The sequence below is a fragment of the Rattus norvegicus genome, chromosome 14 (assembly GCF_036323735.1).
Source record: "Rattus norvegicus strain BN/NHsdMcwi chromosome 14, GRCr8, whole genome shotgun sequence".
NCBI classification, from domain to species: Eukaryota; Metazoa; Chordata; class Mammalia; order Rodentia; family Muridae; genus Rattus; species Rattus norvegicus.
In genome coordinates, this window is record NC_086032.1 from 83,435,916 (window position 1) to 83,560,876 (window position 124,961).

The following is a 124,961-nucleotide window of genomic DNA, read 5'->3' on the forward strand; positions in this document are numbered from 1 at the left end:
ATCAGATACCATTGTATGAGCACATTTATTCTTTAGCTCCGCCCCAAGTCTCATGACTTCTGGATAGGAATTACACTTAACCATTGCATAGCCAAATCAACAACCAAATAACCAAATAAACAACCAAATAACCAAATAACCAAATAGATAGATAGATAGATAGATAGATAGATAGATAGATAGATAGACAGACAGACAGACAGACAGACAAATGTTTTAGACAAACAAAACACTGTCCCAGTGCTGCCCTTGTTTTCTATGGATATTGAAAATGGCATATTATGTTTCAGCAAGGACCTCAATACAGAAATCACAGTTAAAACATTCCCGCAGAAACAGACGAATACTTTCCAGAGTACAACTCAGGCATTCTCTCACATATGTAGAGGCTAGACTATTCTTGGGGCTTCCTTTAAAAAATATTCATTATATCTGAACATTGTTTTTGTTCTAAGAATCTGTGGAAGTCAATGACGTGGCAGTGGTGGTGATGGTGGCAGTAGTGGTGATGGTGATGGTGTTGGTAGTGGTGGTGGTGGTGGCAAACACCCTTTATCCCAGCACTTGGGAGGCAGAGGCAGATGGATCTCTCTGAGTTTGAGGCCAGCCTGGTCCACAGAGTGACTTCCATGGCACAGAGGGGGAAGAAGAAACCAGGAAAGGAATCTGTGGAAGTCACTGAAGATCTCAGACTGCTGGTTTGGAAACCATAAATCAATAACTTGTTGCGCTCAAAATGAGCTTCAATTTTACTAGAATTTTAAAAACCACAGCAGTTTAAACTTATCTCAAGGCAGCTTTGACAATGAGACCATTTCCAGCCTGTTTCTGGCAGACATGAGCTGGAGAGTGAAAGAACCTAGACACAGGAGGGACCTGCAGGAGGGGAAACGGAGGTGTGGTTTCCGGTGCCTGGCTTCAAAGGCTGGGGGCAACCCTGAGCCCAACCTATTTCTTTGTAGCTAGACTAATTTCTGTAAAGAGAGAGAAACCACTGAGCCAAAGTCAAACTTCCCCATACTTTAACAGTGCCCCAGTTTCCAGACCATCACCCTCTAATCTCTGTAATTGTGCTGGGGAGCAGGTGCATCCGGCGAGTGAAAGGCCGGCCCAGCACACTGCAGGGATCCAGCCTGGGCTAAGTTTCTTTGGATCTCCTCTCCCTTCGCCATCTCTCTCTTCCCCTCGTTTCTTCTCCTCCTTTCTCTCCCTTTCTCTGAGTTTTTTCATGCATTTGTTTTTATCCATTTTTTGACAGCTGGGGCAGAAATGAAAAACTAAAGGATTTATTTCCTTAGACAAATCTTCCACTGAATGAAAAGGAATGCCTCTTCCTAACCAGTTATGCAAATGAGCTAGCAATGCTGTGAAAACCAGCTCTATCATATGCTCACGTTTCTCAGCGCTTGATAACAGATGGAGAGCTCCCCCTGAACTCACATCAGAAACGCGAGGTACCCATTGGCGGTGAGACCGATGTTTAGATGAAAGGGGTGTGGGGGTGTTAGAAGACAGAGCCAGATCGCTGCAGACAGTGTCTAGATAGAATTAGGTTCCACACTTTAAAGAAGACTGTCAATATTAGGGTGCGTCTCTGATGACTGTAAATACAGACTGAGTGCTGAGTCCCCCTGCAAACCAAATGGTTTCCTTCTGAAACCCAGGCTACTCACTCTGTAAGTCACAGACCCTTAGAGATGTGGTGACATTCTCTGTGTCCTCACCACCTTATAAGACAGACAGCCCATCACAAAATCCTGACAGCCTGTGGAGCTCAGAGCTCTTCTGTCCTCTGTGCCAAACCGACCTCTTGCTGCTTCCACCAATTTGGTCTCAGATCTGCCCTCTGGAGAGACACAAAATAAACCTAATCCCTCTACTAGACACCAAATCCCTTTATGTGACTCCCTTAACAAAATATGGTGACTCAGGCTGCACATCAAGCATCTAATGAGACCAATTACCTTTCCCCTCCTGCTCCTTTTAGTGGCAGAGCAGGCTTACATGAATCCACTTTAATACGCAGGCGGGGAGAATCCAACCCCCTCTTCCCCCACAGTCCTGCCTTAGAGCTTCAGCTGATACTCAGCATTAGGTCCTCGGAAACAGGAGAATCCAGCAAAGGGCAGCGCTAGGCAGGCAGGCTACCCTGACTTTCCTCTGTTGTGTAGCACACTCTCCTCCTGCAGGCTAAGGGACACCTGGCCCAGAGACTCTTGTCAACTTCTGCGGCAGAATCCTGAGACTGTCCCCCAGATCTTGCCCCTGACAGTTTGATTAGTTCCAGTTAAGACATAATGTGTGATGGACACTCCAGGTACTAAGGGCCTCATTGACCTTACATTGGAGAAACACTAATTTAAGTGAAAAACAAAAAACTACAAAGTGCCTTGCAGGCCCAGTGAATGGATAAGGGGGCTTGCCGCCAAGCCTGAGGACCTAAGTTCACTCCTCAGAACCCACATGATGGGAGGGAAGAACCGACGTTAACAAGTTGTCCTTTGATTATCACACACGCATGTGAGACACACACACACACACACACACACAACACACACACACACACACACACACATTTAATATCTAACTTATCGATCTCATCCATTTAACTTCAGTTATTAAATCCCATGGTACATAAATCATAAACCAATTCTTTAAGTCATTTATTATTCATTTTACATTAATCATTAAGCCTATCAAAATTCTTCCAGAATATGGAGAGGACAAATAGCATCACCTGCAAGTTACAGACTGATAAAGGCAGGTATTTTGGGGAAAACACTCAACATAGGTCTTACAAGGGAACCAGGCCCCTGAACTGCATGTCAGCTTTTGGGATTGGCCAACAAAAGGGCCTGAGGCAGAGCTGAGGAGGTTTACAGGGAGGGCATCAGGACCTGCACGCTCCTCATCAACCTTGAGACTGAAGTCAACATATAACTCACACTGGGCTAAGCACCTTCAGACGTCCTATGCGGCTCTGTGTGTGTGAGCTTTACTAAAGCTACAGAAGGATTCCCACACACAGGTTATAACAAGTCAGAGTAGTTCACAGCAGTCGAGATACCTGGAGAACTGAATTATGTAAAGAAAAGCCTTTTCTTTAAGAACAGCAGCTATTTCTTCCCAAAATAACTGCTGGGTTTTCGTGCAAGCACAAAGCATGTCTCATCTCTAACTCGGCCGTGAGATAATGCCAGGCCAAGGCAGCTCTGGTGATCTTGTTTCCTTCTGGAGAAGCGAACCCAGGACCTGCTCAATAGCTTAGCCCCTTCACAAACTGAGTCAAAAATTGAGCAAAAGCTTTAGGAAAAAGTTTTGGTGACTCCTGTTACGACATTTCATGTTTTTGCAAACAGGCGTAGCAAAGGCACCTGTTTCATTTTCTGTTTGGAATGAAGATTGTCACTGGTTCGCTGACCTTCCTCTTCTTCCTGGTGCTTTCAAAACTTGGCTCAATGTGCACAAAATTCATTCTTTGAACCTGTGAGAATCACACAGAGAGGCACAATTCAGCAGAGATGTGGCACCTCACATGACATCTATAAAACAGGAAGACCAAGCATGCAAAACAGATCCAAACCTGTGGGCTTGTCTGGCCCAGATCAGAACCCTGTTGCCAGCATCAGAAGCTGGTATTCCAAGTTTCAGGAGCTGAAGTCCCCTGGAGGCAGCCAGTTTCTGGGACAGTTTCTTGGCTCTCTCTAGTGACTTCAGCACATCCAACTCTTGAGGGAAGAGTTGTTGATCAAGGTGTGGGGCCAACAAGGAGCAAGTAGGGGTCAGGAGAGATCTAGGGCACTGATTATTTTAGAGGCAGACAGAATGTAAGTCCCGATTTCAGCCAGCAGAGACACAGCCTTGTCTTTTCTGCAACTGCTTAGACAATGACTTGAAAGGACAATGTCCTTTGCTGAGGAAAAGTATCTATTATTGATTACTGGGAAGTTGATCGGTGAATTATCGCTAATTATCATCCCCAATAGTTAAAGATCTTGGAACTTATTTCTGTTCAACCGAAAGAATAACTGGAAGCGCACGCATCTGTCAGACAAGCTCTGTTGCCTGGAGTTCCAAGAACAGCATAAAGGGCATTTGTATGTTACTCAGCCGCTAGAAAGGAGTAGTGCTTTTCCCACGTCTGCTGGCCCTTTGGAAGGAAAGTGGAATGCAGTGTATTTTAAAGCCAGACTTGTCAGAATATCTAGCAGAGACTCCGACATTATCCCTCTTCTTCTGTAGTAGACATGTGTTACTGTTGATACGGAGTAACTACAAAATAGTGAGAATGTCAGGAAAGCCTTTAAGTACCACTTAGAGCCAGAGACTGAGTCTGAAAATGGGCAATTTAAGCATTCATTTCATTTACTTATCCTTTAGTTTTACAAGAGGGCTGAATTTCTCATCTCAAAAACCACAAACTCCCGTTAACCTTAACTAAAACACTGACTAATAAACCAGTGAAAGTTTGAAGAAATTAGGGCTGCTTATCAAATAACTCATTTGTTTATATGTGCAGACGTTTGAAACTGCTTGCTCTAAAGGAAAATACATAGCAACATCAAAACACAAAACATGGGCTGGAGAGATGGCTCAGTGGTTAAGAGCACTGGCTGCTCTTCCAGAGGTCCTGAGTTCAAATCCCAGCAACCACATGGTGGCTCACAGCCATCTGTAATGGGATCTGATGCCCTCTTCTGGTGTGTCTGAAGAGAGCAACAGTGTACTCATATAAATAATAAAAACAAAACAAACCCCACAAAACACAAGATAGCTCTTTAGTCTATGAGATGAATTTGTTATAGTTTGGTTGTAAGAAAAAGCATTTGATAAAGTTCATCTTGTCTAGAAGTGTTGCTGAACTACGACTTTTCTGTCAATCCTGGGAACACATGAAAAAAGAGAGACAATGGCTGAAGGGCTTTAAACAACATCTTCGCCTGATGCTTTGACTAAGTTTTAGTCCCATTTTCTTCTTCTCCCAAAAAATCAAGTTTTATTTTAAACTGCGGGACTACAATTTTAGTTCACTGAGCTAATCAAATTCCTTCAATAATGTATAGCTTTACGGCAACCAGTGAAGCCTGAGGATCTCATTGGTTTACAGAAAACCAGCAAGCATGTTATCAGTCAGGGACCACGTCCACACAGATCTGTATGAACTGTGTAAGCTAACACATCCACACAATATCCACCAAAGTATATTCCAACTGGTTCCATTTGTACCATTGATGCCAAAGGTCAACTGGCCAAGCAATTAGGCAGGCTAGCCTTATTGCCTGTAAACACATCAGATATGAATCAGATGATTTGAAATGCATATATATGTAGGGGGCTGGAGAGATGGCTCAGTGGTTAAGAGCACTCACTGCTCTTCCAGAGGTCCTGAGTTCAAATCCCAGCAACCACATGATGGCTCACAACCAACTGTAATGGGATCTAATGCCCTCTTCTGGTGTGTCTGAAGACAGCTACAGTGTACTTATATATAATAAATTTTTAAAAAAAGCTAAAACTCCTTTGAAATACATATATATATACATATATACATACATATATATACATATATATATATAATGAAATGTTTGTTTTTACTTGTGTTTTCCTGAATGTATGTGTGTACACCACATATGTACCTGGTATCTGAGGAGACTGAGGGGTTCCAATACCCTGGAACTGGAGTAAGAGATAGTTGTGAGTGACAATGTGGGTGCTGGGAACCAAACCCTATTCTCTGCAAGAGCAGCCAGTGCTTTTGTCCACACAGACGTCTCTCTGGGGGGTCTTACATGTGATTTTCTGATGCAGTGTCTCATGTATATCAAATGCTAGGCCTGAGGTTGAGGATGGTCTTGTAAGTTTTCATCCTCCTGCCTCCACCTCCCAAGTTTTGGGACCGCAGGTATCCATCACTACAGCAGTTGATGCAGTGCATCTGCAGTGGGTCCCTAGTCCCATCATACCTCAAACACACAGTTCTTAGGGTGTTCCTTAGCTAAGCATGGTGGCTCATATCTGTAAGCACAGTACTTGGAAGACTGGCGCAGGATTGTTGTAAGTTCAGGGGAAGCTTGGGCTTCAGTGTCTCAAAGAGACCAAAATTTAAAAATCACAAAATGTTTCTTGTATTCAGACTAAGAGGCTACCATGGTTAATTATCAATAGAACCCAAGTAATACAGAATTCACATGGGACTGAAAAACCTTAGAAAAGATACACTTTCCACTGCTGACTTAGTAACATTCTAGTTAAGAAGCCCAAGAATAGGATTTGCCTCACGCACGCACGATGGATAGCCACCCCATCTGACAGCATTTGGATGGTATTATGAAAGGTCTTTTCTTTGTAAATGACTGTCACTATTTCCTCTATAGTCATCATCTACAAAAGCTTATTATTTGAATATTGTTCCAGAATTTTCTCTTTGGCTGTCTCTTCTGCTTCTTATTCTCTCGTTCTTTCTCTCCCTCTCCCGTCTGTGAGGGATTTGATCCTCTCCTGAGAATCAGTTACGTTTCATAGCTAAGAGCCCCAGGGTTATGCGTCCACTTTAGATCTCTTCTGAACCGCACACATGCACGAGTGTCTGCAGCCCACTGGAGTCTCTACACGGTCACTCCAAAGACACCTCGGCCTCACTGCGTCTGACCCTGTAAGCCTGGCGCCAGTCACTGTTCTCACCCAAGGTGTTCGAGTAAAAGTCTGAGACTGGCGGAAAGCTTGTGAGGCCTCAACCTTTAGGCAAAGAAGCACAGTCAACTATGAAAGTGCGGGTGGGAGAGATAGTCTTGCTAGGGAAGAGCACACAAATTGGCTATCCAATCCCAAATGATCAGCTCTGAAAACGCACATACAACATGTGGACTGAGCAGGCTGTACTCATATATTTGGGAGATATATAATATATACAATATAATATATATAATATATATAGTATATACATATATAATACATATTATATATTAATAAAAAGTAATCAATGTGAGCCTTTCAGGATTGAGCCTTGTGAAGAGACACTAAGCACGTGTTACAATAAAATGCAATGCTGTATTGTCCAAACAGACATTCATTCTTTCAGCAAATGCTGTGCATGAGACAAATCTAAGTGAACAAAACAGATAAAAATCCCTGTGCCAAGGACTGTACAACCTGGTTACATTACTTTTTGTCTTGGAATCTTCCAGTGGCATCGCGTCAGTCTTGGCTGCCTGCTTGGCAGTGGTGCGACTCACATGCTCACCCACTGTGGCACACTGGGTGGGAGCTTACTTGACCCCTTGAGTAAGGTCACATCTGGATACAACCGTGTGCTTTGATCTCATACCCTGGCCCTTTCTGATTCTAGTCCTTTGCATGCAATCCTCTAAAACACTCTATGTCTTCACTTGTAGATTCTGACTCTGGTGAAAAATTATTTCCCCAAAGAAATTTTGCCAATCCTTGTGATATTATTATAGACATATTTAGTTTCTAGGTTTCTAGCTCCTAATTCCCACCTCAGGGCATGTCACAGAAATTCAAATGTTCTGTCTTTTCTGACCTACTTTCTCTGATAGTAGATGATAGATAAAATACAGCAGATATTACCCTCATGTCAGAAAGTGACCTGTCTCAGAACCGAGAGATCAAGAAGACTGAACAGAGACAGGCTGTAATAGCCTCTGTCATCCAGTCTGTTAGCATTACAATCCCAAAAGGACAAGTGCCAGAGCACGGAAGCTCCATGCCCCTTCTCCTACACACCATGTATGTGTGTTTCCTCTATGTTCCTTCCTACATCCATTATAAACACAGTGTGCGGGGTTGGGGATTTGGCTCAGTGGTAGAGCGCTTGCCTAGGAGGCGCAAGGCCCTGGGTTCGGTCCCCAGCCCCGGAAAAGAAAAAAAAAGAAAAAGAATAAACACAGTGTGCACCCCCAGATTCTAAGAGCCATTTCAACAGATTAGTTGAACTTGAGGCGGTTGTGGGAATCCTAGATTGTGCCAATAGGTCAGAGGCACAGGAGAAAGAAACAATCTGTAGCTAGCAACTGGCATCTAAACTGTGTGTGCCTGAGGGGCACAGATGGTGCCCTGGGGACAACTCTAAGTAGATAGCGTCGATCGAGTTGGAGGACATGGAACTGTTATAGAAATGACTGCTTGCTTTTGGTCATGTGTTTCAACATCACCAAAGTCTTCTTTGTTGGAGCTAAAATGGCTCTAGTGGATGATGCCTGCCACTCAAGCATGAGGCCTCCAGGCCGCCCACACTCGTGCTAAAGCTGGGTACAGTGGGAACAGCTACAATCCCAGTGCTGGGTGAGGGTACAAGATCGGTGGATCCCTGGAGTTCACTGGTCTGCTAGTCTGACTGAATTAGCGAGTTCCACGTTCTAGAGATCCTGCCTCAAAAAAACAAGTAAGAGGGTAACTGAGGAAGATAGCAGAGATACATACATACATACATACATACATACATTCATACATACATTCATACATTCATACATACAATGTACACATACACAGAAGGAGGAAAAAGTCTCTTACATTGATTGAGTTGTGAGAAAAAAAGAAAAAAGTCTGCTTGATTTATACAAATACAATCTCAATTACGTTAAGTTCCCCAATCATATAATCTATAGAATTCTAGAAGATTAGAAACAGGCAATTTTGGTCACATTTGTATCAGCAACATCTAGGAAGTGCCTTGCATGTAGAAAAGGGTTAAGAATGAATGAATGAATGAATGAATGAATGAATCTTCAAATTATGCTTGCGATGTAGAAATGCAATAGAGGCATGGAATGGGTGCAAGATGGCGGTTTTACACATAGTTGTACTAAAGTGAAAACTAGAGAGTCAGTGGAGATGTACAGAAGTCAAACACGAGAGAAATCTTTAGAAGTTAGAGTCAGAAGACTGACCAACTGGATATGACAGTCAAATAAATTAGGTATGTCAGTAGAACTCCTGGTTTTCAGTTTGGCTAATGTGTAGATGAAGGCGCTAGTTTCTAGCTAAAAAACAATGTGGACTCTGAACTTGGTGAGTGCAGACTGGTGTGCCTGCAAAGCTTCCACAGGGACAAGGGTAAACAGCAGCGGTCTGAGTATCTGGGAGAACTCAGGGCTGGAGATGTAATCTGAGAGTCAGCTGCCTGAATAATTAGGGCCCTGGGTGTGGAAGTGTTTGCTTATTGGGAGAGCAGAGCGTGAGAAGGGAAAGGGGCCAGGACACAGCCTTAAGGAATTCCAACACTGAGAGATTAGCTGGAAGAGGAGCCAACAAACAGGGCTGAGGATGAAAACAATGACAGATAAAATACTAGCAGACTGTTATGTCAAGAAACACGGGAGAAGCACAGGGAATGCGGAAATCAAAAGGCGGCGGTCAGCAACATCACGGATCGCTGACCGGTAAAGGCAGTGGTGTGTGGAGACTATGGGGTACACTGAATTGTGGGGGTAGAAGTCAACTGAAAAGTGAAGAACCATAGGGGAAAACTGAAAAAAGTACACAAAACTGTACAAAAGTCAAAGGCCTGGGGAATGCAGAGAACACAGATGAGAGATATTGATTTCTTTCTTGAAGAGTGAGTAGCTGTTTTCCAGACAGAAGGTGGTGACAGATACAGAGGGGAGGAGGTCACTTGAGGCAGAGTTCAGCAGATGTAAAGTTGCTGAGCTGTGAAAAGACAGAGAGAGAGAGAGAGAGAGAGAGAGAGAGAGAGAGAGAGAGAGAGAGAGAGAACTGACAAGGAAAGAATGTAGGACAATGGGAAATGTCCCTCCATTAGAGCAGCTCACAGGGCTAAGTTTTATATATCCTCCAATTATTACTCAATATGTTAGTATAAATTAACTTATCAAATGATCTCCAGGTGTCAGCCAGCTGGAAGCCAGGTCTCTCAGGCTTTGGAAAGAAAACAGACATATTTCCATATAGCAAGAGTGAGCAGTTCAGGCCACAGTAATTATCTTGCATCAGGAGGTTGGCCTGTGTGGGGAACCACGGGATGGGCTGCCCTAGCGTCCGGGAAACACACTGAGTGCTTTACATGCCTTGGGTGAGAGTGCAAGGATTTGAATTTTGTTTACTTCAAACTTATGTTTCAGGTCATAGTTGGCCTTATGCCTCCTTCCATAAAGTGTGATTTCTCTGGTGTCAATTCATAATGAAGCCTTAACTCTAGATTCTCTGCACCTGTCATGTCCCAGGTCACAGAATCCTATGGTCCAGAGAGCCTGTGTCCTGTAGAGAAGTAAGTGTAGCCTTGGCATTGAGTTTGATTCTTCTCCCATTTATCTTTTCTGTCACAAAAGGATTAGCAGCTATTTAAAATAGGCGATATTAACATACACGTAGGCTGTGTTAACACTGCAATGAATGAACAGTACAAGGCAAATGCTTACAGAGGATGCTTATCTCCAACTTCAGGGGAGCTACGGAAATTGCCTTTGTCTTACTGGGCTTTATAAAAGGTCCAGTGATTCCTTTATTTTCTATTGTAAACAGGGTTCTGAGCATGACTATTTTTATTTAGGAGATGAATGTGTATCCTTTATAGAGTTATAACTAGATTAATCCCTTTTAACCTAAGAAGCTAGTATATCAACTATCTTTCCATGTCTCCTAAGATAAAAGTCTCACAGTGAAGTCAGGTGTGGTGGAGGATGCCTTTAATTCTGGCACTCCTGAGGCTGGGGGAGGCAGATACCTGTGAGTTCAAAGCCAGGGCCTACATAACTTCTTCCAGGTCAGCCAGGGTTTCAGAGTGAGACTCTGTCTAAATAAGTAAAGTTTTACAAAGACGGAAGTTGATAAATGCTTTTGACCACTCTTTGTGTTGAAGACATTGATGTAAGCACTGTAGAGGATGCTTATCTCCAACTTCAAATTTTTGATCAAAAGTGATCATGGTGAAGACTCGGTAAGAATTCCAATAAGATTTGAACTAGTTTTCTTCGGGAGACATGGCAAGGCTTCAAAGGCATGGAGCTTGAAGTAGGAATTACAGGCAGACGACATCAGCAGGCAAATGGCGTAAGAAAAGGGTTGCAAAGAAGACACTGCAGACGGCAGGGGCACAAGTGCAGGGTAGAAGACAGCACACCCTGGGGATTCTGGGAATGTGTGTGAGCAATGCGCTGAGAACACCATCCCTTCCCCCTAAAATGGTGTGCAGCCAAAGGGGTGTTGAAGACACTTCTGGGGCAGCAGTGTGAAGGGTGACAGGACAGGCTGAGCTGAGACGCAATGATACAGGAGCAAGAGGGGCAGCAAGGAATGGGGAGAGGAAGGGGCTAGAAGGCTGAGAGAATGGCAGCCTCGACTCAAGCCCTCCCTGTTCCCTGGGAGCAGCACAAGGATGGGAAGCAAAGAACACAAGGACAAGTGACCCATGCGGGTAACGCTGCAGACCAAGGCGAGAGCCAAAGGAGACTAAGGGCGTGGGGCCGGACATAGACACTCAAAGCAGTCTTGATTAAAATCAGCAACAGGATAAGGGTGTTCACTCTTTCTATGACTACTCAATACAGGACTTGAAGTCTTAGCTAGAGCAGTAAGACAACTAACTAACGACAGGGGATGCCAACAGGTCCTCAAAGATTCCACCAGCAAACTTCTACCACTGATAAACATCTTCAGCAAAAGCAGCAGGATATAGAATTAATAGGGAATAATCAGTAGCCCTCAGATACACAATGACTAATAGACTGAGAAAGAAATCATGGAAACAGTATCTTCCACAACAGCCTCAAAACCATCTTGGGTTAACCCTCACAAAGCATATGGAAGACTTGTGTAATAAACGTTAACATTGAAGAAGGAAACTGAAGAAGACGTCAGACCAGACCTCCCCTTGTTCATGGAGCATCGTAACTAACATCGTGGAAATGGCCATCAGTCAACAGATTCAACACAATCCCCATAAAATCTCAACATGAGTCTTCACAGAAATTGAAAAACACTCATCAGCTTCACAGGGAAGCACAAAAGTCCCAGGACAGACGAAACAGTCCTACATAGCAAAAGGCTGCTGGGGCATCACCACCCCAGACTTCAAATGGCACTACTGAGCTATGGTAATAAAAACGTCACGGCACTGGTGTAAGAGCAGTCACAGTGATCACTGGAATAGAACGTAAGGCCCAAACATATTCTACAAACTATGGACACATGATTTATGAAAAAAAAAGCCTAAAATACACAATAAAGAAAAGCACCTTTAACAAGTGGTGCTGGTCAAACGGGAGCTGCACCTAGAGGAATGGAAACAGACCTAATATCCAACATCTCCAACAAAACTCCCGATGAACTGGACTTGATCAGATGTCCTGAGTCTGACGGAAGAGAAAGTGGGGAACAGGCTTGAACTCACTGGCATAGGAAGGACTTTCTGCCCAGAACACAAATAGCACATGAAACAAAAATGCTCTGGCAGCAAAGGACATCACCATTCAAAGCGTCAGCCTACAGAGTGGGGAAACTTCACCAATTACACTTCTGACAGAGGGTTAGATCTCTAGAATGTACAAAGATCAAACAAAACAAAAAGCCCAAACCAAACAAACCAAAAACCAACAACACGAACAAAAAACGACTAGCCCAACTGAAAATGGGGCATAGATCACAGAGAGTCTTCAGCAGACAAAACACAGATGGCTGAAGAAGACATTTTTGAAAAGGTTCAACATCATTAGATATCAGGGAAATGACAATTAAAACTAATCATCGTTCCCCAGTCAGTATGACCAAGATTAATGAAACAAATGACAGCATGTGCTGGTGAGGGTAGGGAGGGGGACACTTACTGATTGCTGGTGGGAGTGCAAACTGACACATTCACTGTGGAAATCGGTGTGGAGGCTTACCACGGGGCTGAAATTAGCTGGGGGGTGGTGGTGAGTGCCTTTAATCCCAGCACTTAGGAGACAGACGCAGATGCATCTTGGAGTTCGAGGCTAGCCTGGTCTATGGAATGAGTTCTAGGACAGCCAGGGCTATACAGAGAAACCCTGTTTTGAAATCAACAACAACAAAACTGAAATTAACCCACAACATAAAGCTATAACAGTTCTGAGCATATTTCCAAAGGACTTCTCCTCTTACTACAGTGATACCTGTGCATTCACGTTTACTGCTACTCCATTCATAATAGCTAGAAATTGGAAACAGCCTACTGTGTTTCCATCTACTGATGAGTGGGCAATAAAAATATGGCCCATCAACACAATGGGTATTATTCAGCTGATAAGAAAAATGAAATTTGCAGGTAAGTGAATGGGGTTTGAATCAATCATCCTGATTAAAGTAATCCAGATTCCCCACACAACTTATTTCATATTTTCTCTTTTTGTGTGTGTTAGCTTTTAAGCTTTAGATATATGTGCTTTCAATTAGAATAGTCATGGAGATTAGGCAGCTAGTAAGGGACTTGGGGAGAGGAGGGAATCTTTCAAGTGAGAGAAAACAAAATATCGTGTTATAAAGAAATAAAGGGGGAAACTAGGATTAAATGGGGAAGGAACGGAAGGTGGAGTAACGAAGGGAATATGAGGAGAGACAAATGGACTCACCAGACAAATGGGGGAGACAATGCCCAACTAGACACCTTACATCACATGGTTATTAGCATTTGCATATCATCTTTTGTAAACTGTTCTTGATGCAATTTATTGACTGAATTCTTGATTAGGTTTTTTAAAAATTGTTAAATCATTGGGAATTTGATACAGTGTGTTGATAATTTTTACACCCCTTTCATTTCTCTCAGACCAATTCCCCTGCCTATACAAATCTGTGTCTTCTTTGAAAAAACAAAACAAAACAAAACATTAAGTCCAGTGTGTGCTTCCCACATATATCTTGGGTGTGTGGCCATCCACCGGAGTGTGGTCAATCTACCAGGAGTCACACCTTAAAGAAACCTGACTCTTCCTCTCCTAGAAGATATCTATTGTCAGTAGCTTGGGGTATGACTTCAAGGTTCACACTCCTGTAAATGTTGCGATTTTGTCTGGTTTGAGCTTGTTCAGAACTTGTGCATGCTGTCACAATGGATTGGGGTTCACATGTGCAAATGTTTTGTCATATCCAGGAAACATTCTTTTTTTTGGGGGGGTTCTTTTTTTCGGAGCTGGGGACCGAACCCAGGGCCTTGCGCTTCCTAGGTAAGCGCTCTACCACTGAGCTAAATCCCCAGCCCCTCCAGGAAACATTCTTATAGTCACCCACAGCCTCTAACTCTTACAACTGTCTTAGTCACTGTTCTGTCCCTGTGAAGAGACACCATGCATGACAAAGGCAACTCTTATAAAAGAAAGCATTTAATTGGGAGCCAGCTTACAGTCCCAGAGGCTTAGCCCCTTATAATCATAGAGGAGAACATGGCGGCACACAGGTGGACATGTTAGCTGAGAGTTCTATATTCTGATCTGAAGGCAGGGGAGAGAGGGGGCGGGGGGGGGGGGGGAGAGACTGAGCCTGACACCAGCTTTTGAAACCTCAAAGCCCACCTCTACTGACACACTTCACACTTCCTCCTCCAAGGCCACATTTCCTAATCCTAATTCTACCAAAGTTCCCACTCCCTGGTGACGAAGTACTCAAATATGTGAGCCTATGGGGGCCATTCTTTAGTTAAATCACCACACAATCTGTACACTCTTTTTCTGCAATGACCCCTGAGCCCTGGGAGGAGGGGATGTGATAAAATGTCTTATTCAGGGCTGAACATTCTGTCTCTTGACTAGTCAGTGGGTTTCTTTCGTCATCTTTGTCATCTATTGAAAGAGAAGTTTCTCTGATGAGGGTTGAGATATGAACAAATCTATGGAAATGAGGCTAAGTCATTCGCAGCCGGTTTAATGCTGTATCTGTTTAGCAGAATAATAGTGGTAGGTTTTCCTTTAGGGCCTGTGACCTGTCTAGCCTCAAGATGTTGGTTTCCATAATGGTGCCAGGCATGGATTTTATCTTATGGAATCAGCTTTAAATCCAAGAAGAAAGTGATTACTTCCAGACATTCATGCCGTTAACCGTACCAGTGGGCGTGTCTTGCCGTAACAGCTGAGTAAGCTCACGGTCACGTCTCCCCTCCAGTAGCGTGCAGGGAGCGTCCCAGCACTATGAAAGTTAGCCAGTACAGATGAAGATCTCAGGTCAGTACCAGCTTCTCTCCGTGATCTATGAGTCAAGTACATGGTGTCCTCAGCAAGAGGGCCTCACCATCGAGTCCTGGAAGGTAACCAAGAGCACTGGCACTAATCTGTAACGCACAGGCCAACGACTCCAAAAGACGAGTACTGTCAACAACTCTGCAGGAGGAGACTCACCTACCTCCGGGCTGGGCTTTTTGTTCATCTGAGGTATCTAGTAGAGGCACCATTGTCCTGTTACGGAGTAACACTATTGTAACTCTTTCTACTGTATATGTATATATTATAGGAAGCATCTATAATAGGAGGCTTTATTACCCATATTCCTTCCTCTACCCTGCCCTCCCATTCCCCAGAATCCTTAGCCTTCAATGGTCCATCGATCCCTTTAGACCACTGCAGTCTATCTCCCCTCCCCTAGAAGCTATCTCCTTCCCTCAGAAACCTCTCATGTGTCTTATTGGTTTCCTGGCCTCAGTGAGTATTCCAAACAAAACATACATACTTAAGGATTCAAAGCTAACATCCACAAATGAGAGATGTCATGTGACATTTGTCTTCTGGGTTACCTTAATCAGAATGGTGGTTTTTTTTTTTTTTTTACTTCTATTACTTGAGTTTTGTAATTTCATTTTTAACAGTCAAAAATATAATATCGCATTGTATGAAATCCCAGCACGGAGAGGAAGAGTGCCCAAAAGTCCTACCCCTAATCAAGAAGCTACTTGCACCTGATACCTGCTGGGAAAGGGGAAATTAGTTCTCTCCAGTGGCACCACCACACCCTACCAGATTTCATTGTGTGTGTGTGTGTGTGTGTGTGTGTGTGTGTGTGTGCTTTTTTGTTTTGTTTTTTTTGTCTTATTGTTTTTTGTTTGTATTTTTTGAGAAAATAAAGATAAAAGAATGAGAACATGAAGTTGGGTGGAGGATCTTAGAGGATACAATTCCCTTGTGTGGATGTAGCCCATTTTATCCATTCATGGGCTTTAAGTCTTTTACCTGACTATGGATATATATATCTTAGGAAGCATCTACAGTAGTGGGCTTCCTTATGATTTGTTTCAAAAATCTTTAGTGTTAGCTGTCTGTCCCCAGTTCCCTCCTGTTTCGATTTCTTGGCTATTACAAACTCAGCAGCAATCACCATGGATAAGCTAGTGTCTCCAGAGCAGAGAGAGGCCCAGGAGTAGTACAGCTGAACACGGAGTACATACACTTCGAACTTTTCGAGGAACTCCCACAGTGATTTCCAGAGTGGCTGTCAGTCTGCACTCCTCACAGTGCTCTCCTTCCCTCAGACCCTTACTCTTTGTGCTGCGTAGTTTTGTTTTGTTTTCTCCTACTTGTGAAAAGGGGACCTCAACTGCAAGACTACCTCCTTCAGACTGGCCTGTGCGCATGTCTGTGAGGGCAGCTTAACTGCTCATTCAAGCAGGAGTGCCAACCTCCTGGGATCACTACCATTCCTAGGAAGGCAAGTGTTGGCTGTGTAAGAAAATTAGCTGTGGGCTCAGAAGCTAAGAGCATTGGCTGCTCTTCCAGAGGACCTGGGCTTGATATCCAGCACCCACATGACCAGAACTATCTGTAATTCCAGTTTCAGGGGGAATCTGATGCCGTCTTTTGAACCCCCCTGGTACTGCACACAAATATGCACAAACATAATGCAGGCAAAACATCCATACATATTTAACACACATATACAAAGGAAGCAGTAACTGTGTAAGTCAGAAGAAGCAAGCTGTAAGCAGCATTCCTCCGTGGTCTCTGATTTGGTTCCCACCTTCAGCTCTGGCTACGGCTCCATGCAATAATGGATTGTACCTGTAAGATCTATCAACCCTTTCCTCCCTACGCTGGTTTTGGTTAGGGTTTGCCTAAGCGTCATAAAGGAAACAAGAACATTCATCATCACGGATGTGGGGACTGAAGCTCGGTCTATTCAGTAAATAGAATCCAGGTGTCCTGCCATCAAATCCATTGTTCATTATAATTTGCTTCTTCAACCCAAAAGAGAGAAACAAAGGTAGGACATTTTAGGAGAGGTCATCAGAACTCTCAGTAGGTCCTGGGCTTCTACTTGGGATTGGCCTGTTCTTGAGTGGTCTACTGTGACCTAAACACAGCTAAAATGGAATTATTGCTCTTCTTATGAACCAATTTTTTTCCTCATGACTCTTAAATTTCTACTCATCATTTCCCTGCCATCAGAAGTGGCTTACACAGCGTTCTGGTAATGAGTAAACGGAATGGCACAGACAGAGCACCTAAAAAACGGTATCTCACACATCAAGTCATTCAGTGACTGACAGCTGCAATCACTCTCACTGCCTCAAGACGCTCCAGCCACACTGCATCCCCATAGCAGGCCAAAGTTGGGTCCCAAGAGCTGTCCTAACCCCCTGAAATATGTGATGTTTCTTTACATGAGAAAGCAGAGGGAGGAGATACTTGCTGACGTGGTTAACAATCTTGAGACAGAAAGATTAGTCTTAATTACCCAGGTGGGCTTAAATGATCCTGTGTACTTAAAAGGAAAAGACACAGAGGGATATGAACACAGGAGACAGCAGTGAGCACACAGGCAGACTGGACTCTCCTATGAAGCTATGGTTCTTTTGGGAAGCACTCTCTGTAGATGCCATCCAAGTACAACATACACGTAGCGCTTTCTAGGGACGTGGTGACAGCAGGGACATAGACACTGTTAAATCCTGCTTCCTTAAGACACCAAAATTATTACAAAAACAATTGTTCCCAAAATTAACTATCATATCAACATAATCCTGGCCAAAATTCCAATGATATGTGTGTTGGAACTCATTACATGGGTTCTAGTAGTCATACAGAAGAGAAAATTACTACAAGGACATTTAAAGAGGAGGATTATGAAGGGGAAAGAGTTAAACTTCCAGATACCAAAACATACCATAAAGTTAGAATAATCAGAGCATGACAACAATATTTCAAGAGTAGATTTATGAGTGACATAGAATACCAACTATAAATTATCTATTCATATCGAAGATCATGACCTTTCAGTTTTAGCAGAGCAGAGCAGACTGTTCAAATGTTATCAAGTGGGAAAAGTCTCCAAACTACAAAAAACTTCAGCTTGCTTAAGGAGTCAAAAATTTGAAAAAGAAAATCTTAAAAAACGTATGAGAAATAAATATAGAACATTTTAATTATAAGAATTGAGGGGAGATGAGTATTTTACTTTCTTTTGTTTTCTTGTAAAACTGGGTCTTTCTGTTTCCTGATTAGCCTGGAAGTCACTCTGTAGACCAGGCTGGCCTCAAGCTCACAGAGATCCCATTGCCCCCATAGCTGGGATTAAAGACCTGCACCAGCACACCTGGGAGAAGGAGTCTCTCTTTTTTTTTCTTTTCTTTTCTTTTTTTTCAGAGCTGGGGACCGAACCCAGGGCCTTGCGCTCGCTAGGCAAGCACTCTACCGCCGGGCTAAATGCCCAGCCCCCGAGAAGGAGTCTTTTAAGCGATGCATGAAACAGTGAAGCAATGGGAAGACGTCCGCACGCACGAGCCGTGGACTTACTACGATCGGCCGTGACTGCAGAGTCCAAGCCACGCCTTTCACAATCCTAGTAACAGCCCACGAGGTGGTTCAGCTACAAGGGTGGCTGTGGCAAAGCCTGAGGAGTCTGGTCTAATCCCCGGAAGCAAGCAGGCAGAAGGAGAGAACAGACATGGCCTCTACCTTCTACATGTATGTCATGACACACACGTACTGCCTCCCTACTAGTGGATGAAAGAACCCCAACAACATTTCTTACAGAAATAAGGACAAAGGCTATTATATAATTTGTACGGAAGTATAGTGGGATAGCTTGGTAGTGGAGCATCTGCCTACCATAGAATACGTCCACGCCAACGCTTATATTTCAAAACAGCCAAAGTGCAAGCCACCTCCACGTCTGTCCTGGCCAGAGTTGCTATTTGCTGGGATGAAACAGCACACCTGAGAGGAACATGGGAGGACATGTGGCTTACACGTCCAAACGAGATCACCGTTAATCCTAGAAGGAGGTCAGGGCAGGAACTTAAAACAGTAGAAACCCGAAGGCAGTAGGGAATAGCAGAGACCATGAAGACCAGCCCTTATGACTTGTTCAGCCTGCTTATTTATTTTTTTTTTGCTTTTTTCCTTACATTTATTTATTTTTATTTCATGTGCACTGGTGCTTTGCCTGCATGTCTGTATGGTTGTGAGCCACCATGTGGTTGCTGGGAATTGAACCCAGGTCCTGCTGAAGAGCAGCCAGTGCTCTTAACCACTGAGCCATCTCTGCATCCACTCAGCCTGCTTTTTTCTTATAGGACCTAAGGACCACCAGGCCCAGGGATGGCACCACCCACAATGGGTTGGGCTTTCACCCATCAATCACTAATGAAGAAAATGACTTAGAGCTAAATCTTATGGGTGCATTTTTCTCAATTAAGAGTTTCTCCTTTCGGGGCTGGGGATTTAGCTCAGTGGTAGAGCGCTTACCTAGGAAGTGCAAGGCCCTGGGTTCGGTCCCCAGCTCCGAAAAAAAGAACCAAAAAAAAAAAAAAAAAAAGAGTTTCTCCTTTCAGTTGACCAGCTTGTGTCAAGTTGACATAAAACTAGCCAGGACAATGTCCACAGATGGAAAGATGTTATATACACAAATACAGTCTCATCGAGTCTTAAAAGGAAAGCATTTGTGATATGCATATGAACTTTAAGAGTATTGTGTTACATAAGTCAGTCACAAAGGGCAGATATTGCTTGTTTCCACTTAGAGGAGGCCACTGGGAACGTATAATCAATAGAGACTGCAGCAAAAGGGTGGTTTTCAGGGGCTGAGGTATGATGGTGAGGACAGGGAATGACTGTTTGACAGAAAATAGTTTTGGTAACAACGACATCAAAGATGGGTGGTGGTTATGGTTATGGGACAATGTGAATATATTTTATGCTACTAAACTATACACATATAATGCTTAAAACAACATTTCAGTCTGACAGCATGGGCCTGCAATCTCAGCTACTATGAAGACTGAGGCCTATGGGGCACAAGTTCAAAGCCTGCCTGGGCACCAGTGGGAGTCTGGGGCTCGCCTGGGGTAAGGCCAAGGGCGATAGCCTAGTGGCACAGCAACTTCCCAGCATACATGAACCCCTCAGCTCAACATGTAATCGGGGTTAAGTTTTCAGTTTAACAGACTGGCTACGTGACTATCCTCAACTCAAAACGAACACCCAGGACGTGTTTTCAAAGACAGTGCCATAAGGGAAAACACTTCTCTGGCAGTAGCACACTTTGGACACCACAGCCTGTATCAGCGACAGAAACTTCACGAGCGGTCAGTTCTAGAGAAATGATTCCATGTGTGCACAGCCACGGTCAAAGACATAGCTAAAGCACTGTTTTTATGAAAAAACAGAATTTTAAATAAAAACATTTCATTTACTGCATTTTTAATTAACTGTGAGTGTGATACACACACACGCACGCACACGCACATGCACGCATGGTGTGTATATGGAGGCTGAAGAACACCTCTGCCCGGTCATTTCTCTACCTTCGCATGTGTTCCGGAGGTCACACTAGGCTGTCAGGCTTCTGTGAAGGTCTTCACCCTCTAAGCAATGCCGCCGACCCAGGAAAGTCAGCGTGCGCTCAACAGCAGATGTAAGGAACGCCATCTTACGGCTAAAGGGATGGACTTCATCTAAACATGCCATGAGGGAGATTTCTAAGATACATAGTAAGTAAAAAAGCTTCAAAAACGACATTACTGTCTGATTTTATGATGTCCAGATGCTAAATATATTACCTTGGTGTGTGTTATGTATGCATGTGTATATATCCATCCAATAGAACTAGAATATAAGGGGCTGGGGATTTAGCTCAGTGGTAGAGCGCTTACCTAGGAAGCGCAAGGCCCTGGGTTCGGTCCCCAGCTCCGAAAAAAAGAACAAAAAAAAAAAAAAAAAAAGAAATAGAATATAAGATGCAATTATAAACCACGTGTGTAATTTCAGATGTCAGCCATATTAAAAACTAAAACACACACACACACACACACACACACACACACACACACGCACACTCAGTTTCTGGGGCTAGCGTTCAGTGCCTCACACAGGGTAAATACGCACTCTATCACTGAGCTACAGTCCTAGCCCAATAGTATTGTATTTAATTCAACTTATCAAGACATTATCATTCTAATGTGATAAAAATTACTGAGATGTCTTACATTCCTTCTTTATAGTACACTTTCACAATCTAGTGAATATTTTATGCATAAAATACATCTCAATTCAAAATGAGACACATTTGTATATGTGTGTGGTATATGCACGTGTGCGTGTGTGTAGAGGGTTGAAGCTGAATTTGGGTGTCTCTCTCTAAGATCCCCACACCTTTTGAGACCGCATCTCTCACTGAACTTGGAGCTCACTAACGCAGCAAGAATAGCTGGGAATTTTCACTGGGTGCGGGGGACCTGGGCTCAAGCCCTAATGTGTGCACAGCAAGTATTTTCCTGAGTAGTTAGCTCTCCTGTACCCAATCCAGTCATACTATTGCTCACTAGAGGTAGTGGTGTGTGTGTGTGTGTGTGTGTGTGTGTGTGTGTGTGTGTGTGTGTAATAACTGGAAGGGTAATGAACACCCGTGGCAGTTGTGGGGTAGTCTGTAAGAATCTATAAGAATATACTCAAGCCTAGGGCTAGAGCAATAGCTCAGTGGTTAAGAACACTGGCTGGGATCTTCTTCCAGTGTTCTCAGGTTCGATTCCAAGCGTCTACTTGCTGTCTCACAACCACCTGTACCTGCAGTCCTGGAGGATCTGGTCCTGTCTCCTGGCCTTCATGGGCACTGCCTCCTAAGAGTTGGGATGCCTTGCCATTTGGCCTATTTTCTTTAAACATTTATTTATTTTATTTCTGTGAGGACACTGTTGCTGTCCTCAAACACACCAGAAGAGAGCATCAGATCCCATCACAGATGGTTGTGAGCCACCGTGTGGTTGCTGGGAAGTGAACTCAGGACCTCTGGAAGAGCAGTCGGTGCTCTTAACCGCTGAGCCATCTCTCCAGCCTGGCTAATTTTTAAAGACCATATGCCATTCCAAAATATTTTACTAGATGTTCTCAGGGAAAGCCAGTTATTTCCCCACTTTCCAGTGCCTAAGTAATTGATTGTGAACTCTGGTGCTGAAGAGGGACACAAAAAGCATGTGGGCTGCTTGCACACATACTTACCTGTATAAAAAAGAAAAGCTGGTGTTTGGTTTGCGGGACGAATAAAAGAAACCTGCAGGTGAGGAATGACAGGATGACACCTGCATTACATCTGGCACACCTGTTGGTTCTTCTAACGAGAGAGGAAGGTTGGGCGTGATACTACATTCCCTTGACCCCAGCACGCAGGAGGCAAAGGCACCCAGATCACTGTGAGTTTGAGCCCAACCTGGTCTACATAAGTGAGTTCCAGGATATCCAGCGCTACGAAGCAGCTAGACCCCACTTCAGAGAGAGAGAGAGAGAGAGAGAGAGAGAGACAGACAGACAGACAGACAGACAGACAGACAGACACTGAAGACAGTGCTGAAAGAGGAGCAGGTACCCATACAATATTCTTTTTAGAAATATTAAATCACGTGTATTGACTGGGGAGGCATGCCAAAGTGATCCCGGAGGCACCGAGGAGGTCAGAGGACACGCAGGAGTAGATTCTCTTCTACTGTGTGGGTCTCAGGCTTGGTGGCAAACACCTTTACCTGCTGCTGAGCCATCTCACTAGCCCTAAACTGAATTTAAAAAAAGATTTATTCATTGATTTTTACTTTGTGTGAGTGTTCTGCCTGCCTGTATGTGCACCAGCACCCATGGAAGCCAGAAGAGGGCGCTGGGTGTCCTGGAACTAAAGCCACAGTTGGAAGCCACCCTGTTGGTGCTGGAAACGGAACCCGGGTCTTCTGCACCAGCTTAACTACTGAGCCACCTCTCCAGAGCCCACAATCGCATCAAAATTTCTGACACAAAATGAGAGCTGGGCATGGGGGCTCACCCCGGGACTGCAGTTCTCAGAAAGCAGACACAGGAGGATCCTGAGTTCCAGGCCAGACTAAGATACACAGTGAGATCCTGTCTTTCTTTTTTTTTTTTTAAATTAGCTGATGGTGTACTTCTTTTTTAATCCCAGCACTCAGGAGGCAGAGACCAGTGAATCTCTAAGTTTCTTGCCAGTCAGTTCCAGGCTAACTGGGGCTACGCAGTGAGATCTGGTCTCAAAATCAAAATAAACCAAAGTTGCATACTACCCCAAACTGAAAAAAATACACTGGAAATAAAATTTTAAAAGAATAAAGTTTCTGGGCTGGAGAGATAGCTCAGTGGTTAAGAGCACTGACTGCTCTTCCAGAGGTCCCGAGTTCAAATCCCACAACCACATGGTGACTCACAACCATCTGTAATGGGATCTGATGCTCTCTTTTGGTGTGTCTGAAGACAGCTACAGTGTACTTATATATAATAAATAAATAAATCTTTTTAAAAAAGAAAAAAGTTTCTAAGCAAAAAATTAAAACAATTATACATTTTTCTTGATCAAGTTAATACATTTGAATCGCTTCATATAATCAATGGATTTTGTGCCATTAATATAGTTGGAGTCTACTTAATTTTCCTGTTTAAATTTTTATATTACTTATCTATCCCAATAGTACATTCACGCAGTGCGCCCCACAAAGGTAGCGGAAAAATGTACAGTAAGACTGGATCCTGAAGTCACTCAATTCCCTCGCTAAGAGACAATTGTGTCTTGACATTTTCGTTTCTTGAATTTTTGCAGAAAGTACCTGTTCTCACTTTGAAGTCATAGGTACAGCTAAAAACTGAAATTGCTATAAAAAATCATTTCATTCTCTCCAAATTGTTGACGTAAATCTGTAGGAGATGTGGAAAGTGAGACCGGTCGAGCTGAGGGTGGGGCCGGCAGAGGCACTCTTGGTCTGGAGCGGCAGCTTCCTCTCCTGCCAGCCTCCAGTTACTCCCTTCTAGCAACCACGCGGTTTCCTCCTAACTAAAGGAGAGGAAGGAGAGCCGGAGTGGAGGGAGGGAGGGAGGGAGGTCAGAAAGGCAGAAGGCTTGGTGGTAAAGGGGTAGGGCTCGAGAGCATTTCAAGGCACAGAAGCCACAAACCCTAACAAATAAAGTGAAGAAATAAAAAACAGTCCAAGCAGTGCGCTTTAGGAATGTAGAAGGGCGAGGAATGGAGGGAAGGACTTTATAAATTAGCCTGGAGCTGGCTGAACATGTCTAACAAGCTTCTCCTCCTCAGAGTGCACGGGTTTTCCCTGACTCATGAACACTGAGCTGACACTATGCCAGAGCAGTGCACAGAGCCTGGGAAGGAAGCCTTTTGGAACCAACATGGACGGGGGAGCAGTCCAAGAAAACTGCACAAGCACAGAATGCAGAAATAATGAGGAGAGAGCCACTCTCACAACTAGTTCTGCTGCATGCTGAAGGACAATTACGAGCATGTCCAGAACCGCTACTGTCAGGTTAGAACTAGGCCTGCTAGATCCGGTTCGACTCAGGGACCCCCAGGTATACTTCCGTGTTTTGGGCATTCCTGCAAGTGTACAGGCCACTCAGCACGCGTGCATGGAGCCCTGCTGCATTCTCCAAAGGCAAACACTGAAAAGCTATTCTGCTGCTGCTGCTGTTCGCACTTCTAGACTCCAGCCCAGGGCCAATCGCTGAGCCACACTTCTGGCCTTGAGCACCAGCTTTTAACACACACTTTCCAATCCCAACACTGAGTTTTTACTTGGTATACAAAGACCACCCCTTTGGCTAGTATTTCCAGTATAAGAAACACTGTTTGCAATGTTTTGAAAGCGAATTTAAAACCCAAGGCTGTTGGGTACGCGCAGCAGTGCAGCAGTGGCCTCGGAACACAGCTACATTGTACACTTAGCATGACATGCGTTTTCCAGCCTATAAAGATTTTCCATGATGTGGCGGGCTGCTCAGTTTCCAGTTAAACACAGTTTAGATGCAGGGCCCTTTCCCATCGAGCAGAGCTGGGGCACTGAGCGCAACGGCACCGTTGCAGGGCATGTGACACGCTTTGGCTCTGAGGCTTTTGGGATTTTCTGATCCAGACTGAAAGCTTCTACCTTGTTTTAAAAGAGCTTCTCTGATCCCTACTTCGTATCCCTCAATCCATGGCCATGACCAGATTCAGCCCAGTACCAACATCCACCAAACTGGGAAGGAGCACGACATGGGCTGTGCCGTGGGCGTTTGTGCCACTGAGCTCACAGTTCCGAGTTCCAGTACTGGTCCTGCTCACAAGTCACCCATCCCAGTGAGCTGAGGAGACGCTGGCCGAGAGATGCATGGCTCTTCCTCTTCCACACGTCCCGAGAGCTGCGCTGCAACTGACCTTTGGAGTTTGGACTCTGTGGGTACAGAGCTGACTCCTGGAAAGTTTTATAATTTACTCAAATTTTTTGGTGAAAATTAGTTACCTTTAGAATTTCCACTATGGATAAGCTAAAAAAAAAAAAAGAAAGAAAGAAAGAAAAAAAAAGAATTTCCACTATGGTGATGAAAGTTAACTGGGGAGTTCTTTACAGGGAGAGAGCTCAGGCGATGTTAGTATCAGCGTCTCTTTTCAAAGTGTGTGTGTGTGTGTGTGTGTGTGTGTGTGTGTGTGTGTGTGTGTGACAATTTACAGTCCTATTCTCCCACTATTGGGTTCAGGGATTGGACTAACTTGGTAACAAGGACTTTTGCTTGCCCAGCCACCTTCACCCTCAGTTTTGATTGCCTTACTGTCGGTCTTTTCACACATGGAAGACGTAAGACTTAAAAGGTTCTCATGCACTATTACGTATGTCAAATAGATCCTATGTTTGCGAGTCTTTGACATGACGGTTAGTGTATGTTGACCATTCACTACAGATCAGTTAGTTGCATTATCTGACTTCACTGAACACGAGATGACTATAAAATGGAATCATGTTCTGAGTAGGTATGGTGACTTAAAATCAACTTTATTTTGATATGGGTATGGGATGTCTGGGTATGAGAGTGTAAGGGATCTCTGAGTAGCGAGGGGAAGTCCATACCCTACAACAAAGTCTCTCACTTCCAAGTCCAGCTGTGAATGTCTTCTCTCCCATAAATGCAGCAGTGGAGGTGAACTACGCATGCCTGAACAGGCTGAGGCCACAATGAAGAAAACCCCAGAGGAGAACTGAAACTGGAGACACTGAGTACCACACTGCATACAAACTGACATCCTTCCCAATCCCACCAAGATGCAGGGACAATGGTAATCGAGTCCCGGCCCTTTCCTGGTACAGTATATAGAGTAAGAAGGGGGAGCTGGGTTCCAGAACTGACTTGCAAGTTTCCACACAGAAGGAAAAAAAAAAGAAGGAAGGAGACTCATATTTGCCACGCAGCAAACAGGGATGCTTTGAGGATCAATGACATAATGTCTGAAAAGAGGCTGGAGTTCCTTGGAAAACAGACTCTACATAAATATAAAGTTATAATATTTAGGCTTAGTCCACAATGTGAGACCTGGTCTTTGGTTTATGAGGTCATCAGCAGTCTTGTAGAATGTGCTCAAATGCCCACCAAGCCACCTTCTAGGGTCCTCCTAAGTGGACTGCCTGGCTAATATGAGCCACCTGGTTGGAGAAAAATCAGAGCCAGTTTTCCTTTTTTGTGGCTCACGGAGGATACGTATGTGGAATGCTGATCCCATAAAGAGACAGGTATAGCCAAGACAGCACTTCCACGGCCTTTAGACCAGTGGTTGTCAATCTCCCTAATGCTGCGACCCTTTAATACGGTTCCTCATGTTGCAGTGACCCAGAGCATAAAATTATTTTTTTTCTTTTTCTTTTTTTCGGAGCTGGGGACCGAACCCAGGGCCTTGCGCTTGCTAGGCAAGCGCTCTACCACTGAGCTAAATCCCCAACCCTCATAAAATTATTTTTGTTGCTACTTCATAACCGTAATTTTGCTACTGCTATGAATCATAAATGTAAATATCTGATATGCAGGATATTTGACGTGTGATCCCTGTAAAAGGGCTGTTTGATCCCCAAAGGGGGTGTGACCCACAGGTTGAGAATCACTGATTTAGGGTTTCCAAGGAAGGCAGTAGGAATCTGGGTATGTTGTAGCTCGGAGGTAAACAACTCAGTATCATATGCTGATTTAGAAGAAAGACTAATTGTGCTTCACACAAGGAAAGCGAGACAGGTACAGGAATGGAAAAGTTTCCTGGACCAGTGTTCAGGGCATCAGCTTTTTCCCGGGCTAGTTTAATGTCGCTGACTAGAGTACACCGCACCTCCTCATCTCTCTCTATAGAAAGCCTATCAGGTCTATCCTGCAGACACTTTCATTTTAATATTCCAAGGAAAAAATCAGTTCAACAGAGACACTGATTTGCAAAATCTTGTGGCATAACTTAATGACAGTTATATTATTATGTAAAATAGTTACATTTCTCAGTCTTAAAAGAGAAGGTAATTGTAGTCCAAAGCTCCTGGCATCAGAAAATACCCTTTTCAAGGTGTAAGGTTCATAAATATAACTGATCATTAACTGCTCAACGGTAGTCCTGAGACTGCTGCCATACCACGATGTTCGCTTGTTCTGTTTCTGCATTTACTACAGCTGCTGTTCTTTCAGAGGCTGAACTTTTCTGACTGGCAAGGTACTGCAGACAGATTAAAGTTGGTGAACACACAAAGAAAATTAAGGTAAAGGGAACAGAGGTGGTATAGCCTTCCCTATGCATTAAAGATGCAACTGCTGAGTAAGATATTGGCCTCAGTTCTTCCTCTTCTTCCAGGCCTTATCAGTCCTAGGGTGGTGTGAGATGTGTCTAAGCAAGCTAGGCAAACTGCACGGACGAGAACGGAGCCTGAGCAAGCAAGAGAAGGACGCACATGGAAGACAGGATGGGTGCGAGGAATAGCGGATTAAACAGGGTAAGGAGAGAGTGTCACAGTAAGGGTGACCAACAGTTGGCTGTCATGGTGTTAGGAGTCAGACATTAGGGTAAGGAGAGAGTGTCACAGTAAGGGTGACCAACAGTTGGCTGTCATGGTGTTAGGAGTCAGACATTAGGGTAAGGAGAGAGTGTCACAGTAAGGGTGACCAACAGTTGGCTGTCATGGTGTTAGGAGTCAGACATTAGGGTAAGGAGAGAGTGTCACAGTAAGGGTGACCAACAGTTGGCTGTCAGAGCATAAGCAGGATTAGGAAGCCATCTACTGAAAAGAGGCCTAGTGTGGTATACCAGACCCAGCAGGATGGAAGGCAGTCTGGGTGGAGTCAGCAGCCCCGGGTGGGAGGGGGTGACACAGGTATCACCTGTATGGTGAAATGTATGGGAAATGAGGGTAGGAATTTGGTTACATTCCAGGGAAGCGACTAAATCCGTTGTGGCTGATAGGAGCCCGTTCTCACAGATGGAAAAGTTATAAATATGGAAAGTGAGGACACTAGAATGATCTTCACAGCATTGGACTGGCAGCGTGAGATCATGGGTGTCCACACAGATACACACATATAGGTGTAAGTGTGTGTGCTCAAGCACTTGTACACTCACATATATTCTCTGTCTCTGTCCACTGAGAGGACCCACAGCTCGGTTTCTAAAAGAAACCATTACATACAGGGGCTTCAGAAAAGCAAGTTGACTCTGGGACTGGAACAGGGAAACTATAAATCTGGGACGGCTTGTCAGGGCAGGATGGGAGTAGGTACTAAACAATTACGGGACACTAAAGCCTCCCTGACGGATAATTACTAGTAAAATCTCAGGGTCTATGAGCATCAAAGTAGACAGTGACGGATAAAGTACTCATGGATTCACACTGGATTCCTAAGTGAATGAGAAGCCTGATGAAGATAACGTAGAGTTCCAGAGACTTCTCTACACTCATTAGTCCCAAAAGATTTTTTAAAAAAAAACTGACTTTATTATAGAGAAGCCTAGCAAATAGCACCTTAACCAAATTACCTAGTAGAAAATTAACAATGAGACAAATCAAAATCATTGCTACTTAAAGGAAGTATGACTATTCATCACCACTTCTGGAGTTCTGAACACACACAGACCCTGAATGTAATCCTGAGGAAACACCAGTCACATGCATACGGAGTGGTCAGTGAGTCTGTTCTACGCCACATTCAGTACAGTCAAGGAAAGACTGAGGACCTGTTCCAAACTGAAGGAGGCTTACAAAGGGTAACGATGAAACAAACCACAGGAGCCTGACCTATCCTTACAAAAGGATAGCTGGGAAAGCGGGTAGAGTCTGGGGGCCACATGACAGTTATTATAGAAGTTTATCCTAGCTTGGATGGTTGTCCTGTGACTATGGAGGTGAATGGTTCTATTTCTAGGAATTGCTTAAGTTTTCTGGGGTAATGAAGCAAATTGTTCAGGGGGAAAAAACCCTGATTTGTGCTGAACTTGCAGCTTTTCCTGCAAAACTGGCATTATTTCAAAAATAAAAGTAAACATATGAACATGTTGATTTTTAGGAAAATATTTTTAGGAAAAGGACTAGCCTTTTCCTGCTACATACCTATCTTTTTCTTTTTTTTTTGGTTTTTTTTTTTTTTTCCGGAGCTGGGGACCGAACCTAGGGCCTTGCGCTTCCTAGGCAAGCGCTCTACCACTGAGCTAAATCCCCAACCCCCATACCTATTTTTAATAAAGGTTTCTGAAGGCACCTGCTCTTCTCTAACTTACCTAGGACTGCTCTGTGATGAGCACGTATTAGGTGAGGCATCAAAGCACAATGCCAGACAGACAGGCGATGAGAGAATGAGAAACTGGAAGAATGTCAAGTCACAGTCTGGACTGGAGCCCATCAGGGATGCTTCTGAGACCATACAGACATCTTTAAGAATGTCTTAGGTCAACTAAACCATGCAAGGACAAAACTAAGAGCGGAGAGGGTCACTGAGGGGCTGTGTGCTCTCTGAGAGGCAGCAGTCAGTGAGCTGTGAGTGAGAAGAACCAAGGACGGCTCCCAGGGTTTTCTGATTTGTTTTTTGAGGAAGGGTTTCTCTGTAGACACGGCTGTCCTGGAATCCCTTCTATAGACTAGGCTGGCCTCTAACTCATAGAGATCCACCTGGTTCCCAGGGTTTTGACAGATGCGACCAGATAAAAGAATATTACTTACCAAAATGGAAAAGGTGAAGAGGTGTGAGGTTAGCTTTAATTGTCAACCCGATACAACCAGAATCACTTGGGAAGACAGTCTCAGGGACTGTCAACACTGAGCTGGGCAGCGTGCTTGTCTGTTAATTACATAAGTGATTCGATCCAACCCACTGTGGGAAGCATTATTTCCTAAACAGTGGTCCTTAAATCCTATCAAGAGTAGAGAAACCGAGTTGAGCACCAAGCAAATGAACGTGTCTGCATTCATTTTCTCTTTGCTTGAGACTGGGTGTGATGTGATCAGCTGTTCCAAACTGCTCCCGAGTCTCCCACAGTGCTGCACTGTAACCTGTCACTGCTTTCTCCCCTCAGCTGTTTTCTGTCGAGGTGTTTCATCACAGCAACAGAAATGAAAAGACGACGACGAGAGGTGACTAATGTTAGGAAAATGAACAGAACTGTGGACTTGACAACGGAGCTGTCAAGATGAAAGTCTGAGTAAATTGGGCTAAAAACAATAGAGAGCAGAGAAGTAGACACAAGAAGAACTAAGGGAATTGCCATGCACGATGGACAGAGTTCAGATATGAGGTGGAAAAGCCTTTTGGACAAGAGAAAATGCATTTGCTAACATGGGGAAGCATAAACGGACTTGACTCTTTTCTCATGCCAGCGAGAAGCCAACCTATGTCCAGGAAGGAGAACATGTTGGGCGACGGTAAGAAGGAACACAGGTCGGGTGGAGCCGGATTAGGAGCAGCCTGAAGCTGGGCAGAGGCATTCAGACTTGATGTCGTAGGAAATGGGAGTCACGAGATCTTGTTGGTTAGGAAAGTGACCCCATGAAAGCTATAGTTAGGTTGAGCGGATGAGGTGGTGGTGTTATAGGGTGGAGGAGGCTGCAGATGTTGGTCTGGACTCAGGTTTTCTCAGTGACATCGCAGTGGAAAGCAAAGGTTTGGGGGCACATCTGGGACACTGAGATAAAGACGACAGATGCTGGCAGGCAGGGGCACTGGGTAGGGAAATGTGCTGAGGGTGTGGAAGAGGAAGGGCAGACGTGGATAAAGCGACTGCATACTGAACCGGACAGGATGGGGGACAGAAACGGGGAGAACTGTTGAAAGATGGAGAAATGGTAGTCTGGGACAAGGTCAGGGCTCAGAATAAGACGTGTAAAAGTCATTGGTACACATAACAGTCTGAAGAAGCTCTGAGAGTGAATGTGCCCACCAAAGAAAACACGTGGAGCTGGGAGAGTGCAAATCAGATCTCTGGAGATGTTGGGAGCTGCCTGCAATTAGAGACGGGAAAAGGAACAGAAGCAAAAGAGAAATGGATAGCAGGGTAGACAGAAGAGAAGGAAATCAGAGGACACTAATCCCAGAAACAAGAGGGGTGTTTCAGAAAGGATACAATGCCATCACCATAGCACACAGAAGAATGGAATAGAGCAAAGATTGTGGGCGGCTGGTAAGGAGGGCGTCTCAGGAGGAAAGAATCAGGCCAGCAAGTAAAACACAGCTCATCAGGGTCACGTGACAGTTACACTTCTTGTTCCCCTACTGAATGTTAGACCAACTTCTTTAAATTTCCCTTACTTTCCTCTTCTCTGAGAATTTCCAAGTCTAATTTCTGAAAAATTTCAGATTTATGTCATAAAAAGCAAGTGAAGGAATTTGACTTCTCTGTCCTCATAAATCAACAAGAAATTTTTACTAATTTTCAAAATTGAGTTTAGAGTTGTTCTGAAAAGCTCTGAAAAAAATCTGTAGGAGGGAGAAATTTTTTTTAGGTCAAAGTTTTTTCAGATAATGTAGTTTATGGTGTCCAGCGGCCCTCTACCTGGCTGAGATACTTATTTCCAAATAGATGTCAATTTATTAATATTGTCTGCTCTGGGCCATTCAGACTTATTATCTAAATACATTTGTATTATTTTTACAGTATTTTAGAGTATTTGAATGATAAATTTTATGTGAACTTTGGCAATTCAACTTATTTGAAACTTTTTATATATTTATTTATTCATTCTTCAGATCAAAATGCATAAAAATATTTCATTTCTAGGTCCTCTATTTCTTGAAGTATTTTTTAGAAATGTATTTATTGTCTTCTGGACAGAAATGGTAAAGTGACATTTCCTTTACAACCCTCGCTAGAATGAGAGTGATAAATCCAGTAAGCAGAAACGTAAAACATAAGAAGACACTAGCTGGGCAGGAGAGATGGTGCAGCAGCTAAGTGCACTGAGTTCTGTCCTCAGAGCCTACTTCAAGTGGCTCACGCTCCTATAACTCCAGCTCCCAGGGATCCTTACTAGCCTCCACAGCAGCGACATATAAGTGTGACATGTGCAAGCAAACACACACACACACACACACACACACACACACACACACACACACACACGTAGGGAGGGGCCTTTACCTCTTGGGTCTATTAAGCTTAATGCCTTACTTTTGTGGACACTGATGTAGAAAAACAAAGACTTTAAAACACAGATGTTGGGAATTTTCCCAAAGACTTGGACAAGTCATTCTATAATGAAGGCTGCACCAAGTTTCAGGTCTTTTTAAGTCCCTGAACTCTTAAATGTGAGCATACGGGGTAGGCAGGTGGGATGGAGAGCAGAAGGAAAGCAAACACCACCATGTGGACGGGAGGGAGGAAGACAGACTCTTAAGCTGGACATAGAGGTATATGGCTGTAATCCCTGGACTTGGGGGTCAAATTCAAGGTTAGCTTGGACTATACATCTAGACCCTATTTAAATAAAAACAAAAATACAAGAGCCTGAAGACAGACAGACAGATACATACACACACCAAAAAAAAAAAAAACCCTCCAAAACTACATTAATATTTTCAAGGAGAGGAGAAACATCTATAACCACAAACAAAAACAAGATGCCATCAGAAAGCTATATTCAGAGAACAACGAAGGTCTCAGAAATGAAAATATAGTCACACTGATTACAAATCTTTTCACAGACAAAATGCCTATACAAAAAGTCCGACATTTATATGGGGTTCTACAAAGAAGAAACATGAAATGAATTTGATGAGGCATTGTTTTCCTTAAGGAAATAATTCACCAAAGTTTCCCAGAACTGAGGTAGTGCTAGATTTACCAGACTGAAATGGGTCACTATGTAACCAGAACAAATAATGTATAAAAATAGACTTACATCAAGGGAAGTTGCTATAAAAATGTAAAAGCTTGAGGAACAAAGCTTCCAGACAGGAATAATTAGATAATGAACAAAGACTTCGAATCAGAAAGGCCTGAAACTTCTCAAAAAGCAGCAACATTGAAAGCTAGAAGAAAGAAGAACAATGTCCCCAAAATTTACCAAGACAAATAATTATCATGCTAGACTTTTATTTTCAACAAAACCCTCAATCATACATAGGGGTAAAATGGTGTTTGTAAGACAGGTAAGATCTCGAAAATGTACTTGCGATACCCAATACTGGCAAAGAGTGCCCAGGAAGCTGGAAAAGGATGGCTGTGGTGTGAGAGCACCTCCAGGCAGAACCCTACAGGCTGATCAAAGACGAAACTGATGGTTCTGATTAGCCAAGGGGTAATTTGAGCAGCACTGTGCACCAGAACCTCCTATGATTAGTTCCCAGCATCCATATCAGTTGGCCTACAACTGCCTGTTACTCTGGTTTCTGAGGGTCAGATAGCCTTTTTCTTGCCTCTGAAGGTACCACACACATATATGTGCCCATATACTCAACACACACACATACACATAACAATAAATCAGTATTTTAAAATAAAAATAAAATGCATCACCACTTTTACACTCAACTGTAGACAGATGGATCTCTGTAAGTTCAAGGCCAACTTAGTGTACACAGAGACTTCCAGACCAGTCAGAGCTACACAGGGAGACTCTGTCTGAAATTCAATGCCCATGAGGAAAAACACAATGAAATGAAACTATTTGAAGTATATATCTTTCTGTTTCGATAACTGATAATTACTGCTACAATGAAGATACAGCTCATTCATTATGCTAAAAAGAGTTCCCATGTCTCACTATGTAGCTAGCCCTGGCTATCCTAGAACTTATGTAGACCAGGCTGTTCTTGAACTCACAGAGAACTGCCTGCTTCTGCCTTCCAAGGGCTGGGATTAAACGGTATACAACTGGACCAGCCATAGTTTACTTCTTTTAAATTTTACAGATATGTTTTTTTTGTTTGACTTTATCCTGACTTATAAAATTCATACCTCTATTTGCCTGTATCAGTTGTTTCTTTTTATGCAAATTGTAAATAATTTTCCAAAGACATCACAAATTTGCTTTTTCCTTGATGCAGTCATGACAACGGTGTTGTTTCTGTTTCCAGTTTGGAGTTCTTATGAGTGAGGCTGGAATGAATGCACACACACAAGCCTGTGTGTGGCTGTATGTCCTTGTTTCTCTTGCTTAAACGCCAGGAGTAAGATGGCTGCGTCGTATCCTCAGCCCGTGTTTGAGAAGCTGCTGTCCCACACACCTGAGACTGTTATTTTGGCCTTTGGTTTGGTTTTCCTCAGTGTGCCTCAACGATGTTACTCTCGCTGTACAATACAAAGTCACTGAGCCGCTAACGGCCTCTGATCTGTTGAACCTAGCCAGTAAAATGTTAAAGTCATATATATGGTGTGTTTCAGATCTGTAGTTCATTTTGTGATTCTCGCCTTAAGAAAACAAGACAAACAGCCAGGCAGTTTAACCCCAGAAGTCGGAAGGCAGAGACAGGTAAATCTTTGAGTTCTAGGCCAGCCTGATCTACAGAGCAAGCTCCAGGGCAGCCAGGCCTACACAGAGAAACCTTATCTTGAAAAACCAACCAAACAAATAAACAAACACTTTCTATATTTCCCTTCCTCATTATACTTATGGTTTTCTTTAAATCTGTGACTATACTTATAATAGCTTTCTTTTCACTTGTCTTATTGAGGCCTAATCTACATAAAATAAAAATCATTTGTGAATTCTGATAAACGTATACACATTAACAACCCAAATTAGCCTCTTTGTACTTGAGCCTCAGACAAAGCTTTCTAATCAGTTTCTGTCTTTACAGATCTTTCTGCAAAACATTGTGTCAGAGATCAACTTCTCATGTCTCCATGGAAGGAGCACTGTGGAACGGCTCTCCAGCAGAACTGTGAAAACTGTAAGAAATTAAAGTCTCGGAAGAAGCAGCAAGGATGATCCCCAGATGGACCGGTGTATACCGGTGTTCAGTGCTGACCTCCCCTGATGCCACTACGCCCAAAAGAAAGGCTGGAGGGGACACTAAAGGAGACAAAGCCAGGGTGAAGGACGAGCCTCAGAGAAGATCTGCAAGGTTTGTCTGTTAAACCTGCTTCTCCAAAGCTAGAGCCCAGGTCTAAAACGGCCCCTGCAGAGAAGGGAGAGAAGGTTCCCAAGGGGAGGAAGGGGAAAGCAGACGCAGGTAAGCTGCGAATAATCCTGCAGAAAATGGAGACTCCAAAACAGAGCAGGCACAGAGAGCAGAAGGCACTGGAGATGCCAAGTGATGTGTGTGCATTTTTGATGGCCGTGTACTTCTGGTGACTGTACAGTTTGAAATACTATCTTTATCAAGTTTTATAAAAACGCAGAATTTCATTTTACTTTTTTCTAAAACTATATTAACTATATTGTTAATAACTATATTGTTAGCACACAGAACACTTCACTGATGTGTCACTAACAAAAATATCACTCAAGCTGTATTGAGGACAGAAAACTGCTTTCCTTGATAATTTTGAAAGGCTCCTGTTGGCTTCCAGGAGAGACATCACAAAAGGCCTTGTGGTCTGGGAAAACTCTCAATTCATTTTTATATCCTCTTCCCATGTAGCAGCACCTCTCTCCTTTCACCCATCTGGCCCGGATGAGCTCTGTGCATAGCATCACTGTAATCCTGCAGCCCCTCTTTGGCTCGCACTTGGGAGGCAGCAACAGTCTCCAGGATATGAGAGGCAAGTCAGGAAGATCTGAGTCTACTGTGCCCCCTACCTAGCACTGCTCCCTAGCACTGAGGGTGAAATGCCCTCACAGGATCCTGTGTTTGAACAGCTGGTGGTCTTGTTTTGGGAGGTTTTGGGGTCTGGCTGGCAGAGTAAGAGTTATAGCCTGGCCCTCCTCTTAGTCTTTCTTCCTTTCTTTTCTTCCTTTCTTCCTTTCTTCCTTTCTTCCTTCCTTCCTTCCTTCCTTCCTTCCTTCCTTCCTTCCTTCCTTCCTTCCTTTCTTTCTTTCTTTCTTTCTTTCTTTCTTTCTTTCTTTCTTTCTTTCTTTCTTTCTGCTTCTTGGTCCATCAAATGTGAGGAACTGCAGAATATCCCACACCACCACAGACGACATCCTTGGACACTTCAAGCCAAATAAACCTCAGCTCCCTTAAGTCGTCTTCCTTAGCAACTGGGCCACAGTTATGGGAAACACTAACTGATCTAGCCGAGGAAGCATCACTGCTATTCAGGGAAGCTGGTACTGTCCTCACCTCTAGCCCCAGGACTGTGAAGCAGAGACCATTTCAAGGAAATTAGGTAACAGCTAAAAAGAGACTGGTCGGCTTACTGGAGACTCAGGTAGAAGACACTGTAAAATGATTCTTTTATGGGGAAACAAATCAGGAAACAGGTCACGTTTCTGGGGTCAGAGCAATTTTGAAACATAAAACCCAGAAGCATCCCTTCCAATGAGTCCAACCATGACTGAACTAGACTACTAACTTGTGATTGTGGGGCAGGGGCACTGTTAAACAGTAATTCAACCACTAGCAGTTAGCTGAGTAAATGTAAATTCTGAGTGTGGTCTCTTGCAACGAGACAGAGGAAAGCCTGGCTAAACTACTTTCATTCCAGTACACCTTTAATCCTAGAGTTTAGGGGAGAGAGAGACAGGTGGCTTTCATAGAAAGCTCCAGGCCAACCAATGGAACATAGTGAGTCTATGTCTGAACACAAGACCAATACCACCGCTGACAATAACAGAACAACCCAGTATTCCCCCAGAGAAAGTGCTGCAGATGAACAGTCCATTTGACTACAATGATCTAGCCAGTCGGTAAACAAATAAACAGTAATAATCAGCACTAATGAGTAGGGAAGAGACTAAAACTAGAGTTATTACTTTATGTAAAGGTCAAATTTCTAACAGAAAGCTGTGAGGCATGCAAAGAAACCATGGCCTGACTTGGAAACTGTGCCAAAGTGAGCAGATGTCAAATAAAACACAGGACTTCAAGACCCATTGTAGATGTTCTCAAAGAACTAAAGGAAAGGGGTTATATAAGTAAGTAAAATACAATGACCTTCCATTAAATAGATGACATCAGTAAAAAGATAAACACCCCTAGCCAAATGCTAGTTCTGGAGATGACGGACGTGAGAAATTCCCTGGAAAGTCCAGCGATGAGCTGAGCTGACAAAGAAAGGGAAGAGCAAGCCTGTAGTAGACCAACACGAAGTAGGATATTAAAAAAGAAAGCAGATTGGAAGACGAGTGGCAAATATTTGGGAGATCCACCAGATTACAGAAGTGCTATAGCATACCCGGTAGAGGCAGGGATTAGGAGAAATATGCAGATGCAAAAGAAGCACCAGACAATGAACGACAAACAGTTAGCAGATGTTTTTGCAGGCATAAAAAGTTCCTTAAAAGGTTTAGGAGCAAAATGAAACAAAACAGAACAAGAACTTAAAAGCCTAGAGGACAAATCGAAAGGTTTTCATCAGTAATGAGGAAGATCTGTGGAAATATCTACAGGAAAATAAAGAAAGACAAGAAGCAACAGGCTGAAAAATGACTTATGGACGCGGTCCTTTAGGAAGGAAGGATCCAAAAGGACAGGGCTGTCACAGGAGTTGACACTCCAAGAGAACTGCTGACCCTGCAGCCCCAGGGAAGAAAGTGCAGGGCGACGTGGATAATGGGCAGATGTGGGCCGAGGAAACAGTGACACTAACTACCCTGATTTTGTGCAGTCCCTAGGCTCGTGTATAAGTTTGTGGGTTTGCTGCATTTTGTTTTGATGGTTTTTTGAGACTGGGTTTCTCTGTGTGGACCTGGCAATCCTAGAGCTCACTTTGTAGACCAGACTGGCCTTGAACTCACAGAGATATGCCTGCCTCTCCCAGACGTGAGCCATCCAGTGAGTTTTTGTTTTTTATAAACAAGTTTTAAAAATAAAATAATAATAAATTTTAATAGAAATTTCAAGAGTATATAGGAAAAACACTATGTACACTACATGAATGCATATAAGCTGAATGTTGTTATAAATAAGTTAAAAGGTTTTTAAAGTTTATAAAACTAAAATGTTAAAGTAAACTAATTGATCATCCAAAGAGGAAAAAATCTTTTTACTAAATCTAGAGTAGTCTGAGTGTAGCATGTCAGTCAGCAGTCTGCAGAAGGGTGACGGTGGTCACTCACAGCTCAGGCACTGACACATGAAGGGCAGCCTGCAGCCTGGCACGCTCCTTTGTGGAATGGAAACCCACCATTCTAAAATGCACCACACCATTTCTCACTGCACCTCATGTTCAGATACAGAGACAGCCAGCACCATGCCGTAACTGCTTCGGCTTCAGTGCGGTCATCTCCGGGTGTAGCTGGTTATAATAAGTCATTCCATGCTGTCAGGTCTGTTGTCGCTACCTCACCTGGGTTTGAAGTACATTCTGTAATAGTCATACAACAGTGAGACCACCTAACAAGAGTTTCATCAGAGTGGATGCCCATCTTCAGCAATACTGAAACAAGCAAGCAAACAAACAAAAACCTTAAGCTAAAAGCAGGAGCCCCAGTTATTTTAACAATCCAAAGAAAACAAAGAATATTGCTAAATCTGTTCTTGAATTCAAATTTCAAAAGCAGTATAAATGCATATTTTTCTTTCTTCTATTAAATGAATTAAAATAAATTATATAAAATATGCAGTAATATATAGTTTTATTTAAAATACAAATAAATGTGTTTATACTGCACAGGAGAGCTGTGCCGGTTAGAGAAGACAGTCCTCATGTAAGATAAGCTGAGCTCAGAAAGGCTAATGTCACTGCTGTCTCCCACATGACAGGAAAGCAGAAGAGGGCTTTGGAGGGAGGGGTGGGAAGGGGGAGGCCAAGAGTGAAGATGAGCAGCACACAGTGAAACGCACTCACAAACGTCACCGTGAAGCCAATACCTTGCATGCTCATTAAAGTTAATTAATGGAGAAGAGAGGCACTGGCAGTTGGGAAGATGGTTCAGCAGGCAAAATGCTTGTCCTCCCTAACAAAACTATATGGGAGCCCATACATGTGAGCCCAGAGCTCCTGCAGTGTTAGGGAGGAGAATTCCCAGAAATTCGTGAACCACTGGCCGGGGGTACATAGCATCAATGACAAGAGACCTCACCCCAAACAAAGCAGAAGGGGGACTGACATCCAATATTAATATTGTCCTTAACCTCCACAAAAGTGCCATGGCACACACACGTCACTCACACACACACACACACACACACACACACACACACACACACACTCAGTACCTGTATACACACACAGAGAGAAAGAGACATTAAAGAAAAAAGGCACTAGGAAAAAAGTTGCACTTAGCTAGGGAACAGGCATGGCTACAGAGTAAAGCAGGGACAATGGTTTACTTTTACCATTAACCAGAATATATATAAAGCAGTAATATGAAAAGAGGAAGAATCTGGATCTGTATAAGGGCAACACAGAAATATCACACTGGAATTAAACTACTTTGTGGTTGAAACGGACACCGATTGATTCACACACACACACACACACACACACACACACACACACACACACAGTGTTTGTGTGTGTGTGTGTGTGTGTGTGTGTGCAGAAGTCTCTGGGTTAAATTCCCGGTACTGCAAACAAACAAACAAACAAACAGACAAAATCAACATACTCCTTTTTTAAAAACTCAGTTCTTTGAGGGTTGCATACAGTAAGTGTGATTCACCTTCCTCAGACTCCTCATATCTGCCTAACCCTGCTTCCCTTTCCACCCAACTGTGCTTTTTTCCTCCCCATCAAAGACCGTTTGTGTTGCCCAAATCTGCAATCAACATACTCTTAAATATTTAAATATATCAGAGAGAAAGCAGAAAATACTGGGAGGCAAATTAAAATGAAAACTGCAAAGCTCACACAACTAACACATGGCTCATGGGAAAAGTCAGGGCTGCGCGTGCAACAGAAATCTCACGCCTTTAATGTATAAATGTGTGGCCTGCCGAAATGTGCCTGTCGTTTTATCTTTTACCTAAGAGAGACAACAAACTAAAAGGCAAACAGAACCAGGTGCAGGGTAAGGGTATCTTCTGTGACACACTGTCCCTGAGCTGTCTCCTACACATGAAAATGTCCGGAAAGCACAAAGATGAGATTCTTTAACGCCACCTTCATGACGACCCAAAATGACCACACCTGAGACAACCCCACAAAGTACTTTTTTCCTTTGGCAGCAGACAACCTAAATCTCATACAATCAATGCTGTCGCCTAGTCCCTCGCCCCCTTCTTTTTTTAAAGACCTTTTCCTGGTAGTTTATCCTCTGTATCTCAGTCATTTCTGTAGTTGCTGGATCAAAGTTCCCTTGTGTCCAGTATGATCCTAGTAACTCAAGGGGAAGTACAAAAAATGCAAGAGATGCTCAACTTGGAACCCGAAACGTGATCTCCAGCTGAGGAGCTGCCTGGGTTTTCACTTCCCCAGTACCACAACCAGGAACCCGTCTCTGGATGCCAGTTCTCCCACCCTGCAGGCAGAAGTCCCCTCTTCTTTACCCTTTCCTGCACTTGGATGTGAGAACTGGGCAGTCTCTAGACTCTAACTATGTCAGAACTCCAGGGTTTAAGTTTCTCTCATCTTTTTCTCATTTAAGACATTGGTCCCATTAAACCATCTGAGGTTGAAAATCAACAGCTAAAAATAGTTACTATGTCATCTGACAGGTTCAAGTCTTCTGTCACGGGTTGTTGTTTATTTAGTGTGGTTTCTTTTCCCTTTTCTCCTCCTCTCCGTGCCTTCTTTCTGCACTGCTCCCACATGTTTTGGAACCCATCTGACAAATGTGTCTGCATTCCTACCCGCTGTACTTTCTTTTGGGGAAGAGAATCCTTTGATCCCCTCTGATGGTCCGAATGAGACCACCTGAGAGGTCAGAACTAGATCACCCTTTCCAACTCAGCTACACTTGCATGACTTGCATGCTCTCTCCAGGAAGCCACCGACTACCTCAAACACTGTCTGCTATTCTAATCTTGTATGTAAATTAGATTGTGGTATGGGATTTGATTAGAACTAGAATGAAAATTAGTATCTGTGGAGCTGGAGAGAGGGCTCAGGAGAGGTGCTAAAGGCTAGGCTCAGAACCAAAATTATCTGTGGACTGGGGAGATGGCTCAGTAAGTAAACTGCTTTCTGCACAAACATGAGGACTGAAGTTCAGATCCCTTAAACCCATGTAAAAGTTAGGCAGGCATGGTGGCCCATCTGAAATCCCAGTCCTGGGAGGCAGACAGGGAATCCCCGAGCCAGCTAGCTAGCTGACTAGCTGATTGGCAATCTTTGAGTGCAACTGAAAAATCCTGCCTCAGTCAATAAAACTGATTACAACTGTGGAGACACACATCAACTCTGGACACACACACCAACATACACAAGTATTCATTCTGCTGGCTAGATTTTAAGACAGCTCAATACACACTTGAGCCATCCAAGAGGAGAGAACTCCAATGTCTTCCTAAGACCAGGCTGCAGTCAAGCTTGTAGGACATTTTCTTAATTAGTGATTGATGTGGGAGGGCCCAGCCCACCGTGGGTGGTGTCATGAGTGAGTTGGTGGTCCTGAGTTCTATAAGAAAGCAGGCTGAACAAGCCATGAGGAGCAAGCCCGTAAGAAGTACTCCTCCATGGCCTCCTGTCTCCATGTTCCTGCCCTATTTGAGTTCTTTCCCAACTGCCTTTGATGATGAACCATGATATAAAGTGAAATAAACCCTTTCCACCAAGGTTGCTTTTAGTCATGGTGTTTCATAATATCTAAGATACCCATGCATATGTGAACACACACACACACACACACACACACACACACACACACACACACACGAACTACATGGTCTCAGTATGGATGTTTTGCTTTGCTTTTGAGATAGGGTCTCACTATGTAGCCCTGGCTGACCTGAAATTCAATATACAAAGCAGGCTGGCCCCAGACTCACAGAGCTCCTCTGTCCCTGTCTCCCAAATGTTGAGATGAAGTGTGATTGCATGTGATGCCATCACGCTTGGCTCAATATGCTTCGTCAGAAAAGGTGGCTCTCAATAACCTTCTCGATTCTAACGCCACGTTATATCTAAGCTGTAGCTGCGAGAGCAAGAAAATGGGAAGTCTATACATCCAGATCTATATTTGGTTATCCAAGATCCAAAAGTAAAAAAATACTATAGCATCTACATAGTTTTACAACTATCACTTAAAAACAATCCTTGTTCAGAAGAATAGATATTATATTCTATATGCCCCCCTCTATGCCCTGCCTCCATGGGTTGGATTCAGGGTCTCCTGACATCCTGTCCCCTTAGTGCTTTTCTTCTGCTGCTACACCACTTCCAGTGGCCCCACTCCTTTCTGCCTTGCTATACTCAAGTCCTTACTTCTGTGGGGCTCTTGCACAAAACTGGGATCAACTATTGAAATTTAATCATTTAGAGCCACATCCAAATAGAGAGGTGAGGTGGCTTTCATTAGAGTATGTCTTCTTCCTCATTTCAGAGTTAGGACATGAAAAGAACAAATTGTCAAGTTTTTAGAGGATTCCAATAAATTTCAGGATGAACTCATAAAAGTCAAAGTTTCTCCTATCCCTCACCTACCAAGTGTATGATAGTTTTGGTTTGTTGCTCTATAATATCTATAAAGACTAGAACTGAGGCTGAAGATAAATTTGTTTTTACTCATTTAGGTCACAGAGTATATACTGTAGGATCCACCTTCCAGACTGTTGTGGTTTGAATGAGAATGGCCTCCATAGGCTCATACATTTGAATGCTAGGTCTCCAGTTAGTGGAACTGTTTGGGAAGGATCAGGAAGGTCTTTTATAGGTGTGGTCTTGTTGAGAGAGAAGTATCACTGGAGGTGGGCTTTGAGGTTTCAAAAACTCAGGCCAGAGCCTGAGTTAGGACATGAAAAGAACATGAAAGTTTCTTTCTCCTATGTGCTTGCAGATAATATGTAAGCTCTTAGCTACTGCTCCAGCACCATGTTTTGGACATAATGGAAATAGGATAACCCTCTGAAACTGTAAGCTGGACAGTTAATGTTTTCTTTTATAAACCACCTTGGCCATGGTGTTTCTTCACTGCAATAGAATAGTAACTTCAACAACATCCCACCCTAAACAGGACTACACTTGTGATGCCCACAGGTACAAATGGAATTTCCTTACCTGTCTTGCCAACGGTATAAAGAAGTATACGATGAAACCGACCTATTACAGGCTCTAGGAGATTATACAGCAAAGGGATGAAAACCCAGCTCTATTATTTTTTTCTGATTTGCAGACAGGGTTTCTGTGCAGCCCTAGCTATGTTGGACCCACTCTGCAGACCAGGCTGACCTGGAACTCAGAGATCCACTGGCCTCTGACCTCCAAGGGCTGGAATTAAAAGCCCTGCATTACTATACTCTGCTATTTTTCTTTTTAAAAAATTATTTATTGTGTCATTCTCCATGTGGTAGGCTGAATCACTTGACTCTTTTCTGATTAATGGATCTGTTGATTCTGTTCTGACTTGACCCACTGGGCTGTTTATCAAACCAAAGTGTTCTGTAACACTAGATTATAAGCCTAAGTGAGTTACTTTTTGTCTTGCTTGTGAAATTGGTATCCAGATAACAACCGACCACCACAACCACATTATATAACTAAGACGGGCCTTGAACTCTCGATCCTCTTGATTAAACTTCACAACTGGGATGCCAGTGTGCGCCATCCTGCCTAGATTCTAAGCCAATTTTTTATGTACTTTATGTCTTGAACACCCCCTCCCCATTAGTAAGGGATCTATTGACTAAAGAAGGAAGAGGCAGTTCATTAACTGGAAGCCAAACTTGGAGGTTCCTCCAGAACAGGGAATTCATTTACTACTCCTTCGTAAACTGTAAATTGTAAACAGGAAAAGATTCTCCTGTTAAAAACTTTTTTTTTTTTGGTTCTTTTTTTCGGAGCTGGGGACCGAACCCAGGGTCTTGCGCTTCCTAGGTAAGCGCTCTACCACTGAGCTAAATCCCCAGCCCCCTGTTAAAAACTTTTAAGGAGGACTTGATTTAGTAAAACTCATGCTCTGGGATAGCACAACCCAGGGCACACTATTAACTGTCCCACAGGTCAGATCAAATTAAATCTTTGGGTCCGATACTCTTAGAAATCCGGGGCTGGGGATTTAGCTCAGTGGTAGAGCGCTTACCTAGGAAGCGCAAGGCCCTGGGTTCGGTCCCCAGCTCCGAAAAAAAGAACCAAAAAAAAAAAAAAAGAAAGAAAAGAAAAGAAAAGATAATTCCATTTAAATCCAAATACAGACCCTACTGAGAAAATTCTTGGGCAGTAGCTTATTCAAGCACACCATTCTCCAACGTAACACTCAGTGGTCCCACAGAAAAGCCTCTGGAAAATAGCCCCATCACAGGATCTCAATACAAGTGAAGTTGTTGTCTCCATCTGTTTCTTTCTTTCTTTTTTTTTTTAGCTCTTGTCTTTATAAGCCTATTATTTAACAAACATTGCTCCCCAGAAGGGGTGCACCGTTCCTGGAGATACTGCAATACCAGGTCGATGCGTGGAGTGGATGGAGCAAGCTCCTATTCCAACTCCTAGTACCAAAAATCCATTTAATATATTGTCCTCAGATATTAAACTGATAAGAACAGAGACTACACTTGATCTTAGCCAAAAGGCCGAGAAGCGATCCATCTGTTTTTATAGTCCAGAAATTCTACACTTTATTCAAAACCAGCTAAATATTTTACTGTTTTAATTTTAAAGACATCTTACTTTACATACCATTTTACCCATACAGATGACTTATCTTTAAATGGAAGAACTCCAAAACTCAAGAAGCTATCCAGTATGCCTGGATAGTATTGCCTTTGGGATTTAGGGACAGTGTACTTATGTGGTAATGCTTTAGCTCACAATTTTAAAATGGAATCCTGTTTAAATACAGTGATAATGAGTTACTAATATTGATATTACCACTACGATAGATCAGTCTACTATATCATAGCTACTTTTTCCTTCTCTGTTCTTCTTCTCCTTCCTCATATATGTGTGGCTGTGTGTAAGGAGATTGTGTGGGGGGCGGGTGGGGGGGGCGGGTAAACAGAGACAGAGTCACTCTGTAGTGTGACTGGCTGGCCTGGAACTTGCTCCACAGATGAGCCTGGTCTCAAATCTGTTTCTTCCTCTGCCTCCCAAGTGCTGATGTTATAGGTATAAGACACTATACCTTTAATTTCCTTACTGATCCCTTTCAAAAAGGCCAACATGTAGGATTCTTACCCTAGAAGCCTGCACACTGGCCCCCAGTAGAAAGCAGGCTATCATTTTGTTGTCTAACCCCAAGTCCATGAGACATCTTTGAGGGTTTCTAGGCATGAAAGTTTTTTGCTGAATATGGTCCTAAATGATATCAAACCAGTGAGAAGCATTAAAGGGGATAGACACAGCCTCTCTGCTGGACTAAGAGCATCAAATGGCATTCGACCAACTGAAGACCACACTAAGTTACACACCTCCATTTTTAGGTCTTCCAGTTCCTAGAGACTTTCATGCTTTTTCTATATGGAATGGCAGGTTTGACTTTAGGAATTTTAGCTTATAAACTGACACATCCCAAGACCGATGATCTCTATAGACAGTTAGACTTAGTGGACCAGTGATCGCCAAGCTATTTAAAAGCAGGAGCTATTTACACTAATTTAAAGTGTTAAACTCCGCTAGTTTAAAAGGCTTACAGATTAACTTTGGGATAACATATGAAGCTAGAAACTTAACCAAGTTCAGAGAGTTTCAGACATCAAGGGGCATCACCAGCTTACCAGAAAACTGAGAACATATCAAGCCCTGTATGTGAGCTAAGGCTTGAAATTCAACTCCCCTGCTCCCAACTTTGTCTCCTCTAGATTGTCAATATATAGAGATCACTAAACCTTTTCCAGTCAATCATACTTAAAAATATGCTTCTGGATAGTTCCAAGGCTGGCCGTTTACAGATGAGAGTAGTTTTACAAAAGCCATTAAAGGGGTGGGCTGATGCTATAACTGCCGACCATGATACCATAGAAGCAAATGTCCTTCCTCCTATCCCCTGGTCCCCAAAGCAGGATTCCATTGCCCTTACTCAGGCCCTACAGTCAGGCCAAGGAAAGATCTTTTTTTTTAAATTTATTTTATTTATATGAGTAGACTGTGGTTGTCAGACACACCAGAAGAGGGCATCAGATCCCATTACAGATGGTTGTGAACCACCATGTGATTGCTGGGAATTGAACTCAGGTCCTCTGGAAGGGCAGTCAGTGCTCTTAACCGCTGAGCCATCTCTCCAGCCCCAGGAAAGATCTTAAGCAGCCACATAGACTTGATGTAAGGATTCTGACTACTGTATGTTCATAGTGTCTGGAAGAGAATGCTACTGGTTGGAAGTTATCCATCAGTACAGTCCTCTACACAAGTCAAATAACTTACTACGGGGTTGGGGATTTAGCTCAGTGGTAGAGCGCTTGCCTAGGAAGCGCAAGGCCCTGGGTTCGATCCCCAGCTCCGAAAAAAAGAACCAAAAAAAAAAAAAAAAAAAAAAAACTTACTACAAGGAGGCTGGATTCTTAGCAAGCCAAAGTAATAATACGTCAGATAAGACTGCAAAGCATGCAGCCAAAACCCAAGTTCTCACAGAGGATCCCACACAACCGCATAAACTAATAATCTTAGTCCCAGATTTTCTTCACCTAATCAGAACGCCAAGAGACCTTGATCAGGTGTACAAAAATGGAGTAAGTGGGGATTCTGTATCAATCAGACAAGCTATTTCACAGATAGACCAAAGACTGACTGCAGAGGCTGGTCAACAGAAGATTATTAAACACCTGAATAAAGCCACTCACCAGAGAAGGCATGTCCCTAAGGACCTAAGAAAAAGCTACTTTCTTATAAAAAGCCCTTATAAAACTGTTTAAGAGGTGTTTACAGCTATCAGATTTGCATACAAAATAAGCGTTGTGCCTCCACAATTTGTAAAGCCTCTCTCATACCTGGGTACCTTGTAAGGGGAAGTTGGCTATTAGACTTTACTCAAACGCCTCCTAAAGCTGGATAGAAACATGAATCAGTGTTCACGGGTATTTTTATTATTATTAATTTTGATTACAAGTGTTTTTATAGGATGGATATGTCTTCCCTACTAGAATAAAAAGGCTGTAGAGGTATCCAATGCCTCTTCTAAATGCATCTTTTTTTTTTTTTTTTACCTTTTTTTTTTTTCGGAGCTGGGGACCAAACCCAGGGCCTTATGCTTGCTAGGTAAGCGCTCTACCACTGAGCTAAATCCCCAACCCCTAAATGCATCTTACTTAGGATGTCCTTGCTAGGTGATAAGGGGCCTTCTTTTGTTGAAAATGTAACCTTCCTACAACCCTTGGGATAAACTATAAACTACATTCTGCCTGGTGTTCCCAGTCCTTAGGAAGAGTGAAAAATGTCAACCACTACTTAAACAGGCTTTAGACACACTAGTCCAGGAAACTCAGGACCCTGAGTTAAGCTATCACCTATTGCCTTCTTGAGACTATGAGCCATCACAAACATTTGCCGAAAATTAAACCCTTTCCAGATGCTGTACAGAGGTTAAGATGCTTCTTAACCATTTTTTCTTTTGCTTGAAAACAAACCACACTTGTCATACTCTATAATATACTGTTAATCTAGAAAAAACCCTACATGTTCTTTTAGAGTATAGAAACAAACTCTTGGGGGTGGGAATTTAGCTCAGTGGTAGAGCACTTGCCTAGGAAGTGCAAGGCCCTGGGTTCCGTCCTCAGCCTGGGGGTGTGGTGGGGGACAAAATAAAAACAAAGTCTTGCGGTATCCTATATGGGCTGCACAAAGAGAACCAGAAGATCTATGAAAGGATTATACCAATGCTGGCTTCTACCATGTTGGGAGCTATTAGTCACTATTGGTCCATGTATTTGATAAACTGTTGTCTACATTTTCTAGACTCTGTCAATTCCAAGTCAAGCTGATATGTTGCCTGCAGTTTTGAATCTATATTAGATGCCTGATGGAAATACTACGTCACGCTGGAAAAAGGCATTCCATTCCTCTAATAGATAAGGCAAACAGCCCCAAATCAGTCCTGAAGCGATTCTGGAGGACAAGCCTCTTCTCTTCCCGACTCCCTTAGGATTACAGAGAGAGAAAATCTCAAGGAGGAAACGAAGTAGAAATAGGGTGTCCTCTTAGGGACAAGAGACACAGGTTCTCACAGCCCTAATCCACAATTTCACAGACCTGTAACCGACCGAGAGTCTCTTTCCTCTCTTGCTAATATGTGCCGGTCCCTTGTCTCCTTATCACAGAAGGAAAAACAGCAGCAAACCACTGGATCCAGGGTACGTCCAGAGAGCTGCAGCAGCAAAACGGTCACTTATCTGTTTACACCAAAGAAACAGACCATACAGAGACTGTGTGTGTGTGTGTGTGTGTGTGTGTGTGTGTGTGTACACGCGTGTGCGCTCAGAGATCAAACTCAGGATTTTGCGCATCTAGGCAAGTGTTCTACCATAACTAAAGTCCTAGAAGAGATTTCCTCAAACATCCATCCTCCTATCTACTGAAAACGACCAGAGTCCAGATCATTCCAACAACTCACATACAATGCCTGCTCTTCTCTGCTGTTGGCGGCTGAATACCCTAGAATCAGCATCGCTCCTTGTTTCGTAGCCCCTTTTCTCTATCTAGCCAAAAAGACTGCCTGAAAATTAGATCTCTACATCTCAATTTTATTTCTAATCACTGATATTACAAACACACACATGGGCGCGGGGGACTGGAAGGAGACAGCTTTGTGGTAAAAGCTGCTCTTTCAGTGGACCTGGATTTGGTTCCTAACACTTGTAGCTCACAACTGTCTGTAAACCCAGTACCAGGAGGTCTGATGCACATGGTCTCTGCATGCATTACATGTATGTGCTGCACAAATGTTCACGCAGACAAAACAGCTACATATACAAAGTAAAAATAGATAACTCTTTCTTAAAAAAACTGGGTTGGGACATTAGTGATAAGGTGTATGTTTCGCATACATAAGATTCTGAGTTCAATCAATCCCCAGAAGCAAACGGAAAAAAATAAGGCATGGCTGAAAACTCAGGTAGAAGGATCTCCAGTCCAGCCTAGGCTACATAGTGAGTTAGTTTCAGGCAAGCCTGGGCTACACAGTAAGACCTTGTCGCAAAATACCAAAAATCTCAGCTTAACCTTCTACCTTAATATACTGAGGAAAAGGCTGAGCATGCTGGGCATCTTTTAGTTCAGCACTGGGAGGCAGAGGCAGACAGATCCTGTAATTTGAGACCAGTCTGATCTACACAGTGAGTTCCAGGGCGGACAGAGCTACACAGTGAGACCCTAGAAATAGTAAGATGTTTCAGTTTCTGTCATTCACATAGCCTCCAATATTCTCAGAACATAGACATGCTGGCTCTTCAGTTCCTTCTCAGAGCAGAAACTACATCGTATGCATCTTTGTTTTCCTCACAGCAAGGCATCTTTTTTGTTTTTGTTTTGTGTTTTGTGACAAGATCTTTCTACATGAATCTGGCTGTCCTGGAACTCACTATGTAGACCAGGCTAGTTTCGAACTCACAGACAGATCCACCTACCTATGGCTGCCATGTTCTGGGATTAAAGGCATGAGCCACCATTGCCTGGCCAAGACACCATTATTTTTTGGTTTTTGTTTGTTTTCAAGGTACCAATCTTAATACATTCCAGTAAAACGTAGCATGAGAAAGATCTCAGAGATCAATTTAGCTCAAACATCCTCCTGAATCATTAATTTTTGGTAACATTCTAAAGACAATCATCTATACTATTACCTTGAACAAAGGTATATGAATACACACACACACACACACACACACACACACACGTCTGTGTATGCATGTGAGAGACGTCAGCAGAGCTGGCGATGGGGAGCTAATCCCTTCACAAGGCAGCCAGATTTATCAAGTAGTTGTCATTATCAAAAAAGTCATCCTCCCTTGCTGGGCATCAATGGGAGGAGAGGCCCTTGGTTCTGTCAGGGTTCCATGCCCCAGTGTAGGGGAATGTCAGGGTGGGAGGTGGGAGGGAGTGGGTGGGTAGGTGAGGGAACACCCTCATAGAAGCAGGGGGAGGAGGAGGGGATAGCAGGTTTCTGGAGGGGAAACCAGGAAAGGGGATAACATTTAAAATGTAAATAAAAAAATCCAGTAAGAGAAAAAAACCCATCCTCAGGAGGTGGAAAATTGGAAGTCTCTGAAAAATGACTTGAAATAATATTCATGCAAGTGCTATACAAATTTGAAAACTATGCATATTCCACTCCTGCTACCATGAACCCAATATAAAGTAATGGAAAGCGCTGTCACACCTGCGAGGTATTTATTGTAATGCTATTTATAATAGGATTATCAGAAATTAACCTACACATTAGTCAACTCCCTGTCACTAAGAAATAGTTGGTTCTGATTTATAGCTTTGGAGGCCCCAGTTCCTGACTGATTGGCCCCACTGCGTTAGGCCTGTGACAAGACAGTACACCACAGTGGGAGTATGTGTCAGGACAAACTGCTCACGTTATCACCAGGAAGCAAAACAGAGAATGAAGAAGCTAATTTTCACAGACATGCTTCCATGGCCCCCAGACCTCTTACTAGGTTCCACTTCTTAAAAGGCTTCATCAGTTCTCAAGAGTGCAAGCCTGGGAGCCAAGCCTTTAAATATAAGTACTGGGGACATACTGTCATACACTCATGTTTGACTACCTAAATATTTAAAATTAGAGAAACGGCATGAACCTAAATGAACCAGTCATTAAACTTCACATATAAAGGCAAGGTAGAACGTATTTACAAAATCAGTGCTAAATAAAAATGAAATTATATATACCGTTATTGAAATAATATACAAATAAATGTATCAGTTGGAAAAGACTGAAAAGGATGGGGCATACAAAGTTAAAATTTGTACTGATGACATGAGGACAGTTGAATGATTTGAATTTTTAATTATTTTTTTTCTTGGTTCTTTTTTTCGGAGCTGGGGACCGAACCCAGGGCCTTAGCGCTTCCTAGGCAAGCGCTCTACCACTGAGCTAAATCCCCAGCCCCGAATTTTTAATTATTTTAATGTTGCTAATTGTACTGTTTTAAAAAGTTCTTTCAGGCTGTAGATATAGTTCAGTGGTGGACCATAAGCCTAGCATGAACGAGGCCTGGATTCAATTCTTACCACCGAAAGCAAGCAAAGAAATTAACCTCTTCCCTGCCTCTGCTCTGCTCACAACTGCGCCTTTCATACACTGTATCTTTATGCCTCTTGAAACCTCATAGACAAGACTAACTGAAGTATCTGAAAAAGATAAATGCCTTCATCCTCTGGCACTCTGAAAGACACACTGGATGTTCGGGAGACCCAGTCAGGAACTGTGGGTGTCACTCAGCAAGAAAGCCTCACACAGCCTGAGTCAGCACAGCCGGACAGGGCCAGGCTGGAGAAGTTTTTCAAAGCAGAGGAGACTGAAACACTATCCAAAAGGATGTGGGGAGTAAGGAGGCTACGGAAGCTGAACATCTGGGTTGTTCGGAAGAGGGACAGTGCCCAGTGCCACAGACAGTGAGCATGAGAGGAAAATGATGTTTGGCTAGAAGCTGAAATCCCATGTGAAGAGTAAAGTGGGGGACCTATGGGGGTGCAGGTCTTACATCGACAGGGACCTGTGGGTACTGTGGTGCTGTGGACGAGAATGCCCCCACAGGTTCATAGACTTGAATGCCTTGTCAGCACGGACAGCACTATTCGAGAAGAAATAGGCCAATTAGGAGGTGTGGCCTTGTTGGAGGAGTGTGCCACTGGGGTGGGCTTTGAGGTTCCAAAAGCCCACAGGTCTAGAGTCCTCTCTGCCTGTGGATCAGGGTGTAGCCAGCTCTCGGCTACTGCTCCAGTGCCTGCCTGCTGCCGCCATACTCCCCTGCCAAGATGGACGAAACCTCTGAAACTCTAAGCCGGCCCCAATTAAATGCGTTCTTTTAATGAGAGTTGCCTTGTCATGGTGTTTCTTCACAGGGACCAAGACAGTGTGCAGATCTGTACACCAGGGGTACTGTGAGGAACCTGCGTGTGCACATGGATGGGAAGCTCAATGTGAAGTCAGGAAGAAGACAAAGAGAAAAGAAACCGTGAGCTAAACAGAAAAGAGAAGCAAGTGGTGTGAGCAGCACAGTCAAAACATGACTTTTTCAAAGATACTGATTTGGGGAGAAAAAAAATAATAACAACAATAACAACAACAGGACTCACAGAGACAAACAACTACAGAAACATAACAGCGTTTGTCTATTGTGAAAACTTCATAAGTAACTCCAAGTATAGCTGAAAGCGGCTGAGAAAAAGGCCAGGTACAAATATACACATGTCTCATATATATATGTTTACTTATATATATATGTTTACTTATAAATATTTATGGTGGTCTTTATTTCTGTTCCCCATACCCCTATCCCAGTACTGAGGCAAACTGAAGCCGGTGCCTCCTATGTGCTTAGCACACTCCCCCATAGTTACCAAAACTTCTTCCCTGCACCTACTGTCCCCTTCCCTAGAGAAGGCCATAGAGTGTGCCTCTGTAAGCTCTGGAGTGAACTAGGATTTCTTTTCTTTAAGTATTTAAAAATCCTTTTCCTGTGTATATGTGTGTAGTACCCTCAGAGCCCAAAAGAGGGAGCTGAGCCCCCGTCTAAGGAAGGGTCCTAAACAAACATTTCTTAGGCAGTTTTCTAAACTGCGAAATGACTAAAAAATTGGATTCTTCTAAAATTAGCAACTTCTGTTCAATCTTTTGGCAATATAAATTGTTGACCTGTACATTTTTCTTTACCCTGACTCACTCCTTTCCAGTACTTGATTACTGATTCATAGAAGCCAAGAAAATTACTTCATATTACCAAATGCCATTCAATTGAATATGGTACACTTTATTGTGAATATGGTGAACAGCAATCAAGAAACAGTTATATGTCCCTCTAAAAAGAACTGTCCATAAAGCATCTCCATAAAATAATGAGAAGGAAATTTATGAAGTTAAGATATTTACTATACATTTGTTTTGGCAAATTACTTCTATGCAGATTGTATCTGTAGAATTCCTGCACATGGGTAAGGCAGGCGACTGTGCTGATTTCCACTACTCAGCAGGGAGATGAAAATTAAAACCACAGCAACTGCCACTGCGCACGCTCCCCGGAATGTTTATCCCAGCACGATGACATACGCTCAGCATACAAAATCTGTCTGATAAAATGACAGAGCTAACTGCACTCACACCCTCGGCCCAGCAGTTCCACTGCTACCGACCCGACTCCCTGCATCAGTGTGGATCTGACTGAGCACCACGTTCCCGAAGTCTCAGAAGAACTAGTCCTAGTGACTCCAAGTGGGAGCAGACCCAAACCTACACCAGCGACGGCATGAACAAACCCGTGCTAACAGGAGGCAGGATGCCGATGGTCTTGCTAACCAAGTCAAATGTGTGAGGCTCAAACTGCTTCCAAGCGGGTGGTATCCCACTTCTGACCTGACTGGTGGTTTGTTTGGTAAGACTGGGCCCAGGTGTGTTGAGACCCAGGGAGAACAACTTAAGGAGGCTCTCGCTCTTGCACTCCAGGGCGTCCATGTTGCTTACATTGGCAGTGCAGTGCTGAGCACAGCTGCCTTCCTAGGCATCTTGCTTACCTCACCCATGTCCCAGCCCTACTGCTCAGTTTGTGGTATTTACTGAGCTGTATCACTAAGCCATATATTCTTCTGCATGCATATAATAATTAGACATAAAGTGTTAAGGGATCTGATCTACCTCGACCATAAGGAATATATATCTCTATCTCTATCTCTATCTCTATCTCTCTCTCTCTATCTATCTATATATATATATCTTAAGTAGATAATTTCTTAAGAATATCAGAATAAAACATTAGACTACATTAAATGAACAGCTTTTCTTTACCAAAAGATCACTTAAAGAAGATAAGACAAGCCACAAAATAATCAAATTATTGCAACATAAATAAGTAAAAAACAATGATTATCAGAATATTTTCTTTTAATTATGTGCACTGTGCATGTCTGTCTGTCTGTCTGCTGTGCACACGGTACAGGTGCCCTCAGAGCCTAGACAATGGATCCCTCTGAAGTTACAGGCAGCAGTGAGCCCCTGACGTGGGTGTTGGGGACTGAATTTGGGTACCCTGGAAGAGCAACAGACACTGTTAGCTACTGAGCTATTTCTCTGGCCCCCAGGATATTTTTGCATGGATGAAGAGAGATAACTCTGTGCACCAGAAGACCAGAATGACTAACGAAAATATGCTCAAGCATCAATTATAAGAAAATATGCTAAAATTATGAGGTGTTAGCATATCAAGCAGACTACTGAAAAGGTAAATTCTGGTAATAATAAGTTTACAAGAATACAGTATCTCTCTTCCACTGCTGGTATAATAAATATGGGTATAGCACTTTGGAAAACTATTTTGTGCTTTCTAACAAAGTTGAAAATGTGTAAACCTGTGGTGGCTTGAGTAAGAGCCCCACAGGCTCGTATATTTGAATGTTTAGTTATCAGGGACTAGCACTGTTTGAGAAGAATTAGCTCAATTAGGAGGTGTGGCCTTGCTGGAGTAGGTGTAGCCTTATTGGAGAAAGCTGGGGTGGCCTTTGAGCTAAAAGGCCATGCTAAGTCCAGACTCCTTTCTGCTTAGGGATCAGGATACAGCTCTCGGAGACTGTTCCAGTGCCTACCTGAACGCAACCATGTCCCCTGTCATGATGACAATGGACTAACCTAGAACTGTAACCAAGCTTTTATAAGCTGTCGCTTCAGCATGGTGTCTCTTAACAGCAACAGAGCTGTGATTTAGACAAAGCCTGAAACTGGTGTATTCCCGGCAGACACTCGTTTGCATGTGCACCAGTAAGTGTGCATATACGTGTGGCGCACACCCAGCGCTCAGCATGTGGAAGCAGAGCTCAGTGGATCTCCATGAGTTCCAGGCCAGCCAGACTACGCTATCCAGACAGGAGAGACCTTGCAGTGACGCGGGAGGCTGAAGCATGTCCCTCCCCATAGACCCAGGGATCACCTGAGCTTAGTGTGGGCAACACAGATTCTGTCTCAAACAACAAAAGCCAAGGTCAATCTAATTCCAGTACATGAGAGATGCGAAGCAGGCAGATTTCCATGAGTTCTAGGCCAGCCTTGTCTATAGAGCAAGTTTCAGGTCAAGCAGGGCTCCATAGTGAAACTGTCTCAATAACAACAAAAATAAAACAAAACAAAAACCCAAACAAACAAAAACAGTAGAATACAGCAGTGGAAAGGAAAAGAACCACATGCAATAATGAGATCACATTCTTGAGAGTCAAGCAAAAGACAGTAATGACAGAGTTCGCAAGCATAACTACGTCTATATGTTTACTCAAACTAATACTCTGAGGTGGGAAGATTACAGGGAAGGACTGTCAGAGCGATAAGGAGAACTTTTCTCATTTTTTATTTTAAGTAATAAAGGTAAAGGTTCCGTGTATCTGTACGTGTCAGAATGTGCATGCAAATACTTTCTAGGAAGAAAACACTTGGATAATTTGGTGGAGAATGTCACAGTCCTCAAGTCACTGAATACTCTCAACAACTAACTGGCTCACTAAGAGAAGAACTGCTCATGTTTCCACAAAGTCCAGACCCCTGTCACTGCCAGGCTGGTCTGCTCACATGTATTTGGCAAAAGAGAAAGACAATCTGCCTTTTATTTTCCTTTTTGGTTATTCTGGTCTCAGATAGCCCAGGTTGACCTCACACCTATTATGTAATGGAGGCTGCTCACGAGCTTCTGTTATCCCCACATTGCTCCTAGGGTTGGCGACCTGGACAACCACGCCTGCCTTCTTAATTACGTTTAGTCTTTATACGTAGGCATGCACATAGGAGAGTGGGTGCCCAGGGCGGCTGGAGGTGACAGCTCTCCCTAGAAGCTGAAGTTGTGGGTGGTTGTGAAGCATCAGGCATAGGTGCTGGAAATGAAACTGGGGCCTCTACAAGAGCAGGATGAGCTCTTAACCACGGGGCCATTTTGCCAGTCCCTTTAACATTTTTCTTCTTTCTTTCATTCTTTTTTTTTTTAAAGACAGGGTTTCTCTGGAGCCTTGGCTTTCGTGGATCTCCCTGTGTAGGGCAGGCTGACTGTGAACTCACAGAGGTCCCCCTGCCTCTGCCTTCCATGGACTGGAACTAGTGGCATGCTCTCTCATATTCAGCTGTTAAGTTTTTTTCTTCAAAATAAAAAATAGTCTCGTCATTTTCTTAACCACTGTTGTTATTATGATGATTAGCTTTTCCATGTTAGCTGTATCTGCTCTGACATGGAACCAAAAGAAAAATGATGTACCAGAACCTTGTTATTTTCATGCCTGACACTGTGAAAAAGCTTTAAAACAAAAGACAAAAAAACCCCATGTTTGGTTACTTTTGCTATATTAACCCAACTGAGACTAGGCTCTCCCCTGGGATACACTAAGCACATAGCACCGAGGTAAGGATTTAGAAGGTGCTTTTAGAAGCACCTAGCATAGTTAGCCAACACATTTTTGTTGTTGCTGTTGTTATTGTTGTGTGTATGGATGTTTTGCCTGTACGTGTGTCTGTTCAGCATGTGTGTACCTGGTACTCATGGAGTCCAGAAGAGGGTGTCAGATCCCCTGGAACTAAAGTTACAGATGGTTGAGAGCTGCCATGTAGGTGCTTGGAGTAGAACCTGGGTCCATTGGGAAGGCGGCCAGTGCTCTTAACTGCAAAGCCAACACTACAGCCTCTATAGTCATCTTTTAAAAGTAGAATTCTAAAACAAAAACATTATTTTTATAGTATCCCTCTCCACGAAACAGCCTGAAGATGTTTTTGTTTCCCTACAATGTTAGCACACAGCAAACTTTATTATCCAGATAACTGCCAAGTCATGGTATGGGCCTTCCGACTACAAAACAGAGCCTTAGCAAGTACACAGCTTTAAGTCCTCGCAGACACAAGCAGAGTCAAGGGCTCTGGGCTCTACTGAGCACTGGTACTGGCTGCAAGCTCCCAAGCCCTCAGCCCTCTCCACCGATCGAACCTCCATGCTTGTCATGGATGTCGATATCGTTCCTCCCTCCCCCACTTCCCTTCTCTGACTCAGGTTAATCCGTAAAATTTTTCCTCCCTAACCCTCATGACAGTTACTACAGTGACCAAGAGCTAATGTATACTTCTATTGACTATGAACATGTCAGATACTTATTTTTAAGTACTATAAAACACACTGGATTTTGTTCCTATTGCTAGACATTCTCATACAACAGCATATATTCCCCTCTAGAGGACCTTTTGACTAAAACATCCTTGACGTCACAGGCTAGTTTGTTTCAGTTTTCATAGCTGGCATGCTCCAGTGGACTCTGTTACTGTGACATGACCTAAATACAAACTGGAAATGTCACTATGTTTAAGTGAAGCAATGAAGGATCACTAAAAGTTGGCCTTACTTGGCTGCTGGAGGCCTCCTCTTCCTCATCCCAGTCTAGACCCTGATGGGCTATCTCAGTAGTGCCGTTGTCCTGACTGACACAGTCTATACCCTGAGGGGCTATCCCAGTAGTGCTGTCGTCCTGACCGACACTGTTCTCCCCATCCAGCATTCTGGTGGCCTCAGTTGTGACTTTTAATTTCATGCTGTGAAAGTCAGAGGAGACTGAACCCATTTGAAGGCTCACGGGCTCACCCTCAAACAATAGGAAGTGTGAATTCACCCCTTCTTTAAAACCAGGGGGTTGGTAATCATGTGGGGTCACTGCAGAAAAGACAAAAATATTGCAAATTAAGTTTCAATAGAGCAAGTGACATTAATACTTAACATACAGTAAAACGTTCTCTCAGATGTCTCTGAATCCTTCTGCCTATACACGACATCACCTGAGCACAGAACAAGGAATTTGACCAAAGGTCTCTCTACCTACCTGAGTTATAATAGTGGAGTTTCATAGTGAGTATGACATCATTAGGAAGGGGTCCAAGGTTCTGCATCAGGACATACAACTGGCGGATGAGTAGGGAGCAGGCTTTCTTAACATCTTTACTGTGTGCCCCACTTTCAAAGCTCGTGCTGCTGCTGTAGTCACAGAAAAACGGCACCTTTCAATCATAAAACATTCACAATATACTCCAAAACAATGTTCTGGCTCTGTCATATAATAAATGAAACATTAGGACATTTTGCAGACAGTTTTTAAGAGGTAACCTAAGAAAATGATGGTATTTTCTGCAATGTATACTCACAGAATCTCTGACTAACAGACACACCTAAAGCATTTTAGATATCACTTTAAAATTTTGGCTTTCAAATAATCACATGTCATAATAATGCGAACAATGGACTGTAATTAGGTGACCTGGCATCTAATATCAGCTGTACTCTGAGCAGCTGAATGACCTCGGTCAAGTCATGCACACACATCTAGGTCAGTCGGCCCATTTGCGAGATAAGCTTATGGGCACTTCTGCAGCTCTGTGAGCGTGAAACCAGTCACTAGCTCATGCTTATCTGCCATCTGATTGTCTCTCAGAGAAATCCCCTCCTCACGCTGACATAGATTACTAAAGCTCTATTCTTCTGGCTTCTTTTTTGTCTACACTTCGACACTCCAGGCTGCTGCCAAATTACTTCTCCCAATAAGAAGGTCTGCCTATGTCACCTTCTTGCTTAAGTTTTCTATTGCACCTGTCACCTCTGAACCAAACGTGAGAACGGCTTATGTACAACCATTTTTCGCCACCACCCACCCCTGCAGCTGTCACCCAGTGTGTGTCACCACATGCATCTGCAGCCATACTGTGCTTCGCTTCTCCTCCCGATGCTCCCATAGCACGTACCTAGCTCATGTGCATTTCTTCACGAAGTCTCCCTCTACTCTGCACCTCCCCTAGGAGAACTATCTGTTCCACATACACTATGAATGGCTAAATCTTTCATCTCCATTGGGTTTGGTATTCACGTACCCAATATTTGCTGAATTAATAAATGAATGAAAGAGTTGGGCTAATTATCTTCTAATTCAAATTTTTTTATTTCTCTACTAAGTTTTCTTCCCAATTAGTCTCACTTTTGAGTGTCTTCAAGGACACACTACAATGGCAATATATTTGCAGTACCCTGAATACACTGGCACTTAGCACGGCAACGTAATCTCAAGTACTTAAACTGTTAGGTCTCTCCCTGATTTCTGGAGGCAGTGAGAGATCACAAAGTAAACAAACATATATTAACTGGATATTTTAGCTTCTCTATCAATTTCCAACAACTTCAAAGTTCTGTCTACCAGGATCTTTAATCAGCCAGAATGAATGGGTATAGATATGTGGCTCGGGAAACATCAGAAGATATTAAGGGCCCTCATTTAAGCAGTATTTCTAGAAATTTCTATTATACATCACCTTCTCACCTCCTGAGTATCTGAAAAGCTCACCCACTTGCTTTACTGTCTACCTCTCAGCATATGTGTCTCTAAAACAAACAAAGACTAACCTGGTTGTCCAGAATATGTATGCTGCAGGTTTGGAGAATAAGGACAACTGTTTAAGGGGGTAGGGGGAGCATGAAATATGCCATATACATATACTGGGCTTGGGAGAGCACAGCCTTGCCTATACGTTAAGTTCAAAGTCAGCCTGAGTCACATAAGATGCTGTCTCAAAGACAAAGTGCTGTACAACCTGTAAAATCGTCTATAAGTACGAATTAATGGTGGCTAATGTTTGAACTACCCATTCTGGAACTGACTTTTATATCTGAGTACTTTCTGCAAGTCTCACAACTGAGGGGATAATTCAGGAGGTGTGCATTGGAAAGAAAGCATAAAGACAAATTTCCCCCAGAACTGTTCCTCTCAGGATATCTATCTCCTCATTTACAGACTTTCATTAACAGTCTTTTATAGAATCTGTCCTTCTCTCCCATCTCATCAGCAGTCCTCAGCTCGCTATACCTGTTGGCTGATCTGAAACCAAAAGCTTCTGAGAGAAGAATGATGCACCTTAACAAACTTCTCCATACACTCTAGGGCCTTCCCTGGTTTTGCTCTGTGACCCATTACTGTATCTAAAAACATGGATTTAAGACTAGATCGGGCTGTGTGGTGGTGGCACACACACCTTTAGGGCCAACACTTGAAGACAGAGAAAGGCATTTGAGGCCAGCCTGGTCTACATAGTGAGTTCCACGACAGCCAGGGCTACACAGAGAAACCCTGTCTCAAAAACAACAACAATGACAACAACAAAAGACTTGATAGGAAAATATGGTGTACATGGGTTTTCCCATATAACGACACACATATGAAATGGTGTGTGCATGTGTATAGATAAGCAACTGACAGCATTTGCACATACAGGCAAATAATCCAGGAGTTTCATTTCCCTCAGGCTCAGTATTTCCTCTATCCAAAATGGAAAGAATTAACATCTTCGCCTGCCAACAGAGCTACTGGACTAATAGCCAGAGACAATTGTATGGGTCCTTTCTCTAACATCACGTTGACAGCCTTAATATATTTTAAAATTAAATCTTCTGCTCCTTCAAGGTGTATTAGTATTTGTCGTTATTTGCAGGTGTGTGCGTACTGTCGGTATGTGCAATGAGTGCAGGTATCCTCAGAGGCGTGACTCGCCGGGACGGAGCTGGAGTAAGTAAGCCACCTGATGCAGGCCTTTGGACTGATTAGGCACCAAGCCCTCTGGAACAGTTGCTTTCCTAACCACAGAGCCATGTCCCAGCCCCTTTCCACCACTGCCTCAAACTTCATCAGCCAAATTTATTGACTTCAGACCTTAAAACAATATTATAATTTCTATTTGTGATAGTGAGGTTTTATAGGGCTACGAGAAAATTACACAAAGATGTAAGATTTCCACCAGCCATATAAAAGCTTATATTTACTGCACTCCCATACATTTCTCATGTTCATTAAACAATTAGAATCTACCTGTCAAAGTCCATACTGGTTCCCTTTTTTGTGTATTTGAATTTGAATTGGTATATCTCAGTCACTTTCTAGAAAAACCAAAGAGAGCAGAGAAAGAAGTTAATTTTGAAACAAAACCAGATTTTTACCTCATAAAAGGAATATTTCACTGAATATCTCCTATGTTTCTGTATGTTTGTCTCACAGCATTACTTTATCAAGGAGTAGTTGTTCCAGATATATAATAACTTAATCTCTCTCCTCTCAGCTAAAAATAAAGTTAGGTAGCAAATATTTCCATTAGGTATTACCAGTTGAAGAACCAGTCACTCATGTAGTGAATATTTTATCAAATTATCTACTTTGAGGTAGAAACTGGAGTCATTGTGGTGAACGAGATAGAAAAGTTTTTCCATAGAATCCACAGAGCTAGCTAGTAAACAAAGAAAATAAGGTAATTTCAGATAGAAATGGTGCTGTGGACAATGTGAAGCAGATGCTGTGGTAGAAAGTACATACTGAGGAGAAAGAAGGGCTAATTAGATTTAGAAGGGTCAAGAAAGATTTGCCCAAAGATGTGGTATTTTGTGATGAGCTTCAAGAAGGCTCAGTCATATACAGACCTGTGGGACGAAGCCTCACAGACAGAACAGTAATGCAAAAGCTCTGACCTGGGCGGGAATGCATTTCTCAGAATCCACGAAGAAGCCAGAAGAAGCCAGCTCGCTGACAGCGAGAGATGCGGCTGTGAGACTGTGTTGACAGTAACATCTTGGACATTGTTCTAAGTTCATCAAAGTCTACTGAAAGTTTAAACAGGTTCCTAAAGCTCTCTATGGACCTGAAGGTGTGCTGGTTTGAATAAGAATGGCCCTGATAGGCTCATCTATTTGAATGCTTAGTCACCAAGAATAGAGTGGATCTATTTGAAAGGATTAGAAGGATCAGGAGCATAGCCTTGTTGGAGGAAGTGTTTCACTGGTAACACCAGGCCCAGTGTCTGTCGGTCTTGTCTGTCCATCTCCTCCCATCCAATCTTGGCTACAGATCGGGCTCTAGCTATTAATACTGCTCCAGTGTCTGCTGTGTGCTGATGTTCCTCACCACAATGATCACGGACTCAACCCCGACACTGTGAGTGAGCCCCGGTTTAACGCTTGTTCTTCTAAGAACTAAGCAGACAGGGAATGAGCGAGCAGGAATGATGGTGCACGCCTTTAATCCCAGCACTTGGAGGCAAAGGCAGGCAGATCTCTGTGTGCTTGAGGTCAGTCTGCTCCCCACAGTGTGTGTTCTAGGACAGCCGGGGATAAACAGAAAAATCCTCTCTCAAGGGAAAAAGAGGAAGGGAAGGGAAGGGAGGGGAAGGGAGGGGAGGGGAAGGGAAGGGAGGGGAGGGGAGGGGAGGGAAAGGGAAGGGAAGGGAAGGGAGGGGAGGGGAGGGGAAGGGAAGGGAAGGTACAAAGGAAAGGGAGGGGAAGGGAAGGGAAGGGAAGGGAGGAAGAATACAGGCAGGGAAGCCACAAGGACATCTAGAAAGTCACTGTGGTGATTAGGGAAGACATAAGTGAATGACTATAGGAATTTTAAAAATTGGAAAAGGAACTGAAGAACTAGGGCATTAAGTTTTGTTTCCTTCACAAGAAGCTGTTACTGCTATCTGCTCTCATCACTGTGATGAAATATAGAAAACAAATTTCATCATTAAAACATATTCAAATAGTTCTTTCAGGCCAGTGACATGGTTCGGAGGGTAAAAGTGCTTACACTGCAAGCCTGACAACACAAGTTTTATCCCAGGAACCCAGAGTAGAAGCTCAAATTGTTCTCTAATCTCCGTACATTTGCCACTCACACCTGCGCATGCACACACAGGCACACACACAACTTAAAATGCTTTAGCTTAAAAATAATTGTTTTTCCCAGATAAATTATACAGTTTGCAGACAGAGCTAAGGATGCTAAAGACAGATAAAGTGTGAATTGAAATCAGAACGCCGAATATGAACCCTCGTTCACCTGACAACGTGGAGAAGAGGATGCTAGACTGATCAAAAGCAGTTTTCATGTTCCTGCTACTTATCTCTAAGATTTGAGCTCAAAGCTCTGCTGATCTTTAGTTGACAACTTAACCTCAGGTGATCAAGTCCTGGAAATTAGCTCACACTGCCTGAACCTAAGGAGATGACTGTAGTGAGCTAATGTTAAAAGAGAACGCTTGTGTAACTGCTCGGCCTGTTTGCGGGAGGCTGCTCTGTGCACACAATAGCAGAGACAGGTCAGCTCAGAGGTGGCTGCAGGAGCCTAAGGCAGCAGCAAGTTCACTTCAGGCTGGCTAGACGCAGCGGCCTCGCTTAGCCGGGTGCCAAGGATGATCTCCTGTAACACAAACAGCGCCTATTCTTCTTGCCTGCCCTTGCTTCTAGTCCACTCTAGCCTCTTAGTACTATGAGAATGCATTTTGTAAATAAAAGAGACCTTTAAGTAGTTGGTCATTTTTTATTATTTGATTCCTAAATCAGTTGTTTCACCGTTGAGATATATAACTGTTTTTAAAAGATGTTAATCCCAGTGCTGGAGAGATGGCTTAGGTTAAGAGCACTTTTTACTCCTACAGAGGAGTTGGGAGGCTTAAAATTGCCTGGAACTAGTTCTAGGGGATCTGACCCACTTCCGGATTCTAAGGGCACTGCACATACATGATGCACACACAGACAAGTAGATACAAATGCACATAAATATGAAGAGCAATTATTTTAAGGTGTTCATTCTTGGTAATTTCACCATGTTCAAACTGTTTCTCGCTCCCTATTCCAAGCTACTGGAAAGACACCTCAGGTCTATCTCCAAAGTGAATCACACATTCATGTGATCTTTACTCTCTGTTCTCTAGCTAAGAGTTTTTGAAAATATAAACCAGGCCAGGTACAGATTCCATAAGCTTGCACTCCCAACTCCCAACTACTCAGGAAGCTGAGGCAGGGAAATCACAATTGAAGGCCAGCCTTCAATTGAGGTATCCATCTCAATGTTAGAAAGAAAAAGAGAGAGAGAGAGAGAGAGAGAGAGAGAGAGAGAGAGAGAGAGAGAGAGAGAGAGCGCAAGCGTCAGGGATCTAGGCAAGGCCTGAGTCCAAGTCCTCAAACTACAACAAAAATAAGCATTTCAGGTACGGATCAAACCATGTCTGTCTGATCCGTGTCTGTCTGTCCTCCTCCCAGCCCCTCTGCTGGCCCCACTGTCCTTGTAATGACACCTATGGTGCCGCCCCCTTCTCTGTCATCCACTTAGCTCTTCTGCCATCCCCCTTTTTCATTCATGAGACAGACACAGGGCATCTTCCCATCCTAGGGTCCCAGTGTGTCTATATTCTGGATTGCACCACCAGCAGTCTGAGGTAGGTGTCATTGTCAGAACTGATGAAGCTAGTACGTGTGGAGCAGTCTGACTCCAGAACCTGGCATGCTACCCTCAGTACTGTCCTGCTGTCAAATACAGGGCTCTGCACAGGTCTGGAAGAGCTGAGTCCTGATTATCCCATCTCAGTTCCAGTAGTAGTCCAGCCCCCAGGGATGTTCGCTATGGCTTTGCCAATCTAAAACAGTCATCCAAGCCCTCCCTCTGTGATCTTTACCTCATCACTGACGAGTACAACACCTTTTCAAACTTTCTTCATGGCATTATGACCTTAAACGCCTTACTAAAGTCTATTTACTTACTGTTTATCCTTCTTCATACAAAAATAAGTTTCTAGAGGTCAGAAATTAGGTCTGTCCCATCGACAGCTGTAAATAGACAGAGTTCATCTTCAAGTAGAATTTCATCTTATAAGGATTCATTCTTGACCAAGTTTTTCTATGTTGTGCAACTAACCTAGAACTAATGATCCTCCTGCCTCAGCCTCCTGAGTGCTGTGATCATAGGTATGTGCCACCACACCTGGTCTCTAATAGAGAAGCTTTCTTAAAAAGTCTCTAGGCCAGGCTTAAACCCAACACTCAGGAGGCAGAGGGAGGCAGATCTCTTTGAGGCCAGCCTGGTCTACAGAGCAAGTTCCAGAACAGCCAGGGCTACACAGAGAAACCCTGTCTCAAAAAAACAAAACCAACCAACCAACCAAACGAATGAATACACAAAGTCTCTGAACACATATTTCAGAATCACCTATTTTTCTGTGACTGAAACAGGCAATTACAATTGTGCGTTGATCAGCAACGGCACAAAGGTCTAGATAATGAAGCACACGGTAACACTGCTCACCAAGCTCACACATGTAATGCTTTTGTCTTGTGTTTCAAGGCACGGTTTCTCTGGGTAGCCCTGGCTGTCCTGGAAGTTGCTCTAAGTCCAAACTAGCCTGAGATGTCCAGAGACCCGCCTGCCTCTGCTCCTGAGTGCTGGGACTGAAGGCCTTCGCCCCTACTGCCCAGCTCGTTAATGTAACCTTAGTAATTTATCACTAATTTAGATTTATTTGCCTTGAATGCCTCCCACATTTCAGTGTATGCTTACTTTAGTTTTCAGGCTCTCTTTCAGGACAGCAATCAGAACAAAAGTGTAAACGTAAATGTACTACGGCTGTGTGCATGGCTCCTAACTCCATCAGCTTCTGGACTAGAGAAACACACTCGGATTTCAGCTATGGTTCAACTGCTGTACTGTGATACGTTCTCCACAGGAGGGCTGCAACTTTAGGCCCATGTGTAAAGTATATTTTTATCCCTAGTAAATATTAATACTGTTATTTTTGTGCCATTTTGTTTTAGGGAAGGCTATCCTTTCAGTGATGACTCAAGCTGCTGGCACAAGATCAATAATGCCAGAGATTGGGTTGATCTGAAAATGTTGTCTCATGATTGTTTAAAAGAATGAGGTCAGAGAGCCACAGTTTTCTCAGTGACCTGATGTTAGGCAGCAGCCAGGCCATAAAACAGTGGAACCTTGTGTGTGCTTTCAGATACTATGAACACTGTAGAACTATTGTAGTCGTGGAACTGGAATCATGGCCATAGTGATCTGAATGAGAGATGTCCCTCAAAGTCTGTCATTTATACACTTAGTCCTCAGGTGGTGGCAGTGCTTGGGGACACTGGGAACTTTAGGAGGAATCTGGTTGGTGTCACTGGGGGGTGGGCTTTGGTGGTTTATAACCTCATTTCCAGTTGTAGTTTGCTCTCTCTGCTTTGTGCTGTGGTTGAAGATGTGAGCACTCGGCTTCCTGGCCCTGCTTGCTATGCCTCCTTGCCATGATGAACTCCTCTCCGGAACTGCGAGCCAAAGTAAACTCTTGTCTAAGTTGCTCTTGGCGATGGCATTTTGTCCAGCAGTCGGAAAGCACTAATACAATTGCTCGCTTTGTTTTGGGTTTTGTTTTTAAAAAAAAAAAAAAGCAAAACGAACCTGTAGTGTTTTGGTTTTTTTTTTTTTTTTTTTAGTAATCAGATGTGTGCCATGAAAACTAGCACTTAGGGATTGCTACCGTACGGAATATGGTAAGTATTCGAAATATTTTTGATGGGCCATGGATAGCTTGAAACTTATCAAACAGAAAGCTCTCTTTTCAAAACCTCCTTCTCCTGTATGCTACCATCAAAACTAAGCAGTTTTACTTTCATTCTGTCAGACTTTTCCTGAGGTAAACTCAACTTCACCACCTCTAAGACTACTGACTTCTTTTTTAAAATAAAGTTTACTATTTAACAAAACTGCAAATAAATAAAGTATCATGCACCAAAACTAACCAGACTTCAGAGTAGGAGATGTGCATGCACAGGGAAACATAGTGAGTACTAGAAGAACAAATCAATCTACTAACAGTCTGCTGGGAAGTTTTTGTTTGGGGAACTTCTCCATCCTAATTTTAAAAAAAAATCATTTTGAAGCTAAATAGGAGGAGAAGGCCGGGATGGGACACAGCTCAGGTGGTAGTGCTTATCTGGCGTGCAGAGACTGGGTTCCACCCGAGGTCTCAGTGAGCCTGGCAAGGTGCTGCCTTGTAACCTCAACACTGTGCTTACGGAGCCGGGGCCTGGTGAAGGCGGCAGGATCTGAAGTTCAAGGTGACGCTCAGCTACACAGTGAGTTCTGAATACAGAAGCTAGGAGAGAGACTTGGAAAACAGAACAATACTAAGGACTTAAAAATAATTTAGTCTTGAATGTCACCAGTTAGACTAAATCCACTGCTTAGAGGAGAAAAATTCAAAGCAAGGGAAAAAAGAGAAGAAAGCTAGAGAGAGACCAAACAGCATGAGAAAGCAAAGTGCTTCTGCATGTCTGTGTCACAGGTAGAAAAGCCATTGAAGTGGCACAGGTAACTGTCATATTTAAGGCAGTCACACTGCAAGATAGGGAACAACACCCTTCTCCCAGGAACTCCTAATCCTAATCTCTTTAGGAAACATATGAAGGTTAGACTGGGGCTCTTCTGGGAAAGGATTTTAGAAAAAGTAGGAGTTAGTGCAGCCAGTGAGGATCCACAGAGGATTTCACAAAGATCTGAAAAGCAGCAAGGTGCAGGAGTCACTGAGCAAGTCCAGGACTCGAAAGATGAGGGTAGAGATTTTAAGCTCTCAAAGCTTCTGAAAGCATCGCCTGAGAGCACTCACATGCCAAGGACCGCTGAGTAATGCTGTAGCTTTTGTTTTTCCAAAAGACCATAAAACAAATAATTAAAAATATTTCATTAAGTATACACAAATTTTTATTATTTATATATTTATATTGATAAATATAAATATTATTATAAGTAAGATTACTTTTATACATTTATGATTAGGAGAATCTTAATCCTGACATATAGAATGGCCTCAGTTATGAACAGTGTTGTTTGGTTATTTTTTTTTAAACACTGTATAGGAGTGTTTCTTAAAAAAAAAAAATCTAGTTTCTAAAAAAAATCTCATAGTAAAGAACTGGTCTCATTTATAATAAAACAAAGTTCACAGTGAATTGCTCTGTTTATGTGGTAGTCTAGTAACATAATCTACAGCCTCAACTCAGATAAACATACATAAATACAGTATACATGTATGCATACACTACCATCTATACACAGTATACATGTATGCATACACTACCATCTATACACAGTATACATGTATGCATACACTACCATCTATACACAGTATACATGTATGCATACACTACCATCTATACACAGTATACATGTATGCATACACTACCATCTATACACAGTATACATGTATGCATACACTGCCATCTATACACAGTATACATGTATGCATACACTACCATCTATACACAGTATACATGTATGCATACACTGCCATCTATACACAGTATACATGTATGCATACACTACCATCTATACACAGTATACATGTATGCATACACTGCCATCTATACATTGCCATCTTACCTCCGGTTCCTTGGGATTTGTGTAAAGCTGTTTAAGGGAAAAATAGAGCACTTAATTTCCAAAACTTACCAGATTGCTGCTCATTGAGTACACTGTCTTTGCAAAGAGTTCCATTTGTGCTCTGTTAACTGAGTATCAGCTAGGCATATGTCAAGGTAGAGATAGGATGAGCTCTTACTCTACTAAAAACTCAGAATCTTTAGCACTTTCTATGAACACTAAATATAAAGAAGTTTATAAGTGATGTAAAGTATCTGTGATTAATATGACTGAACTGCAAATAAATTCTTAACTTGTTATGCCATAAATACTTAAATAATTAATATATATTATCAATGGTATCTCAACTTTATAACCTCATTTTATACCCATGGCTATATAAAACTTCAAAAACAGGCCCACAAAACTTTCAAAACAAAAAAAAAAAAACTCTGAATCTGTTTCATTTCTAAAATTATATTTAAATCCTAAGAGTTAATATGGTTTAATCTCTATGTTCTCCCATATAATAACATATATGCCAAGGAAATATACTGAACATTGATAATTTCTTATTAAAGCTCTGATATATCCAATTTTTCAATCCTAAAATGCTATAAATCTCAAGAAGGGAGGAAGGGAAGGATTTCTGTTTAAACGCTTTACTTGCCAAAAGTTAATGTAGAGACAGAGACTTGGTCTTCAAGTGTGTACTTACTGTTAACACCGCCATGTGCAGCTTCAGGAGAAAAGAAAACGGCTGTTATTATTTGCTTGTACTACAGCACAGACATTTCTGATAGAGACTAGTTAAAATACTGTGGCACAGAGAAAATATTCAGCAGGTCAGAAAAAGGAACTAATTATTCACTCATTCAGACAATTTCTATTACAAACACTGGCTTTACTAGGACAGAAGAAGAATATCAAAAAAGTTGTTATTTTCTAATTTGGGAATCAAAAGATATGCAAAACAATTCATTTTTGGTCAAAATTAAATATACCACAAGAATTCCTAAAAAGTACTCCTTTTGAAACTCACTGAGCAAGGTCAACAAATTAGAAAGTCTGACGTATCTCACAAACTCATGCCTCTCTGTATACCACAAAACTACAAAGACGTTCTCTCATCCCTAAAAATAATGCTGAATATACAGACATAGATACAATCAAGGCTGTGATAAATTCTCAAACCTAAAGTATAAAATGTGAGGACCATATCGGTAGCAGTTGACTAAAACGTTAGTGCCCCCTTGTGGCTATTTTGCCTTATAACTGATTTTTATGACCACACAGTGAAAATGTTAATAGTTTATTGATACATTAAAAAAAAAAAGAGTATGGGCACTGCTCTCAAGAAGCATGTCAACTAGCAAGGGGGACTAACATTAAGAAGATCACATGGCCGCACCGTTATACTCAGGGTCTGCTGTGAAGGAAGAGCACTCGGTGTCAGGACAACCTCAAGGAGGGACAACTTTAGCTACAGGACAGTCTGGAGCCAGGCAGGCCATGGGCACAGGGTCTGGACAGAGCTTTTTGTGCAAAGATATAGGGAACTGGCACCCTATAGAGTCTTCGCGCAGCCTGAGCAGTGAGGGAGGGTGGCTTAGAAAATCAGTAAGGACATTCAGGCCTGCTTGATCGTGCAAACGGCTTTGAATTCCTTTTTTAAATTCCTGGAAAATTCTTAGACATTAAGAATAACACGATCAGCGTTTGGTTTCTGAGCGAATGTCGTGTGGAACATGAGCAGGAATTGTGGGAGGTAAGAGCAGGAATAAGGGAAGTTACATAGCTCCTTCCGGTAAGAATTATTTAATATATGTGCTTACTTTAAAGAGTTCAATTGTACCATAAAATATAAAGCACCCAGAATTTCACAACTAGTAAGATGTTCTCCAACAGAACATCTTCCAAGGGCACTCGCTACTCCAAACTTGGTTTTACTTAAACTATCTTTTGTTTCTTTGGTTGGTTTTTGTGTGTGTGTGTGTGTGTGTGTGTGTGTGTGTGTGTGTGTGTGTGTGTGTAACGGTCCTGGCTGTCCTGGAACTCACTGCGTAGGCCACACTGGCCTGGAACTCACAGAGATCCACCTGCCTCTACTTCCTAAATGCTGGGATTAAAAGCTTGTGCCACCAGGGACATGCTTTTTTCTTCTCTTCCTTCTTTCCTCCCTTCTTTCCTTTCTTCCTGTCTCTTTCTTTAAACAAATAGGGTCTTGTCACATAGCCTGGATGGCCTTGATCATGGCTGTTAGCTGAGATTTATGGAGTTGCTCTTCTGAAGGATTCACAAAGCCTTTGCATAACCCAGTCCTAAGACATACCAGGCAAACCAGGAAGTCAACTGTGGCTGAGAACTGCTTAGGCAATCATCCTTCACACAACTCCTAGATCAGATAAGAGGTTCTGCTATGCGGAAATCAACTTGCTAAAAGTGCCTTTTGTGTAACGATAAAGAGCTTATGAAAAGTTCCAAGGTGTTCAGTCCTTCAGAGGCTGATCCATCCTGCTGCTGCCGCCCAGAAGCCTAAATTCATCCTGCAGTGCCTCCTTCTCAACCCAGACCACAGACAAGCAATGGTTTAGCAACAGTTACAACTGAACCCGTGTATAATTAGCAATCGTTAGCTCCCCTATGAGCAGCAATCTCCTCCTGCCATGGTCTAGAAGCCCTCCCCTGATTTGTTTTATCTTTGTATCCCTCTGTCCCCTGGGTCAAAATGGAATGAATGTGAATAACTGTTCGCCAAGGGTAGGAAGGAATGAGGGAACATATGACTACATTAAATAATTCAATGTAAAGCTTCTGCACCGCAACATTTCTTAAAGCAGAGCTGACAGGTAGGACACAGGAAAAGCGGAGGGGCAGAGTAGCAGCAATTTCTTTTAAATGCATCTCATCTCTCTGGCCAGGCCTTGACCCTTCATTTTTCTTGCTCTTCGTTCATGTCTACTGAAGCATGAGAGATCATGTGCACTTAAAATCTGGGCTGTGTTCTTTTAAAGCTCACAGTTAAACACAGGAGTTATAATTAACAAAGTAAAGCAGAGTAAAAATCCATTATTTAACTATTTCTTCTTTTCCACCTACACACTGATCAACACTATTTTGAACATGTTCAATGTGCTAACTACCAGATTCTTGTCTTCCTTAACCCACATCCTGTGGACCGTGTCCAGTGACTTCAGAGGAAATTCTGTGGTTAGAAGTGATATGCGTATATAAAAAAGGGGATGAAGCTTTCGTTTCTAGTTGATGTCAGGAAGACATCAGTGGGCGACACAGACAGACTAGAAGAGAATCAACAAACGAATACAAAGGCAGGCACTGCTATGCACTGCTATGCACTGCTATACACGGCTATACACGGCTATACACTGCTATACATGGCTATGCACAGCTATGCACTGCTATGCATGGCTATGCACAGCTATGCACTGCTATGCACTACTATGCACTGCTATACACTGCTATACACGGCTATGCACTGCTATACACGGCTATACACTGCTATACTGCTGAGCACTACAAAACAGAGTGGAGATGAGTCTTTAATCTTAAGGAAAATTTTCGAAAATCTTACGTATCTCTTTTCCAAAGCATCAAAACAACCTTGAATCCTGTCAAGAAATAATATCCAGTGTCACTATAGCCCATATGAACAGCCAAAAAAATAAATCCAAGTACGTAATTAGCTGCACTTCTATCTTGAAGCACATAAATTAGCAATCATTCTGCCTGTTCTGTCATCTTTTAGAACCCCAAGCATCTTTCCACACCTACAGAATATTACAAGTGACGGACAGGCCATTCTGAAGCGCAGAAGTGCGCTTTCATTCCCACCACCACGTGTTAGCAAACAGACAGGCGCGTGGTGAACAATTGCAGTCAGGACTTTTTTTTCTTTATATAAGTCCATTTTCTTCTAAAATTAAATTGATAGTTTAAAATAATAACGAATAATTGCTACAATTCCCAGGAAAGAAGACTAAGAAAAGCAGTTTAAGTAAATGATTTTACAAAATAGTTTTATGGGTAATTTCAGCCATGATATATGTTGTTCGGTTTTTTCAGAATTTACTTACCATTTAATAATATGTAATGACCCAGGACACTTTTTGTCTTCCCGGAGAATTTTTAAACTGAGGTCTAAAAAAAACAGAAACATCACTGTTATTCTGAAAAATCCACGCTCAATAGGGCATTTTCTTTAATTTATTTGTAAAATTTAGTTTTATGTTTTATATTTCTAACTTTGTTTTTGTTTTGTTTGTTATTGTGTTATTGTGGTTTCTCTGTGTAGCCCTAGTTGTCCGGAAACTTACTCCGTAGAATGGCTGGCCTTGGACTCAAGAGATCCATCTGCCTCTGCCTCCTTAGTGCTGGGATCAAAGGCGTGTCCACCACAGCCTGGCACACTTTGAATGTCTAAATACCCACTTTACACACGAATCCTATGTTGACAGTTACCTCAGTCCTTGTTTCGAAGTAGTGTATCAGACTCGCACTCTGGTTTCTTTTACTTATTTCCTTCTCTCTTACATAATCTACGGTGTCACTGAGGCCAAGTTAAACACATTCCCAATTTCATTCTTTATCATTTTCCCTCTTAATGAAAAAATATTAAACATAAATGCATACGTTATTCTCCAACATCTCTATGTGAGATTTCCCACGGTCCATATGAGAGAATAAAGGAAGACATCAATGTACACTGAACTCAGTATAGATACTGACTCGTGTGTGATTTAACAGGGGCCTCTTAAATCATCACGTGTTTATAAATGTACGGATTTGTGCACATGTGTGCACAGTGCAAAAGTGTGCCACGCTACCTGTGTGCAAGTCAGAAGTGACTTACAGTGTCTCCTCATTCTGTGGGTCCCAGATCATTAGGTTCGTAGCAAGTGTGTACGTCCCTGCCTGCAGAGCCATCTCACCAGCTCTCAGAGTCCTCTATCGCTTCCAATGGTTTTCCTACGCTAAAATTAATGTCACTTCCACCATTGTTGAGGAATAGGAAAATGATTCTACTTTGACAAAATACTTAGATGTTATTAAAAAGAGTGTCATACACACACGGAGCGTTTTTGTGACATGTCACTTTCAATACAATGCACCAAGGAGTAGCTTCTACGACACGGAACTGGAGCTAGGAGAAATGCTTTTGCCTCCGTGCCTAGGGCAGTCAATGCTCCTGCGGAGAGGCTGTACTTTGCAAGGCTGTCTGACTGATGAAAACTTCGGCGGTCCTAGAAAGTTGGAATGTTGCAGGTCCAGAGCTAAACTACAAATTATGTTGGGCTATCTCTAGTCCCCTTCGTGGCCAGTTATTGCCTACCTCTGTTTATGAGCTAACATCCTTTGGAATTTACCAACAGACTCCCTAGCTTACACCAACGCAAAAGCTGAGAATGTCAGCAGAGATTTCCCCACTCAGCTATGTACCCCCCACTCTTGAGGACTTTCTTTTTTCTGTAACTATAAGAACTTCGTGAAATTTCTTCCATAGTAGAAGATGAAAGTTGGCGTTGGCAGCAACCTACACGCGTGTCCCCGGCCCACGCCACTCACATCGGCCCTAGAATAAACTATCTCTTCTAGCTCTTGAGGTAAGAGCTGTGGGGTTTTGTTTTGTTTTAATGTCAGCACTAGCAACTGACATGGGAAAGGGGCTTAATTTCCAAAGTGTGCCTTCTTTTATAACTCCATGTTCCAAACAGGAGGGGAAACAAATTATATGCTACCTGCAAACACACTAAATCTCACAGACTTAGCAACTAAGTTGAAAGAAGAAATTACATGGAGGAAAGAAGAAAGAAGCACTGATTGCAAGAGCCGTGTTTATGTGGTCAGAGCGAGCAGGCACCCACTGATGTTCACCTGGAGAATCAATATCGCCTGAGAAAATCAAGTTAGGATGAAGCCATGGTGTCTTATTAAATATAAACATGAGAAATTTCAAATTAGATTTAGAAAAGTGGCATCTTACAAGGAAATATGTGCATAACAATAATAAAATGAAAAGGTGGGCTATTGTAAAAAGAACATAACTGATTAAAATAACTATCTAAATAACCATGCAAATCAACAAATGGATTTATGCTTCCTGTGCATATTTACATATGTTAATAGGGAGATTCCGTGAATTTCCTCAGCATCAAAATGTACCTCAAAGAACAAATTCAACTGAGGCACAAAATAATGTAAATCTTCAACATTAAGAGTGATTTTTGTTCTCACTTTTACAAGGATGGCTTAGAATGACTAGACACAGATCAACAGGTTTGTTTTTTCACTTGACAGCTAGCTTGAAGTTGATGGTTCCTATAAGGAAATCCAATTCACCCAGCAAAATTAAAATGTTAAGTGAATTGGTAAATTGATCTTGAAGTGCATGCCCATGAGTTGGAATTAGTGTACTCTGTGAGAGAGGGAAACTTCATCCTGCTAAGTAGAAAGAGGGACACTAGCCAAGGCAATCATTTCATCCAACTTTACCATCCAAATAGCGATCTCTGTAAGAGCTCTCTGGAAACAGGCCCCTCAGATACGTTATACACGAGATAGAGGTGGCAAAGAGTTTCTTCACCATCACCAGTGACTCACGCTCATTTGTGATTTGGGATGGGAAAATTGTTTTCTGGAAGAAAATCAAAGATGATAAAAATCAGTCTTCATGAATATTCAATTCAGTCCATCAAACCATTACCACAGATAGGGCAGAAACTTTTTAAGACTTCAAATCTGATACATTTCTAGATAATCAAAAGAAAACATGGCTCTGAATACTGAGTTAAAATAGATCTTCATAAAAGCAAGGCAGAACAGAAAGGCAATTACTGGAGTAATTCAGGACAAAAACAATTTTTCAGTGACCCATTGAACCAAAGCAAAATTGGGAGTTTCCCTATAATTCTACAACCTCATTCCTGTCTTCACACGCTCTTTGGACTTCACTGTAATCTGAATTTTCACCCTCATCTCTTTTATATCCCTCTCTCCAGAGTTACCATGTACAACTTATCAAAATCTGGTGGACCCCTTGTCTGGAGTATTGACACTGTATCCACATGACCCCTCAAGCTTGTCCACTGTATCCATATGACCCCTCAAGCTTGTCCACTGTTTCCATATGACCCCTCAAGCACCTTGACACTGTTGTGTTTTCTTGTTGTTTTGGCAGAACTGGGAATCAAACCTAGGACCTTGTTGCACGTTAAGCAAGAGCCTTGGTTATTGAGCTAAACTGCTACCTGCTACCACTATTTCAGCTTTCATCCATCCCTACACAGCTGAATCCCACCCCACCCACCCATCCCCTGACTTATTTTTATGAAACGAGGTCTCATTGTGTAGCCCTGGCTAGCCTAGAACTTAATTTGGAGACTAGGCTGACTTTCGACTCACAGAGATCTGCCTGTCTCTGCCTCCAGGATCAAATCCTCCTAGGATTAAAGGGTGTGCCACCACACCCAGCCCATTTCTCCTTTTTAACCAGCCATCCTCACGAGTGCAATCCTTTGTCTCTTCACAGTTCTCTTAGATAATCTTGTCTATCCTCACAGCTTCAGGGATAGTCTATAGAGAAGACTTCGACATCTAATTGGTGTTCTCCGCCTACAGTTCTAGTATCTGGGCGTCGGCTCCTCTACTACTTTGTAGACCCTGAAATTCAGTTTGTCTCTGATACCGTGCATAAAGCGTGGGCCCCAGTTTCATGCCTAGGCAAGAAAGTCAGCATCTATTCCAGTTACCAGGCTAGAAGCAGCTCCCTTTCTCTTTAGCTTTTCTCCCTCTCTCAATGCCATTTCTAACCACTGAATTGTCTCTTTTAATAAACCATTTTTTAAAGCAAGAAAAGAAACTAGAAAAGTTCTCTGTGTGCTCCTATGTGTGCAGGTACACGTATGTGCAGGTATACAACCATGTGTGTTTACATGCATATGGACACCAAAGGTCAACCTCAGTTGCTCTCTCTTTCTGAGATAGGATCTTTCACTGCCCTAGGTTAGCAAGCACCAGAGATCCCCTGCCTCCACCTCACGAATGCTGGTATTACAAGTGTGCACAGGCCTGGGGTCAAACACTGGTCTTCATGCTCGCAGAATGCAATGCTGAAGGACTCGTCCATCACCTGAGAGTGCCTTGAGAGTAGAATGGTAAGGAGGGACCATGACAGCGAGGTTAGGGGCACAGACTGTGCACTCCATAGCCAGGTTCAGATCAGTACTCTGTTACAAACGCAGTGTATGATCTGGGTGGAGGTCAGCCACCTGTTCTAGTAAATGCCCCGACAGTGAAATTCTTAGGCTTTGAAGTTAATTATGCCATATCAACAAGAAAGAAAATACAGATACATTATAAGTAAAGCTGTTTTAAGAAAAATCTCTTGCTAATAAATTGTTGCAGGTACCTGATTCTGCATAAATTCATCTCTCTTGTACCTCACTCAATCCATTCCTCTGCAAATAGGGGTAACAGTAAGACCTACTTGATTCCTACTTGATTGAGGATTAAATAGGCTAAAGTCTATGAAAGACTTCACATTGTCCCTAGTTCAATCATTTATTGTGTTTTGGGTTATGTGTGGGTTTTTTTCCCTTGTTATGTGAACACATATTAACTACTCTGTTAATTTATAAAACATCAATTACAAAGTAACTTCCAGGACAGCCAGGGCTATACAGGGAAACTCTATCTGGAAGAAAAAGAAAAAGGAAAGAAAGAAAAAGAAAACCAAAAGTGAAATAAAGAGAACACTTGTACTCCAGGCCAGCAAGAAGGCTCCGGTGTAAGGGCACCAAGCCTGATGGCCTTAGTTCCATCCCCAGGGTCACCAAGTGGCAGCTGACCTCTGCAAGGACACCAGGGTGCACTGCTCACTCCCATACTCAGTTTCCAGTTAGGGTTTCTATTGCTGCGGCAAAACACTATGACCAAATGCACCTTGGAGAGGAAAGGGTTTCCACAGCACCGTTCATCACTGAAGGAAGCCAGGACAGGAACTCAAGCAGAGCTGATGCAGAGGCCATGGACAGGCTCTACTTACTAGTTTGTCCCCTACGGCTAGCTCAGCCTACTCTCTTGTAGAACAGGAGCATCAGCCCAGGGATGGCACCATTCACAAAAGTCTCTTCCCCATCAATCACTAATTACAAAATGCCCTATAGGCCTGCTTATGGCCCAATCTTATACAGTCATTTTCTTTTCTTTTCTTTCTTTTTTTTTTGCCATTTTCTTAATTGAAAATCCCTATTTTCTGCTGACTCTAACTTGTGTCAAATTGATATAAAACTAGCCAGCATCCCACACACACATAAATAAACATGTATACATACATATAATATATTAAGAAATAAATTATTGTGATAAAATTTTAAGTTTATTTTTCCTACTCTTGGCAACAGTTTGAATGAGAACAGACTCATATGTTTAAAGGCATTGTCCTCAGCTGATTGAATTGTTTGGGAAAGATTAATACATACGGCCTTGTTGGAGGCAGTGTACCACTGAGGGTGGGCTGTGAGGTTTCAAATGCCATTCATTCTATGTTCATTCCCAGATGGCGTGCATAATAGTTCATCTCTCTCTGTCTCTGTCTCTGTCTCTGTCTCTCTCTCTCTGTGTCTCTCTCCCCTCCCTACCCCCTTCCCTCACGCTTCTGTAACAAGACTCTGAGGCCATGCCTCCTACGCTGACTTCCCTAATGGCCACGTGCTCACCCTCTGAACTGTAAGCTTCCAACAAACTCTTCTTTCTATAAACTGCCTTGATCATGGTGTCTTACTATAGAAATAGAAAAGTAACTAAGACATTCACTAAATCAAAGTTAATTAAATCCAACATAATTGTGGGGGCTTCGCACAGTATTTTTAAATTGGGAAAACTTTAGAACCCACTTAACTCAATGTACTCATGTCATAGGTCCTAAAAGGAAATCCAGAAAGGTAAGAGATTTGCCAGATCACAAAGCCTGCAAGTGATAAATGTCCTTTTATTATACTCTACAGGTCAACCGCTGGACTTCTGACAATCTTAATAAAGTTACTACCTACAAACATATCTCCAGATGGAAGATAACTTCCAGAAAGTTCACACACAGGTGCGTACAGAGATAAACACAGACACACGCACGTGCGTATACACACACACACACACACACACACACACACACACGTTACTAAAATGTCTTCTGGTATTCTAGATATGATTTTGCCATATCTAAAAATGCTTCTTTAGTAGTCTATATAAAGACAATGAGTTATTATTTTATGTTTTTGTCAAATTACACTATATTCAGTTATTTTTGAGGCACTTAATTTTTTCATTTCAAGACAGGTTCTTTCTGTGTAGCCCTGGCTGTCCTGGAACTCACTCCATAGACCAGGCTGGCTTTGAACTCAGAGATCTGCCTGACTCTGCCTCTCATGTGCTGGGATTAAAGATGTCCATCACCAGCACCCTGCTCAGTTTCTTCCTTATCGAGAGTTTTAACTGAAATAGTAACATAATGCCCTTGGTACAGTGCCTGGCACATAGGTAATGCTGAATAAATATTGAGTTTTACAGTTATTGTTGATAGGCTATTTCTTTGCCAGTGAGCCAATTCAAACCAGATTAGATTGTATTAAAGGCAGGTTTATTGAGAAGCTGTTCTCCAGTGGCAACTTCACTGGCTCAAAGGAGGAAGCCAGGGAAGCCGCCATGGTAGGGAGGAGGGAGAGAAAGTGCTCGATGCAGAGAGGAGAGGGAGGGAAAGAAGAGAGTGTAAAATGTCTGGACTATACAGGGAGGAGCCTCTGGGGGAAGGGCAGCCCCTCCCCTGGGCTAGAAAGTTCAGGGTTGGGGGCAGGGTATGCCAGGTAGGGACTGAGGAATGCTGGGAGAACCTGGAGGGCAAGTCTGTTTGATAGGTAAAATATGCACCTCAGTCCCTAGTCCCAGGTCCAAAAACAAACGATTATCATTGTTTGTAGTATTAGATAACAGAACTGGACCGTCAGGTGAAATTTACTGGGAAAAGCAGTTCCCTGTAACTCAAACAACAAAGGTCTGGCTGAACTAAAAAGTCAATTTGTTCATTTACAGTGAGAAGAGTGGCTGCCATGAGGACTGCAATTCACACACCCAGCTCAGAGTTTCCCTCAGGTGAGGGCAGTCCCTTAGGAAACTAGATGACATTAGAAGTTGGCTTGAGAAGTACCTGGGACAAAGCCAGAGAGGTGATGAGGTGACCGCTCTCTCTCTGTCTCTGTCTCTCTGTCTCTGTCTCTCTGCTACAATTTAACACTCCTAACTGCTAAAACAAGTCAGTCAGTCTCTCTCTCTCTCTCTCTCTCTCTCTCTCTCTCTCTCTCTCTCTCTCTCTCTCTCTCTGCTACAATTTAACACTCCTAACTGCTAAAACAACTCCTATACTCACTCTTCCAATCAACCAACCTTCTGACCTGGCACTGACTACAAAATAAGGCACCAGTCCTTGAGCCTGGCTTCTAAGATCCAAATTCATCTGTTCCATCAAGCCCTATTCCATTTTGTTTTCTCCTCCTGGTCAACATGACGGCTTTACTACACAAAGCTCTTTCCCTAAAACACACCAGGCTTTTCTCTTATTCCCAGCCAAGGCACACGCTAGGTCTCAGGAAATTTTCTCTCCCCTCTGAGCCTTTCCATCATTTCAGAGTATACAAAGACCTCTAAATTGCTACATTTGAATTACTATGTGCCTTTGTAGGTTAAGAGATAGAGACAGCTTCTCGAGCTAGTTCAGAGTGACCTGGGACTCACTGTGGAGCCCAACCAGTCTCAAGCATGTGACAATTCTCCTGGTTTCACTGTTTTTCACGTGTATATAAATATAGGCATATTGACTTAATTACCATAAATCTTATTTTTCTTAATATGATTACAAAGAAGATAAAGATCGCCTTTTTTATTTTCTCATAAAACAACACACTATTACACATATATTATACTCTGAATCTAAATAAGTCTATGTAATGCATTAATGACTGTTCTGGAATTTACTCAACTGGTCTGACACACTGTGACTTGTTACATCTGAACCTTAAATGTCCCCTGAAGTTGAAGGCATGGTCATGATACTGGGAGATGGTAGAATCCTTAAGAGACAGAATATAATGGGATGACACTAGGTTATCAAGTGTCTCCTCCCCACCCCAACTCCTGACCACTACGATGCGTGGCTTCGCTCTACCTCGTGTTTTCCCTGCAGGTCTCCACGATGTTCTGCCTTGATACTGAGTCAAAAACAAGAGAATCAACTTCTGAAACTGTGAGCCAAAATAAATCCTCCTTCCTTTTAAGTTTATTATCTCATATATTTTGTTATCCCCACAGGAAGTGACTAATACATTCTTCCCCAGACTCCTAGCATCAAAGCTTCTTTCAGTTCTCTCCTCTTTGGTTCTAAAAGTTGCATCACAAATTTCCTAATTGCTCCAGGAAGTGCACGCCTGACAAAGAGGCTTCTCTGTAAACATCTTTTTTTTCTGATTTCTTTCACTCCAGTAAGCATGAACCGAGCACCCAGTACAGAACTTTATAATTGGTCTTCATTTTCTGAATATCCCCCGTACATTAGGCGTTAAAATGTAGACATACTTTCCCAGAGTAATGCCAATTAACTGCTAAAACTGCTGCTAAGGGAATGTTAAATTCAGTAACTCACTAAATGGTCTTTGACTTTTCTTCCTAATTCTTAACAAATACCTTAGATGCCTTCAGTGTTCTGGGGTTGTGAGAGAGCTGAGCAGTAGCCATCGTGAGAATGAATCAGGATTCGTTCAACAACTCCAACCTGTTAAAAAAAAATTAGAGATTTTCCCTAAGATAATACTATCTTGTCTTTCCAAAGACAGAACTGAACTCTAAAACCTAAAATTAAAATCAAGTACAGTTAAGAACCGACAACTCCTCAGACTGTCCTGTCACGAGACAAATTTACCAAGCTCAATTTTGAAAATACAAAAATTTAACAAGTTCAATCTTGAAAATACAAAGAGAGAATGAAGCTAAAATAGTTCTACCTGGCCCTACCGAAAATTACAAAAATGAATCTGAATTATAAAAAGTCTTATTTTGAATTTTCCAAACATGAGCTACATAAGCTAACTGTAATTTTGCTAACCAATTTTAATAACCATTTGGGTTTCCACTACAAGCTTTTACTAAATCTGGCATAGAGTCTCTGCATTAAATTTCAAGAACCCAATAAAAACTGCAAGACAAATTATTCATTCCTAAACACATTCTCAGAAGAAAAGTAAGTTATAAGTCACCTAAACACTCGACAATGTGTCCCATTCATCTTTGTTGTTCCCTCAAAAAGGAACCGTCTTCTCGGTACAGCAGGGCTCAAAACAGTTCTTAGGTTAACTTGGGATTTGTTTACAAACTCAAAACCCACTCAAAAAGAGTGAGGAGATGGAGAATTAAGACCCTCATTACCAGGTTGGGAATTTAGCTCAATGGTAGAGCGCTTACCTAGCAAGCGCAAGGCCCTGGGTTCGGTCCCCAGCTCCGAAAAAAAAGAACCAAAAAAAACAAAAAAAACAAAAAAAAAAACAAAAAAAAAAAAAAAAGAAAGTCCATCCTGGCTCACCCTGGGCAATCTGTCACCTGTTATATTAGAAATTAAGGCACAAATCTGGAAGATTTTTGCAAATAAGAGGTTAGAATTATTCGGACACAGTGCCACAAGGTGGTGACAGAGACTAGTGAATTTAAGAGACTTAAACTCTTCAGCAGCACTGGGGACACTGCTACAGGGTTTCCACATGAGATCTACCTCGTGGTCCTGGGCAGTCTTTAAATGCTGTTTTCCTCTGTTGTCGTTATAGTGTAACTGTCACATCTGACCCAGAACACCTCCTTTATATTATAAGAAATAAGGAAGGAAAAGAAAGGTAGGTATAAGGGCTTTTTCAGCTCCAGTTCTAACTCATTAGAATATAACCTCCTACAGGGGAAACAATAAATATAAGGAATAATGGTTTTTAAATCACTTTCTATGTTGGGAGGATTTTAGCCAATCTCTTTACAATCACCAGACATTCCCGATGCATCCACCAATTAGACCACCACATACAGTTGGCACCTGCATTTTTAGAATATATGGGTGACCCATATTAAATTAATAGTACTGAAAAGCAATTCCACTAGGGCTGTTGAATCTGAGCGGGGATTAAAAATATTTATAAAACAAGTAAAATTAAATTTTATGCAACATAAATGGATATGTAAGGAAAGGCAGTCAACAATGCAATCTAGCAAAAACAGGCTTTGGAGTTATGAAATCTGTGTTCAAATTCGAATTCTGTTACCTAGCAGCTATATAACTGATTAAATTAATTCCTCTGAGATCTGGTTTCGCTTTTTTTGTAAACATAAATACAGAGCCAATGTTCGGGTCTTGCTTGCTGTCCATCTGGAGTAGTAACATAGGCCACGGGTTAAACACATGGGCTTCCTAACAAACCTGCCTAAGATCACATCGCAGGGTGCAGTTCACTATGTAACCCTGGACAAGATGTGGGCCTCAGTTTCTCCATCTGTACAGAAAAAAATGCATCAGTGACTACTTCAGACATTTCAAGATTAAATTTATTAAACTAATGTGGTATTTAGAACAATTTTTGGTGTACACTTCATTAAAGGTAAGAAAGCATGTTTGCTTTCAAAACAAAACAAAACAAAACAAAACACCTGTATATTAGTCTTCCTCCTCCTGGTGTTTGCCTGACTCAGCTGCCCCTCCCACTGCCCTCCAATCTTTTCTCCCTGCCTCTGTTCCTCCTGCCATCATGGTATTCCTCAAGTTTCTGTACTAGTAGTCTTCTGTGATTGACTGATTGATTGATTGATTGATTGACTGACTGATTGATTGATTGAGGCAGGGCTTTCCTATGTAGCCCTGGCTATCCTGGAACTCCCTCTGTAGACCAAGTTGGCCTTGAATTCACAGGAGATCTGCCTGCCTCTGCTCCCAAGTGCTGGGACACAAGTGTGCCACCACCACTCAGCTTTTTTTAAATTTCTAAACACAGCCACTAAACAAATATACTCCCACTATTTCAATTACTGTTTCTAGTCTAGTGATTTGTATATTCTAGTGATGTGTATATTCTCAGACCTGGTCATTCTCATGAGTTATTGATCTATGATTCTGCCCATTAGACAATTCCCACTTCGATGTTATTAGCATATCCAAATGCAAATTCTTTCCCCTCAAACCCTCTGTTTCCTAGCAAATGGCATCATCAAATACTTAAATCACTCAGTCTGAAAATGTATGACTCAACTCTGCCCTATTTCTTTGTTCAGTCAACTTAGTACTTCTCAAATGTGTCAACTGCTCACTTTCTCCACCACTGTTGCCTACTAATATTTGGGGGAGGGGGGGTCTTCTCTCATTGTTATTGAGGCTGCTACTGTTGTTTTTACAGGATCTCACTACATCCCAGCTTCCTGAAGCTTGCTCTATAGCCCAACAGCCTTGAACTTGACATGATTCTGCTGCCTCCACTTCTCAAGTGTTGAGATTACAAGTGTGTACCCTCGGGTTGGGGATTTAGCTCAGTGGTAGAGCACTTGCCTAGCAAGCGCAAGGCCCTGGGTTCGGTCCTCAGCTCCAGAAAAAAAAAAACAAACAAACAAGTGTGTGCCCTCACACTGGGCCTGTCATCTCTACTTCAGATCAGATCATCCTCATCTTTTGCCTGAATTGTTGCAACCCCCCATCTGCCTGTTGCTGTACTCAACCATCTCTGTTCTATGTTTTCAACCAGACTTTCTTCATTACAACCTTGATTATATATTATTTCCAAACTGAAGCCCTTACATAGCTCCCCAACTGTCATTGTTTTGAATATGCTTGGCCCAGGGAGTGGCACTATTAGAAGGTGTGGCTTTGTTAGAGCAGCTGGGTCACTGTGGGTTTGGGCTTTAAGACCCTCATTCTAGCTGCCTACAAGTCCGTCTTCCACTAGCAGCCTTCGGATGAAGATGTAGAACTCAGCTCCTCCTGCACCATGCCTGCCTGGATGCTGCCATGTTCCCGCCTTGATGATAATGGACTGAACCTCTGAACCTGAGAGTTGCCTTGGACATGGTGTGTGTTCACAGCAGTAACGCCCTAACTAAGACGCCAACTACCCTCAGAAAAAAAATCTAAACTCTTTCCCACCGATTCAAGATTTGCCTCATAACCTCCTCGATCCTTTCCCCTGGTAATTTGTATGTTCCAGTCATCTGTACACCTTTACTCTCTCTGGCTTTCAGACAATATTCTCCTGGCCTGACGTATCCTCTACTTCAAATTACTACCTATCTCCTGAAGATGCTTTAGTTTTTCAAGGAACAATACCCCGATTTCTACTACCACCTCTACCACGTTCAAATTATGTCCCCATTACAATACATAGTATATTGTATCTACTTTGTGTATGTGAATACCTACTGTGAGTTAACATAAGAGTAACATTATGGGCTGGAGAGATGACTCAGTGGTTAAGAGCACTGACTGCTATTCCAGAGTTCAAATCCCAGCAACCACATGGTGGCTCACAACCATCTGTGATGGGATCTGATGCCCTCTTCTGGTGTGTCTGAGGACAGCTACATTGTACTTTATAATAAATACATAAATCTTTTTAAAAATAAGGGTAAAATTATATCTGTTGAGCTTGTTTGCTTTTTTTAATGTTTTTTTTGGGGGTTTTGTTTTTTTTTGGTTCTTTTTTTTTTTTTCGGAGCTGGGGACCGAACCCAGGGCCTTGTGCTTCCTAGGTAAGCGCTCTACCACTGAGCTAAATCCCCAGCCCCAATGCTTTTTTTTTTAAGTGCTCAGCTTCAATGAGAGTTCTTGTCTCAAAAAAATGAGGCAAAGGAGCTGGAGAGATGGCTCAGTGGTTAAGAGCACAGACTATTCTTTCAAAGGACCCAGGTTCAATTCCCAGCACCAACACGGCAGCTCACAACTGTCTGTAACACCAGACCCAGTGAATCTGATGTCCTCTTCTGACCTCTGTGGGCACTAGGCACCCACATACATAAAGCAAAACATCTATACAAGTTAAAAAATAATAATACAAATACGAACATTTTTAAACACTAAGCAAGCGAAGAAGATAATAGCCATTAACATCTGACCTCCAAATACACATGCATTTCCAGGTGTATGAAAAGACACATGTGCACATTAAGTAAAATGTGCTGGGCTGGGATGGCATACACCTTTAGGGCGGCACTAGGGAGGCAGGGGCAAGTGAGCTCTTTGAGTTGGAGGTCAGCCTGGACAACCAGGGCTACACAAAAACCTGCCTCAAAAAGAAAAAAAAGGTAACAAAAAACATAAAATGCTAAAGGAAACTGAAGATCAGCAAGAGAATTTAGTTTGCCAAAGTTCTCCGTGAAACCTTTTATTAAGAGTACTTCAATAAATTATTAGCCACCATTTTTTTTTCTTTTCTTTTTTTCAGAGCTGGGGACCGAACCCAGGGCCTTGTGCTTGCTAGGCAAGCGCTCTACCACTGAGCTAAATCCTCAACCCCTATTAGCCACCATTTTAATGAATTCCATTTGTCCCTGATAATTCTGCTACTTCATGCTTGCTCGAACTAAGTGGTTCCTACTATATTAATTGGGTATCGGTTCATACTTTTTGCTTTTTAAAATATTTTTTCATGCTATTTCCATTAATCCATGTATTCAACGCTTACTGTGCAATTGCACTGTTCCATATAAAACATGGCTTTTGCCCCCAAGAAATGTATGGTCTGATAAAGGAGGAATTAAGCTATCATCTTAATAAAAATCTAAGACCTTTTAAGGGCAAGAACCACATTTACACTTTGCTTATCTGGTGAGCAGACAATGTACTGCCGGCCCATTTAATGCTCATATCGTGTGTGTACATCTAAATTTAGATTCCACATATGAGGGCAAACGTGTTTATTTGTCTTTCTGAGCCTGGCTTATTTCACTTAACTTAATGATCTCCAGTTCCAATTAAAAACATTAGAGCTAAATCGCACAGCCATTAAAATGGTGGAAATTCAAGGTCTAGCCGCCCATTTCTCCCCACCACATCACCACCACCACCACTTTGTTTAAGGTGTGAAAAATTTCACCATCCAGAGTAAGAAACCATGTTACCTGCAGCTTCCGGTCCTACTTGGCATCCCCCCAACACGATTATACTTCTACTCTGAGGGCTTTCGAGTTCCACGAAATACTTCCAAATCAAACCTCTCAATTAAAAAGAACAAAGAAGTCTGAACTCGAAGACCACAGAACCCACCCGAACGCCTGTCTCTGGAGACCCCCAGCGTATGGACACGCGGTGAGGCCTTCACCTCAGCCGAGGCCAACGGCTTTTCCCAGCATAAAGCCCGCCCCTTAGCTTTACGACTTTCCGGCCAGGCCACAGGAGTCTCTTCATGAATAATTCGTAACTCTTAGGTTTACCCCTTAGCCTGCCTGGCTCTACCTCATGAATATGCAAAATAGGGCAGAAGGCAGCCTGCCCACCCGGGCTGTGGGCGGGGCCTAGCCTACCCGGGCTGTGGGCGGGGCCTGCATTCTCTTGCCCTAAAAGTAAGTGTAGGGAGCTCCTGGAACCTTCGAGGGACTGCTGAATGTGTGAGGGGGCATCTGCTCTGGACCAGAACTGATTGAGGGGAGGCACGGTGTGGCTGATGGGGCCAGTACCCCGATGGGAATTCTCCAAGACCTGAGGCAGAGCTGGTATCCCTAGCTAGAGCCTGGAAAGGCTTGGGCTCAACCAGAGAGCTTTGCAGTCCTAGGGCACATCTTTTATCTCTTTCCTAGGCTTGGACCCCACTGTAATCTACTTCACAGTAGTGTTTAATTATGCGGCTAAAACTTGGCTATATTAACTTTTCTTTGAGCTTTGCCAATTTTAGCCCCGCCTCCCCTGATCTTTACCTCTCCCCCTCTCTCTCTCTCTCTCTCTCTCTCTCTCTCTCTCTCTCTCTCTCTCTCTCTCTCTCTCTCTCTCTCTCTCTCTCTCTCTCTTCTCTCTCTCTCTCTCCCCCTCCTTCCCATCCCCTCCTCCCACCTCTGTGTGTGTGTGTGTGTCTGTATACATGCGCGCGCATGCGCGCGCACCAAGGAATTTTCCAGAACAATTCTAAGTTCCATAAGCCTCCACAGTAGATTTCTCAAGCCTCTAAAATGAGTGAAATATTTGACAGCACTCATTATATCTCCATTGGAAAGCAAAAGAGAAGGGAGAGAAGGAGGAGGACAAAAAGGGAAATTTGGGTTGCTGAGAACATGAGTTTAAAACATAATGAGCAAACTGAATAAAAAAATACATATCAAAAAGAAAGGACATGACTGGGCCTGGGTATGGTGGAGAAGATGTAATGTAGACATAGCCAGAGGCAGAGACATCCGGGAGAGCCCAGACTGGACATCATCATGGGTCATGTGAGGAGAGGGGGTGGTATGGGCCCAAAGAAAAGGGGTAACCAAAATGGTTGGATTATATAGAGAAGAACCATCCAGCCTCTAGGTGGAGAGTTTAGGGTAGGGGGCAGGGTATGCCAGACAGAAGGGTCCTGGTTGGACGGAGGGATGCTTGGGAGAACCTGATGGCTATGTAAACTTTAATATGTTAAAAAGGGACCTCAGCCATTTGTCCTGGGTTTGAGACCTAACAGAAACCACAATCCAGATTTTTTTTAAAAAGTCTCTTTTTTCAACCCCTGCAGTACTCCTCTCTCCAATCATGACACTCAAGACAGGTTTCTAGACTGCCAGCAGTCCCTCCAGAGCAAAATCCCTTTCTAGTCCAGATCTGCTTGGATCCTGTACTTTCCAGAAATAACAACTTTTTATTTTGTTTCTAAGATCCTTTCCAGTCTCGAAATTAACTTGTTTCCTGGCTGGACCATTGGACTCCCCTCTATGCTGCTGTCTGTCTTTGTTCTCTATTGCTGTGGTAAGGACAGCATAACCAAAAGCAACTTGGAGGGAGACAGGGTATATTTTATCTTACAGCTTACACTTCATCATGAAGAAAGTCAGGAACTCAAGCAGGGCAGGAACCTAGAGGCAGGATCTGCGTGAGAGGCCACAGAAGAATGCTGCTTGCTGGCTTACTTACTCATGCCTGCTCACCTTGCTTTCTTACACAATGCAGGACAGCCCACAGCAGGCTGAGGCCTCCCACATCAGTCAAGAAAATGCCTCGGCAGACTTCCCACGGGCCAATCTAACTGGAGGTACCTCTTCCAAACCAACACTGGCTTCTGTCAGTTTGACCCTGCGTATGTGTGTGCTTCTATGCATGCACGCGTGTAACAAATCAGGACACTTCTAATTGTCATTTGCCTTGCAGTCAGAACTCAGCAACCACCATAATGTTCAGAGGCCTTCTTCCTTGCCTTTACACTAATGGCCATGTACAGAGCTATTTTCTTACACTTTTTATTATTCTATTCCTTTTTTGGCACTTAATAATGGGTTTCATTTCTTTCTTAACCTGTTCTTTCTATCTAGAATGTATGTGAGTGAAACAAGCTTCATCAGAAGATCTCTGGGTATTCAGTTTAGCGCCTGGCAAATAGTGGGCACTGGACAAGCATTGGGGGGGTCAAACATGCTGGTGTGTGCCTGTGATTCTCAGCCATTAGAGGGGTTGAGACAGGAGGACCACTCTGAGTAGCTTAGTCAGGCCCTGTCAATCAGTCAATCCTTTCTTTTCAGTGCCGAGAACAGGGTGCTCCCGAACACGTTGCCTGTGACGTCTCAGGTGCCTCAGTCACGGTTAAGAGTAGAGCTGAGTGGATCGAGTCTCCTGCCATCTTTGTTTTCTTCCTTATAAGGTTAAAATGAGTATGGCCGTTTAGTGCTGCCTGTATGGCTTCTCATCTCTATGCTCGGATGCTATTTTATTTTGGTTTCCAAGGGAGCATTCAGTAGGGTTATGGTCTGGATCTTAAATGTTCTCCATACACTAAAAGCTTGGTGGCCAACCTGTCATACCACTGGGAGGCGGTCAATCAGAGACTACAACATAATCATCATTAGGAGGCAAGAGTGGATGGAAGGAAGGAAGGAAGGAAGGTCACTATGGGAGGGCTGGGCCATAGCTTCTCTTCAGCTTCTCTTCCCTTCCCGGTAGCCATGATGTGGGTAAAATGCATGGTCCCGGGGCTGGGGATTTAGCTCAGTGGTAGAGCGCTTACCTAGGAAGCGCAAGGCCCTGGGTTCGGTCCCCAGCTCCGAAAAAAAGAACCAAAAAAAAAAAAAAATGCATGGTCCCTGTCATGGTGTGCTACCTCCCCTCAGGCCCAGAAACAAAAGCACCAACCAAACAGCAGAAATAGTGAACCGAAACACATCTGTAAGCGGTTTCTCTCCAGGACTTCAGTCACGCATGTGACGGAAAACTAAAGTCAGTGGCCGTGTGGTTTACCAGAGGCAAGAATCCTTCCTTGGAGCTTAGGGTAGATTAGGAAGCAGTTCTGGAGTCCTAGGAGTTTTAGCATCATAGAAAGGAGAAGCCAAATAAATGATTAAGAGAGCCCAAGTTTTGAATGAAGCCTCTGTGTGTGTGTGTGTGTGTGTGTGTGTGTGTGTGTGTGTGTGTGTGTGCGTACACACACACACACACACACACACACATGCGCACAGGCACGCGCGTGTGTTTACATATATATTTATGATTGCCAACTGTGCTGAGCTTCCGAACTTTCATCCTTTGGCAGCTAAAGAGAAGCCAATCAATATGAAACAAACTCCCCAACTGTAAGGTCCAAACACAAAACCCTTCTCCTTCTGACCCCATCCTGTCAACCTACAAAATATGGCTTCCTGTGTAAGTGGAATTTACTGTGGCCTTCGTCGCCACTCAGAGTTGTACATCAACCCCCCGGGCCCTTGGGGCTAATTTTTCTGACTGGTAGAGGATCTCCAAGTGGATTGAATGCTTCCAGAAAAGCCAGGGCTTAATGAGCTGAAACAGGAAGTGACAGGAAGTGACAGGAGCTGTGAGTGTCAGGCTGCTTTGCTGCTTGCTTGAGTGCCCAGACTAAGAAATGATGTCAAGGGGGACATCGAATCCTCCAGCATCATAGAAATAAATATCTGGCTACTTGGTTCTGTCTTCTGCTGAATATCAAGTTTTGATGGCATGTAAAATGGTGTTTCTTCTTAATCACTTAATATGGGAAGTTTCAAATAAAGAGATAGTTTTTGAAACTAGCTTTCCATGGTTGGCCCTGAGAATACCTGCACTGGTGGTAGAAAATGAGAGTTACCAAAAGATGATTTTGAATTCCAGGGATGCCCCATTGCAGGCTCAGCCCTGAGAGGTTGTTCTCTTTCTGGAACTCACACTTAACCAGTGATGATTATGTTGTAGTCTCTGATTGAGAGGGTTTGTAATTTAAGACTTAGAATTCTCAAGATCTTAGCACAGACAGAATATAATAGCGTAAGAAACACGAAGTAGGCTTTTAAAACATTTTTTCTGATTAAAGAAACAAGCGTCTAGTTCGCTCCTGCCAAGAAAAAGGCTAAGCAGCTAGAAACTGAGCCCTCACAGGGGAATGACCTACATCACTTTAGGGGGAGGGGAGTGTTTGCTGGGTAGTCTTCTTCCTGGAGAGCTGGGTCCCTGTGGGTCCCCTATTCCTAGTGCATGCATGTGTACAAGTGTCAGTGTATTCATGTGGATACCTTAGTTAAGGTTTTACTGCTGCGAACAGACACCATGACCAAGGCAAGTCTTATGAAGGACAACATTTAATTGGCCTGACTTACAGGTTTAGAGGTTTAGTCCATCATCCTCAAGGTGGGAGCAGGGTAGCATCTAGGCAGGCAGGGCGCAGACAAAGCTGAGAGTTCTACATCTTGATCTGAAGACTACTGGCAGAAGAATCCTTCTAGGCAGCTAGGACTAGGGTATTAAAGCCATGCCCAGTGACACACCTACTCCAACAAGGCCACACCTTTAATAGTGCCCACTCGCTGGCCCAAGCACATACAAACCATCTTACTTGTGTGCATATGTATACAAAGACACCAACACTCTGTCTCAGGTATCATTCACTCCTCAGGAGTCATCTACTTTTGTTTTTTCAGACAAGGCTTCTCGCTGGCCCGGGGCTTTCTAATTAGGCCAGGCTGGTTGACCAGCAAGCCCCAGGGATCTACCTGTCTCTGCCTCTCCAGCACTGGGGTTTCAGGCATGCACTGCCACATCTGAATCTTTTTATGTGGGTTCTGGAGATGGAACTGGAGTGTTTGCGTGGCAATAGCCTTACCAACTAAGCTATTTTCCCACCCCAGGAGCTGTGCTTTCAAATGTGCCAGGTACTGTGTTATCTTCGGTCCTGCGAAGACTCAGCATGGAGGGTTATGCAAGAAGAGGAGAACAGAGAGGAAACCGTACTTTCTAATAATTCGTTGATGTCATCCTTACTTTGATGAAGACTGCCTAGACACAAGACACATTGAACTCATATTTTGTTGTTGGGAGAATCTAAATCCAAGTAATTTTTCCGGGACGTACTCACATTAGGCATAATACGATTTATCTTTAGAAAGAAATATTGTAAATGTCCTTATTTGGTTACTTATTACTATTATATCAGTGGTTGTTTTTGTTTTTACAGTTCTGAAGATTACACCTAGGGCCTTGCACATGCAGGACAAGCACTTTATCACAGAGCTATATTCCCAGGCCTTGTATTATTTTAGTTTTTGTTCTGCATGTGTGTGTATGTGCAGGTGTGTGCATGTTGTTTTGATTCTGCCTGTATGTGTATGTGCATGTATGTGCTTGTGTGTGGAAGCCAGAGGTTGAGGTCATATGTCTTTCCCAATTGATATTCCCCTTATTTTTTTTTTTTTTTTGGTTCTTTTTTTCGGAGCTGGGGACCGAACCCAGGGCCTTGCGCTTCCTAGGTAAGCGCTCTACCACTGAGCTAAATCCCCAGCCCCTCCCTTATTTTTGATACAGTATATTCACGCATTTATCTGATTGACTGGCTAGCAGGCTGCTGGGATGGATCCTCCTGCTTCCAGCTCTTCAGTGCTGAGACCAAAGGAACACATCACTGTACCCAGCACTTTACATGGTGTTGGGGACATGAACTCATAAGCCGTCTTCCAGCTCTGATTTTTGAGACCTAGTTTCACTTAGGTAGCTAGGCTGGCCTTGAACTCACTCTGCAGCCCAAGGCAGGCTTTGAACCTGCCACTGTCCCCACTGACCCTCCCAAGTAGGTAGGATTACAGGCTTGTGCCACCAGGCTTACATTTTAGTTTATTTCTCTTCAATGATTCAATTGGAACTATTATCTTTTTGTGTGTTACCTTTTTATTTAAGTGTAGTGTGCATACATAAACCCATCTCCTCCTTTGCTGTTTTATTGATGTATTTATGGAATTTATTGATTTGAAGTGTACAAATCAACAGTGCTTAGTTTAGTCACAAAACTGTAACCATCACCTCCTACCTAATTCTGTAGTAATCTCGTCGTCTCCAAGAGGAAGCCCGGCCTACGGGCAGTCACTCATTGTTTCTCAGAGATGTCAGCTCTCTGATAGGAAGGAATCACAATATGGCTTCCTTTGGCTTCTTTCACGCAGTCTAATAATTGAAATATAATTTTCACCCTGGTAACACATATTCCTTTGGAAACTAATATTCAGGTGTACACAACATTTTGTTCGTATATCCAATTGATGTCATTTTGGTTGCTTACACCTTTTTGCTGTCCAGAATAATCCTGCTGTGAACAGGAATGTTCCTGGGCACTGGAAAGCACTAGTCCTTCATCACCCACCGACAGCAGCAACTCCGTCCATCTGCATATCGCCCTGCTGGTTTCTCTGTCGGTTCTTCTGTGTTATAATTGTGCTTTGCTGTGGTCCTACTGTGCCTTCACATGTGACATGATGCTAAAGCATGTTTTAATTTGCCTATTGGTTATGTGTATGTCTTTGAACTTCTTCTAGTTGGCTCGGTTCTTCCATAGCTCCTTGAGAGCTCTTCAAACAAGACTTTTGAGTTGATTGTCAGGTAAACTAGATCTCCGAAGATTTATCTTGGTCTTTTGGACCGTGGGTCCTTGTCTTCCATATGCGTTTTCTTGCTGGAGCATGACCATTTGAAGAAACACCTTGCCTCAGCGGCCTTTATAGTTTGTCCACAGTCGCCCAGCTGGAGGCTCTTTGCGCCTCTAAACTTCCGCTTTTTCTGGAGCCGCATCTCTTGTTGATTAAGCATCACTGTTTTGGAAGGGTCTCCAAATTCGAGCTTCTTGCTCCCCCTGGCGTCTGCACGCAGTGCTGCAGCTAGCTGCGTATGTTCTCTGATGAGGACAGAGCCAGCCGCCAGTGTCTCCTGCGGTATTTTAGGTGCTTCTGAGTTTACGGCTTGCACTTAGAATCAGACAAGATAAAATCAGTCCTTGGAAAGGGCCTCAGAGAGCCAGCCAGTTGGGCATACTTCCATTCTTTCCTTCCAAAAGAAGAAACAAAAACTGGGCACTTTTCCTGGTCGCACGGAGATGTCTGGCTCATAGGAAGACATAGAAGCAAGGGAGACGTACCTGAGTTCAGCTGCTCTTGCCCGTGTGCTTTGCTGGGTTCAGTGACTTCCGGTGAGGTTTCGGAGTTTTTATTAAAGCTGTATATTGTGATAAGGTCAGTGTCTCTGATCTGCTGCTTCCTATTCTACTATCTTGCCATCCTCGCTCTAGATTCTTTTTTTTTTTCCTTTTTCTTTTTTTCGGAGCTGGGGACTGAACCCAGGGCCTTGCGCTTGCTAGGCAAGCGCTCTACCACTGAGCTAAATCCCCAACCCCCTCGCTCTAGATTCTTAACTTTTGGAGTTGTGGTATACTGATAGTATGGTGAAAGCTGTAAAATTCCTACCTAAAAAAATAAATAAACATACATAAAATGTGAGATATAAGCCAGATATGGTGGTTCGTGTCTGTACTCCCAGCACTTGGAAGATCCAGGCAGAAGGCTCGAGATTTCCAGGCCAGCCTCAGCTTACATAGTAAGTTGGAGGTCAGCTTGGGTTAAATAAGATTCCCCCACCCGCGATGTGTGTGTGTGTGTGTGTGTGTGTGTGTGTGTGTGTGTGTGTTCGAGAGAGAGCCAGACAGAGAGACAGAGACAAAGAGACAGAGACAGAGAAAGGAGAGACACACATTTGGAGGGTGTTAGGTTCATATACAGGAGTACATTCCTAAGCATGTGCTCTGATTTAGAAACCTTGGTAGCCTGAGCAGTGAAGAGTTAAATCAGCAGGTTCCAGGTACTCAGATTACACATTCAGAAAAGGCCTCTCCCTTCACCAGCACTGGAAGAAGACAGCCTCTGGAGCTTTGAATATCCTGCCAGAGCCTTTATCTGCCTAGGGCCTCGGCCTCCATGTTCTGCATTTGGTCCCAGGAAGTTATGCTGACATTGAGACCTACAGTGGTCATTTAATAAAGATTCCGCCCGACTGTGTGAACTTCGATAAAAATCCTGGACTCCGAGGCTCAAGAAAGCTTCCTACTGAGTGACACTTGGTAGATCGTTGCTGAGAGAAACAAGTTCTCTCCCTGCCACCAGCAGCGGACAGCTGGAGGCTTGTGCCTGATTTCTTCTGGACTTTGCCCGTGCCCCTTTTCCCATTATGACCCTATTCTCTACCCCTTCGTTGTGATATACTTTAATATGAGCAAAGCAACATTTTCTGAGCCCCACACGCAAATTACCTTATCTTGGGGACCATTTACACTCTAAACCATTCACGCTGAGGTGACCACCCTGCCAGGCCCTCTGCAGGGCGTGACCTTCCTGTCACTCAGCACTTGCAGCATATGGAAGTTGATCCCAAGAGAACATGACTAGACGCGCTATGAAAGTCCAGGGATTCCAAGGTGAATAGGCTGAGACCTTGGTATCAACCTCCCCAGCTAATCTAAGTGGTAGAACTCTGCATACCGGTCGCATCTTAGCCTTCTTGTTGTGTCCGGGTTTTTCTCGCTCAGCACATCATTCTACTATAGACCCCGCCCCCTTTGCCTGGGCGGGGCACGCTCCAAGGCTACCAGTGGATGCTGAGGCAAAGCCGAGTGCTGAACCTTACTTTTCCTGGCAACTAAGCGCCTCAAATCTGCGCTCAGAAGCAGAGCAGCAATGTGAGCACAGGCTTCTCACTTTTTCTTTTGAGATTTCACGAAGAAATCTGCTCTTTATCATTCGTTTTAGCATCTTTCCCCTATGGAACGTATGATTTATTTTTCTTACTACCTCAAGAGCCTTCACCTTTCACCTATAGGAAGTTGTTTATCCCTCGCCCCCTACCCCTTTTCTCGACTTCTGTCTCTCAGCTTCTCTCTCGGACCTTTCTCAACAGAATCAGGAGCCGTCTTGTTTCTCCCACTCCGGTTTTGGAATTGTATGGTACCCGTGCTTTTGTGACAGGGTCTCACTCTATAGTCTAGGATCTCCTGGAAGTCACTCTGTGTAGTCCACACTCAAATTCCCAGCAGGCCTCTTGCCTGACTTAGCCTCTCTAATTCTAGGTTCACAGGCCACCCTGCCTGCTCCTTACAGTTGCGTCTTCCCAGTCTGTGACTTGTGTTCTCATTTTTCTGACAAGGTCTCTTGCTGAACAGTTTTCAGTTTTGAGTAAGACCATTTTTTCACTTCCAGCTCTCAGTTTGCTCGCATTGGTCCAAGGGAAGGGACAGGGCCAGGATGCAGCCTCTGCGAACGGACGTCTCATTTTCCAGCACCATCTATTAAGAAGACCCTCCTTCCTCCCACTAACTGCCATCACCTTTGTAGAAAACTTACCGCCTCTGAGTGTGTGACTCATTTTTGGCCTCCGTAGTTCTATTAATCTATATGTCTGTCTTACGCTCCTTCTGATTTTAATTTCCATGGTTTTACAGGTTAAGTCTTAGCTTAGTTTCTCCAGTTTCAGTCTCTTTCTTCCAGGTTGCTTTGGCTTCCATAATTTTAGAGTCGACTTGTCAATCTCTGCAAAATGACCTGCTGGGATTTTGACTGGGTTTGTGTTGAACCTTTAAATCGATTGGAACAGTTTAATATCTTAACAATTCAAGCCTTTTAATCCATGCGCGTGGATTATCTCTCCGTGTATTTATGTTGTCCGACTTCGGTTCCGCTCAGCGGTGTTTTGTAGTTTGCGTTGTGTAGGTCTTGTGATGTTTTAATTAATCCCTGGATGCTTCCTCTGTGTTAGCCGGCACTGCTAGCACTGTTTTTCCTTCATTTCAACCTGTAGCCATTCTTTCCAAGTATAGAGAAGTCCAATAGATTTCGAATTTTTATGCACTTTGTATGTTTTTTTTTTTAAATGGAGACCAATGAACTCTGAACATGCTGAAGTGGCCAAAGGGTTTCTTATTTTCTTTCTTTGAACTGGGTGCTCCTTCAATTTCATATTCATATGTGTCTGTCCTCTATTTTAGCAAGCACAAAGATATCCCATAATGCTTAATATTTGACATGGAGAAAGCCCTGCATTGTAAGTAGTTTTTTTATCTCAGTTTAGAGATAAGGAAACAGAAACCTGGAGCAATGGATTAATTACCAAACCTCACAGATAATTAAGTGCCCGGACTGGGAATGGATTCTGGTGTCTGGCTTTTGAGCCAATGCTCTACATCAGAAGTCCTGAGACCTTTTGGTATCTGGACATCTTCATAGTCTTAACAATGACTGAGCCAGTGTGTGCACAGGGAGAGACTGTGTGGCTAGGAAATGTTGATTAATTTTGGTGGACTTAACCACCAGATTTTTTTCCTTTAAATAATAGTATTTATTATCATATATGTTAAACATATTTTTTTGGTTCTTTTTTTCGGAGCTGGGGACCGAACCCAGGGCCTTGCGCTTCCTAGGTAAGCGCTCTACCACTGAGCTAAATCCCCAGCCCCAAACATATATTTTTTAAATTTATTTATTTAATGTATGTGAGTACACTGTAGCTGTCTTCAGACACACCAGAAGAGAACATCAGATTTCATTACAGATGGTTGTGAGCCACCATGTGGTTGCTGGGATTTGAACTCAGGACCTCTGGAAGAGCAGTCAGGTGCTCTTAACCGCTGAGCCATCTCTCCAGCCCAAATATATATTTTTACATTATTCTTTTATTGGATTTTTAAAAAGATTTATTTATTATTTATTTATTTATTTATTTATTTCATGTATGTGAGTACACTGTAGCTTTCTTCAGACACACCAGAAGAGGGCATTGGATCCCATTACAGACGGTTGTGAGCCACCATGTGGTTGCTGGGAATTGAACTCAGGACCTCTGGAAGAGCAGTCAGTGCTCTTAACCGCTGAGCCATCTCTCCAGCCCCTGTTGGATTTTTTTTTTATTTCAAATGTTATCCCCTTTCCCAGGTTCTCTCCCCTCCAGAAACCTGCTATCTCCCCCTACTTCTATGAGGTGCTCCCCGGACCACCACTCCCTACCACCTCCCTGCCCTGACATTCCCCTACACTGAGGCATGGAGCCTTGACAGGACCAAGGGCATCTCCTCCCATTGATACCCGACAAGGGCCATCCTCTGCTACATATGTGGCTGGAGCCATAGGTCCATCCCTGTGTACTCCAGGGGTAGAATCACCAGATTTTTATGTTTGCCATAGAGCTCCAGATTGAAATAGAAACCCAAAGGCAGACTCTTTTTTTCTTTTTTTTTTTTTTTTTTTTTTTTTTTTTTTTGGAGCTGGGGACTGAACCCAGGGCCTTGCGCTTCCTAGGTAAGCGCTCTACCACTGAGCTAAATCCCCAGCCCCCCAAAGGCAGACTCTTAAATGTGCCACCCTCCTCTCATAATCCATGAAGGATATGCCCCAGCTGTCCCAGCAGAAGCCTTAAATTGGGCAGTTTTGAATCCTAGTAGAATCAGACTTTGAGCCTTGAATTTTTTATCTTTTCCTAGAAGAGCAATATACAGGGCTCTGTTGAGATGCTGGGCAGAGCAGTGAGCCACGCCTCCAGTCAGTCATGTGACCACAGCAGTAACCAGCCAGCCCTACAGTGTGAGGTGTGGCTGAACTCTCATCTGTAGCCTCGGCATAGTAAACGAATTTTTTGACTTGGGATGTTTCCATCTCACTATGGGTTTATCAACTCTATTGTGAGCTAAGGAGCATTTCAACTATGTTTTTTCTTTGTGTCCTGAAGTGTTGCCAGGAGGCTGCCTACATCCGGTCTTCTATGGTTTAGGCCCAGGGTGTTCCTGTGCTCTGAGGCCAGGCTAATAAGCAGTAAGTTGTACAGTGTAAATCCTCTTACAAAGGGATGGTTCATGCCACGGAGCTAGAACATTTGCCTTGTGTGCATGAGATCTTGGGTCCAGGTCCCAGCACCACAAAACCAACAAAGTAAGAATGGAGTGAATGGGATGCTGCATTGCTCTAAACAGTATTAAAAGTGAAAAAATTAAAGTTATGAATTGTTTATTTTGGAAGTTTGCATTAAATAGTACTGAACTGAAGTTAACTGTGGGTAGGTGAAACTATGGAAATCAAAACCATGGGGAAGAAAGGGGACTCATGTGCACGTGTGTGTGTATGTGTGTGTGTGAGTGTGTGTGAGTGTGTGTGTTTGCATGTGTCTGTATGTGTGTGTGTGAGCATGTGTGTTTGCTGTGTGTGTGAGCATGTGTCTGTATGTGTGTGTATGTGCATGCATGTGTGTTTGCATGTGTGTGTGTGAGCATGTGTGTGTGTGTGTGTGTGTGTGTGTGTGTGTGTGTGATCACAGTCTCAGTAATTCTATGGATGGCAGACGTGGAACAATGGCATACGATGGAGAATGAGGAACTCTATTCCCTGACTCCAGCTATACACAAATGTTTTCGGGTATAATTAATTGACCTACATTAGAAACTTTTAAAACTTCTAAATGAACAGGTAGAGGGTCAAAGAATAATATTTTCATGATTTGGATTGAGGTAGGTAAAGAATTGGCCATAACACAGAATGCATTAAACTGAGAACTAAACTTTGACAGATGGGGCCTGATGAAAATCTGAGCCAGTGAAATGTGAGAAGAAAACCAACTCTCAGAAGTTGTCCTCTGGCCTACATAACACACTATGTCCTGAACATGTACATACACACACACACACACACACACACACACACACACACACATACACACACACATACACACACATACACACACACATACATACACATACACACACATACACACATACACACATACACACATACACATACACACACATACACACACATACACATACACACACATACACACACACATACACACATACACACATACACACATACACACACATATACACACACATACACACACATACACACACATACACACATACACACACATACACACATACACAAACACACATACACACACATACACACACATACACACACATACACACATACACACATACACACACACATATACACACACATACACACACATACACACATACACACATACACACACATACACACACATACACACACATACACACATACACACACATACACACATACACAAACACATACACATACACACACATACACACACATACACACACATACACACATACACACATACACACACACATATACACACACATACACACACATACACACATACACACATACACACACATACACACACATACACACACATACACACATACACACACATACACACACACACACAGTAAACTAAATAACATCTGACTATCAAAATATATCATTTTAAAATGTATTTTTATTTTATGTGTCCGTCTGTGTGCAAAGTGCACACAGTCCCCAACAGAGGCCAGGAGAGAGTGGTGGACCATAGGACTGAGGTTCCAGGTGGGTGTGAGATCTCTGATTTGAACAGAACTTAGGTCCTCTAGAAGCATAGCAAGTGCTCTTAACTGATGATCCAGCTCTCTGGGCCCTCAAACAGTATTATTTAAAAAAAAAAACTAGGGGCTGGGGATTTAGCTCAGTGGTAGAGCGCTTACCTAGGAAGCGCAAGGCCCTGGGTTCGGTCCCCAGCTCCGAAAAAAAGAACCCCCCCAAAAAAAACTAAATAGAGGGGTTGGAGTGACGATTCATCAGTCAAGAGCATCTTAGCTCTTGTAAGGGACACAGGTTCGGTTCCCAGTACCCACTTAGAGACTCACAACTCTCTGAAACTCCAGTTATAGGGGATTTAACACCCTCTTGTGGCCTCTTCAGTCTCCCATACCCATGTGGGACACAGAAAGTCACACAGACTCTCAGACATATACATAAATAAAAACTAAAAAAGGAAGGAAGTCGAGGCAGGAATAGTGACATAGACCTTTAATCCCAGCACTTAGAGGTGGAGGCAGGGGGATCTCTAAGTCAAGGGCTCTGTCATGAGACCTTGTCATAAAAACACAAACCAAACAAACAAAAAAGAACAAAACAAAAAGAGAAGAAAAGAAAGGTAGACCATCTATGGACTGTTCAATAATTCATATACAAAATATATTTTTAAAAATTCCTTCAAATCAATAAGTAAAAAAATTAGTTCATTACCCACCAAGAGACTCCTATAAAATGTTTTTGCCAGCAGCATAATTGGCTAAAATTAGACAAAATCCAAATACGCAACAAGAGGAAAATAAAACAATTTGTGATATGGCCATATAATGTAACATGATTAGTAATAATAAAAGAAATGGGATACTAATATACAGAACACAAATGAATCTCAGAAACATGCTGGGAAAAAGCCAGACACCGTGATAGGGTTGTAGCTCATTGGCTGAGCGGGTTCTTAACACGCACCAAGCCTTGGAATCAATGCGCAACCCAAACAAAAAGAAAAGCACAAAAGAATACAAATACCTGGATGTTCTGGCATACTCTGTAGCCCCACCTACGCAGGAGGTTCGGTCAGGAGATCTCAAGTTCAAGGCCAGCCTAGGCAACTTAGCAAGACCCTGTCTCAAAAAGGGATAGGGGTTTAGATGGAAGCCCTGAAATACAATTCATACCATATGGTTTCATTGATATGTCATTAAAAACCAAGCCAAGTTAATATATATATATATATATATATATATATATATATATCAGAATGGTCACCTCTGATAGACTGGACATTGACTTAATGATACACAGATGCCCTTCCAAGGTGATAAAAGTGATCTGACCCTTAAAGTGGGCACAGGTTACGATAAGTGCATATATATTAAAAATAAGGTAAATGTTTAAGATTTGTATACTTGACTGTATACAGTGTCAATTTGTTTGAGACTTGGTATCACTATGTAACGCTGACTGGAACTCACTCTGTACTCCAGGCTGGCCTTGAACTCATATTCACCTACCTCTGCCTTCCAAGCAAAAAAACAAAAAAAAAAAAAAAGTGTGTGTGCCACCAGCCCTGTAAGTCAATTTTTAAAAGGTCAAGTAAAACAAATTGCTGAGGATCCCCAAAAGCCAATGCTCTTGTTTTCTATCAAATAATAGAAATAGAAAGAGAAATATAAAAGGAACTCATTAAAATATTAAATTTACTGCATAGTAACACAAATAGTACATTATGAAAATAACCCCTTTTCTTTTTTATTCCACATAATACTTCTATGGATTCTCTGAATTTCACATCATACTCATGCCCCAGTCGTTCCATGTCTGCCTGCCACTCTCCTGTAGCCTCCACAATCAACCAAAAATAAGAAGCAAGTCCAGTTTGTGCTCTCTTTATACTCCCTGGAGTAAGTTCAAACCCTCAATGGCCTGCCTCTTAACTAGAACTGAGCCCTTCCCCTCCCGCACCCCGACAGAAGCCATCCATGGTGGAGAGCTAACGTCAGCATCATTGCAACAACTTTTAAGAGTTCTCTTCCAGGGTTGGGGATTTAGCTCAGCGGTAGAGCGCTTGCCTATCGAGAGCAAGGCCCTGGGTTCGGTCCCCAGCTCCGAAAAAAAAAAAAAAAAAGAAAGAAAAAAGAAAGGGCCAAGACCCCTGTCCAAGGCAAAAGGAAGGTGGTCATGTTACCCTAATGGAAAAAAAAAAAGAGTTCTCTTCCGGGGCTTCCAGTTTAAGCTGCTACTTACTTTTGGTGGGGAGGCTTGGAGTAGGGGTGTCACGGAAGCCTTCTATGTCTCTCTCAACTGTGCATCTGTGGGCATTGATATTACTACAAAAATAACTTCCTTGGTCTTTCCAGTCAGTGGAGCACAGATAACTCCATTTTCTTTTTTAAAAACTTTTTTATTGATTCTTTGTTTCACGTCACTCGCCAGAATCCCACACCTCTCCTGATCCCCTCCTATCTACCCTCTGCCCTTACAACCTCCTTCCCAAACACACACACGCATGCACGCACGCACGCATGCACTAAAAACAAAGCATAGGAAACATCTCGTCATGGAAGCTGTTGTGTCCCACAGTGTGTCCCACAGAATACGCCTCTGTCCACACAAATGGTCATTGCAATGAGTCATTGGTCTGGTTCAAGGTCTCTGGCTTCTGTATCACAACCAATAATGGATCCTTCCCGGGATTCCTCCTGGTTATTCTGCTGTTGCCCTGTGTCATGGAGATCCTGTAGTTTTGGATCGGAAGGACCGGCTCTTCCGTGCACTCCAGCAGTGCATAGATGACATAGATTTTGGAGTGGGCCAAATCAGAGCCCTGGATCTGAGCCTGGGTGGCAGCTGAGCTGATTGGTCTGCTGCCTCTCCCTTATCTGAACTACCAGGCCAAGCCACCCAGTGACACCATCGGCAGAGGCAGGCCCAGCTCACCCACTCTCATGACTGTGGGCCAGCTCTCCCAACTGGCAGAGGGGGATGTGGGGGAAGATATCACCCCTGCACCCATGCTACCTCAGATGAGTGGTGAGGTTGGCTTTCCCTGCACTTGGGCCTGGCTCACCCATCACCCTCCACCAGGGCCAGCTCTACTATGATGCCCAGGTGAGGTACAGGGCCTGCTCTCTTCGGCTTGACAGTTGATGAGAGGCCGGGCTAGCTCTTCTGCTCTCTCCACCCTGGTGTCAGCTCACCTAACTGCCTCAGGGCACAAGGGGCTAGGGTATCACCTCTGTGCCCACAGCCCTTCATAGCACAGGAATGGCAGAGCCAATATTCCCCCACTCACACCCTCAGGGCTGGCCCATCTGCACGCCCCCTACCCCCTGCCACCAGGGTCAGCTCTACTGTGCCACCCGGGCAAGGTACAGGACCTACTCCCCTGGGTACTGTGGCCTGCAGGAGGCAACTCCAACTCCCCCACTCTTGTAGCCAGCTCTCCGGACTGCCTCAGAGGGGGCAAGGAGTGAGGGGATCACCTCTGTGTCCATGTCATCTCATAGCACAGGACTCCCCATTTTCATAGTTGGGGCTAACTCATCTATGCCCCCCCACGCACACACAGAGACACCAGGGCTAGCTCATTTATGCTGCCCAGGTAAGATGCATGGCCCTCTTTCCCAAGTGCTGCAGCCGGTGAGGGGCAGGGACAGCTCTCCTGTTCTCATGACCCCAGGGTCAGAGGTGTTGAGGGGTGAGGTGGGGAGGGCATCTCCCTCAAACCCAGGCCATCCCACAGCAGATGAATGAATGGCAGGGTCAGCTCTCCCACATTCTTGCCCTTGGAGCCAGCTCACATCCCCCTCCCTGTCAACCTGCACCCCTACCAACAGGGCCAGCTCCACTGTGCTGCCACCAGTGAGAAGTGGGGCAGGCTCTCCCGAACACTGCAGCCAGTGAGGGGTGGAGCTGAGTATGCATAGCCCCTGGACATCCACATGGTCCCTGGCAGCTGCACAGACCAGGGACATCCTCATGATCTCTAGTGGTAATCCGAGCCTGAACACCAACATAGACCCTTGCATAGCCACCAACCATGACCTGACCCTCCAGGGCAGCATGGGTTGGGACCTCACCATGGCCCCAGGTGAGCACTCACAGCAGGGTACCCTTCCCTACCCTGGAGTCTCCAGTTCCAGCTCTCTTCATAACGCTCAAGCTGCCCCACTTCTCTTTCTCTCCCATCTCTTCACCACACATTGTAGTGACTCCCGTTTCAAGCAGGCTACAAGGCTGGCAGGTGACCTCCTCTGGCCACACTGCCTGGCTTGGTGACTACATCCTACCCATGTGGCATGGTGGCAGATGAGTCAGGTTCCCCCGCCCCCGCTTGCACTGCGCTGAACTAACTCTATTTTCTTAATTACAATAACGAAAAGCATTGAGCCACTTGCGCACGCCTGAAATCCCAGCATCTGGGAAGCAGAGGCAGAGGGTAGCACATCCTAAGCCAGCCTAGGCTGGTAGCAAGAACCTGTCTCCAAACACAAAAACAAAACCTCCCGTGGGAAAACTGACATTCGGAGTCTCCTTGGTGAGAGGGTGACAGCGTTATTGTACTTCTTTGCAGATTTCTTTAATGTCTGGCTTAAAAAGAATACAATGGAGTTCAAAACCCATGTCTGCATTTAATTTGTTACAACCTCATATTAATCAGCCTTTGGAAACTCCAGTGTATACTGAGCAGAAAAGCAAACGCAGAGAGAAAGAGCAGGTTAGAATCATTAGGAAAATCGCTTGGACCTCACAACCCTCTGGAGTCTCACAGAAGGAAGGTTGTTCCCCTTTGAGGCAGGTTGACCCCTGGCTCTGACCTCTGGTTCTGACCTCCCTTGGCTGCTTCTTTAGCACGTGGCTAGAAAAGGAATTCAAAGATTTTTTTCACAGTGGAGTCTGCATTCCTAATACCTTCCAGATTTTCCACTGTTCCACTCTTCCCTCCATGACATGTGAAGGTTTGATGGCTTTGGTGTACAGGACGTTTTCTTCCTGTCATCTTTTCTTCAGTCGGAGTCCATATTCCGGCCAGCAGGTAGATAAAGGCACAGCATGCAGAGTCAGTCTCAAGGTGACTTCTGTCTCCACTTTCCTAGGATGACGGTTTATCTGAGAGCACAGCTAGAATTAGTGTGTTCTCATATGCGTTCAGTATCCAATTACAAAATACAAGTGTAGCAAGGTCACTTGTATCCTGTCTCAAACCCTGACCCCCTACCCCTGCCACAGATACTCAGGAACTCTCTACATTTTGTTACCTAAAGCCCTGTGAAATATCTTTAAAGATTTTAATTATTTTAATTTTTGTGTCTGTGTGTTTATGCCACACACATGGTATCCGTGTCCGGGAGCTGAGTCATGGGGTCGTGAGGTGCACGGTGTGGTTATTGGAAGCTGAACCTCCTCCCTCTGCAGAGGCAGCAAATCTTTGAACCACAAACATCTCTGCAGCCCCTGAAACTTGTCTTTAAATGATTTGGGGAGACCTCTGCACAACATAGGCTCACTAGTCTTAGTTAAGTCAGGAACATGCTCCAAATTTTTCCCTAAATGGTAATAAATATGTTATGTTTTTTTCTCACGGATTATTTTAAATTATAAAACAGGAACAGATCTTCAAACCATGGACCACAGTCAACCCTTTTTATTTCCGTAATACTTAATCACATTGTCCTAAGGAAGAATATTTTTAACAGCAAACTTGGAGAAGGAAAAGCAGGCTGCCATTTCTCATCTCCACAACAGTGCAGTGAATACAGGCGTTCAGTGCTCTGAGTAAGGCGAGGAACAGGAAGCTGTGGGGCTTCAGACTTGCTGGGAGCGATGAAAGTCCTGAGACAACAAGGCCTCTTTCCCAGACAGCTCCATCGAACATCTGCACTTCAGGCAGCTCAGAGCCTTTCAGAGCCAGGAAAAATACATCCCATAGTGCTTAATCATACACATCTCCAGGCTTGTAGATAAACTCCATTATCTAGAAAGGCTCAAGTCCCACTTATTCCCTTCTGCCCCACTAACATGGTGTTTTAACGCTGAGGACCATTCTGGGCACGTCTGTGATGTCCTTGTGCAGACCTCTTCCCGTGGTGCACATGGATGAGAAATGTGCCTCCCATTTCCAGAGACTTTACAACGTCTCTAGTTCTTTTTATGGAGGACACCGCATACAGGAGGGTTCAGACTAAGAGATGAGCAGGGGTGGGGATGGGAAGGGGGGGAGAGACCTGTGGAAGGGAAATTGTGACCCAAGTGTTGCAGCTCTGATGGGAAAAGTATCCTGGCAGTTAGGGAGCCAAGGAATACCACAAAGTCACACTGCACAACAAACCTCACACAAGAGATTGGGAGGGGAAACCCCAGGAGGGTGTCTGCCTCTGCTGGGGTGAGAAGCAGCAGGGAGCTGGGCAGTGAGCAGGGCTTATATAGGATTTCTTAGGGGGTGAGGCTTTCCAGGGTGAGCATTGGTGGGATTTCAAGTCCTGAGCTAAGGAACTTAGGGATTTGGGAGTTTTCTTGTTCAGGGATTGGTGGAATTTTTTTTTCTTGTAAGGTGTGGCCTGGCCACTCTCCCAGGGCTGGGAATGACCATAACAGTTAGAGCAGTTAGGAACACCCTTTAGGGCTGTGAGGGATGTGGGATGAGGCCTGGCTACTGGAGCTTCTCAGGGGAAAGTGGGACTGGCTACTTTCCTGTCTTGAAGGTTTACCGTAAGTGTTTCTGCTTGGATGGAAGGGTAACCTGGGTCTTGGAAGCCCAGGAACCACACAGCTCTGAAGGGAGGTGTCCCAGTGGAAAGGCATTCTGAGACATAGGAGCCCAGCTCTGAGACAAAGCCTCCTTAGCAGAGGCAGTGCAGCTCCCAAGGGAGGGGATCCCCAGCTGAGCTGAGCTGCTCTGGAGCCTCAACCCCACTCCACTTCTCTTCTCTTCCTTGCTTCTAGTCTTCTCTTTCTCTCTCTCTCTCTCTCTCTCTCTCTCTCTCTCTCTCTCTCTCTCTCTCTCTCTCTTTCTTTTTTTCGGAGCTGAGGACTGTTTTCTTGTCTTCTTCAGATGAGAATGCCACACCAGGCAGCAAATCTCATGAGCGAGATTTATTGGGGGAGGGAGGCCTAGAGTGTGGAGGGACAAATCCAGGGATGGCTGCCTCTGCTCCTGGGAGCAGACAGCAGGGAACTGGACAAAAGCGCAGGGGCGGGGCTTATGCAGGATTTCGTAGGGAGCAGAGCTTTTCAGGGCAGAGATTTGCAGATTGAGGATTGATGGGATTTCAAGTCCTAAACTTGAGGAGTTTGGGGTGTGGGTGGGGGGGTTGGCGGTTTTTCCTGGTCAGGGATTGGTGGCTTTTTCCACCTCCTTTCCCCTGCATCAGGCTCATGGGTTAGAGTGGCAAGTCCTTCTCTGCTGCAGGCAGCTTTGGCTGCGGTGCCATCTCCGGAGCAACTCCGGAATTCCAGGGAGCAGGTACTACTACTGTGGACAGCTCCTGCGGGACCGATCCTGCGGTGGTATTTCATTGAAGGCCTGAGGCCGGGAAGAAGGTGGACAGCTCCTCGTGACCACAGCAAGCTGAGGCGCTGCTGCTTTGACCTTTGCTGTCATTTCGGTGGCCTTAGGCTGGGGCCTTAGGAGAGGCCTGTTGCTGCACTGACAGCTTTTGCCCTGCAGTACAGGGATTACTTTTACAAAGGTTACAAAGTTCACAGAGGGAGTCTTTCCCTACTGCTTGTGTTGGCCTGTAAAGCCAACATCTAGGCCCTAGAACATTGACCTCTATTGACCTGCGGAAATCCTAAGGGATGTGGAGTCTTACGCTCACTTTGAGATGATGGCGCCCACACCGGGGGTTGAGGAATTAAAGCCCAGAAGGGGTATGTCCCCAAAGCCAACTAGTTAGCAGCACTGTCTAACTAAAACTCAGCACAGTGTTCTTAACACCGCTCCGTTACATACCTCAACGGTCACTCTCAGTTTAACTCACTGAGTGAAAAACCCAAGGGTCCGGTCAGGCTGTGTTCCTTTACAGACGCTCCTAGAAGGACGCCCCTCCCCAGAGCTGCCATTTCCTGGCTTGCTTTCCTCCCCATCTCCAATGTGGACCTAATGAGTCCTGGTGTGTCGTACCTCTCTGACTCTGACAGTTTCCCATCTCTGCCTCCTCTGCCATCATCTCTGCTGTCTCGTTTGCGTTAGAAAACAGCATGTTCAAAGGGGTTGAAGGATTAGGGACTGATCAGCATGGGAAAGCCATTATTCTAACTACATCAGGTAGAGCCTGACTGGTATTGGGATAGGTCTCAGTGGTGTCTTTCTGGGATGGCCACAAGGGGGTTGAAAACTGCCACCAAAGGGTTGGGGATTTAGCTCAGTGGTAGAGCGCTTGCCTAGCAAGCGCAAGGCCCTGGGTTCGGTCCCCAGCTCCGGAAAAAAAAGAAAAAAGAAAAAAAAAAAAAACCCTGCCACCAAGTGCTGTCTTCATATGAACCGGCTGGAGCCCCATGGGAAACAGGGGTGAGCACTCCTCTCCACACTGTGCCTACTGGCGCTCCTTGTTTTTTTTTGTTTTTTTTTTTGTTTTTTTACGACTGATCAGGAAGCCAGCCTGACAGAGTTTTGTGTGACAGAGAAGAGTGAAGAACAGCAGGCTTGAAGGGATGACACAGCTCTGTAGGCGACAAAGGCAGCCGTTTTTAGAGTTGCACGAGGATGCTCCTCATCTTACGGCCGGGTCGTGCCTCAGCAAATCTATTTTAATGCATGGTTGCTTTCTCTCATAATAGTGTGGATGCCTGGGACCTGGGTAAAATGCCTAGGAGTGGCTGAGACAATCGTACTTTATATCACTAGCCCCAGGAAAGACATAACATTCAGAAGAGGGCAGTCGCTATTCAGTGGGCATCATTTTCACACCATCATCCCAAAGCTGAAATTTTCTAAGTCAAACCAATGTAAGCTGGGATGGTCTGTGTGTTTAATCGAAAGTTTCTACTTCAGCCTGACAGTGGTGGCACCCGGTGTAGGATAAAAGGCCCAAGGAAAGAACACACTGGCCCAGACTCTAATCCAAGACCAGGGCCAAGAAACAGAATTCTACCAATCCCTGAACTTGCCACAGAAACCCACCAATCCCTGAGCTCATCCAAACTCATGATTTGAAATCCCACCAATCCCCACCCTGGAAAATTCCACCCCCCAACCCCCAAGAAATCCTGAATAAACCTGGTCTCCGCCCAGCCCCCTGCTGTGTCTCACAGGAGCAGAGGCAGCCACCCTCCTGGATTTTTCCCTCCCAATAAATCTCTTGTGCAAGGCTTGTTGTATGGTGTGACCTTGTGATGTTCCTTGGCTCCCAACTGCCAGGATGCCTCCCTGAGCAGGATGGTAGCCCTTTTGCCAAAGCAGAACTTTTGCTGTGGGCACCATCCTCTTCAGTAGCTGAAGTAAAGCTGTAACCCTTCTGCAGGGGAAAGTTTTCCCTTCAGAGCTCCAACGCTTACACCAGCGTTCAGGAGGCAGAGGCAAGCACATCTCTGAGTTCAAAGCCAACCTAGTCTACAGAGCAAGTTCTAGGAAGGTCAGGGCTACACAGAGAATCTTTGCCTCAAGAAAAAACAAAACAAAACAAAACAAAAAAAACAACATCAACAAAAAGAAAGAAGGTCGTAATTCCCATATGTAATTATTTTTACAAACCATAAGAAAAAGATAATCCAAACTGGCTATAGTGGCAGAGGCCTGCAATCTAAGCAACAACGAAGGCAAGAAGATTACAAGTTCAAGGCTAGCCTGGGCAACTTAGTGAGCCCTGTCTCAAAATGAAAAAAAGGGGTTGGGGGAACTGGGGATGTAGTTCAGGGGTAGAGCGCTTGCCTTGCACATGGGAAGCCCTGGGTGTGCCACCTACAGGTGTAAGCATGGTGGCCAGTCCCAGCTGCTCATTACCAGGAACTACTCTGCACTGCATATAAATGCATGTGCCATTGTCTGCATACACTGGTGGCACGGCAGGTCTGCCGACAGCAGCGCCAGCGCAGACGATTGATACACTGCACAGTGACGGTATGATGACCACGATATAATTCAGTTCCATCATAGTTCCCTGGGACCGCCGACAGGTACACTGTCTGCCATAACCCAGAATGCCCTCATGCCACACGTGACTTCATACAAAGATGGCGGATGGGGGGGCTGTAGAGTAGAAAGCACAGAAATGCTTAAAACCCAAAACGATGGCATTGCCTATAAGAAAACCCATGAAGGTGGGTTATAAGGGGACAGAGGGACAGAGAGGCTAACCAAAAGAATGCTGCCTCAGTGAGGGTTCTATTGCTGTGAGGAGACACCGTGACCACACCAAGTCTTATAAAGAACAACCTTCCATTGGGGCTGGCTTATGGGTTCAGAGTGATTAGTCCATTATTGTCCTGGTGGGAAGCAGGGAGGGATGCAGGCAGTCGTGGTGCTGGAGAAGTAGTTGAGTTCTATTCAGGATCGGCAGGCAGCAGGAAGAGAGTGAGACACTCTGGGCCTGGCTTGGGCGTCTGAAACCTCAAAACCCACCCCTCAGTGGCCACACCCACTCCAACAAAGTCGTGCCTCCTATTTCTTTCAAATAGGGGCGTTCCCTATGGGCCTATCAGGGACGTTTTCATTCGAACCACTGCAAATGATGCCGATGGCAAAATGGAGTCCTTTGAGCAACAAAAATGAAGTAGGATGTCAAATTTGTTCTATGAATTAGAAAAGATGATACGGCACAGGGTTATCGGGGAGATGATTATATGTAAAGACAGAGCCATCCATCTCCGCAAGCCTGGCAGTATTAGCGTGTCAGCCCTGAATTACAACCCTGGTATGAAGTAAACACCACAGGCATCTACTTCGACTTTAATAAATGACAGTGTAAATCAGCAAAGGAAACGGCAAATCCCCTGTGCAGAGGAACTCCGTCCGGTCACGTGGTTTCTCCTTAGGGCATGGAGACTCCCTGCCTTAGGGAGGGAGCAGTGCAAGACCAGGTATCCAGGGCCATCTTGAACCACGTAGTGCGTGCGAGGCTACTCTAGCCTGGGTGAGACCTCCAATCATTAAGCGAGGGCTTCCGAGGGAACAGTGTGAGCTGGGAGCATGGTTCAGTGGTACAGTACTTGCTGAGCATGCTCAGTCAAGGCCGTGAGTTCGAGTCCTACCCCAGCCCCCAGGACTGCAGGAAATTATTCCTAGTTCAGAGCTTCTTTTTTTTAGGTGCTGGAGCTTGAACTGAATGCCTTGCTGATGGATTAGCACAAAACCAAGCCAAGCCCAGAAAGTTCAGAGAGACATTAAGTCACCAAAAAGTTTTTTTTCTTTTACAAAGATATATGCGCGTTTGAAAAAAATTAAAATGTGACTATTGTTCAGTCCCAGAAACAACACTTTTCACAACTTCCAATTAAAATTGTCCTAGAACATGCAGAAGAGTGTTAGCCCATAAGATAGCACTGGACTGTCACTGTACCAAGGCTGAGTGAACACTGTCCGGTGACGGGCAATCTCGTGACCACCCACACGTGACCCTCCTGAGGTGTGGGCAGGATTGGTGGATGCGCAGGCTTTACCAAGCAGCTGTGTCCATGGGCCAGCAGAGGTGGCACAGGCTTGGTTTCATATTCTCATCTTTCTCTCTCTCAAGGCTGAGAGTAAATCTAGGGTCTTAAAGGCAAGGACTCCACCACTGAGATACGTGAAGCCCAGTTTGGTTGGCAATCTTTTTTTTTTTTTTTCCTTTTCTTTTTTTCGGAGCTGGGGACCGAACCCAGGGCCTTGCGCTTGCTAGGCAAGTGCTCTACCATTGAGCCAAATCCCCAACCCCTTGGTTGGCAATCTTAATATTTTTATTTATTTTGAGGTAAGTGCACACTGCGTCACCTTGATTGTTCTGGAACTTTGATTTGTCCCAAATTTCACAGTTTGGCTGGTCTTGAACTCACAGAGGTCCAACAGCTTCTGCCTTCTCCCAAGTGCTGGAATTAAATGTGGGCGCCACCACACCCAGCTGGTTTGTAATTTAAGTGAACAATAAAATAAATAATGCTCTTCATTATAAATAAAACAAGAAAACACCCCACCCTGCCACACCACCAAAGCAGCCACCCTGAGATGGCCTCCCCTAACCGAGTGAACCCTTTAAAAGCACTGACGCAGATAGGGCTTTGGCTTCAAAAAGGATTTTAGTCGAGGTGATTTTTGCCTTAGGGGGAGATCCCTTCATATGGCCTTTGAAGCAAAAGGACCACACTGCAAGGAATCCAACCACCTGAGGGACTAGGAGGGCCCAGGCCTCAGGAGCAGGGGACCTAATAACACCACAATTTCAGCTCCTCCAGCAGAAAACGCAGCCACTCTGTTCTGAATTCCCATACTGTGGTAGCCTTTCGGTGGCAAAGGTCAAAGGTGAATGAATGCTTGCTGTTGCTGCCGAGCAGATGGGAATGGTGTTTCTAGGTCATGGAGGGCTGTGCAGTGAAGGGGGTGGGGGGGTGGGGAGATGGGGTGGGGGGGTGGAGTGGTGGGGGTAGGGGTTTTACAACAGCCACTTGTGCGCCATCCTGGGTAGAAGGAGGCACTCCAGAGACACTGTGCCCTCCCTCTGGCTTCCAGACTCTTAAAACAATGGATCCCAGGGAATTAACTCAGGAATCTCAAAAAGGCTGAAGCTGCTAGAGGAGGAACTTGTCTCCCGGGGAGAGATGTGTCAGACCATGTAGCAGGAGGGCCTGGAGCAGGGACATGATGACGGTGGGCCTACACCGTGACCAGCCTGGTCATGCACACAACTAGCCCTCATTTAAACTTCAGCCTCCTGCCAGGACCCCACAGGTGAGTCTAGATGCGCTGGGTGGTGGGGGCGGGTGGGTTGGACGGGGTCACCAGACATCTTCTTTTGTTCCTCTTCTCAAAGTGGCCACATTGAATAACTCTTTCTCTGCTTGATGTTTAATTGAGGGCAGGTGGCTTGTTAGGGATGCCAGGGCCCAGGCTCCAACTCTTGACAGTAATTACTGGTAGGCTGAGGCAAGGGGATTACTTGTTTGAAACCAGCCTGGGCTACACAGTGATACCTGAATGGAGCAAACAGAGCACTGCGGCTGACAGAACAGGAGAGCTGACATATAGGCTGATTGGTCAATTGTGGTGGCAGGAAAAAGCTATGGGGCAGCCATTACCAAAGTCCCAGTGATGGAGTGGGATTTGGCAGACGGATTATTTCTACTGTTAGTGGTTAGAGTTTGTTTAGGTGGGAGCAGGGATGTGGCCTTGCTGGAGTTACCAGGAACATGCATTTTGTTTTTGATTAAAAACAAATCTTTACACTGGGTCTACGCTTGCTCTATACCTCTTCTGGCAGTGGCTGCAGCTGCTCACAGCTCTGGCCTCAAAGCTCTAGATGGCCTCCTCTCCCTTCTCACCCAGCTCCTCCCTTTCCATTCAGCTCCTCCCTTTCCATTCAGCTCCTCCCTTCCCACCCAGCTCCTCCCTTTCCATTCAGCTCCTCCCTTCCCACTCAGCTCCTCCCTTTCCACTCAGCTCCTCCCTTTCCACCCAGCTCCACCCTTTCCACCCAGCTCCTCCCTTCCCACCCAGCTCCTCTCTTCTCACCCAGCTCCTCCCTTTCCATTCAGCTCCTCCCTTCCCACCCAGCTCCTCCCTTTCCATTCAGCTCCTCCCTTCCCACCCAGCTCCTCCCTTCCCACCCAGCTCCTCCCTTTCCATTCAGCTCCTCCCTTCCCACTCAGCTCCTCCCTTTCCACTCAGCTCCTCCCTTTCCACCCAGCTCCACCCTTTCCACCCAGCTCCTCCCTTCCCACCCAGCTCCTCTCTTCTCACCCAGCTCCTCCCTTTCCACTCAGCTCCTCCCTTTCCACCCAGCTCCACCCTCCCCACCCAGCTCCTCCCTCCCCACTTGGTTCCTCCTTTGCCTTTTGCAGTACACATTCTTCAGAGGATATACTTTTTATTATTATTCTTTTTTTTTTAAGATTTATTTATTATATATAAGTACACTGTAGTTGTCTTCAGACACCAGAAGAGGGCATCAGATCCCATTACAGATGGTTGTAAGCCACCATGTGGTTGCTGGGATTTGAACTCAGGACCTCTGGAAGAACAGTCAGTGCTCTTAACCACTGAGCCATCTCTCCAGCCCCCTTTATTATTATTCTTTTAGGATCTTATTTATATTATGCAGATTTCGGTTATTTTACTCCCTATTACCTTCCCCATCCCCTCCAAACTCCAGCTTGCCCTCCTCCTTTCCAGCAAGCTGCATCCTATGTGTGTGTGTATATACATGTATGTGAATATGTGTGCATCCAAGTACATGCATGTGTGAGTATTGAGTGCCTGTGTATGTGTGTGTGCATATGAGTGTATACACGCTTACATGCATGTGTGTCTAAGAGTGTGTGCAAACATGCATGTGTGTGACTGTGTAAATGTATGTGTGTTTGCATGTGTATGAGTGTGTGTGCATGCTGGTTACAGGATATTCAATCACACTGTGAATCCTGAGATGGTGTTTACTGGAAAAAAACTGTTTCTAGATGTGGTGTGGCTCAACCCTTTAGCACACACCATTCCGGCTGGAATGCAGACACACCCTTGGTACACACCTTTAATCCCAAACAATGGAGGTAAAGTTAGTTTGTGGAAGGAAACAGCAGTGCTTGAAAGTGATATCTAATTGAGTGGCAGACAAAGTGATGAATCAGAGAAAGATTTGATAGATTAGGATCTGCCCAACTCTCACAAGAAAAGAGAGGAAAGGAGTACCAGGGGCAGTGCGGAGAAAAGAAAGGAGGTGAAGAAATAACGTTTCATAGACACAAGAAACAAAGCTGTAAGAATGAAGTTCTGGGAATACAGGAGCAAGGTCTTGGTGGTCAGAGTGACCAGCATTAATGGAAACTAGCCAAAACAAAAACAACTGTTCCCCCTACCCCTCTCTGTGGTAAATTCTGAGAACAACCACAAGATGTCATCCTGACCCTGCCTGACCAACAAGTTCACCACCCCCGCCCCCCAAGGAACGTGTCAACTTAGCCCTTTCCCAGTGATTCTCCAAGGCCAGGTGTAGGGCTGGATGAGGAAAGTGACTAATTGATCCAAGAACAGCCCCTTGAGCAGGCCAGCCAATACCTGACCGGATCCTTTGTCCTGTGTACCACCAATGAGAATAGGCCAGCTAACCCTGTTGCTGAAGTCTGCCCTCTGTAACAGAATAAAAGTTGTGTGCTTTTTGGGTTTGGGGTTGCCTCTCCCTGCATGGATGAGCAACCCCACGTACGTGGATTAACAACCTTATACCCTCATGCTATTGCAGTGGTCACTTTGTCAATCTGTGCTCTGTGGGTTGCACTTCTGAGGTAAGGCCACTTTGGGGTCTTACAACAGAGGCAGTTTTACTGTGACAGTTGTACAGAGACTGGTTGAAGAGAGAACAAGTTTGATACAGGTGAACACAGAGAATGAGAAGGAGCCACAAGATCAGAACAGATTGCTAGGGTTAGTTCGAAGTCAAGCAGAGCAATTCAGTCAGAGGCCAAGAGAGAAGTCAGACTGAACTAGTCAGCTTGGAAAGAATTTTGAGCCAGAGCAGCTGAGTTGATTAGCCAGCCGGAGCTCAGCAGTAAGCCTCAGAGGCTGAAAACATTCTAGGCCCAGATTGGATTGTATGGAGGCCAAAAGCTTCCCAGGACTAGGCCTGGGTTAGCAGACCGAGGCAGTAAACCTCCTAGATGACAATTATATCAAGTGAATAAAAGTTACCTTTACACATGAGTGTATATGAGTGTGTGTGTGTGTGTGTGTGTGTGTGTGTGTGTGTGTGTGTGTTTAATTTGGGCTGCTTGCATGTGGGAGGGTGAGGGGTTATTTACCAAGCAGAGCAACCTACCAGTGGCTACACCACTGAAGGACTTCCCTTCACCAGCCGCCATTAACCGCCAACAGCTTCTCAGAGAAGGGTGAGGCTTCACATGGCTGTCCTCCACCAATGAAGGACTGTCAACCCCTCATTTGTGCAGGATTTGCTGGTAGCCACAGCCTCTGTAAGCTCATGAGTGCACTACCATTGGGCATACCCAGTCCCTCCTTGGTGCTTTTGATACCAAACTCTCCTGATCTTCCTTCTTTCTTGGTTCTTGCAGGAAGTTCAAACTTTCCACTGAAGGTTTGATATTTGAATCTGACAAAGTAAAGCCAGCAATGGACAGGTTAAAGGGGAATGGCATTTATTCCATCAGTTTCCATGACAAGAAGGCCTCAGATCAGGACCTGAGGACCCAGGGTGAAGAATCCGACTTCATGCTTAGGCTCCATGAGGCGTGGGCAGCCACAGAGAACTTGGACTATTTGTGAACTGGTAGAAGCAGGCTGTGGACTGGGACAACAGTCTCCTGCTCTGGTTCTTCTTGGCCACCCAGCTCTAGCATGTCTGCTCCAGGGCATGAGGCAGCACTCTTTGTACCACTTATAGCCAAACACCACAGGGAAACACCTTGCAGACAGTTCTTAGAAAGGCAGGGAAGGATGGAAGGTGGTTTTAGTTTTAAGGTAGACTTTGTGCAAAGAGGTTCTGATTTCTATCCTGCTCTGAGGAGAGTGACTTCTGTTCCCGTGGCTTGCCTAAGGGGAGAGGCTTGGGGAGTAGGTCAGAGAAGAGCTTTGTTTCTGAGGCCACATGCACTTTCCAGTGATAGTCATCTCATGCCAGCTCCCCTTTCTCCAGTCCCTCTCCCCAGCTTTTATTTAGCTTAAGCTTGGCCTCCCTCTCCTTCACTCTCTGCCTTGTCCCTGCTCCCCCTGACTCCTGAGCTTCCTCAGAGAGCCCGCTGGAGAAAGTCTTCTTCAAAATGAAGACTTTCAGCAGGTACCTGAGTTTGATCCCAAGGACCTAGAACCCACATTACAAATGGGGAGAAATCAATTACATGTTGTCCTTATGCTATGTGGAACATTCTCTCTCTGTATCTCTCTTGTTCTCTGTCTGTCTCTCTTGTTCTCTGTCTGTCTCTCTGTCTGTCTGTCTCTCTTGTTTTCTGTCTCTCTGTCTCTGTCACTGTCTCTGTCTCTCTCTCTTTCTCTTTGTGTGTGTCTGCCTCTCTTGTTTTCTTTTTGTCTCTCTATCTTTCTCTGTCTCTGTCTCTGTCTCTCTCTGTCTCTCTCTCTCTCTCTCTCTCTGTGTGTGTCTTTCTCTTTCGTCCTCTGACCCCCCCACCCCCCACAGGACATCTATATGTCTATAGGAAGCAGCAAGCCCTCTGTTAGCCAGTATTCATGACAGAGGCCTGGCCTTGTTCCCTCTGTTGTCCAAGTACTTCCTAGGATCCCCTGTGAGTGCCCAGTGCCTCCTGGAAGCTCTGTGTGGAGCACTTTGCTGCATGCAGCACTCTCTGTGCTGCCCCACACCCTTTCTATGCTGCCTGTTACTTGGATAAAAACATGCTCTATTCGGTCAAGCTCATCTTCCCCCAGCACAGATGCCTTCTTGCTCTGTGACTTGAAACGTCCACTGCCTACTTGCCTCCTTTACCCATTCTCCTCTCTCCCTACCTGCTTCTTATTTTTCTGTTGGTTTGGTTTGGTTTGGTTTTTGACATAAGGTTTCACTCAGCAGTTTAAAGTGTCCTGTAACTCACAGCAGCCCTCCTGCCTTAGCTTTCCCAAGTGCTAACATTACGGTGTAAAGCAGCTATCTACCACTTTTGTGACCTTCAAGAAAATGAACCAGGGGTTGGGGATTTAGCTCAGTGGTAGAGCGCTTGCCTAGCAAGCGCAAGGCCCTGGGTTTGGTCCCCAGCTCCGAAAAAAAGAAAAAAGAAAAAAAAAAAAGAAAAAAGAAAAGAAAAGAAAAGAAAAGAAAATGAACCAAAGCCCTGCTGGGGCCCTGAGACCGTGTTCTGGCCTCAGAGTCAGAGGCTTTCCCTGGGGAAGGTTTGCCTCCTGGTGGAAGTCCTGTGTCCCTGAGAACGTCTGTCTGTCTGTTCCTCCTTTGGATCCTTCAGGGCTAATAGCAATGGTGGCTCTAGATTCACAGACAAGCAAGTTGTATGGAGGGGCCAGGAGAAAACACCGGGGAGAAAGAACCTGGTACGGAACAGTGGGGAGGGCGTGGGGTCGGAGCGGCGCTGGGATGGTGAGCTGCGGCAATCCAAAACTTAGGGTTAGATTCTGCAGTTGGAGGCGTGTCAACCCACTAACTCAGCGGGAAGAAACGGGATGGACTGATGGGTCTTTAAAAGCCTTCAACAGCCAGTCTGGGTTGATAATTGGTTGGCTCTGTCTTTGGAAATTGGGAAAAAGTGTATTTTCAGGATCTCATGCTCACTGAGCACTGATATTAAAGTGCTTCTGAGGGACTATTCTCTCAGAACCACGCCGCTTTGCTGAGAGTGTGAAAGGCTGTGACAATAAGTATTGTATCATATTCTGCATTTTTCTTAGCAGGAAATGTTTTTAAGGTTTGCGGGGGGAGGCAATTTCCTTTTGGGAGGGTTAGAGGGTTAGGGGGTTGAACCCAAGGCCCCATGACTATTAAATTAGTGCACTGGCACTGAAACACACCCCCAGCCTTGTTGTAAACAAGGTTTGGTGATGAGCCGAGCGGGATTGGCAGAGATTTGGAGCCCAGAGAGAAGCGAGTGAGACCAACTTCTGTGAGTCTCAGAAGGAGCTGGGACCTCGGAAGTGGCTCCATTTCCCGAGTTGGTTAGAGGTCTTGTTACTGGGTGAGGCCTTGGTGGTTCCAGGATTCCCTGTGGTTCCTTTCTCTGTCCCTCTGTCCCTCTGTCCCTCTGTCCCTCTGTCCCGTAGGCGCTCCAGACTGCATTTAAGCAACCCTCCTTCACTACCTGTAACGGAGTGCCAGAGCAGCTGAGACAGGCCTCCACTGTAAGCCATAAAGAAACAATTAGGCACAGTTAATGGCCCATAATTTGTTACTCCTATGTCGTGTTCCCAAGGGTTCCCCCCTAAGTTATTACCCAGGAAGAAACATAAAACTGCACATAAAACAGTGGATCTCACAGACAAAGGAAGCGTATTTGTGTTCTCCCTGTGTCTCCCTGTGATTAAAAGCTGCAGTTCCTCCCGGCTGGAAATGACACAGCATCTCACGGAAGGGAGGGATTGTCACTCACTGGCCTACAGCACTGCAATGCAGACATATGTACAGGGACAACCACCAAGTCTGTGAGCCTGGTGCAATCCACGGGGCCTCTTTTTAAAGATGTCAGGATTTGCAGCACAGACACACGAAGGCCAGGGTGGGCCATGCTCGGGGGCCTAAGAACTGCAGAGACTGCACCTGTAAAGTGAGCTCCCCTTACCTCGGGCTCCTATCTTTGAAGGGCTGCCCCAAAAAAGGGGGAGGAAGCTGGGAAGATTAGAACGAGCTGGCCAGGGCCACTTCTGAGGAACCGGATGGATCGGTGAACTAGTTATCCTCCAAATGTCTGTGACAAAATACTTGAGAACGGCAACCGAGAAAGTTTGCTTGTGCTCCTGGTGCGAGGGTCCGGCCCGCTGCAGCGTGAGGCGGCTGTCAAGCTGCATGTGTAGTCAGGATGCAGGGAGAGATGAGTATTACTCAGCCGATTCCGTCGGGGGCCTCTGCCCACGTGTAAGGTGATCTTCATACCCAGGTTCGCTCAGAGCTTTGTCTCCATGTGATTCCATATCCTGCCAGGGTAACCGGCAATACAAACTGTCCTAGGCAACGGGAGACACAAGCTTAGAAACCTAGGACTGAGTCAGAAAAAGGCCAGTACATGAGGACACAGGAAGGGAGAGGTGGCGGTGGTGAGGTATTCTGGAATGTAGGGACTGGGGCCTCAGAGCAGAGGTTCTAGGCAGAGAATTAATCCTGGTTCATTTTTATTTAACCAAACAGTTTTATTTATTGAAGTAGACTGTATCAAGCTGAAATGAATGCTTTTTTTTCCCCTCATCCCCTCAAACATACTCTTCCTTTTTCTCCACTTGGGCTTATTTTTCTTTTCTTTTTAATTTATTTATTTTTGTTTTTTGTGCATTGATTTTTTTTTTTTCGTTTTCCTTTTTTCAGAGCTGGGGACCGAACCCAGGGCCTTGCGCTTGCTAGGCAAGCGCTCTACCACTGAGCTAAATCCCCAACCCCGTGCATTGATGTTTTGCCTGCACGCATGGCACGTCTTGGAGTTACAGTTGTGAGCTACCATGTGGGTGATGGAAATTGAACCTGGGTCCTCTGGAAAAACGGTCAGTGCTCTTAGCCATTGAACCATCTCCTCAGCCCCGACCTGGGCATATTTTCACTAATGCCCAACTGACTGATCACAGCAGACTCTGGCTGGCTGTCATCTTCGACCGACCTCTCCCTTCGCCTCCTGACTTCTACCATTGGTGTCCAACGAGCTCCCAAGTGCTCTTGTGTCCCTATCCACTGCGGATGACAGGACCAGGTACAGCCTTTGAATCAGGTAGACTGGAGGTACAGTGCTGACTCTGCCTGATATGATACAGGCGACCTCCCCGAGACTCCGTCCTTCGTCTGTAAAGTGGGAACAATGCCTGTCTTAGCCAGTTGCGGTTTGACGACATTAGCCTTGCCACATCCCTCTTTCTGTCTTCAGCCAGGCCTGAGTGCCACTCACTTCCCTAGAGACTACTTTCCCAACTGGCTCCGTGTATCCCCTAGACTGGCTCTGCAGCACTCTCCTTCCCAGTGGTCCCTCAGGAGGGCAAGAAACCACCAGGCTTACCAGCCTAATGCGGATCTCACAGAAGCTCGCTCGCTCGCTCACGCTGCTTGCTATTGCTGGGATTGGCAACTTCGATGCAGTCACAGGTAACTGCCAGATGACCACATCATACAGATAAGCAGCCATGCCTAGGCCGTCTCACCAGAGGTGTGGGTCCTGAAGTATGGAGCAAGATCCTTCCTTAGGAGACTGGGGACTGGTGGAAGGCCAGCATGGTCTGTCTATCATAAGTTCCAGGTCATCCTGGGCTACAGAGTGACACCTTGTCTCAAACGAACCTCAAACTCCCCCTAAAATTCCACAGCTAGGTCAGATCAGATCACCTGCCAACCTCAAACTGGTGGCTCCATGGGCTGGCTCGTTTTGTGTCACAAGCTAGAGTCATCAGTGAGGAGAAGCCTCAAGTGAGGAAATGCCTCCATGAGATTCGAAGTAGGCAGGCCTGAAGGGCATTTTCTTAATTAGTGGTTGGTGGGGGGGGGGGGATAGTTCATTGTGGCTGGTGCCGTCCCTGGGCTGGTGCTCCTGGGTTCTGTAAGAAAGCAGGCTGAGGAAGCCATGTGAAGCAACCCAGGAAGCAGCACTCCTCCGTGGCCTCTGCATCAGCTCCTGCCTCCAGGTCCCTGCCCTGCTCCATTAAATTCCTGTGTTGACTTCCTTTGATGATGAACAGCGATGTGGAAGCTGAGTAAATCTCTCCTCCCCAAGTTTCTTTGGCCATGGAGTTTCGTCGAAGCAACGGTGACCCTAGCTAAGACACTCCCCATCCTGTTTTTTTCTACACTAAAGTCTTCTGGAGGAGAGGCCCAGTGTTCTGAATAGTGTCCAGAGCAGGGCTGTGGAAGGGGGTTCTTACCGTGATCCTCGTGTAACAGTATGTACAAAGAAAAGTGCTTGAGACACACCTAGAGAGGCTGATGGATGGGGCTAGCTGTACTGATTGTAGCACTTACACTATCTTCTGCTCTCCAGAAACCCCCTCTGCCCTCTGCAATCTGCCCGTCCCTACTAGACAACCTTGGTCTTGGGGATGTCGTCATGTCCTTGTATCCACTACAGAATACCTTTTTCCTTCCTAGTTTTAAATTTCTTGATGATGGGATTGTACAGGGCATGTTTTCAAACTCTCAAAGTTTTCCAAGACCCACTCGTGTAGTTATACAGACTTGCCAATGGGTGGCTTTGCTGTGTCTGGCTACTGTATTCTCTCTGCCTCGGTGCGAAGCTGGCATTCTGGATTTCTTCTAGAGGCAGGAAGAATTTGGAGATGAGAGGAGAGAGGAAAGAAGTAGAAGTAGCTTGCAGGCACAGCAGACAATGTGGTAGGAAGGGCTTTGTCACAGAAATGCAGTGGGGCTGGGGGCTGGGAGCCAGGCATGAGAGCTCACTTGACAGCTGCCTTTAAGATTGGGGTGGTGTGGGGCTGGGGATTTAGCTCAGTGGTAGAGCGCTTACCTAGGAAGCGCAAAGCCCTGGGTTCGGTCCCCAGCTCCGAAAAAAAGAACAAAAAAAAAAAAAAAAAAAAAAAAGATTGGGGTGGTGTGCGCCCTCCAAAGCCACAGTTCAAGTCGGACAAGCGTTAGGTATCACGGTGATGTTATCAGAGACCAGACCCTACTTCTCCACCCGCTTTTGGGGTACAGTTCAGCTCTGCATGCCTAAAAAGCCAGGCAACAGAGAATACTATCTATAGAAGATAGAGGAAACACAAATTGGCTAGCCAATGCTTCTGCTCTCCCATCAGGAGCACGCTGGTTGGTGGTTTCAAGGTGAGACTGCCAGAGACCTGAAGAAGCTTGCAACTACTGACTGGTCCAGATCTGTCATCTTACCTGGGCTGGCAAGTGAAGCCTCGTATACAGTCCATTACTTGGGGACTTCCCAAAGCCAGGGGAGAGCTCACTGCCACTGCCAGAAAGCCTATCTTAGGCAACACCTCCCTTTAGCATTTCAGCTTGGAGGTGACTTTCCCTTGCTCTCTGGTTTTGCAGGTATAGTAAGAGGAGGTGCTGGTGTCTGGAGCTGGCAGGCTAAATTCATGAGCTCAGAGACTCTGGCAGGGTGCTGGCCTCATGCTGCCAACCAAGCAGACTTTGCTAAACATAATGTACTCCCTCACTGGCTCTCAGCAGCCTGCCTGAACAAGAGACTGCACAAACCCTCACCAAGGAGCAATGAGAGCAGAGTGCAGTGCTCAAAGCCACCTGAACTATGGAGTTTAGGAGGCTAAGCAGTAGGTCCCACACACTGGGTCGCAGTGCCTGACTTCCAGGCAGTTTCTCACGGTCACCAGCGCAATCAGTTGCTAATTGATATGGGCTTTGTTTGTTTAAAGTCGGAACTATATATATTTGGTGAATTTGAGTTCCCTAGAGTACAAACCTAGCTTGGAAACTGATTTTAAACACAGAGTGGCCCCATTAGTCCTAGGTGCTTCATGAAGGGTGATCTGAGTATCAAAGCTAAAGGGGTGTATGGAAAAGCATGACTTACGATCGCAAACATAAACATGAAAAGGTATCTTACTGTGCAGTGTATATGTATCTTGAGAGCTAAATACCTAAAATATGTTTTACGCTAGCAATCAGCCTGGAGTTGCAAGTCCATCTTGATAAAGGATACTTGCTTTAACAATGCCCCGGGGAATGAGGACTAAGGGTATATCTAGGTTTTGGTTCTAGAGCTGCTAGTAATGAAGTGGACTGTGTTACTGGAAATCCCTCTGAGTTTAAGTTTTCTCATTACAATAAGAGACAGTTAACTCAGTTTAGTGCTATAATGGACATACATGCCCCAAACCATGCCCATGGTAAATAAGGTGACTTTCTTCATTAAGCTAAGGGCCGAGGACGCAGCTCAGCAGCAGAGCACCGGCCCAGCTCATGCCCTGGCTCCACCTCCAGCACTGCAAAACAAGACTTTTTTTAAAAAAATAATTTTAAAAAATTGTTTGTCAGTTAAAACTTAGTTTGCAGTGGGTGCTGAAGAAATGGTTCAACTGAAGAGCACTGGCTGCTCTTCCAGAGGACCCAGGTTCAATTCCCAACACCCACATGGCAGCTTGCAACTGTCTCTAACTCCAGTTTCAGGGGTCTGATCCCCTTTTCTGGCTTCTGTAGGCACCA

At 44.0% G+C, this 124,961-nt stretch overlaps 1 protein-coding gene and 2 pseudogenes across 8 annotated transcripts; 1 reads left to right on the plus strand and 2 right to left on the minus strand.

The window, feature by feature from the left end:
- Window positions 1-2,639: 2,639 nt before the first annotated feature.
- Hormad2 (HORMA domain containing 2) lies at window positions 2,640-88,100 on the minus strand. Of its 8 annotated transcripts, XM_008770341.4 has the most exons (13): window positions 87,328-88,070; window positions 83,651-83,723; window positions 82,961-83,043; window positions 81,883-81,970; window positions 75,649-75,790; window positions 73,233-73,296; window positions 72,731-72,767; window positions 69,857-69,877; window positions 69,160-69,186; window positions 61,801-61,868; window positions 58,780-58,931; window positions 58,309-58,613; window positions 2,640-3,484 (listed from the first exon to the last, which is right to left on the minus strand). In XM_008770341.4, exons 4-13 carry the CDS (start codon window positions 81,931-81,933, stop codon window positions 3,380-3,382), a joined length of 972 nt encoding a protein of 323 aa, XP_008768563.2. In that variant the 5' UTR covers window positions 81,934-81,970; window positions 82,961-83,043; window positions 83,651-83,723; window positions 87,328-88,070; the 3' UTR covers window positions 2,640-3,379. The 8 variants fall into 8 exon arrangements, with proteins under 8 accessions (XP_008768563.2, XP_008768564.2, XP_063129546.1 ...); XM_008770342.4 differs by lacking the exon at window positions 82,961-83,043; XM_063273476.1 differs by lacking the exons at window positions 82,961-83,043; window positions 83,651-83,723 and having other exon boundaries at window positions 58,545-58,613; window positions 87,328-88,089.
- LOC103693146 (non-histone chromosomal protein HMG-17 pseudogene) lies at window positions 34,528-35,922 on the plus strand (annotated as a pseudogene).
- On the minus strand, window positions 45,215-45,389 carry LOC120096841 (U2 spliceosomal RNA; annotated as a pseudogene).
- Window positions 88,101-124,961: the final 36,861 nt, after the last annotated feature.

Excerpts from the sequence above, each read along its gene's own strand:
- Hormad2 (XM_008770343.4), bottom strand. The coding sequence starts at position 81,933 with ATGGCTACTGCTCAGCTCTCTCACAACCCCAGAACACTGAAGGCATCT. Across the intron at positions 69,187-69,856 it reads TGCACATGGCGGTGTTAACA|CTTTACACAAATCCCAAGGA; the intron begins GTAAGTACACAC and ends TCCCTTAAACAG. Across the intron at positions 58,614-58,779 it reads ACTCCACTATTATAACTCAG|TGACCCCACATGATTACCAA; the intron begins GTAGGTAGAGAG and ends TCTTTTCTGCAG.